At 36.2% G+C, this 144,179-nt stretch overlaps 4 protein-coding genes across 6 annotated transcripts; 2 read left to right on the top strand and 2 right to left on the bottom strand.

Annotated features, from left to right (window-relative positions):
* Positions 1-31,068: 31,068 nt before the first annotated feature.
* Positions 31,069-44,326, bottom strand: lyar (Ly1 antibody reactive homolog (mouse)). Of its 2 annotated transcripts, none has more exons than XM_006629665.3 (9): positions 44,234-44,326; positions 43,835-44,016; positions 42,759-42,873; positions 41,377-41,484; positions 36,290-36,373; positions 35,710-36,100; positions 33,321-33,389; positions 32,271-32,356; positions 31,069-31,516 (listed from the first exon to the last, which is right to left on the bottom strand). In XM_006629665.3, the coding sequence occupies exons 2-9, from the start codon at positions 43,954-43,956 to the stop codon at positions 31,379-31,381; spliced, it is 1,113 nt and encodes a 370-aa protein (XP_006629728.1). In that variant the 5' UTR covers positions 43,957-44,016; positions 44,234-44,326; the 3' UTR covers positions 31,069-31,378. The 2 variants fall into 2 exon arrangements, with proteins under 2 accessions (XP_006629728.1, XP_015200245.1); XM_015344759.2 differs by having other exon boundaries at positions 35,710-36,097.
* Positions 44,327-45,000: 674 nt separating this feature from the next.
* On the top strand, positions 45,001-56,747 carry zbtb49 (zinc finger and BTB domain containing 49). 2 transcript variants are annotated; one of them, XM_069190327.1, is made up of 8 exons: positions 45,001-45,107; positions 45,924-46,147; positions 46,357-47,492; positions 51,717-51,763; positions 52,252-52,325; positions 53,136-53,218; positions 55,457-55,618; positions 55,868-56,747. In XM_069190327.1, the coding sequence occupies exons 2-8, from the start codon at positions 45,996-45,998 to the stop codon at positions 56,521-56,523; spliced, it is 2,310 nt and encodes a 769-aa protein (XP_069046428.1). In that variant the 5' UTR covers positions 45,001-45,107; positions 45,924-45,995; the 3' UTR covers positions 56,524-56,747. The 2 variants fall into 2 exon arrangements, with proteins under 2 accessions (XP_069046428.1, XP_006629660.1); XM_006629597.3 differs by lacking the exon at positions 45,001-45,107 and adding an exon at positions 45,412-45,755.
* Positions 56,748-71,248: 14,501 nt separating this feature from the next.
* nsg1 (neuronal vesicle trafficking associated 1) lies at positions 71,249-88,113 on the top strand. Its single transcript, XM_006629598.2, has 5 exons — positions 71,249-71,431; positions 71,892-72,055; positions 73,568-73,684; positions 77,524-77,634; positions 86,030-88,113. Exons 2-5 carry the CDS (start codon positions 71,924-71,926, stop codon positions 86,228-86,230), a joined length of 561 nt encoding a protein of 186 aa, XP_006629661.1. The 5' UTR covers positions 71,249-71,431; positions 71,892-71,923; the 3' UTR covers positions 86,231-88,113.
* stx18 (syntaxin 18) lies at positions 88,105-135,665 on the bottom strand. Its single transcript, XM_006629600.3, has 11 exons — positions 135,421-135,665; positions 114,022-114,089; positions 106,596-106,711; positions 105,853-105,930; positions 105,435-105,501; positions 98,928-99,034; positions 94,621-94,712; positions 93,075-93,133; positions 90,315-90,384; positions 89,758-89,838; positions 88,105-88,689 (listed from the first exon to the last, which is right to left on the bottom strand). The coding sequence occupies exons 1-11, from the start codon at positions 135,571-135,573 to the stop codon at positions 88,594-88,596; spliced, it is 987 nt and encodes a 328-aa protein (XP_006629663.1). The 5' UTR covers positions 135,574-135,665; the 3' UTR covers positions 88,105-88,593.
* Positions 135,666-144,179: the final 8,514 nt, after the last annotated feature.

Below are 144,179 nucleotides of genomic sequence, written 5' to 3'. Positions count from 1 at the left end.
CCAACAATTTTGAAAAATTTGCCAGCATATTACACACTATTGTGATTGTGCCAAGGTAGAAGACATTTTAATTTGATACTTCAATTTTCCCAACACCCTCAGAAACATCAGCAGCAGAAACTGAAATGGTAAACATTCTTAATGTATTCAAAACTTTAACGGAGGTAAAAATAGATAGTCACTGCAATCAGTGGAAAATGGATGGTAACAGTTTAAACAGATTCTACTTGAAGCACAGAACCATTTTATCCCAAAAATGTGGAAACTCAAAAACACAACAAGTAGGATATCCCTAATGGTTCAACAAATTAATTAGCAAAAAGCTAAATGAACAGAGAGCACTTAAAAAACAACAAGATTCAGCTAAAGAAATAGGTTACAATGTACTACAAGTACAGGTAAAATGGGGATATGAAAGAAATGGAGGCTAAAATAACTAATAAGAAGTAATTTCAGTACTACAACAGCAACAAACCATGTGCTGGTTTGATGATCATGTAAAAATTGTCAACATGAAAACAGTACAAGTCAAAGGGAAATGGCTGATATACTAAGGGTACTTTACTCAGGTATTCAATAGGGAAGAAGTCAGCACCATGCTCCAGGTAGCTAAAGGACAAAATTCTGAATTGGACAGTATTACCATAGAAGAGAGTGAAGTTATTCAACTTATTCAGAAGCCATTGATGCAACTCATTTAACATTTCTTCAAAATAGGAGCTTTACCTAGGGGCTGCAGAAATGCTAATGTAGTATCCATCCAACAAAATGGTGAGAAAACTGAACCAAATAATTATAGACCAGTAGGTCTGACTTCTATTACATTTAAGATGATGGGAGCAATTAGCAGAACATAATTAGAGGATCCCCTATACGGAAACACATTCCTAGGAAATAGTCAGCATCGATTTAGAAAAGGTGGGTCCTGCCTAAACTTGAGTTCTTTGAACAAGTAACATTGATGGATACACGTATGACATGTGATATGGTGTATTAGGATTTTCAGAAATACATTGATGAAGTTTCACATAAAAGATTATGTCTCAAACTGAAAGCAGTAGGCATTCAGGAAAACATGAATGGTTGAATTGAGATATGATTATTAAATAGAAACCAGAGGGTAAAGATAAAGAGTGAATACTCAAAATGGGGGTGAAGTAAGTAATGGAGTACTGCTGAGATCTGCACTGGATACATTACTCTTCCTAATTTACAGCAGTGATATGGATTAAACAAAAGTTAGTAAACTAGTCAAACTTGCAGATGATTCCAAATGAGGAGAATTAGCAAACACTTCAGAAGCAGAAAACATTAAACTCAAAAAGATCAAAAAGATTTTTAACAATATTCATGACTTGGCAAACACCTATCAGATGACATTTAATTTAGGCAAATACAGGGTATTGCATGTACAGTATGTAGATAAAACATAAACTATTAATTCGAAATGGGAAATGCAGAGATGAGGCTAGTTATGAAAGAGATTTAGGGGCTTATGTTGACACATTTACTGTACATGTTCCAGGCAATGTGGGGAAGCAATTAAAAAGGCAAACATACATAGTTAAAACATTTTAATTCAAATCTTCCTAACAGATTCTTATTGGATCTTCCAATTATCATTTATGATTTATGTTTGGTAGTAATTTTGAATAAAATGCAGTCTCCATTTATATTGCAATTATTTACTTCCTGTTAACTTTAGTTATATGTAGGTATAAAATACCTGAAATAGGTTTCTAATAAAGATCTGTGATATAATACTTTAGAGAAGACATAGAAACCATGTAGTTTTGTATTAGCAGTAGTTGATTTGTACTGTATACTGTATGTCTTAATTCTTAGAACCTTCCTCACAAGAACTGTACTTTAGGCTATGTTTTCTAAAGGTACTAACCTAAAGGCTTCAGTTACTTACTTCTTTAATAGATACTGAGGTAAGAAAAGTGTCTAAATCACTGTATCTTCCTTTCAAACTTACAATGCAATGAGTTCAATGTTTCACTCACAGTTGTGCTAATTCACTGTGTGTCCATGACTGTTTACAAAACTAATTAGAGATGTAGTAGAAACATAAATTGTCATATACTAATTGTTTTTGCATTTTAGTTATGAAATTATGTGTATTTAGTTCTTGAACATCAAGGACTCTTTAGGTACTATCAATAAAGGTCTACAAACCATCAATGTGTACTTTTACATGTTTTTAAAGATGTAGAAAGTAAATTACAGTCACAAATTTCTCATAATTCCATCACATTTTTTTTGTTATGGTTTTAAATTACATCTACCCCATAGACTGAATACAAGAGAACTGATACAGCCACACCCCATGCAATTCAGTGTGCATACACTGTACATTTCTAAGTTGTTTTACGTAGAAACATCATTTAATATGGTTTAGTTACACAGCTTAGGGTCATCTGGTTTTTCCTGTTATTTAGGTTCTTGGATTTCAGTCCTCATTGTGTGAGTACCTGCTTCTCTTCCTTACATAGAAAATAATTTTAAAATCACAGGATGAATATAGGATAGTGTATATTTAAAATTATGATTTACCATGTTATTTTTATTTACTCAATTTCCTAACGTACCTTTCAAGTGTTTTTTTTTTGGTTTATAGAAAAAGTAACAGAAGAATACTGCAACATTTCGATTTAAGTTAATAAATTTAATTTAAGTGCAGGAAAATTTAAATGTTACATTTGTTAGATGTTTTTCAAGTCACAGAACCACACAAAAACCATCAATACCTGACATGTCTACCTTTAACTCATGAAATACCATGTCATAGAGTGTCAGACATGATATGTTTGGACCTTATACTGTACATGCACAGTAGGAATATAAGTATGGAAAGCACTTAAAAAAGCTTAGAAACTGCCCTTTTAGCTCTAACCTCAGGCTTTGAATTGATCCAGCAGTAAAGCTATTGTGAAATGTTTATTCTAATTTGACACTGAAATATTTATGTGATTCTAAGTCAGTCACGTGGAGACAAGAGTAAAGAGTTAGTCAGCATGAAATGCTGGTGCAATGTAACACTGTAGAGATTACCATCATCAAAAAATACTCTTACTGTTGGTATCAATGGTTTCCCACAAAAAAACAGTTTTGCTGGCAATATAATGTTGCTCTGCTAAACAGAATTTAAAAAGACATTAGGACTTTTCATAGTTTCTCCTGGAAACATATTCTGTTACTTTAGTATTCAGAAAGGAGTCTTCAGAAAATACCACCTTTCGCCACACTCGAGAGAAATGTCTTCTGCAGTACTTTATATTGATGCAATTGGCATTGAAATTACTATTTTAGGTAGACGTTTTATAAAAGAGGTGATGAAAATGTTACAATACACAATATCTACTGCCACAGTACAGGAATAGATCTGTGACAGCTTGGGTCTCACACATGGAATCCAAAGAAAAGTGTATCCCAGATACTCCTGCACCATTCAAAACGACCTGGAGAAAGCCTGAAGGATAGAGTTACTTAATAGTTTTCTTCATTCTAGCTTCTAGACACTCTAACAGCATAGTATTTTCAAATAGTTCAGGTGGGTAGCTGTGTGAGCATGCGTAGGCTCCAAAGGAACAAGTCATAGGTTTATTCCATGCTGAGCCTTCTTGCTCCACAGCCGAAATTCTGTGTTTTCTTTCTTCTCTTTTCAGCACGGAATAAACCCATTACTTGTTCCTGTGTAATTTCAAATGGACTACCGTTCTGTAATTAATAACAAGTACATATTCAACATGTACAGTACAACAGACATTGAAGAAAATATTGTGTAATGTGAATGCAGACCGAGTTCCTCCATTTAGGAGGCAAACTATAAATTGGGAACATGTACAGTAAATGTTGTCTCTGTTTTTCTCTGAGCACAGTTGCTTTTCCTGTCTAGTTATTGCAAAACTTAGTATGCATAGTGCCTATAGAAAGTCTACAACCCTCTCCAAAGTAACATTTTCTGGCCCAACAGTCTGAAATGAAGACACAATAAATCAGAATTTAATTTACATTTACCTGAACGGTGTAACACAACCTCCAAGTAATGCTCAGAAATTCTAAAGAGTAAACAGCAACCTTGTGTCTCTTTTCTTTTTTTTCAGCATACACATTTTCTACTGCCATAGTACAGGGAAGGATCTGTGACAGCTTGACCAATTACTAATGAAAACCTAGAAAATTGGGTTATAATGGGAAATATCGTTGGTTCCTCTTAATGTGAATTGCTGAATTGCTATATTTTAACTTGAACAAAACAATAGATCACAAAACACACATAAATTGTTTAGAACCTTTGATAGTGACATTGATTAAAAGTGGGTTAGTAGTCAAATTTATCTTCCATATTAGGGATGTTTTACAATTGGGGGGGCTTTTTTCTACACCTCACCTTTGTAAGTATTGAGGACATTTGTTTGAAGAAAGTCAAATACTTTTTAATATGGCATTTTACCGTTTCATAGTGTTTACTGAGAGAAATTATCAGACTAAAAAATTCTGTTGATAGTCAAGTTTGAGATACATTGAGAACTCTCCACATGATACCTTTAACACTTCAGAAATAATTTGGAAATGTTTTTCAGAAAGATTCCCTGATATCTGTGATTTCCCTGAGAAGCTGCTTGGCCACTATGACACACCCTGGACTTGGGGTTCTGTAAGAGGATCTTTAATATACTGTAGGTATACCCAGGAAAACACACACAAACACAGCCATATGGTCCAAAAATAGTGCTCCTTTATTTGCAGTATGGAAAATGCCTTCTCCCTCTGGTAACATCACTCACTCAGAGAATCTGCCCTTTGAGTTCAGATCTCAGCCCAACCACGGAAGCCTCTGTGTTCCAGTTTTTAAACTGTCACCTGACCAATAGTCTTCTAGAAGATGGTCAGGTAATGGTGGGTAGCAGCTTATTCCCCGCAAAGTCTGAATCACAAATAATGTGATTCAGACAAGGATCTCAGTCTTGTCTGAACTTTCTGCCCCTTTACATCATCTGCTGTATATCAATACCTATACTGACATACAGTATATCAATCATCAGAATACTTGTGATTTTTTCCTCTGTGTAAAATCACTTTTTGATTATTCCAAGTTACCTGTGCCCTGTAGAGGATTTAAAGACAACAGCCGAGTAAGTGGTGTGGGGGGAGGAGGCACACTTGGTCACCAAGCAGAGCTGGTTTCAGGAAAATAACACTGCTGGATTTATCCTTGGGTTTTGGTAACTGGGGTTCATGGGGTCCTTCTACTGTTCTGTCTATTAGTGCCTTATGTGGATGTATCGTGTTATGTATTCTGTGTATTGGGTAGGCAGTTATAGAAACTGCCACAGGATGTCACGGGTCTTGTGTAATGGGTAGGTTGCGGTACTGAAATAGAAGCTTAAATTATATGGTTTAATTGTCTGGTCTGTGGGTGAAGGGGTTGTTCTGGAAGATAAAAACAACCTGTTGAAACAGGGGGACGGTTCTCACACCTTTAAGCAACCTTAAAATTTCTAGGTGGCTTGCTGTAGCTGGCTACTAAGCAAACAAAGCTCCTGCATTTAGGGTCACCATCCATGACAAACACTCGGTCCTCTTACATATAGGCATTGTGACATTGACCTGTAGGAACAAAACACTGGATCTTGTTCCCACTGCATTTTCCAAAAGCCTGTGATAATGACTTACTGTAGGACTTATTGCAGTCCAGCAGCAGCAATTGGTCAAAAGACTGCATTAAATATGAACAGAAAGGATTCTTGATTAAATCTAGCCATCTGTTGTCTGTTTCAGGGTGCAGGTCTTTACCATTGTCACACAAGGAAGGGAGGGAGAGATCTGGTAAAAGATCTGGGAATTGTTTGCTTGGACTGTGATTTTTTTTTGTTTTGTTTTGTTTTGTTTTGCAAGCCAGTGAGCAGCTTAGTTGTCCAGAAGTGTTTAGTCTTTTCCAGGCAGGGATTGGAAGGAGTCCAGTTAGTTCTCTGAACAAAGGGCTCAGCTTTTGTTTCTGTTTTTGGTTGTTTTTTTTTTTTACTGCACTGTAAATAAAAGCACTGTTCAGCACCATTCTGTCACCTGTGACTGTCTGTTTCCTGAGACTCTGCCTGTTTTAAAGAGCCAAAAAACAACACCACATCATGCAGTGTCACAAGATACATTTATGCACATCCTTGCCAAAATGTCAGAGAATGGTACTTAGGAGTAAAACAACTGCAGTCCAGACCTTTTCTATTGTGGGTTGTTTTCAATGGAAAAGAGGCTGAAGAAGTGACCTCTCTTATGACTATGGGGTATCACTTAAGTCAATAACAGCCCCTTCTAATGTGTCATTTCAGACAGCCTAAATTTTTTAGGCCAATTCACACCGAAAGTGTTTCTGAAGCGATTTTTTATTCGTTCGTCTCATGTCCGACTCGTGGAACAGATACGCTTCCATTTTAACCAATGTTTCTATCCACACCGGCTCTACAAGATGTGCACCTCACATCCACCCCCTCCGTCCTCCAGCGTTTATTTACTCTACGAGTTTCTTTCTTTCCACTTGCACGCGTGAGTGAAGCATAAACCCCATAGGGACCCATTCAAATCACACAAAACGCATACTTTCTATTCACTTTGAACTATATAAGCACAATCTACAACAATATTATGATCATGCTGGCCCAGAGTGGTCCATTGATACAGTGCAACTTTTTTTGTCATGAGCACAATAACTACTAGCTGATGACACCGAAACGGGTAAAGTATAGTGGTTGTTTAGCCACAATAAACAGAAATCTGTTGTTTGTCCACCCGCTTGTGTCGGGTGTTAATCAACTACACTGATTAAGCGTTTTGAGAAACCACCTTTAAAGGCGCTATATAAAATAAAGTTTAGTATTATTACACTGTGTTGTAATTTCAGGTAGTCCAACTTCGGCTGTTTTTCTCTCTCAAGTCTTTGTTTGGGTTCAATGGCCTCTCTGTAGTTCATTGTTTGCCTTCTCAGTTCTGCACCTATTCTAGACAAAAGGTTGTCCATTTGCTCAGCGTTCATTCTGAAATACCAGTGGTGGCGTTCAAGGTCCAGCCTCAGCTCTGCAATGAGATTGCAGAAATCCCCTAGCATCCCTCTCCTCTGGTTGATAGGGTGAACCCACCACTGTCGGCGTTGCCTTCTCCTTCGGATCCTATGGAGCAGAAGCAGGAGAGCGACTGTCTTTCTCCAATTAATTACCACTGCTCAAACAAAACGCAATGTATTCAATGGTAATATCTTTGACTCCTTCCAATTGTTAATCTTCATTAACAGATTCATACTGTACGTGCTCAAGGCAATGTAATTATAAATGTTAACGCAAGATAAACGTGCTATGTGAAATATCCACAACAGCTGTAATTAGAAAGCTAATGAACCAATTCAACTTCTAAACAATCAATTTCTCAGACTCAAATCGAAAATAAAATTGTCAGTACGTTCACTTACCCATAACTGATAATCAGTTGTTGAGAAATTACCACAAAATATAGTTTTCCAGAAAACAAACGAGAGCTGCTGTTCCTCTATTCCCGGCTGTTGCTTTTGAATATGTAACACAACTGTCGGAGTTGGTGTCAATTGGACAGATAGTCACTTAAGCTATGCTTTCGCTGCGCTGATGTGTCGCTTCTGGTGTGAATTTGGGGTTTCTGGGATCCTGACCCTGCTGAGCGCATATGGGGTTTTCTGGAATGTTGCATCAGATCACTTTACTACTATCCCCAGCAAATGTAGATATGCATCAACTTAGCGAATGCATATTTCTGTAGACATAAGTTAATATCGATTGGAATTAATATGTTGCTGCTGTATGAGAACAAATAACCATTAGAGGTAACACAAACGTGTTTTAGTGTGGTATTATGTGAGGCTGGAATCCATTCTGTTGGTTACCTTAGACACCATGCACTGCATTTTGGCCCCATGACTACACATACAGGGCAACACGGTGGCACATTGGTAAGTATTACAGTCTTACGGCACTGGTGCCCTGGATTCAATTTTGGACCTGGGATGATATTTGCATGGAGTTAGTATGTTCTTCTTGTGCTTGTGTTTGTTTCCTGTGGGAAATTTGGTATGAGTGTGTAGGACAGTGTGTCTGTCTGTGGCATCCTGTTAAGGATGTATACCACCTTGGGCCAGTGTGCCTGATGGGATAGGCTCTAGCTCCCCCATGACTCTGTATTGGATAAAGCCATTAAAAATAGATGGAAGAAATTACACTAATAATTTCATTCTGTCATTAAATTACATTCTAGCAGATACTGTCAATGCGAACTGTCTTGACTCATTCCAAGTCACCTCATTGTGAGTTGCATTGCTCTACTTCTTCTTTTCTTGCATCTCCAATCTGCTGTCCATTCTGCAATGCATGCCTATGGTTTCCTTTGGGGGAAAGAGATTCTCCATACATCCATGTCATTATCGCATAGACATTAGTGGAAGAACAACAGAAAGACTTCCACTGTTAATGCTTGTTCTGATAGTGTTTCCATACCAACCCTGAACAAGCTGTTGCTGTTTGTAACATGTCAAAGGTGAATGTCAAATGTGAAAACATTTCTTTGGACAGCATGTTGAGCAATATACAGTAATTTAGACTTCCAAAAATCCTAACCATTGATTCACCTAGACTGTCTTCACAGAAGATATTTCTCTATTTGTAGTAGCTATGAAGTAGTTATGGAGCTGATCCATAGTCCTTGTGTGCGATTTGCTCAGGGCACATAATGTTTATACAGCTTTTGGGAATGTCCAGTTTGGAAATATGTTTCTCCTTCTTTGTTCTCTATTATAAACCACGATATTCTTAGCACACATGTTCACCCAGAGGACTTCTATTAAATGATAACTACAGTATAAGCCTATAGCAGCAGCAGAAACAGGTTTGGTTGGGTGGTCTCACTAAGCTAAACAAATGTTCACACTGTTTCGTGCACCCTCTGCATTCCCTCCCCTGGAATCCTGTTTTTATGTTATAATTTATATGTATCTACTGCTATGGTTTATGGTGCTGTGGGCGGAGAACAGAGGGTAATTAAAGGCTAGAAAAGATTACGGGAGACCTGATACAAGTATTCGAAATCCTCAAAGGCACTAACAGGCTTCTTTCAAGAAAGGTTTGAATATGGATTCTTTGATCTTTTAAATACTTAACTACTAAATGACCTAGATGGGCCAAATGGCCTCCTCTCATTTGTAGCCTTTCTTATGTTTTAATGCTTTATATAAACCCTTACTGCACAGTGCTCCTATCATAGCTGTCTAATTCCTGCATGGAGATCTTTTTGGCAGAAGGTGGAGGACCACCAAAGGGAATTCTGTTGTTATATTGTTCTGCATTTATTTCAGTTTTTTCCCCAAAAATTAAACAAATAAAACAGCTTTGCAAATTATAAAATTAATGAAAATGTAGCACATAGCAGCTCAAATTTCTGTCTTAATTTTTGGAGAGCAGCGTTTCCCAACCAGTTATTGTGTTTTTTGTGATTAGCAGAATTTTGAAAAGGCTGCTCAGTTTGTGATACTGAATTTGTGTTTGAACAGCTGAAAAATGTTTTCACATCAGATCTTCATTCCCCCACAGAGCTGTAGCCGAAGCCAAGTGTAACGAACAGTTCTTTCCGGGCCCTATGCGGACGACACGATCCAGAATAGTGAAGACACAAGGGGAAAAATAGTCATGCAGGAAAAGGGTCTGGAGACGGGGGGCGTGTCCATACAGTGCAGGTGTCCAGGGGAAGTGAGTCCAGGCGAACAATCCATGTAGGAAATCCAAAAGAGTAATCCGAGACAACGGGTAGAGTCCAAGGCCAGGGGATCCATCCAGGGAGTTAAACCACGAACCGCGTCGGAACCGGTGAGGGGAACCAGGAACTAGGAACTAGGAACAGAAAGTTAAAAGCATAACGGAGCCAGACGCAGCAAGACCCCGGGCTCTCATGATGTGGAAATCAATGAGGAACCAGGAGTGTGGTCCGCGTCTGGCTTTTAAGGGGGAACGGGAATAGGGATCAGGTGCAAACAATGGGAGGGAACAAGGAAGGGCTGGAGCTCACTTAAGAGGAGGGGTTAGCGATCGTGACACCAAGGCTTTCTCAATGGGTAGTGAAATAATATCTACATCTTTTGCTAGGTCTGAAGAAAAGGAAGATAATTACAAAAAAAAATTCACATTGCATGAGGAAGGCAAAACAAGCTAAACAGTTTCCTGCATAGGGCGGTGGAGGGTGGAACTGAGGCTCCTAGACAGGAGGAGTGGATGGATGCAGATATTTGGTGGAGTGTGAGGCAGAGACTGGAGGATCCAATCGAAGCGAGGAGAGGGTTTGCTGTATGGTTTTCAACATGACACACAGATTCCTAATAGCTACTCCCAGTTCAGCAGCATTAGCCTGCTAAGAACTCAGGGTTGACTGATGGCTGGCCACTGCCCTGTGGATCAACATCATCTCCTGTTGGATCCATTTTATGCTTTAGTCTTAACTGTAATGGACTGCTTGTCAAACTTGAAGGGTTGTAAGCGGTTTGGGGCAGGTAATGGATCCTAGGGCTGAAAGCTGTGCTTGAGAAAACAGTTCAGCAAGTAGAAGTGGTGTGTCCAGACAACCCACAGGAATGTAGGCTGGCAGCTAGGCATAAAGAGCAACCAGTCAGCCATGCTGAGAAAGCAGGCAGGTGGACAGCCGAGCAGTCATGTAGCAGTCACAGGCAGGCTGGCACACTGCTGTGGTAGAAGAGGCATAAGCACCAGGAGAAGATCTGAATGGGTAGTCAGGCAGAAGAGGGGTCATAGTGCTGAAGAGGTTTCAGACTATCCAGGTCATACACGGAAAGACACAAAAAAATAAGGAAGTTCCAAGGAGCGTGATTGTGGGAACAAGCAGTGAGTAAGCCAGGAAAAATTTAATACACATGACAATCGTCAAGTCTAAGTAGTAATCTCTAAGACTGAACACGGAATAAAGCTGAAGCAAGGAATAAATACCTTGCTGGAAACAAGGTAAGTCCTGTTCATTACAGGTGGTAATGACAACCTGCCTGATTGTGTGGTCATGGGACTTACAGCACTTACTTGGGTGCAAGCATTACAACTTGTTAACAGGGCACTTTTTATATTATAAAAATTAATAAGAAGTTTCTTATTCTTTTTAATAGCAAAGTTTATTTATTTAAAGGTATATCTTCAAGAAACTCCAAGAAAAATACTGTATGTCCCCGATTGAGTGTAGTCTGTGTGGCCCCAGTTCAGTTCTTGTAAATTATGTTGAACTCGATGTCTCCCAAAGGAAAATACTTTTGTTGGCCCCCAAAAACAAGCATACAGGCATAACTATCCAAGACACTTAAGCAAAGGTACATATAGATACTGTAGCGACACGTTTTTTTCAGGACCCTATGCAGACGACACAATCCAGGGATGAGTGAGGAAAACACGGGGGGGAAAGCATGCAGGAGTCGGGAATGTAAACAGGGGGTGTGTCCATAGTGCGCAGGTGTTCAGGGGGGTGAGTCCGGGGCAAACAATCCGAAACAAAGTCCAAAGGGAAACCCAAGAGGGAGGGAAAAGGTCCAAAGCCAGGCGGTCCATCCGAGATGAGGACAAACAGGATTAAAAACCAGAGCGGGATCCAGTGGAGGGTCGGGGGCAAAAACGGGGGAACGGGACCAGACGCACAGATCCTGGACTCCCTTGGTACGGGAACCAGTGCAGAGCCCGGAACAGAATGGGTATCTGGTTTTTAAGGTGGGCTGGAAGGAGGCTGGAACAAGGGGCAGGTGCACAAAATCAAGTCCGAAGTGAAAGAGCCGGAGCGCCCTTAAGGGGGAGGGACTACAATCGTGACAGATACAGTACTGTAAATCCTGGTTACCTTTCAAGCTCTGACTTCCTTAGTGAGTTTCGAATTGTCAGGATGTTTTTTTTCATATTCCACCCCACAGTGTAAAACACTTCAGTGTGCTATTTTTACTTTTTATTCACAATATAGGTCTTTCGTTCTCTGAAAGTGGATTACTAAATCCAACAAAGGAAATTAGAATCTATAACATTTCAATATTTCAACAAATATTAAACACTAAATACTGTTAAAATTATTATTTTTTTCAAACTTGAACATAAAAAGTATACAACTCCAAAAGTAAAAGGTAAAAGACTGATAAGCATTAAAGTAGTTTTTGTGATGTTTAACAACTACAGGTACCAAGAAATGTTAAATAAACCTAGTCAAGACATTGAAGCTATTTTGGACACAAAATGTAAAAAAAAAACTTTACTCAAAGATAATATTTCACTCTTTAGATTGCATGCCAATTCCAGGGGATATAGGACACAATAGGTAAAAAAAATACACTGGAGGGCAGCCTGCCAGGGGGTATCAGAAGTTGGTTCTAAAAGGATCATAGTTTCAGGTGCAAGAGCAACAGGACTTTTAAAAGAAAATGATCCGAACAAAAAACTAAAGTCAGGTATTAGAACAAAGAGTGACCAAATACTAAGAGGTCGAACCTCGCGTGGCAATATCTTTTAAAGTTATAAGGTATGCTAACAAAAGAATCCGATAGTCATTCCTTTGTCTTACCTTTCAGTGTTTTTTGCTAAAAAAGCTATTTATACTCGACAATGTTTGCTAAAAATTTAGAAGAATATTTCTGGAACAAAAACATACTGTTAACATATATTCACTTTCCATTTCTTAAGGACCTCCAGTATAGCCTTGTAGCTCTGGGCTTTGAAACCTGCTGAAAGGTAATTGTTTCTCCCAGTTTTAGGTTTAAAGCATGTACTGTATTCCTCTAAATTTGCCTGTACTTTGCTTCATCTATATCTTCCTTAGTTATGAGAAGCTTCCCAGGCCCTGCTGAAGAGTTGAAAATCAGAACTACAAAACAATGCAGTCACCAACACCCTTGACAGTAGGGATGGTGTTGGCTTAGTGACACACTGAGCTTGGTTTATGTAATTTAATTACATTTCTTGTACACATGATGGTTCAGTGGGCAGCAAGGTGGTGTGGTGGTTAGCATTGCTGCCTGACAGCAGTGCCTTACAGCAGTGGGGCCCTGGGTTCAATTCAGGATCTGGGCTGCTAACTGCACGGGATTTGTATGTTCTCTCCATGTTCATGTGGGTTTCCTCTGGGTGCTTCCGTTTCCTCCCATGGCCTAAAGACATACTGGTTGGTTAATTGGCTCCTGGGGAAAACTGACCCTGTTTTGAGTGTGTGTGTTTTTGTGTGCCCTGTGATAGACTGGCGCCTTGCTCCCATTGCTTGCTGGGATAGGCACTGACTCCCCTGTGACACTGTATTGGAGAACACAGAAAATGGATGGTTTGATGATTGTACTGTCCACCTAGTTACCATAGCCATTAAATGTATTCAATGCTGTTGTGTTCTGTGCTCCTTTAACAGAATCTCTGGAAGTTTGACAAGCTGAAATGTGGACAGAGAAATGCTTTAATTATCATTGTATTAATTAATTTAATAACAAAATTATCCCTTGTAAATATATGGGTGACTCATATTGATAAGCATAAGAATGGAATACTATGGTATAACATGAATGTAAATAACATTGAAAGAGCTCTTAAAGTGATGGCAATAGCCTCAATTGACTCATGATCTAATGGTGCTTTTAGATGCTCTTCTAACTTTACAGGAATCAAAGACAAATGTCCAATTCCTTTAAAAAGTGAACTTCTACTGATAGTGTGGGCTCATTATGGCCCAAATTGTAACTTTAATCATTTTTGGAAACTGTAAAGCTGAAAAATGAGCTTCAATGTTTGATTCATCTTAAAATAATTAAAAATCCATTAGAATCCTGGAGCTATAGGCCAATAACATTAAATTCCAACAAAAAGCTTTTTTTCGAAAGTCATTACAAAATGACCAGAAGCTTATATGTGCTATCTAATTGTATCTGAAAAACTGATTAATGCATTTGCTTCTTTGAAAGTTTGAATTAATAAATGAATTACAGTAATGCGTTTGCAGGATTGCAGGAATCCCAACATCTACACTTAAGTTATATTATGTTCAGAATTCAGCAGCTATAATCCTGATTAGCTCAAATGATCATTACTTCTACCCTGTAGTCTTTGCACTGACTTTCTGTGAGGTTTCAATTTAAAATCCTTCTCATCATGCTCAAGGCTCTACATGGAATAGTTCCTTAATTGCTATTTAATATGGTGGATTAATCTTTCATCACCTTCATGCATCCTTCACTCAGTTGATTCTTCTTTATAGTAGTAGTAGAGTAGTAGAGTAGTTTATTGCCATAAGTACACAAACATTGGAATTCTTAATCACTCTGATCTGTCGGGACATACACAGTACAACAGACAACACTACACAATGAAAACAACAGGAACAATAAATATATTGTGGAAAAATAAATATGTTGTACTGAGACTTAGAAAAAAAAGGGTAGTCTATGTAAAACATGCAGAGTACAGATGTGTATTGAGTATGAGGCCCTGCAGTTAGCTTTTGTTGAGGATGCACACTGCAGTGGGATAGAAGCTGTTCTTGAGTCTAGTGGTCTTTGCTTTAACAGTGCGGTATCGCTTGCTAGAGGGTAGGGGGGAGAACAGTTTGTGGCCGGAATGGTTGCGATCCTGAGTGATGGATTAGGCTTTATTACGACAAGCAGATGGTGTGGATCTCACTGATTGATGGTAAATTGCATCCTATGATCCTCTGTGCCGTTGCCACAACCCTTTGTAATGCATGGTAGTACTGCCGTACCACACACTGATTTGGTGTTTCCACTGATTGTTTGCACTCTATGGCTGACTTTTTTTGTCACCATGACCCAGAACATCATCCCAGAAAAAAACATTTTTTTTACTTATTATTTTTCAATGGATTAACATCACTTCCATTCATTTTGATTATTCCTAAGAGTTCAGTTGACAACCTTACTATACCCAAAGACTACAGTGGCTTGACTGTACTCAGTTTTAAATTGTTCTATAGCAGTTCTTTTTCAGTTATGGGTCTTTAGGTGTTGTTTCAATCCTGGTATATCAATCTGTTGGTAGCTAATTGAATTGGTGAGGAAGCGTTAAATAAAGAAATCAGGTTTCTTGATACTTCCTAATCTTATAAATTGTAGTCCTAAAGAGATTCTCTCTTTCAATGGATAACATATTTGAAAAAAGGAACTTTACTGGCATTACCCCAGGGTTTCACAGGATCTCACCAATATGGATTAATTTGTTCTAACTAACCCCTTTAATAGCAATGTCCTTCAAAATTTGTGGGAGAGCAAAGTCAAAACATAGCTCTGCTTTACCGTCAAGAAACTTTGTATATTTTCTTTCAGCTTCAAAATGCCTCCTTTTCTTTAAATAAAAGTTCTTTTGGTTCTCATTTTGACCAAACACTCAAACCAAGGTTGATAGAATGTTCACTGCACTTTTATGACAAACACTGGAGCTCCAGAGACACTTGCCAGCCAGCTCCTTCAGAATAAAAATTAACACTATATTTTTTATTGACAAAACAGTAAGTATTTTTTATCACCCTCATTTCCTTATCTTAACAATATGTGATGCTCCTCATTTATTAACCAACTTTTAAAATTATCTGACTAAAAAACTGCAAAACAGATTTTCTAAGTCAATACATTTGAAAATGTTTTGTCATATTATTATGCACAAACTTTAAGTGCAATTTAAAGATAGTTGTGCTTTTAATTTACATTCTTGGGCATTGATGTGTGTCAACTCTATATTTATTTTAAGTCAAAGTTATGTTCAACTTAGCAAGTTTATATCAACCCAGGATCACACAAAGAACCGATGTCACACAACTGACAAATAGACACACCATTGCCTTATTGTATAATTCAAAACACAACTCCCTTAAAATTAAAAAAGGAAGGTGATGGAAATAGAAAAATAATTGGAAATATTTGTTTAAGGCACAACCCTAGTGATAACCCATGCAACAATAAAAGGAAATGCCAGATGAATTACATTACATGTCTAGCAAATATCTAGGCTAGCAAATAATACATGTCTCATACTTTCAATTCATTCTTTATTTTTATTATGCAAAGAAATTCCTGTTAGTTGTTGCATGTTTATCTATTATCTCAAACTATAGGTCTGAAAAAGTTACAACAGATTAATTGAACAATATGACACTATAAACTGTGTGTTGTTTTGGTATTTCTCCACACCCAAGGCTCATTCAACAACCAGCAAAGGTGTGATACCTTACACTCACTGGCAGAATCTTGGCAACCTCTAGCTGTGCGTTTGGCATGAAGAGAGTAAAACAGACGTGCAGCTGCTTTCTTGATCAGACCAATCCCCCTAGATCAGCTCCATTAAAAACTGGTTGAACCAGTGGAATGTGCACAGTTACCCTCATCACAGCCCTCCTTCTATAGAAGAATGAAATAGGATTGGGTTACGTATATTTTAGAACTTTATATGTGGATGGAACTCCTTAGTCCTCCTAGTCAGGAATCTGGGAGTCACACTCTCGATCTTCTCCTGTTTGGTGAGCCCCATGTGAAAGCTTGAATAAAACATTTTTTTTTTTCATTTTAGAAATACTGCCCGCATTAGGCAATTTCTAAAGATGTCCAATATCAAGTGCCTGATTCATCCATTTATTACATGAAGGCTTGATTTCTACATTTTATGAGCTTCCTGATACTCTTCTTAGTAATTTGCAATATGTCCAAAATGCTACAACTGAACTATTAACTCAAACCAGAACCTGGCAGCATATCACTCCTACACTTAGGTTTTGGTTGCCTATAAAGTCACATATTCAATACAAGATCCCATATTCAATACAAGGGTTTAAGTAATCTGGCTACATCACATCTCTCCCAAAGTCTCAGTTCAGTTGTAGCTTGATTTCTACAGCTCTTTACGTTATGGGCTTCCTGATATTTTTCTTAGTGATTTGCAATATGTTCAAAATGTTACAACTGAACTATCACCTCAAACCAAAACATGGCAGCATATCACTCCTACACTTACTGCAAGTCCTTGGTTTCCAATCAAGTTATCTGGATACATCACATCTCTCTGAACTCCCCCATGTGTACACCCCCTCCCAAAGGCTCAGTTCAGTTGAGGCTGCTTCTTTGCTTGTACCCAAGGCTACACTAAATCTTTTGCTTCTAAATCTAAACTTAAAACTCTCCTTTTCACTAGGGCCAATGTCAAACTGACCTACATCCTATCCTGTTTTTGTTTTGTTTTTATCCTATGTGTCACGCCCTCTGCAGCCAGAGGGCACTCCTTCTCTGTCCTGTCCCTAGTTTCCGGTCTGCTGTCCTTCCTGTCCCTCTCTTCCTTGGGCTATATATTTCCGGGTCTTGCACTCTGTCCTGGCTCAGCATTGACGTTCGGATGTCCTCAGACCCGCCCAGCACCAGGGAGCCCCACGTCCGCTCCCTGAGGGCATAGGTTTCTATACAGCATTCCTGAACTCTTTGCACTAAGGAGCCCGGGCCTTTTTCCCGTCTCGCCGCTACGCATATGGGTCTTTTTCTGCTCTCCTGCTCCCCACGGTTAGTCCCTTTGGACGTCCGTGAGACTATGTTTTTGTTAAATTTTTATGGTCCTTTTATTTTGTCTTTTTCTTTATTACTATGTATAACATAATAATAATGATAATTTGCAAGCAATGAGGTGAATATACAAACTTAGATGAACATCTCACCATTAGATAGTCGGGCTATCATAAAGGTGTTTCTTATGCTCTGGAACTGAAGAAGTAGGGTGTTGTAAATGAGATTCATCTTCTTACAGGCCAAAGCTCCAGCAGTTTGGGCCTGCTTCTCACACTGAAGCCTACAAGCATTAGTGAGTACTGAAGAAAACAGTAGTAAATTTAAGGACAGGGGACTGTGGTGTTTCGTATTTGAAGGAATATTGACAGACCATTTGATCGAGTTAGTATCTTTTAATAACTAGCATCTGGCAAGCTGGTATCAGAACGTCTCCTCACTTTATTGCTACCTTATTTTTTTAGTTTGTTGCTGCATACAGTACCTGTTACTGTGCCGGACTAAGTAAATCCTGGAAGAGCAAAAATGTTGATGTTGACGGTGCAACAGCAAACTAACAGATGAAAATCATGTCATGGCCGCTTGCTGTGCTGCATGTCCTTCCATAAACCAGATAGACAATAGCTACAGTAGGTCCTGTAATCTAGTGTCCTTGCCATGAAATAACCTGGTAGCCTCTGACCAAAATTCTTAAATATGCTAAAAAACACATATAATACAGCTTAACTGCTTTCAACAGTTAGTATTATTGCACGTTTACCCATTCAAAAAATGTCACAGACAAAGGAAACTTGACTGTTTCAAAACTTATGGAAAGTAAAATATGGTTGGAGCCACAAGTAAAAATAAACACCTGCACATTACTATTGTACAAACTATTGTAACACACACATCTAGTGTTTTGAGACATTTTAACACAAAACACAAATCATCATTATCACATATGGATACTGCTGAACATATAAAGAGCTGAACATATAAAGAAATATGTAGAGTCATCTGTCAAACAAAAAGACAGCCTATTGAAGTTTACAGAAAGACATGAAAGTTCCAATAAGATGCATTACATTTTCCAAGCAAGAAAGGCCATTTACAGGCCTTTACAGACCTTTTTACAATGTGCTGAAGATCTGTTTGAGGGCTTTGTCAACAAAAGTGATATGTTGGCTAAAAGTAGAGAATTTCTTCTCACAGCTAAAAGTATTCAGCTGCGAATGTGACATTTTTGGTGACATAGCTAGGCAGTTAAAATATTCAATCTTCATCTCATTTATAAAGATCAGCCTACTCATCTGTCAAAATGATATGTAGTTATTAGTCATGAACTGAACATCTTGCCAGAATATACCTGGATCATTGTGATTATTTAGTGTCAAAGTCCTTAAGATGTAACAACACAAATATTAAAACTGTCAACAGCCTTATAAAAGGAGGATAAAAACTAGACAATGCTCTTTTCATTCAATGTATGTGGTTATTCTTTGAAACTACCTGCGTCACTACTTGAGAAAGAAATGATGTCATACACCTTCATACAATCTCTTACTGTAATTACTGATTCTAAAAATACATTATATTTTACTTCTTTTTACATTTATTCTGCATTGCTGAGTTAGGCATTGTTTTAGATAAACAAAGATTATATTTCCCAGTAATAACATTGGCTGGATTAGATGTCTACAACAGTGAAAATTATTACTATTTCAATTACATAATCTATTATTTAATATATTTATTTTCAAAACTACTACATACTAACTGTATTAAAATAATCACCAACCTAAGTGAGAATGTAACCTCCATTGTGTGAATAATTCAGCAAAAACTTTACTGATAGAGAAATATACACTGCACTGGGAAATACCAAGAGCATCTAAATAAAACTCACACTCAACCATCTGTCCTATCAATACTCAAATTATAATAGTAAAACAATTGTTCACAGTATTATTACCTTCAATATTTATATTTGTTATATTCAACTTTTATTTGCCTTTAAGTAGTGATTGATGTCAGTATATATTTTAAATAGATCTCACTTAAAGCTCCATCTACATCAGTCATAAATACGAACTTGGGTATTTGGCTTCTGTACTGATTATTCTTGTTCTGTTTGTTGATTCTTAAGTATTGTAATTTGTAAGGCCTAGACTTCTAGACTTAAAAAAACACCTAAATGTTATAGAGGTTATGTTACAGATGACCAAATTCAGATATTAAATATAGTTTAAGATTGTTTAATGAAATTAAGTGAAAAAGATGGGGAAAAACCTGGAAGCTCAGAAGTAGAAACCCAAATGGTTAATGACTGCTCTCCTACTAGTTTGTTGGAGCACTTACAAGTTTGACTGTGTTGATCTAGTCTTTTTAAAACAAAAAAGATACAGTAAGGAGAACAAGGGTGAGAAGACCATTAGGAAACTGTGATCATAATATGGTATACTCTACACATCTTAAGAAAAGTAGAATGGGACAGAGTGGATATAGAGTCATTGAATTATGGAAAGAGACAGTTCAAACGTATTCTCTTTGAAGCATAGAACATATTTATTTTAAGAGCAGGTAAAACCAAAGACTTGAAAACAGTTCTGCAGTAAAATCAATTAATTAGTGGTTTAATAAAATATATTACTAAACACACAAGAAAAAATAAACCAAATTAGAAAATGACCAAAAAAAAGGATAAAGGTAAGGAAATGGGATATAATGAATTGTAAACACTAGAAAAAGGTACATTAGAAAGGCCAGGAGAGAGATAACACAGAATACTGCAATGGAGACTAAAGTAAATAATTGAATGTTTATTTCAGTAAAGGGGGTGGGGCAAGGGGATAATTGCTAAAAAAAACAATATACTAACAGCAGTGCACGTCACACACTACACAGGGCGTAATGCACACAGAAATAGTTTTCCAAATTATCACTCCAAAATAAACAACAAAGGAGGAAGTAAAATATATCCGGGTTACAGTCTAGATGATGAAAGGGATTTGATTCATGATTAAATTAATATTCAATTAAAGGAGTTTATAAAGCAAAGTTTATCAAGGCAAAGGACAAAGTTCTGTTTATAGTTATAGTATAGAGCTGTCAGAGGTTCTACAGGTACTAGAAAAGCTTAAGATGAACACACCTCCAGGCTCTGATCATATTCTATCAATGACGGTATTCTACCAATTCTACTTAAGAACCAAGAGATGCTATTCATACGTCATGAACAAAACTCCTCCCAACAGCTGCTCAGAACAGGATAATAACCATTGACTGGGAAATTACTACAGTGCCCATCGATAAAAAACGGAACAAAACTTAACCAAGAAATAATTAGGATAATATATATAGCCTTGTAAAAGTATTTAGGTACTTGGGGTTTTTTACATTTTGTAGATTTAAAGCAAAAACTAAAATGAAGGAAGTAAGGATATATATATATAAGAGAAATGGAAATGTCATGCTTGCATAAATATTAAGACTCTTTGCTGTGGCAAAATCACTTTAGAAGCACAAAATTACCTTAACAAGCCACACATTTGTTTAGTTGTTTCTGTGCAATTACAATGGTTTCCATGATTTCAGAATAAATACACCTATCTTTGTAAAGTCCCTCAGTCAGCTAGTTAATTTCAAGAAAAACGTTAACCATGAAGAGTAGGAAGCTTGCAAAATATCTCAGGGATAAAGTTGTATAACAACACAGATGGAAATGGAAAAGTCATGCCTACATAAATATTAAATCTCTTTGCTGTGGCAAACATAGGAGCACAAACCTACCTTAACAAGCCACACATTAGTTTAGCTGTTTGTGTGCAACAATACAGGTTCTTTGTAAGGTCCCTCAGAGTCAGATAGTTAATTTCAAAGAAAACAACACAGATCAGTATAAAGGTATAAAAAATATTTCAAAGACCCTTAATATCTCTTTGAGTTATCTCAGCAGTCTGGGAAGGGGAAAACTGTTTAGGGATGCTACCAAGAGGCCAACAGTGACTTTGAAAGAGGAGTTCAGTGGCTGAGGAATGAGAAAATGTCCATGGCCCAACAATATACTGGACACTCCACCAAGGAGACTCATACAGAGCTGATACAAATCACCTCAAATCTCACAAGGCGTTTGTAACAAAGCACGTAAGTGATACAGTACTTCACACTATCACTTCTTGCAAACATGGTGCAGGTCACATTGCTATAGTTCTCCTTCTCATCTGCAGGGACTGGAGAAAAGTACTGGCAAATCACAGAGGGAAACCTGCTACAGACCAGAACAAGGGAAAAATATTAATCAGGAGATTGACCAAAAGCACAAGATCTATTTTTCTGTTGACAACATCTACTGTACATGTTCCTTAGCAGCTCATCATTTGGACCATATGATTCTAAATCAATACATTGTGTGTTATATTGTGTGTAAATTCATGGAAATTATAGTTGTAACTAAACTAGAGGATCTTCTGTATGAACCTAGTGAGTTGCCAGGAGAATTTTAGAAAAGATGTCTTGCTTAACTAATATGTTAGAGTTATCTAGCAACAACAGTAGTAGAAATATAGAGCAAATGTGTATGATTTGATCAATTATGATTTTTAAAGAGTCCTAACATTCTTAAATTGTTGGCTGTAGTCTCTTAAAATAATGTATGTGTTTGGATTGAGAACTGGTGAAGTATAGAAAACAGAGTTTACATAAGGGAAGACGTTCACATAAGAGTTCACAAAGTTCACACAGAGTTCACATACTGAAATTGACATTATACAATTAGCAATTGTGGTCAACGTGGAACAAAAAAACATGTTTTAGCCCTCAAACCAGTCCGGAGAAGAGCATCTAGTTTCATTCCTGGGCTTAAAGGAATTCCACATTTCAAACTTTTTTGGTTGAGCACCCTCTTTGAAACTATGACTTAATCTGCGATGGGTGGACCTGCATTTTGGAAGGTTAGCAAAGTCAGGTTTAATAAAAGACAGTTTCTCCCTTCAATTGCTGTCAGCATCCAGCATTTTGTGATGTTCTGTCTTAACTGCTGTGAATGCAAAGAAACCAGCTTCACTAAGGTATTTTGTGGTAACTGGCTTAAAGGGGAACTGCAATGCTTTTTATATTTTGGGGCTAGAAACAATTGGCATTGATGAGTGAATTTCAAACCACAAAGTAAAATGTACACAGTAACATGTAAAACCTCCAATGTACATCACAAAACATGCAAACCTTCCAGATATGCACAGTGCCATGTTCTGCGATTCAGAATGAGACACCCAAACTTCTGGTGAGGTGATGCAGGTTTATTACATTGTGAACAAGCAGGCTTGTGAATACAATACATCTCTTTTAATCCAAAAGATATATTGCTCTTGACTTTGAAATGATTTTGTAGACAAATACAAATTACTTGATAACTCTGTATGCAGATCATGTTGGGACATTTATGTGGTGAAATGTCTTCTGCACAACCTGTACTTATTTGCTCGTACATCACATTAGTCATTACAGTTCTAGTGAGCAGGAAGGGGTGCTTCATATCACAATTCTCTTGAACTCTTGCTCACACGTGACGAGACCAGGGATTTGAGACAACATGGCGCCTATACAGTTCTTTCACAAAGCTCACAATTTTGTGCTTATTTTGGAATTTGTAAAAATTTGCAATACATTCAATTAATTTATTTTGTTACCAATATTTGATAACAGGTCTGAGAAATTGGGACTGCAGCTCCTTTTTAATACCCGGACTTGCTTTGATAGGTCTGGGTATTATTCTTCCATCACTTCTGCCCAGAAGTCTATGACTTTTCGTTTTGAGCTGCGACTTCAGCTTTGGAACCAAGGGCATAACTTCAAATGGATTTTGTAAGAGACATGTCCTTAGCAGGAAAGTATTTTTGCATCTGCTGACTGATGGGATTGAAATGTTAATGTTTCATGTGCATATTTTGTTTGTTACAGGGAAGTCTCTGAGCGCTGGAAAGCGCTGAAGGAGATGTTGATGGACACAGCTAGCCCAAAACTATACTGTAGTTTTTTTTATCATTGCTTTGACTTTGTCTTGTGTGTTGAATACTGTGTCTTCTTCATGCAATCAAGATGACAAATCAAATGGGCTGTCCACAAAGAAATGCGGAACTTCACATCTCAGTTCAAAAACCCTTATCAAAACTTAGCCGTGTGACATCCAGGGCATTTTCCTATAAATTTAGGCAATCCATTCTTAAGCCAGAGAGCCATAGCCTCACCATTAAGATTTATAAACTTGTCCATATTGTTATATATTTATCCAACATATTTTGTGAGATTCCAAAAATTAGTCATTAAATTGAATTTTAATTATTTTTTTAATTAAATGGAAAACATGCTTTGGAAACACTGAGGAAGGTTTACTAGGTGTCCTAAAAACTGACTGAAACTGTGAAAAGAATATGTTAATCCCTCTGAAGTCCAATATCAATTTATAACATGACTTTAGACCTCAATTTGAACAAAATACATAGTTTTAGGACATGAAATTGTAACAGTCTTCTAATATCTGAGGCATGCGATATATAATTACAGACAAGCACTGCAATGAATGAGGATCTCTGTTTGACTCCGAGGATTAAGAGGACTTCATAAAGAAGGGGATATTTCCTTCAACATTCTGTGTGTGGGTTACAGGCTATTTATTCTCTCAAGGAATCAGACAGCATTAAAATTCAATCAGACTTTAACACCAGTGACTTGCTCTGAATGCACAAATGTACCTGTATAGAGCTTCTGTGTACCCAGCCAAGTGAACACTGTTCTGGGTCCCGTGGAATGTGCATTAGTCTGCTCAACGTAAGTGTCAAATTCTCCCTGGTTTATTTAGCCCTTAAACAATTAATCCGTAAAGATATGGTATCTTAAGTTTCTGAGCCTTATTAAAAATCTTAAGAAATTCAACAACTACAATATAATAGAAAAGCATCTTCCTCTTTGGTGTAGCAAAAAATGTCCTCTGTCCAGTTTTTTTCCCCCTTCTGTTTTCCTCCCTTTTCCAGTTTCGAATGCGCTTTTCAAAACTTGCAATTCACACATGAGCAAGCACTGAAGATCAATAAGTGTCTTCCAATCTTAATGACAAGCCAGATCTTCTTTGTTACTAAAGGAACCTGGTAAATCAATGCTGCCAAGCAACTTAACCCTGGAAAACAGAGCTCAGTTGTTCTGATCTTTATCAAACCTCAATGGGTGGCTGCTGTGTAGTTGGAAGATGGGAACAGGAAAAATCAACCCCTGTCCTTTTTTCCCATGAATTCTGGAAATCCCAAGGACAACATGAAATCCAGATCACAAAGCACTTTATGCGAGTGATAATACCTATGATAGACTCCCCCCCCCCTATTTTATTTTCATTGTAGCTCACATTTGTCATTTTGCACTTCAATGAATCCATGCCAAACAAATATTGAACACGTATTTCGACATATATGTTAAAAAAAAACAGATTTCAGTGTCAAAGCAGGAAACTATGCAAGAACAAAAGACGTATGCAAGAGAACAAAGACAAAATAAAAAAATAATGAATTGTGAGTTTTAAAGCTGAATCGTTTTCCATGGAAATAAAAATCTTTTGTCTTTACAACTGGATTTCTTTTTTAATTTTATGTGACAGTATAGAGGGTTTTAATCCTGTTAAATCTGTTTAATGTGTTTAGTTTAATTTAATGTGTTTAATTTAAAGCCTAATTAGAAAAGAGGCCTACAATGTAAGACAATGTGCTTCTAGGTAGGGTATACTTAATTATGGACATTTATAAAACGGCAGCTTCAGTGGATTTTCTAATTCTTTACCAGGACACCATTTTGAAAAATTTCTTAAAGCTTATTTAAGAATAAAGCACTATATTGGTCAAATTATTTCGTAGTAGCTCCAACATTCATTGTTCATGAATGTTCTGATTACGTAAAAGTTTGAAGGTAATTTAATGTCCAATAAAGGTAATGTAATATTCAAAGATCACGTATTGGGAATGAGCTACATAGATATTATTTTCTGTGCTTTTCACTGATATTCTTAAACTTCACACATTATGCATTTATCTATTCAAATATAATAGCCCACCTCTCAAAAAAGATTGAAGACATTTTGTAGTTAAAAGGTAAAGACATCCATTTTCTAGCCACTTCATTCAATATAGAGTCATGGGGAAACCAGAGCCTCCCAGCAAGCAACAGGCAAAAGGCAAGATACACCTTGGACTGGACACCAGTCAATGGCAGGGAATACACAAATACAAACACACACACCAAGGCCAATTTTCCCACAAGGAAATTAACCTACTCTGTCTTTGGACTGTGGGAGGACACCACCCCAGGAATCAATCTCAGGGCCCCAGCACTGCAAGGCAGCAATGCTAACCACTGTGACACCTTGCCACACCATGTCAATTCCAAAAAGTCTAATTATATATGTATCTACAGTATACTCTCTTCATAAACAATGATGTAGCACAAATTTCCTCATTGTCTCAGAAACAAAGTCTCTGTAAAGTCTTTGTCTGTACAGATCAACCATGAATAAAGTTAGAACAATTTTATTACAGCAAAGAAAAAGGTCAACATAATGTTCCTGTAGCATCACAAGAGTTCTGAACTGTAAGCCAAGTTAATCTCATTAGAGGTTGAAGCAAATGAACCAACACCATGGCCTTTTCACAGAATAACAGTTGTTTCATTTTCGTAATATGTATTTGGATTCCAGGCACATGAAAGAGACACACTCTCTCTGAGAATGAGATAAAATGATTGAGGAAACACGAATGGATTATGAAAGTTAAAAACGTAGTTTAGCACACATACATAAGTAGCCATGACCAATGTATAAGTAGCAATGCCTTTCTGAAAGCATCTCACATTGCACCTCCATTAGACCCTGGTTTAATAAAAGTCTTTCCCTATCACCAGTGCGTAGTGCTCATCCAATTCCCCAACCTAGCTGTTCGTTTAGTATCCAGATCTGACACTGGAACAGCCTACCCTTAAGAAGCAGCACTGATTTAATTCAAACAGAGTAGTGAAAAAGTTAAGAGTCAAATGTCATTTAAAAGTATTTTAATTTTAATACGTTGGATACGTACTGTAGGTAACCTGTATGGGCTTATATTCAGGACAGAACAAAGGACTGAATTTGAAGTTATTGTAGAATACTAAAAAGAAAAAATGTCTTCTGCTCTGTATGTAATGTAGTGTAGGTGTCTGTGCAGGTACATTGTCTGCAACATTTATTGAAATGGTGGCATTTGCAATCCATCCATACTGTTCATTTTCTAACTGCTTTATCCAATTCAGGGTCGCAGGGGAACAGAAGCCTATCCCAGTAAGCAACGGGAGCGAGGCAGGATACACCCTGGATGGGATGCCAGTCCATTGCAGGGCAGACATAGGGACACAAACACACAGACACACTTACACTAGGACCCAATTTTCCCCGAAGCCAATTAACCAAGCATGTCTATTGACTGTGGAAGGAAACCAGAGTGGAGAATATACAAGCTCTAAGCAGACAGTCTTTGCAATTCTTTATAGTCAAAGTGAAAGGTTTTTAAAACATGCCTATTTTTATAAAGTGCACGCTTGGCCTACTTAGAAATACCCCCGATTTTGTAACGAAAACAAACGACAAGAGATTAATATTTGCTTAAACAATAATCAGGGAAATACATAAAAGTGTCAGAGCTGGCAATAGCATTCCATGTAGCATAGTACTGTGCTATAAGACCACATTTGGTGACATGGTAACACTGGTAACATGCCTGACTTTTTTTGATCAAATCCTGGTAGATTTTGTAAACTTTGAGATACAAATGCCTTGTGTACTCTCTTCCATGATATGTCCTTGCAACTACTAGAAAATCTGTACTACACGCAATTCCGTGTTTTGTGGTAGAATCAATCTCTACCAGCTACGACTAACCGAAGCAGATGAGGACACACTGACCCAGCAGTACTGAATGAAAGCTGGGATCTTGGAAGTGAACAAACTGGTCCAGAGTTAAAACACATGACGAAAAAGAAAGAGAAAATGGTTCACGAATTAATATTTTTAGAACCCTGTTGCTTTTAATGTGATGGCAAACGCATGACAAAGAGAATAAAGGAGGAGAGATGTAGCGGTTGGGCTGCTGAAAAGAAACCCTTCATCAGTGCAGTCAACAAGAACCAAAGATTAGATTTTGCCAGGAAATTCCTCTGGAAGCCAAGAGCTTTTTGGAGTCATTTGGTCTTAAGAGTCCAAAAGTACAAGAATTTTTAGTTTGGCACAGAAGGGGAATGATTTTGTCAAAGAAAGCTACCAGAAGAATTTGAAAGGAAAATAATCTATACACCAGATAACATACAAGACACAATATTCAGGACCAGTGTGAATTAGTTTCCGTTTGGAGCACCTGTGCTATCTGAAGGTGATATAAATTATGCTGTATCAAAATAGTAGAGAATACCCCTAACAGCGGGGTAGGTCCATGTCCAGAAGCAAATACACCTGAGGAATATCACAGATGTCCATTGATATGTACATGTACAGTATACTATACATATATTAGTATTAGGAGCCACACCTGAAGAAGGCTCCATGGCCGAAACGTGTTCTCTTTCTTCTTTTTTTCAGCATGGAATAAACCTATTACTTGTTCTTATATATAATCCATATATCAGGGTGGCTAATACATTTATGTAAAGATATGAGATCTTGAAGTTTCACCTCCTTTATCATTTTACTTACTGAACTCTATAGTATTTAGAAGAACCCCCTTAAACTTAAAGCTTTAACTATTTCTGTATTACACGACTCGAACAGTTCATTCAGTCATTGTCTGCAGCCTATCCAGGCAATTAACGGGTGCAAGGCAGAATACACTCTGAACCCAGGGGCCCTGTACTGCAAAGCTGCAATGCTCAGCAGATGTTTGGTTGCCTCATTCTGAATCACAGAATATGGTACTGCGTGAACGTAAATCTAACAGGAGCTACAATATATATTTCAGAAAGGGGTAACTCAATAATTCAGGGAACCAGCTCTACAAAAACCACCAATATAACCAACAAAGCCCAGAATCTGCACTTAATATAAGTTCTGATACGACAGAAAATGATTTTAATTAGCTTAATTGCTAGGAAGCTGACACCAGCAAAAGTGGACTTTAATATTCATTGGCAGGACAGTGATGCAAATGAATGCTTTCTCTTAAACAAGCATCAGTATTAATTTAGCCTTAATTAATAGTAAGAAATGCTTTATTTTTTCTGTTAAGGAACGAGGGGTGGAGGAGCCATGCAATTATTTGACAATCATTTGTGAATACATTTTCAAATCACAACCCCAAATAATTTGAAAAGCTGCTGCCTACGGACAGTGGTACAGACCTGCTGAAAATTGCCAAGGGATTGGAAGTGGTCAATGCCTGCACAGAAAAGTATGGCTCTGATTCAAAAGTTTAATGACCACATACTGTAACTCAACACTAGGAAAAAAGACGTTCTTGTTCTATGTTCTCTCTCAGCATTGAAAGTGTTCTCTAATAAATGCATTTTAATTTCCTTTAAAATTCACGCTGTTTCCAAGTGTAATATAACAGATTGAGGACATGGAGCATATTTGGAATGTACAAAAAACACTTACCTATTTATTTAATCTTTTATTAATATCACATACTGTTGTTATGTTGTGATTTCATGCACTTCATGAGATTTTATGTGACTTATACATTTTTCCTGTGTTTTGTACTTTTATGAGAGAACTTAAAGACAAATTTCCACAGTAGTCAAAATAAAGTATCTATGTCTGCATAGGCTTTTATGAACATCAAATGACTTGATGTTCCAGGGATTCTGGAAATGGTTAGCTATTAACTAACAAACAGGCAAGATAGGCTGAATACCCTCCTCTCACTCGCAAATTTCGTAAATGCTTATAGTATGAGTTATGTGAATGTCATGATGTAATAACGCTTTGCAAAGATATAAGTTTGTGCTTCATGATGAAGTCTTCAATCAGTAGTTATATGATAAAGGTGACAATAATGTTAAAGACATATTTACATGTATTTCTATGACCATTTTTTACAACTGCTGATTGTTTTGCATTCCTTATTGTTAAACTGTCTCAGTTTTCCTCCCAAACTGGACATCCTTAGAAGGGTAAATATGAACACATAATAATGATTTATTTTCTTTCTTCAGACACTTGCAGAGCTAAGAGGCTATTCTTTTCAATTTAGAAATGTGCCTTTGTGTTTAAACAATGGTTCCATTGAGGAAAATAATGTGGCTAGCCAGATCTTTTGATTTGGTTTCAGGTCAGATTAAGCAAAGGTGTCATCATTTAAGCAATTAGTTGTTCAGGTGGGTAGCTGCGTCAGCATGCGTAGGCTGCAAAGGAACAAGTAATAGGTTTATTCCAAGCTGAAAAAAAGAAGAAAGAAAACACAATGTTTCGGCAGTGGAGCCTTCTTCAGGTGTGAGGGCAATTTAAGCGATTGTTTAGCTGAAAAGACACAGGTGTCAACAAATGGTCAAGGTGTAAAACCCCTTTCACTTAGAAAACTGGAACTAGTAAACTGACGGACATTATTCTGGAAGAACGAATCTCACTATGGAATGGCATCCGTGTATTAAAAGAGCACAAATTTGCTGGATAGAGCATAATGTCCTGAAGAGCATCTAGTCTTTTTTACTTCTTTTTTAATTCTGCATGTTGTTTTCAATTCAGCTACATCCCGGACCAAGTTTGGGGTTTCAAGTCACACCTAGCTCAGGTCTATATTGGATTATAGGAAATAGCTAACACTTTAATTTCTTATTGACAGCTTGCAAGTAAACAATGACAATACATGAAAGAAAATTGTCTTTCTGAGGAAATTATACACCTTGCATTATCTGTATGCAAGGATATGCAAAACAAAAAAACGGTGATTAAATAACCGTTCCAGAAAACCACTATGTATCTATCTTTCGATACTATCTGATAATCAAAAGAAACATCACCTACAACTGCTTTTATCGGTTTAGCAGGTAAGTGGCCTATGAAGCATATCTGCAGCAAAATCTTTTTGTAACAGGTAACTGACATGTTATCATTAAGAGCAGTCCCAGTGTTTGATCAATGTAGCAAGGAGCAGATCTAGATCAAACCTGAAACCTGGACCCTACAACCTTTGGCTCATTGTCTTCCAGATCATTGCTCATCATTAACAGACTGCATCTGGCTGTAACAACGTACCAAATAAGAAGCTGCCGTGAACACCCCAAATAGCAAGCAACAAGACACTGACGTAGGCCAGCCTCCAACATGTCCATGACACAAAAGCAGTTTTATTAATACTAAACTCTGAAATGACATAATTCAAGCATTAGTTAGCCAAAGATTGAGTGTGATGTCCTCAATTCCAGGTATCTTTGACTACACATTACAGCACAGAGTATATAAAGGGAAACATGTACGTCTTTCTCCCTGTATATATTGAATCTGTCTTCTTATGCAAAAGTAACACCAAGTGTTTAAAAAAACAAATATTTATTTCATTAACATCTGTATCGTCCACAAGACCGTAAGAACTGCAGAGGGGGTGAACAACCTTTAGTTAACTGTTGAATAAGATGCTGTAAGAGAGTTAAGACATAAAAGATATCACAAAAAATACAAAAGCTTCAGTCCTAAATTCAAAACTGCTTTCAATAAAATGTATTTATAATCCAAGAGTACATATGGAACGTATTTTACAGCTGATGTAAAGCAGAGATTTAAAGTAGATGACTAGTTAAGATTTTACATTAAGTATAATTTTGCAACACTAAAAAATAAACTAATTATTTTACAAGTGTTACTTTATCTTTCAAAACTCTAAACTTAGGGTTGTTGGCGATTTTCTTCTTGAACAGGGAAAGCAGCTCTTCTTCAGATTTGTGATTTCCTTCCCCACTGAAAGCATAGTATGCTGCTAAAACCTATAAAAAAAGTATTGTGAAAATGTATTAACTGAACAAGAGGTTAGGTTCCAATAGTTGTATTGATCCTTACGCCACAAAAGCCACTGCTAATGCAGCCGCACATAGTTTATAAAGTTTATAGCACATTGCTAAAAATAGTGTACAATGGTGTTGTGGTTGAAAAGATATAAATAGATGATGAACATATGAATGAAATAAGAAATGTGCCATCATCAATTTATAAACACGCTGACAGCATTTTCTATCATAATGTACAAATTTAGCAAATGTGTTAAGAAATACATTATGAATTCCGGACACTTTGAGTTTTGTGAGTAGATGGACTTGTATTACACTTCAAGAATTCTTTGCCACAGCTATGCAATACTGTGCAAGACCAATGTCATGTGTATTTTATTCCCTAAGAGTGATTTCATTTTCATTCACAAATGGAATGTCTTTTTTAAATGTCTTACAATTTCAAAAGATAGTCGAATTCTGTGGTTTTCTACTCCACAGCTGATTTTCACATCTCGATTTAATAATCACTTAACTGTGTGTAGCAGTGACCTGTGTTGAAATATAATTTAACACATTTAAAACTTTGCCTTAAGAATTGCATTAAAAAGCAACATAAGTCAAAATGCTATATTTAAAAAGATTAGAACTGGAGACCTTTACTCATAATAAACTGCAGGAGACAATCACAGAAGGAACTGCAGGAGACAAATCACAGAAGGAAAAAAAGCATAAGAAATTATTATAAACTTGCCTTCTTTCTCAATTTTTTAACTGAAATGCCATCTTCAGGGTTCTGTTTTAAGATGCTTTTTATTGTTCCTTTCCAATTAAACTTGCCTAAAAGGAATAAGGAAACAAAGTTGCATGTATACAAAGGGAGTTTGTATGATTTCCTTGATTACAAAAATACAATTTTACCAATACAATTATACAATTATTGCAGTAGATTTACTCAATATCTATTCTATCATGTACCTAAAGATTTTGAGAAATATTTAAATTAAAAATGTTAGTCTTCTAACTTAACCACCAATAAAAATATATTTACATATACAATTGAAGTGAGCTACTTTTATATTTAATTTAACAAAATCTATAGTAAACTTTGAAGCACATAGAAAATCTCAACGATGATCTGTACCACAAAATGATTTTTAAAATGCATCTGACTTAAAAAAAAAATGTCTTGCACTTGCACCGAACCAGATGAATTATTTTATAGATGATAGCCTTTCAACTTAAATGTTTAAAATTGTTCATTTTGTGTTAAACTGATCATTTTTTGTAATTATTAACAGTCATCTTAATATTTGCCGACTCCTGCATTTGAAATATTAATCAAAAATTGTAAAAGAAGCTCAAAACATTCAGTTGCATAAGACAAAACATAAAAAGTCCTCCTTAGCAAGAGTTTTACCAAATGGCAGAAATAATAAAACCTAGCCACACTACTGTCATAGTTTATCTGTAATCATTCGGAATAAATAAAAATAGGTCTCTGTGACCAAGCACTTGGTAATCAGAAAAAGGAAAAGGTTTGCTATAAAATGTACTTACACTGCCATCTAGTGCCAAAATTTTATCAAATTCTTAGTTGCTTCAGTATAGCTTGAATTATTTTTTCCCCTACATAATGTATTTCAGCAATTCAGCTTTACAAAACTAACTAAAGCAGCCACTAGAGTCTAAACTGTAAAACACTGTAATGAAAGCTAAATAAAATAAAAAATAATGTTTATTTTACACTTAAAAAAACTGTACATTCTTCAATGTTAGATCATTTTAAGTCTCCTGTTCATACCTTTACTTTCATTCTCACACTCTGCATTGTCTTCAGTTTCCATCTTCATCTGCTTGGATGTTTGATTATCTATGAGGAAAAAAATAATTGTGTTATGACTGGGGAAATAATTATCCAAAAAGGGTGTGCTTAGGTGACATTAAATTACAGTTCTGGAAGTTATCCAGGACTAAATCATGGCCATATTCTTCTGAAGCATCACTTCAGCTAACACTCAAACCAAGACTATACTTAGCATAATTTACAGTATTACAATATCTGAGCTTATCATTTTCATAAAAGTTTAAAGTCTATAAATTATGGCAAGTTGAACAGTCAATTTACAATGCTTGAAAGCAGAAATTCCTACAGAGAGATTGCATACACAGTGAAAAGCATACGTATTGGGACAGTAAAGTGAAATTATATTTCTGCCATGAACTAATGAAATTATATTAAAAGATTAACATGAGGCAAAAGTACAGAATTTCAGCTTTTGTTTCAGGGTTATTATGATTGAGAACAATCTCCTTTGTTGTGTTCAATCTTCCCATTTCATGTGAGCATATGTACTGAAACATATTGCTGACAGGTGTTTCTAATTGCTCAGGTGTTCTATCCCTCCATTTTCTACCAGCTTTATCCAATTCAGGGTCACAGGGAGTCAGAGCCTATCCTGGTAAGCAACAGATGCAAGGCAGGGTTCACCCTTGACAATGACATCAGTCTGTCTCAGGGCACACACACTTAAACCAGAGCTAATTTTCCCAGAAGTCAATAAACATACCAGTATGTCTTTGGACTATGGGAAAGAACTGGAGCACCCAGAGGTAATCTTTGTGAACCTGGGGAGAACTTACAAATTCCATGCAGATACTGTAGCACCCCAACTCCAGAATTGAACCCAGGGACCCAGCACTGCGAGGCAGCAATGCTAACCATGGCACCACTGTACCACCCAGTCAGGTCCATGTTACATTCATTGTAAAAACAGAAAAAAGGATATCTTTAATTCCAGACTTTGAAGCCTATTTTTTGGGGTTGCATAAACCAAGATGGAGACTAAAGAAATGTGTGTGATGAAAAAGAAGGCAATTGTGAAGATGAGAGCAAAGAAAAATGCAGATAGAACCACTGCAGAGAGACTGGGCATCGCAAAAGCAACGACATGGAATATATTGAAACAGAAAGAAAATACTGGTGGAGTAAGCAAACGGCATAAACCACATTATCCAAGGAAGACAGAAAAATTAATAGGAGTTAAGACCAGAAAACATAAAATAACCAAAGAGATTGCAGACAGTGTCCAGAGTGCAGGGGTGAAATTACTGTATCTCAATTAACTGTGCACAAAATACTTTGATAGGAGAACGGCTACACTGTAACCTGCAAACCTAGAACTTGCAAATAAGTACAAACAATAGTCCCGTGACAACATTTTATGGACAGATAAGACAAAGAGAAACCTTTTTCAAAGTGACAAAAGCAAAAGAGTGGAGAAAGAGGACATGCAAATCACATCTGTGAAGGATAGCAAAAATTAATATTATGGCTTGGACATGCATGGTTTCCTCTGGAACTACCTCATTGGTCTTTTTTCTAAGTGATATAACCGATAGCAGCAGCAGCAGCAGAAAGAAGTCTGAAGTGTACAGACACATTGCCTGCCCAGATCCAAAAACATGTCTCCAGACTCACTGGGCTGCATTTCACTCTGTGGCAAGGGAAAGACCCAAAACGTACTACACACACATTACCAAGGAGTTCATCAGGAAGAAGACATGGAAACTTCCAAATTGGCCAAGTTTCCTGATTTTACTTTTTGAAGAATAAAGAGTTAAGGCTTGGCAAAGCATTTCAAAGGAGCATATTAAGAGTCTGGTGATGTCAATGGGTTGCAGACTTGAAGCAGTCACTGCATGTAAAAGATATGTAACCAAATACTTCACAAAAGTTCAGTTTACTTATGCTGACTTTAAAAGGGAGGGGAATAAACTTTTTTTGTGCTAACATTGCTTTACGTGCATGCACAACAATGTCTAGAAATAAAAGCGGGCATTTTTTCCTTAATATTCACCTTTTGATGTGAAATACAAATTTAAATACTACAAAAAAATTAGTTCACTGTCCCAATATGTGTGCGTTTCATTGTATAAACGACGACTTAAGTTGTTTCATCCATATCAGAGCTTATCAGCATGACGTACCTCACTGACCAACGAAACAAATATATAACTTTATCTTACAAGGTGCGCCTTTCAGAGTTATGGCGCTTTTTAAGAATGAACAAGCTGTTATCAATTATGGAATATGAACATTAGTTTTGACTTGCTCTTAAAATGCCTTAACCTTCAGAGCTGTCCCATGCAAGATAAAGGAAAAGTGTAAAATTTTTCGCCCCATTATCTACCTTCCAAGTTGTCATGTTTGCGTTTCTTGCACTTTTTGCTGGTAACCCCAGCTTTGATATGTTCTGTTCCATTAACCTCTACAGGTGTAGCAAGCTTGTTCTTTCCTTTCTTCTTCTCCCTCTGGTTTTCCGTAGGTCTGCCCTCCAGCTCCTCTTCTGAGTCTTCATCTCTAGGCTCAAGCCTAAAAGCTTGGTCATTTTCCTCCTCCTCTTGCTTTTCCATTCTCAAAACTTTCTTTTCTTTTTTGCTCTTTTTCTGTCTTTCCTCCTTCCGCTCTCGTTTATTCTTCTTTTTGTCGCTTGAACTGGTGCTGTCCTTTGTCACAGAGACCTGTACTTTATCCTCACACTCATCAGGCTGGCTGCTTATACCCTCTTGAGACTGGCTCTGCTGTTCAACAACAGATGCATAAAAAAATGAAAATGAAATTCCGTGCATACAAAACACAGTGGAGAATAATAAAATGCTATCATTATTTGCACTTATTCCAACACAAAAATAATCATCACATATGAAATGTCAAATAAAAATAATAAAGTACAAAACGTTAACAGCACTACCATTGCCTTTTAGACTTACATTGCTTGTTGCTGCAGAAAAGATTTCCCACACTTGGTCATACAATGTTGTGTTAGAGATCCTTAAACTGTTCTTCATCCAGTTCTTCAAAAAAGTCCAAAAAGAAAAAAAAAGTATAAAGGCCATAAAACACACATTTTAAATTAAACAAATCTTAGTAATTTTCCTGTCAGGTCAAACAACAAAAGCCCTACTATACTTGGTTGCAAACATTTGCTAACATTTAATTATCTTAATTCTTACTATTTCAAGTTTTTAACTGTTATACTTAAAAAAAGAGAAGGTTTGCACAATTAAGGACAGACAGTTTACACTACCACTGCCAACACTGCGTTGAAGCTTCATGCTGTATATTTTGAGGAACACAGATTACATCAGTTTAATCCAACAAAATAAACTTGTCCCCGAGAAATATTTTAAAAAGACTCCACAGGTATGCAAAACATGTCAAATTACAAAGTGCTGACTACTTAAAGCTCGGTTTCCTGCAATTTCATTATTACTTGAAAAACAGCCAACCAGATTCTAATCAACACACAAGAAGTGAAGACTTCTTGGCATTAAGCCAGCAACAAGGGTGGTCGTTGTCACTGAGTCTAAGAAAGTTAAAGGCCCTTATTGTAATATTTTAATGGCTGGGTGACAATGTACTGTAGAGAGAGAGGCAAAAGGAAAGCTGCCACATATATCTCCATTACTGTTGTGCTCAACTGTTGAATGAATCACGTCAGATGCTCAACTTAACTCTCAATTTAAAACAAGCTTGGAGTGAAATTTACACATGGGAACACAATTCACAACATAAACTGACTCTGTTAGGCCTGTTAAGCCTAAATTTTAATGCAAAGCAAAACAAAAAACATTGACCACTGTAAATTTCTGAAAAATCTGTATCTGAGTAGCTTATATAAATCTAAAGATTTACCTGCTTATATAAATCTAAAGAGTCATCTTTTGATTCATAAAAAGGTATGAATGATCAAGGTAGAATTGCATCAATTTTGCAAAGTCAATAGAAAGCTTACTCTTAATAAAACACAAACATTGTAACAAAGTAAGTTAAAATGTATCTTATGTTTCCTATGTACTATTTCCCCTCAAAACATTCTATTTAGCAGCATATTACTGAAAACAAGTGACACTGTGGGAATAATTCTGTTGCTCAATCAATTATTTAATTGTAAAGAATCCCGTCTTGTCCAGTATGTAACAGGTATAATCAATAAAAGAAATTTTACAAAAGAGAGGATGCTAATCTGTTAATCTACCTTATAAGGTTACTTCTCCATTCAAGACTAAAAAGATTCAGTTATTTAAGACTGCCTTCACAGGACATTGTTTTAAACCCTGGAATGTTGCCTGTGGCTCCTCTCGGGACTGATTACAGAACAACAATATCTTTTTGTGTAATATGGCGATTGAAATTGTACAAAGATGTTATTCTGTTCTTTTGGAATAAGCGTAGTCAGTTCAGTCCCAACTCTAAAATAAGAGCAATAAGAGAATAAGAATAAAAGTATGTATACAGCATGACAAAATGAAGTGAGGATATTTTGCCACGGGCACCATTTTGTAAACATCCTTAAAATTAAGAAATGAAGAGAAAGGATACATCTGTTCAAACCTAGAAGTGACCTAGAAGACAAAAGTGCTGCAGATACAGAGCTGAATCCCATGTCCACATTTCTTGCAATTTTGTATTTACTGAGATTATCCAATCATCTCAGTACAAATAGCTTAGAAAGAGCTGAATTAGAGGAACTCTCATGAGGTATAGTGAGGTATACCTATAGTATTACTGCACATACACATAATGACTCACCTACTGAAGACCGAGTGTTATTAATACTGCTCCTCTGCCCACTTTGGCCTAATTATCTTCAATTATCACAAGCTATTGTTACAGGGAAAGCGCTTTAAAAAAAAAAAGTGAAAAATAACACAAACATGAACTACTCCTTTAAAATGTAACTTCTATAAAATGCAAAAATCAACAGACACTATTCCACTGCTTCATTCCTAAAATGAAAATAAAGTAAAAGCCTATGAATAAAAAAGAAACACATTTACAATAGTAAGATGCATATCAAAAGATGCCAACACTACACTTTTAATTCAAAGGTCAAGTACTGAGATTACATTACTTCATAATTTTACATCTGATGTCCTGTTTTCGTTAGACCACTTTGAGGGGCATGTCAACTCAACAATCTGAGTTGAGGGCATTTCCAGTGATGCTGGGGTACATCTGAACCTCATCAGGTTGGCAACAGTACAGTTTAATGTATCAAACGCGAAAATGAGTTCCAGCTGAACCAGAGAGAAGTATCCTTACACAGGGTGTAGATGCAAGGTCTTGAATTGCAGATGGCAATTGCAACAGTATGACGCCAAAGGAAATAAATAAGACATTTGTTTAAGGATAATAAGAAATTTCAAACACTCCTTAAATGTATAGACAAAACCATCATTAAAGAGATTTTAGTGAGCACTGTTTAAAATCTGAAAGCGATTAAAAAGCTTTGAAAATCATGCACAAAGACTACAAAAAATGTAAAATAAATTAATGTTCATCACAAGCCATGTTTAGCTAGAGCAGCAAAATTATCTTTCACCATTCTCACGAATACAAGCATTATGATTATGGTTTATCTCATGGTTACTGATAATTTCTATTATTTCTATTAAGTTACAAAACTTTTTTTAAACCCAGTTTAAAGTAAAAGCATTCTTTTTACCCTTAAAAAGCTTTGCCTATCCAGTAATTTCTAAGTTTCCAAATAATGCTGGGAGAGGTTTCCTTGTTTTCATCATTCACTTATAAGGAACTGTCCCAACTGCCTCGGTGATATTGATGGAGTCTGCTAGGAGAATCTGTATGTTACCCTGTACCAATATAGTGGTAGGAGCTGTGAACTCCTGCTGAATTCACATGCTAAACTCTAACCTTCATGCTTGCTTGAGCACAGATGCTTCTCCCCCTCTGTACTAAACCCCCATCCTCTGTAAAAAACTCCTTAATAAGGAAGGAATATTTTAATTGCTCTCCCAGACCTTGAGTTCCTTGAGAAAGTACCTCAAAGAAAGGAATAGGTGGGTATATATAAGCTGTGGAGAGCCATATCCCCTTTGAACAACAACAATAATCCTCATTGTTGTTCCTTGTATGCATACAATAAAGCTTGGAGAACGGACACCTCAGGCTCAAATCTCTTGGTTTCTACAATATTAATCATGTGACACAAACACAGCAGCCCTGAGTAGGAGGTGACTAAAAAGACATCACTCACCAGCAGCAATGGGTACTGCATAATTCCAGGTACCCATTTACCAAAACTGAGATCTAGAAAACCCTGGACAACTAATCCCATTTTACAATTGGCAGTGCTCAGTTGATTGCACACTGCTGCATGGGAGATCCAGATAAAATCAGTTAATGACATATTTCAGGTTCAAACTTGTGTTCGTGGAGCTCAACATGGACTTAAAGACACCATCAGAGCTCACGTCTTTAAAAGAGATTTTGAGTTACAACCAAACCACATGTTAAGGAGCTTTCAGCAATTAAAAATTTCTTCTTAGGCTAATTCTTTCTGTTCCTAAACCCGAAACATCATATGAATTTAGAATTCAACTGTCCCATGACAAGTAAGCACCTCTATTAAAAACAAAAACCTGGTGACAATAGCTATGCATAACAGCGAAGGCTTTTAGAAACCCACTTGACTTTAAAGGCAGTGCATCAACTGTAGCTGAGCAAATGCAGTGGAGATGCAGGCAGCCATCTTTAGCTACATTTCTGCCCAAAATTCCAGCTCCGATGCATACCAGATATCAAAATAAACTTGCAAGTCATAAGTACAACAAATTCATAAAGTTATTAGGACAATTACAAAATGATTTATAGCAACTGCACCAAACTGTTTCCCCCTGGATAAAGGGGGAAAGTATCCTTTCTTTCTCTCTTAATCATGGACTGCCAGCTGCTGCTACTCTCTCTCTTGCTCTCTACCCCCTCCATGATCAGCACGCACACACCTGTTAACCATTACAGGACAATAAACCCTGGTGAGTTTGCAGCTCTGCTCTCCTGTACCTCCTTCCTCACTTGCCAACACAGCTAGGGAAAATAAGGAAGGATCGCTGGTAATTCTTTATTGTTCACCCAATTGCCAGGAAAGTGTTGCTTCCGACTTATGCAAGACTCGGGCTACATAAAGATTTGAGGAACCAAACCCGTAGGTAACCCAGGTAGTGGGTGAATAGGCATTTTATCTGTGATATATGCCTCCCCCCCCTCCTGGTTGCAGGTGCAGTCCTTTAGGATTCTCATTAAGTCCTTCCGTAAAGCATGGGAAACTTGGGCCTGTTTACTGGTCTCCAAGATCTAGATGTCATACGTCAATCCAGCTCATCCAACGCTCATTTTGGCTAAGGCCTGGCAAGTAGTACGTCTATGGCATAACTGTTAAGATTCTCACCGCACAGCAAAGCTGTTGCTTTTTGTGCAGCCTGAGGGCATGCGGTATAACACAAAAAAACACACTGGGATGAGCCAAGAAAAAGGCCAGCAAGAGAAATCCCAGTACATAATAAACACAGCACTATACAATGAGGCTGTCATCAATCAGTACAATTGGAGCTCTGTGGTGACTATACACTCCTACCCAGACTCCATCATACTTGAAACCCTCCACTGACTGGTCTCAAATTCACAACAATTAGCACGTTAACATCGTTCCACTTGCCGTCTAACTTAAAACAACTCAATGGAATAATAAGAATCACTTTCTTATTAAGTGACATTTTGCTGTTTCTTCTTCTTTTGTAGGATGTAGTGTTCATGCAATAGTCAAAATTCATTTACATGCATCACAGTCAATCTAAATGATGCCAAAACATTATCAATATCCAAAATGCATATATCTATACTTTACTTCTCATAATAAAGACACAGAATCTTACCTTTGAGTGTTTTACTTTGTAAAGTGCTAGTGGAAACTAATGCCTGTTAAAGAACAGCATAATATCACATAATATCATTATATCACATTTGGAATAACAGACAAGCAAACCAGTTCACTTACCTGAAACTTTCCTTTTTTTCTTGGAACATTGTCGTAGGAGCTCACTTGGGACAGCACCTCACGTAATTTTGGACTGATTCCTGGTTTATTCACTGCTTCATGGATTTTCTACAACAGATTATTCTCATAAATATTACAGGCAGTTATTTCTCGTGAGAATATTTACGATAACCGTGTAAGAATTGTGAACAACAAAACATTCAGGAGCCTGAACGATATGAAAAGTAAATCATGAGAAACATTACTAACATTACAAAAGAGGCTTTGAACACTTACCCTTGAGTTCCAAAAGCACTTTCCATTTTCCCTAAATTCACATGCTGAAATTATCTGAAATCATTTTTTCCAAGTTTAGCAAATAATTGCTCAAAGACAGTTGGGAAATGTGCTGAATGGGCCCCTTGAGTGGCTCAACAAGGTAATAGTGCTCATTCCAACCACAGGCTGTGCTTGAGCCAATTGCTTAATGCTGACCAGGATTGACCACATGGTGGCAATAGAGGGTTTAGACTGCTCAGCCAGAACTCTCTTAGCTCCCAGTAAAAAAGCAACCACAGTGATTTCCTGGATGCTGGCAGGTCTGGGGTGATGGCAGAGATGTGTATATATTACTGTCAATCAGTACTCAATGTCGTTGTAATGTGTCAAAAGTTGAATAGCAAGACAGGGGGCCTATTTTTTGTCCATGTGGATACAGGGGTCAGTGCAATTCAACTTGTTTTTTTATTAATAAAAATAATTGCCCACTCAACCTTAAAAAAATAAAACAAAAGTGCAGGACAGTTGCATCCCAACACATAAATATTTTACATGATTAAACTTTCAGGGAAAACAATATCCAGTTAAAAATGTCAAAATGCTAAAACTTTTTAATTTCACATAACCTGAATGATAATGACATTTGTTTACAACTATTCAGATTCAGTCCAAACCCAAGGATGCTGTACATAATGATAAAAATACAAACAAGAACACACAAAACAATTCATAATACACTCAGACATAGACGACAGTAAGAAGACGGGTTTTAGGTTTACAATTAAAAACAGAATACTAAATTACAGAGCACATAGATTTTATACTGCTCTGTTTTCTAAAACAAAACACTTAGTTTAGTGTTTTATTCTATAATAAAAGACATCAATGATTCTTTTTCTCACCCGCCTAGTGACAAAAAATACTTAATTTGAAATATAAAAACAGACGTGATTTACAGTTTTATAAAACATTTATCTATGATAGTACAAAATTTTCAAGCTGCATTTTCAATATACATCAGATCTATCATGATGATAAAATTAGGTTGCAGCAGACTTTCATGCCCTATGAACAAATATCGAGAAGTCTGATGTAGTCCTGAAGAAGTGACAACACTGATCTACCTGAATCCACTGCTGCTGTTTCACATCTCCCTTGTTACTCTTGGCTTCATAGCTTTTGCCTCCGTATTTCTGATCTTCACTGATGCATTTAAGGTGCGTTTTATAGTCTTCTCCCCTGTAGCAAAAAAACAACAACAAATGCATTATAATCCATTAAATGTGTTGAAGATTATCATTTCCTACAAGGATACTGTTAATATTTCAAATATTTTTAAGGTAGAAATATTAATACAGACTTAAACGGGATAGAGTCTTGTATGACTTTTGTGTATACAAGACTCATCAAACCAAAGTAGGGAAACAGTAAAAAAACAAACAATGCTAGGTTACATAACTAAAATCATCTTATTAAAATTAAATGAATTCAAGGGGTTTTATATTAAAATTGTACAATGCACTAGTAAGACATTCAGCATATCACATACAATTTTGTTTACCAGAATAGAAAAATTAATATTACTGCTCATTTCAAAGAGGAGTCTGATTCTTTTAAGTGAATGAATGTACTGCCAAAAGAACAGCTGTTTCTTTTTAGTCTTGGATAAAATATAGAAAAAGGGAAACTTGGTTCTGATATTGGAAATTCTCTAAGGCGTTAACAAAGTAATTTGAAAACATTTAACCATAAACCAAAGGTAACAAGTGAAAAGTATGCAGAAGTTCATTTAAAACTGAGAACAGGAGTCACTTCTTTCAACAACGAGTAGGAACAAACCTGGATTTTTTCAAGAAACATGTGGATGAGATCCCTAGATCACTTAACCGTTAGGAACCAAACGGCTTCCTCTTGATAGTAAGCGGTATTATTTTTTTTCGTTCTCAATTAACTAGGATGAAATACAATAATAGTAAACCTATTTTATGCGGATTATAAAATAAAAATTAACTTCGATTTGTTATTTAGTGGCTTTCAATGAGTGATCCTTAACGAAGGCAACGTTCCGCACGCACACACTGCAAACTACATTAATTCCACCCTTCCAGCAGAAAAAGAAAAAAACGAATCTGGGAAGTAACATATTTTGGACCTTAAAAGACCTTAAAGTAACATATTTTGGACCTTAAAAGATACTCACCAGAAATCCTTACCACAGTCAATACACGACAAACACTGACAGTGCCGACAAATATTCAGGTGTTTATCTACTTGTGCCCTCTTTAATGATTCTCCACATGCATTGCAGGTGAAGAAAACCATCCTGAAATACTTCGAATTTGGAACACAAAAATAATATTCCCCAATCAGATCTTTGCGACCCTGGAACCATAAAAAAAAACACGTGACAGCGACTAGGGTAAATGAAAAATCTTAAAATTTTAAATTCTCTGTATTAAAGATTTCCTAGTGAAAACACAGTACTGCAATGTTGATATTTTTACTTTAATTAAACCGTTCGTGTACATGTATACGAAATTAAAACTACATAATCATTTACTGTTTTAAACGTCCGAATTTACAGATCACTTGAACATACCTAGAGCAACTTCACGTGTTCCGGATAAGCAGTGTTACACTATTTACATTCCGTGGGAACACCGCACCCAAATTGATGTTCCCAAAAGTGCTCTGGATTAGTTTTGAATATAATCTTGTTGATATCGGTCGAAGAATAAATCGAAATTTTTACTTAGTCTTATAGTATTGACACAATATTAGTGTAATACGTTCAAGTGGCAATAAGAATGTACAAAATAAACTTTCAACAAAGTTAAAAAAAGACTAAAAACGATAATGGGTTATTGTCATATTGTATATACTGAATAATTATCGCGGGCAAAACCTAAATCCCTTTGATAATATACGTTTTCCGGAAATATATTAAACAGAAAGTTGCTCAGTGGCAAAACACTTTTGTTCCTAAATGAGATTTCCAGGAAGAGGATTCCAGACTTGCCATTCAGGATTCGTGTAGAGTGGAACTGGAAAAATTGTGTCCTCCTGAGTTCACATGACCCGCAAAACTGTGTTAATTGCTTATATTCATTATACTAGAAAATGAGGGCTTGGTGTTATTAACAGTTTAAACTTAAAAAAATCAGAAGGGAACCGTAACAACAGACTTAGCTCGGGCACAGAACAGTGAAAAATCCGTATTCGTGATAGGTTTTAAAGCCACTAAAGGGAGTGCCTTTACTATTTTGAAAGTGCATAATTTACTTTGGACCACTCCCTTAAATCAATAGTATCTAACCAAAATAAAAAACAAAAATCAACACACCTTTTTATCCCCACATCATTATTTTATCTCTAACCGCTAGGTGGCGATTTCGATCACAGTTTGTTGCGGAAGTGAGGTAAAGGTTCAAGAGGACGTGGTGACTGATCATCCAAACAAAACGGGAAAGAAGGTATTTTTTTAAAACATATCACTGAATTAAACTGTGCTTTGTTTAATATGTAACCTGTTCTGAGGTTCTGTAAGTGTGCTACAGAACCTGATATATACGTGTTTTATTGTCTGTTTTATATATTTGAGCACTAATTTATTTGCCTGTTGTTCTATGCTGGGCCTATTTTTGTCTTGGCAGGTCTCTTCAGTTTTTATATCTGGGGATACTGAAATGAGATAAAGGCGCCGTAGCTTGCGTGGTTTTTCTGCAGGCAGAAAGAAAGCAGCCACTTGGGTCAAGTGTGGCTGTGTGTTGTGTTGTTTAGTGGCCGAACACGTGCGGTGAAATTAACCAAAACTGCTGTGACACTTTCAGATGAAGAGTCACAGACGCAAAACCATTTCGCTGCAGCTGAAATCTTGAAGCTGTACTTGATTTCTGATATTTCACATTTTGTGCTCTCCATTAAGATGAAACGGTGCCTTTTCTTTCAATGTCCCTCACATTGCACCCTGGTGCATACTACACAGTCGTTCGATTCATATCGTACTTGGCCACTGTAGCTCGGGCTACACGCTCCCTCTAACTCATTCAGAAGCTTCTGTGTTAAAAGAATTGCTTTTTTTATAGTTTCCTTAAGATTTAAATGGCGGTCTCGTCACCCAGGTGAGGTGAATGAAGTAGTTCCCCTTTTGTATGTTAAGTGTTTTAGTTTCGTATGGGATGAAAATCTGTATATAAATGAGAGGAACTGTTATTCCTTCTACTACAGTTGTCCTTATAATTGTAACTTGCAGGGTATGTGCACTCATACTTTGTTTTTTTGCTCAACAGCCTAGTCATGTATGTGAAACCTGATGAGAATGGTCCTGGTTCTACGGGTGAGCTATGGAATGAAGGTTGAGCATGGAGTCTCTGTCCAGTCACAGCTCTTACCTACTTCAGCAGCTCCAAGAGCAGCGTATCCAGGGCTTTCTGTGTGACTGCATGCTGGTTGTCAAGGGAGTCTGTTTTAAGGCCCACAAAAATGTCTTGGCTGCCTTCAGTTCATATTTTAGGTAAGTTTACTAGCGCTAAAACATTCAGTAATGCTGAATATATATGGCTGAGCACTTTGTATTATGCATATGTTGGTAATTTCATTGTTAAATTGGAATGAAATGTTTAAAAAACTCTAAATCCTGGGTTTTAAAAAAAGCTACAGTAAGTAATATTCCAACTTTATGAATACATTTTTTGTTGTTGTTGTTGTTGTTTTTTTCTCCAGGTCCTTATTTCAAAACTCACCCGGTCAGAAAACTGATGTTTTTCATCTTGACATTAAAGATGTAGGAGGAATTGGGCAAATTCTGGATTTCATGTATACGTCCCATCTTGATCTGAACCAGGACAATGTTCAGGGAATGTTAGAAATGGCTCAGTGTCTCCAAATACCAAATGTGCTCAATATGTGCAATAATTTCCTGAAACCATACACTCCAGCCATAGAAGCATCGGGAAGCCTCCCTGGTAGTTCCTCATTCTCATTACCAGGTGTTTTGGCAACAGATACTGAATGCATACTTGGGGCCAGTTTGTCTCCTGAGATGGAGTTGCACGGCTCCTCTGAGGCTCAGAAACCTGCGTGTGCCACTACAGACATTGATCTTTCCAGAAGACCACAGACACATTTGCAAACCCCGGCCTTTGAACCACTGAGTGGTGCTTCAGTGATCCCAGATAAGCAGTTGAGTCATGGTTATAAGCTGCGAAACTTTTACAGCAAACAGTATTTTAAACAAAATGCAGCTCTGAATGGGGCTGTAAATCCACCTCATAGTACTGTGGTAGGGGAGCACTTTTCTTCCAGTGTTACAGACACAAACCCTCCAGTGGATATGCCTGTGTCAGCTGTCAACACGGCACATTGTGTGTCTGAGTCAGCAGGATCCTTGGGGTCTAGTTTTGTCATGTCTCCAGCAGTGGAGCACAATGCAAGTCAGAGCTCTGCAGGTGAGGGCTCTCCAATTAATAGGCAGGTTCGACCAAAAAAGGCAGTGTACCTTAAGAAATACGACTACCTGAGATCCCAGAAGGCTTTGGAGGAGTCTGTTTTACAGGCGGACGGGATAGCTGACAGCGCCCCGAAAGAGACAAATCAGTCTGAGCCCAGGGGCAAGGGGGCTAACGACCATTCCGCTGACAGCCACAGTGCAGAAAAGGAAAGTAAAGCTGCCCCCGCGCCGTGTTTGCAGCTTCCAAGCGCCTCGCTCGCACAGCTGGACGAGCCTGAGCACAACCCGGCAGCTGGCACGGCAGATGCTGCCCACCTCCAAAACTACCAGAAGCAATATTGTTGTGAGATGTGCGGAAAGACATTCAAACATCCCAGCAATCTGGAGCTCCATAAGAGGTCACACACAGGTAATTGGGCGTCAAATGGTGCTCTGTTGTTGTTGTTTTTTACAGAAACTTTATGAACTGCACATGCCGACAGGCAAGGTGCTTTTAAAGTTGGCCTTTTCTGACAACTGTGTCATGAGAACAGTGCTCCATGCAGAAGTGAACTGTTGTTATACAAATACAAATAGGACAATGGGGAACACTTTGCACTTGGAGTATAATTCCACTGGGTGCTCGCAGGGGAGGTGCGCTGGCTGTTTTACATCCCAGGAACACACTGTATTCCCTCTTGTTGATGTTGATGATATCTTTTCCGCCTGATTTGTTCAGATATTGCCAGGGTGAAGTGATCCTATGATCTTATTTATCCATCCATCCATTTTCTACTCACTTTATCCAATACAGGGTTGCAGGGAAGCCGGAGGCTGTCCCAGCAAGCAAGAAGTGAAAGGCAGAATTGATTTTATTTAGAAGTTTACCAAATTTTCATTTCTTTACAGTGTACTTTTTAAACAAGACAGTTGTTTGAATGGGTCAGCCAACTTGATAGCCCCTGAGTTTCATTGTGATTTCTGTTTGTGAACTGCACAGAAAAGCTCAATTATAAGGGACAAGAAGGAAGTGAATTTCCATTGAGATTCCATTGAGACTGGAAACAGCAGGACTTTATCGGGCACAAATCTGGTTATCCATCTATCCATTTTCTAATTGCTTTATCCAGTACAGGGCTGGGTGGCAGTCAGAGCCTTTCCTGGCAAGCAAGAGGCACAAGGCAGGATAGATCCCGGACAGGTCGCCAGTCCAAAGCAATGCACACACAATCACAAACATGCACACACTCACACCAGCTCAGGGCCAATTTTCCCAGAAGCCAGTTAACCAACCAGTATGTCTTTGGACTGTGGGAGGAACCCCATACAAATGTAATGCGCACAACTATCTCCACCTAGACAGCACCTCAGGAATTGAACCCAGGGCTCCAGTGCTGCAAGGCAGCAATGCTAACCACTGCCCCACCATACCACCCCAAATCTGGTTATGTCCTCTTTAAATGCAAGGTGCTAGTGTCATTGTAATGTGTTAGGATTTGGACTGGGTGAGACCTGAGGAAAATGTCATCTGGTACATTCAAAGTAGAAGAGTAAATGAAAAGGGACCCTTTATCTTGTCAGGAATAGAAAGGTGTGCTGTGTATTTTGTGTGATTGCAGAAAGGCTGCAGTGCGAAGGGTAGAGGTTGGTGTTTGGTCTTTGTGTTTATTTCTTCAGTGATGTGTGCTTTTCAGAAGATGAAAAGATTTCTGGAATGTCAGCAGGGAAACTCTAGCATGCCAGGCTTCTGGGGGGGGATGAGAAATGACTCATCTTGATGAACTTGCATTAGTGTTTTTATTTTTCCATTACTGGGAAAAAAAGTACCACAAAACATTTAATACAGACTTATTTAAAACATAAAATATTCAAAAGACATGATCTGTGATTCAAAGGAACATATATATTATGTGCATTTTTTACATAATTTCTATAAAATATAAAGAAGTTTGAACTATGTTGACCTGTTCAATGGTCAAAAATTAGACTACTAAAAGTCCAAGCAAATCACATCTTGATTTTTATAATAAGATAAGATTTTATTGTCCAGTGAGGGAATTTTTTTTATGGACACCCAGCACTACTGTACATTTAAATAGAATGCAAAAAAAGAGAAGAAAAACATTACACATTATACTATTACAAAAAAATAACAAAGAAAAACATTGCACATCATTCTATTGCACATGTACAGTATAACACATAACAACATGTAACATTTATAACACATCACAAAACATATTGCACTCTTGACATTTGTATTGACAGCTTTAATGGATAGTGGAGCAAAGGAATGTTTGTATTTGCTTGACTTACATTTGGGAACCCTAAAACATTTGCTAGAAGGAATAAGTGGATCTTCAGAGTTGAGGATGTGGGAAGGATCTGATAGAATTTTTTCCTGCCTGCTTGATTATGGATTTTTCTGCTGATTGTCTGCTGGGAATGGTGCTGTTTCACTCCCATGACCTTCAAAGCTGTCTGGATGAGGCGGGTAATTTGCGATTTAAAATGAACTGATAGATGACCAAACCACACTGAAATACCACACATGATAATGCTCTTGATTACAGCATGGTAGAAGAGTAGCATTACTTCCTGTCAAACCCCAAACACTCTTAGTCTTCGCAGGAAATATAAGCGCTGCTGAACTTTGGAGCAAACACTCTCAACATGAGTAGTCCAGCACAGGCTACAGTCTATGTGTACACCTAGGTACTTATATGAATAAACCTAAGTGATAAGTTCGTTGTGGATTACCACCTGTGAGTGATCACCAACTGTTCTGGGATTGAAAAGTATTTCTTTTTGTTTTTTTGCATTCAAATCAAGGCTATTGGTGTCACACCATTGCACAAATCTTTGGATTTCCGACATGTATACAGATGAGCTGCTACCTCTATGCATTAAGCCAAGAACAGCTGTATCATCTGAGAATTTGAAAATGAAGTTGCTTTGACTACTGCTTGTACAATCGTTTGTATAAAGTGTGAACAGAACTGGAGAGCTCACACAGCCCTGAGGGGCACCTGTGCTAATAGATCGTGACTCGGAAAGAGTTTTGTTAACCCTGACATACTGTGTGCGATTTGTTAAAAATGAATGGTACCATCTTATAATGTTATCTTATAATGTTATGATTATAATAGTTAGTAGTAGCTGTACATGTACAGGTACATGTATATTTAATGATAATGACTACATTTGTTTTGTGTAAAAGTGCTTTTCAATACACTGTAAATCAAGAGTTTGTGCGCTTTCATGTTGATTGTTATCATATGAACTTCATAAGCTGCAGAAGCTCTTGTCCCTGCTATTGATACATTCAAGTTATTCTGAAGCTTATTTATCTACAGAAAATATTTTGTTCCTGCTTGACAGTTAACTTAGAGATAAAAATATTTATGGTAGCTGCTAGAACAGTTTTTTTGTTTGGTTGTTTATTTTAGTTCATATGAAAGCTAAGCATAATTTGATATTCTTTTACCTCATGTCACAAAGTTATAGAATGCTACATTTTCACAAAAAAATTAGGTATTTTCTGTTTAAATGAATCATGCTCTTTGAAGTTTATATATATCATAATCTCATAGACTTATGGAAAAATAAATGCATGCTTTTTGTATTGGACTCAAGGATTTTCAAAGCACCCATCCATGCATGACATTTATGAAGAAAATATTATGTTACACTCACTAGTGTATCATAGTAAAATGTCTACTGTTTCAAAAGCTCAGTATAAGCATTTTGAGTGAGGGGAGGGAGTTTTCATTTGACTCTAAAATCAAAACATTTTCTTGCCCAAGGCTTTGTCAAAGTCTGTATTGTGGAATATTGTCAGCCTTTTAATCTTGCTTTATTTGAATGTAAGGAATTAAACATGATGCTTCAGGGTGTTTTATGTGGGGTTTTGTAAAGCTTTGAAGACTACGATGGGATCAGTTTTTTATCTTTAATGTAGACTTAAACCTACTTCATAACACTGAACTTCTTTAAGCAATCCTTTAAACTACCGTATAGTGTAGTTGGCATGGCACACAAATCAAAAGGCCTAGTTTCAGATGATTTTATGTGTGACTCCACACTGACATTACAAGATTAAGATTAATTCTTAATTAATTAAGGTTTCTGGTATAGGCTTCCGATTACTGTAACCATCACCAGGAAACTCTGTTTGCTAATTAATGGATGGATTAACCAGTCCTTAAACTACAGCTTGCACTGGAATATTTTGTTACTGTGGAAGTCTTAAACTTCAGTGTAGCCAAATTAGTGAGAGATGTCTGTGATAACCTGATGTTTTTAATCATTGAATTCTCTTGTCTAAACTACAAGGTTAAAGCTGGGTTGTGGGGTTAAAAAAACACTTGTGTTCTATGAGTGATAAATTGCATAATTTTTATGAAGTTTGTCTGCAACCAACCATGCATGTTTCGAATAGTAAGGCAAGAATGTGTGCTTATGAGTAGAGCCATTCCCAGTAAGATATCCCATCAGGCTTGCCAGTGCACCAAACTCCCTGTGTGCTTCACATTGTGCAGCGTTTCAGAACTTTCCACCACAGCAGTGTTTAATATTGTGATCAATTAAACTGTGCTGTAAGAGTTCATGGGTGAAATGTTAAAATTAGGTGATGTATTGTTTCTATTAACAGGTGAGAAACCTTTTCAGTGCAACATCTGTGGGAAAAACTTTTCACAGGTAAGCTACTTTCAGTGTGATACGCCCTTGATTGTAGAGCACTATATAGTCAATATTTCCTTGGAAGGGCCATATTTATTTCTCAGTTGCCCAGTGTCTAATATGGGCAACTGAGAAGAAGAAGGCTCCACGGCCGAAACGTTGTGTTCTCTTTCTTCTTTTTTTCAGCATGGAATAAACCTATTACTTGTTCCTTTGCAGCCTACGCATGCTGACGCAGCTACCCACCTGAACTACAGTGTTTAATATGTTCTCTTACAAAAATAGTGAACAGTAGATGGAGAAAGGGGATAGCAATTGAAGAAAAAGCTGACCAAAATTGCAAAAAGGAGGGAACATAAATATTCCTTTTGCTTTCTGATTAGCTACTGTCTTTTTAAACCATCTGGAAAATGTGTGGGGTGAAATTTCTTAGAATTTTTAAATAAAGTAAATCTGAATGAAGTTCAGTTTGATCACTGTTCCACTTTTGTATCTGAATGAACCAGGCAGGTAATCTACAGACTCACTTACGGCGACACTCAGGTGAAAAGCCCTATATCTGTGAAATCTGTGGAAAAAGGTAAAATCTGTTGTTTCTTTCATTATACAATACTGAAAGTAGCTTATTCATGGGAAGATGTTGATGCTTGATACTGACCATTGCACATAAGGCATAGTAAGCATCATAAGCATTTGATGAAGTACTATCTTTAATACAAAATCATTTTTCTTTAAAAGTGCCTTTTTTTAGTGAAGCCAATTGATTACATTTAATTATAAAGATGGTATTTAATTATAAATTAATTATAAATCTACTGTATTAAGTCTATTCCACATACACTTTTGATACACTTAGCAATTGTAAAACAGCACTTTATTGGGGGGGAAGAATTGGGAGAATTATTTAAATATTTTCTTTAGGAAGGGCATTATTTAAATGAAGAGGAACAGAAAAATGTTCCATTCAAAACTTAAAAGAACTTCAGTTCTATATACTTGGAAGTGTAGGACAGTCCTCTGAGTCCTGGAATGTTCTTCAATCTTTTTCTTTGAATTGATTTAATAGCAGGTTTGTCTTTTGTCAGAATTGTGCACAGTACTCTAAATGAGGATTTAGTTGTGCAATATGCATAAAATGTATTTATTGTTATGTTTGTATCATTTAATGGATAATGCCTTGAATATTGTTTAAAAACACTTAAGGACCTTTAAGTTGCATATTCTGAAATGTATAGGTTTTGTGTACTATAACATGTATTACTTGCCTTTAGTTATGAATTAGTGTTAGTTTTTTTGGTTCTCTGTTCAGGATTGGGCATGAAAAAAGTAACTTTCCCTCGATTTACAGTTTAACTATCATGGATGAGATTGTTTCTATTTTTCTTTACAGTTTTGCTGCCTCCGGTGATGTTCAGCGGCACATTGTGATTCATACAGGAGAAAAACCGCATCTTTGTGATATGTGTGGTCGAGGTAAGTTAATTTTTTCTGTATCGTCTCAGTATTTCGCAAGAAAAGATAGAGCAACTGCATTTGCAGTTTCTTCTCTCACTGCTGAAAGACAAATCAAATAATCTTTATTTTGTATAGTACCTTTCACGATACATCTCAAAGAGCTTTTAAATAAAATACACACTAAATGTAAATGTTTAATTCTAAAATAAATTAATCATGAATATAGAAGTGTGTTTTAAGACAGGATTTGAAAATGTTTGCCAAGATATGAAATAGGTAGGGAGATTATTCTAGAGTTTTGAGGCAACAGCACAGAAACCCAGTCTCCCAGTATTTGCAGCTTTGTTTTGTGAACTGAAAGGAGATCAGAGTAAGTGAACAATATGTAGCTATATAGAGAGTTAACAATTTACTGAAGTACTGAAGCCAAACCGTTCCATCTCTTAAAAGGTGAGCAGCATTCATTTAAATTTTACTCTAAAACCTATATGGAGGCAGGGCAAGGGATCTAAAATAGTTGAGATGTGCTAATGCATTTCAGTTGTACTGTAGTTATATTTAGGCAGGCCTCCAGGGTGGTTCAGCCAGTAAAGGCCCCTATAATTCAGGAATCGCAGGATTGAGGCAGGGTCATGTCGCTAGCAGAATGAAACTGAGTTCCCCCAAGCACTGGTGCACAAGTGGCTGAGAGTCGCCAAGGTTAGGGTGAAATTTGCAGACCAGGGCTTTGGAACGTGGACTGATTCCAGCACCATCATTAGTCATCTAAGGAAAACAAATTTGCAGAGTTTTGCTTTAATTTCATAATAATAAGAGTGTGACAGTGTGCAGAGTGTGCAGACAGTGCTTGATTAATGTCAGGATTCATGCAAACATCTACAGTATTTGGGCATCATCAGCACAAACACAAAATCTAATTCCTGTGCAGATTGTGAACTAATGGCATCATAGATGTTAAAAATAACTGGACCAAGAACAGAGCCTTGTGACTACTTTGTAGAGTAAGAACTATGACCAATTTGAACAGACTCTTTTCTGTCAGTTCAATATTTAAACATCATCAAAGCAGTTCACAGTAATATCTTTATGCATCTCTGATCTAATCTGTATGATCAGCAATGCCAAAGGCAGCACTACAGTTTAGTACAAGAATGGATACAATCACAGTCATAGTATCCCTGTCAAAAACTGTTTCTGTAATTTGGCATTGATCTGGACTGAAAAAACCCATGTGTGAGCTTGTACTATTTCCCCTTTTGTGTAGGCTCAAAAGAATCCGGTATATATGGAAATCTATATTTTTAGAAAGTAGTAAATCAGATGCAATGCAAGCAAACCAATAAATTGTGCAGTTCTACAAAAATATCAGATGAAGGAATTACAGTGTCTTTCCTAATGTAATTTCTTGGAAATCTCTTGACATTTATTACTACAGACAATACCAGGAACATAATTATACATAATGGCATTTTAGTTAGATAAGTGCAAATTATGGATAGATAAGTAACGCTGTGTCTTCTGGTTTTAGCTCCAGCCAAGGTCTTAATCATCAGCTAATTAATTTCAGTTTACCTTTGAGGACATATTTGTAAATTTAATTTCATCTCTTAAATGGCCAAATAGAATCTGTAATTGGTATCAACCCTGTACAAACGTCAGTTTCAAAACTGCCATCCTTTATGTGGTTTGCCTCACATGTAGGAGTTTGATAGTGTCATTCTCACCAAATCATCAAATGATCTACTGAGAGCCGTTCAGTCAACATCTTTCTATATTCAGAAGTTGTATGAAACAGTACCCTTAAATTAGGATTTTTATGCTACAAAGAGACCACTCCTGAGTATCGGTCCTCTATCATCGTAGAGAAATCGTGTTCATCCAAGACCAGGGTTGGGAAACACTAAAGTAGAAGCAAGGTTTGCATTAATTTGAGACAAATATTCTACTTGCAGTACTTATTGTATTAATGGAGCTAAGCCATGAATAAAGACGTTGTCTGCTTCTGATAAGTGCAGAATGAATTTCTATGCTATGTGTATCACTCTGATACATAATTTCATCTTTAGTACAACATACTTGTTTGAATGAATTAACAAAGCCATTGCATTTCTGTTTGCCATGTTAGTGGGTGTGTTCTCCATCACTTATTCAATACATAAGCACAAAGCAAAGAGAATTAAAGTGATACCAAGTAATTGCTGAATAGCACTTGTGTCGGGTTTAAAGAAATGCTTTCTGCTTGCTGTCTATACACAGGATTTAGTAATTTCAGTAACCTGAAGGAACACAAGAAGACGCATACCACGGACAAGGTTTTCACCTGTGACCAGTGTGGGAAGTCATTTAACATGCATAGGAAGCTTCTGAAACACAGAATTAGGCACACTGGAGAAAGACCCTACACCTGCCAAACATGTGGTAGGTTGAGTGTTGCACTGATTTCATTTAGTGGATTAAAATTCACAAGTTACAAGGTGTTTGCAGTTACAAGGTGTTTCATTCTATTGTTTAGTCTTGAAAAAAGTTTTTTGTGTAATTTACTTAGGCTTCTCCTTTTCACCTGCAGAAATTGCCCGTCACTGGTATTTCTCTTCCCCCATTTTTGTAGAACTACACTAAATGTACAATACAGTATACAAATTACAGTGTGCAGATCTGGTTTTTCAGGGAAGAGTTTTGCGGGCTCCGGAGACTTACGGAGACATGTCAGAACGCACACAGGTGAGAGGCCCTACACCTGCGACACCTGCGGCAAGTGCTTCACTCGCTCGGCTGTGCTGAGGAGACACAGGACCATGCACTACAAGACCGGCCAAGACAGCCAGGTGGCCGAGGAGATATCTGGGTCAATGGAAAGCCAATTCCTTGACCCCGTGTACCAGAAATCACAGGATTCGGATTCATTTTCTACCCTAATGCCCGCTCAAGACAAGCTCCCACCTTCCCCAAGTGATCCGCCCTCTAATGTTGAATTTACTCCCAGCTCCTCAGCTTCTTTCTCAGAGCTCCGCTCCATGGTGCCTCACCACCTACTTGCTCAGCAAGAGAAATTGTGTCCAGACTCCATTAAACTGCCAAAGCCTCCGGTACCACATGATTCATTTACTTACACTGAGGAAAACAGTTCGAATAGTGAGGAGACACCCAGTGCATCCATGATCCGTCCATCCCTAACGAATCTTGAAAATCACTGTAGTCTTCCTTTAGGGAATCGTACAAATTCCACTTCATACAGAAATAATGAAGGACCTTTTTTCTCTAGTGTTACTCTCTGGGGATTAGCTATGAAAACTCTGCAGAACGATAATGAACTGGAGCAATGAAATATCTTAATGTTTCTTAAAAGTCTTCATTGTACATCTAAATATACACTCATGTTATTATAAACTATACAACTTATTTTCTTCTACCATTTTTGGAAAATAAAAATGCTTAACTATGCCTGTCTTTCTTGAGAATTCATCATAGTCAAAATGTTAAGATGAATTGAAAGTATTTTCTTGATGAAAATATTAAAAGTAATTCAATAAAGTGTCTTTATTTGTGAGTTTTCTTTACATTTATTTCTCACATTTGTACAATACTATATATTGTGGATATTTATATTATGCCAATGTCTTTTTTTAAGCTGATCCATGCACTTACCTTTTTGTTAAATTTTTTTGCTTGTTAAATGTTAAAAATGTTAAACGGCATATTCATTTTGTTAGAAAACCTTTGTCTCCTAATGTGTGAAACTGTAACATCTTGATGGTAAAATACTTTATTAGACTGCATCTTAATATAAATGTCTAATGAAAAAGATCCAGTTACTGTATTGGTCTTTGAGGTTGTTATAATAATTGCTTACACTTATATAACACTTTTCTGGACACTCCACTCAAAGCACTTTACAGGTAAGGGGGACTCCCCTCCACCACCACCACCAAGGTGCAGCATCCATATATATATATGATATAGGGCTATTTGTTATAGCGGTAACAAATGTTGTCAGCATGATCAGGTAATCAATAGTTCGATAGTTTTCATGTGCATTCACTTAAAATGGATTACACATGTGTAACAAAGAAACAAGAAATAGGGTAGTGTGAGATTTAAAGCTTGAAGCCTTAAAGCTTTACATATAGAATAGGAAATGTGAACAGTTAGTGAAATGTTAAATTGCCTGAAACGCATTCAGAGTAGAAACTACAATATGGCAAGTATTGCTAAATCCAAATTAAGGAAAGACTAACCCTTGGATTGTTTCAATCCAGCTACTCTTATAAGTGACCTGTTTAGAATTAAGTGTGTATTCTGTCCAGCTAAGTAAGTTTTGTCCCTTAAGAGTACAGTGCATACACATTTGTCCCAAATTTCTAAATTAATAAACCACCTATTTAATTGATAACAATGGAATTGTTTCATATCAGTGATGTAATGGTGACCTATGAAACCTGCTGTATTAGGTCTTTACAAGATCAAAGCTGGAAATGCCTGATCTAAATAATATTAACAAAACTCTGAAAGTAAAATGATTTTGTTACTCTCTAGATTTATACTGATGGGAAAAAAAAACGCAACATTTTCTGGAATAGTAATACTATAGTTATAGCTTATGTACTTTCACAAAAAGTTGTCAGTTTGTTTTAAGCACTCTGACCAGCTATACAGCCTGTGCAGTGAGCCATTGCAACTTGCCAATCACACAGAAACTTGTTAGGTGAACTTTTACCCAACGAGGTCCAGGTGGAACAATGCCTGATCAGGTCACCTTTAAAAAGGCCTTAATTCAAAGCTTAGGTCACTGCAAGACAAAGGGCACACTTAGATTTCTGTGCATTCCATAATGCCTCGAATGTCACCAGAAGCAAGGGAGAGGGCCATTGGCATCCTGCAGGCAGGCATGTAATGTGCCAGCATTGCCAGACACTATGGAGTAAGCCTCTCCACTGTGTCCCGACTGCAGAGAAGGTTTCAGCAGACCGGCAGGACAGATGACTGTCCAAGATTTGGTCGCCCTCGCCGACACATCAGACTGGTCCATCTAACAGATCTTTTCAGATCTGCCACCTGTGCTGCTGCTGAAACTGCCGACAGACACAATGTCTGCATCAGTGACAGGACAGTGAGGCTCCATGCTGTTGGCCTCAAAGCAAGGGCGACCTGTCAGAGACCCTCTGCTCACACCTCCCAACTGGTCCCGACTGGACTCATCAGCAGTGGCATCAAGTCCTCTTCACGGATGAGTCACTCTTCAGCTTGTTCCATGCAAACTGAACCAGAGTGCAGGCCAGAGTATGGAGGAGGAGCTGTTGTATTTCTTTTTACCATCAGTATATGAAATGTGTGCAAAGTATTTGTATATTTGGGATTAACATTTTAATGTGAGAGATTTTAAGTCACCTTAAAATGACAATTAGGAGTGAAAGTTAAAATAAATATTTAAAGGGTCTTAATGTGATGGTACTAAAATTTCAAAAACAGATACATAAAATGTTGTTACAGCACCTTTTCTGTGAGATTCTGAATTAGAAGCATTGTCACAAACCATAGATGGTAGCTACAGTATAAGGCAAAAAAACATGCCACATACAGGCATTAGAAAAAATGAAAACACCCAAGTAAATCAGGCTTTCACATAGATGTGGAATCATGCTTTAGTAAGATGACATCCAAGAATGTTAAGGATCATTATAAAAATGTTGGCCAGACCTGTTTGCTTAAAATAATACACTATCGTGGCACAAATGCACTATGCAAGACACTATTTTGGTGACTTTGAAAGAAGGGTGATTGTTGGGGTTTAGCAGGAGCTTTAGTGAACAAGACAATTCAGCTTCCTGATGTTTCGACAAAAATTCCAAGAGAATGACATCTGCAAAGTGGAACAGAGGGTGGAAGAGCATACTTTAGGTTCATGATATCTGAGTATTTAAAGGATGAGGCAAAACAAGTGAGCAACTGCAGATCAATTGACTACAAATTTCAGATTGTGGGTGTTAATGCCACCAGCCACAGAGCATTTAGGGTCACCCAGTAACCACTGGATTTGATGATCATGAGACTGCTGTTATCCATATTCCATGGCCTTCTCAGTCACCAGATTTGAACATGATCATGTATTTATCGGATATTCTGAAACAGTGTCTGAGACAGCAATTTCCAGTTCCATCAGCCAGGTAATAGTTGATCATTTTTATCATTGAAGAAGTTTGCCATAACACCCTTCCTGTAGAGTTCTAGCCAATGGTAGACTCCATGCCACTGCGCATACAAGCTGTACCGGCCACATACACTGAGCATACAAAACATTAGGGATGCCTACTTTTTCCTTGAAATAGACCGACCAGCTATGATTCCTAATTGATTTCACCTATCAAATCCACTTCAATCAGTGTAGATGAAGGGAATGAGACAGGTAAAAGTATTTTTAAGGCTTGCGCCATTGAGACATAGATTGTGTATGTGAGAGAGTGGGCCATAAAAAAGATGTAGGTGCCTTTTAATGGTATATGATAGGAAGTGCCAGATGCACTTGTTTAAGTGTGTCAAGAACTGCTGGGTTTTTCAAGCTTAACAGTGTCCTGTGTAGATCTAGATTGGTGCACCACCCAAAACACATCCAGCCAATGGCAGGCCAGCAGTCAAAAATGGCTCATTAATGAAAGTGGTGAAAGGAAGCTGACTCAAATTGTGCAGATCAACAGACAGTCCACAGTTAGTCAACTGACAGTCCAGTACAATATTGGTGCCAAAAGAACCATAAAAGATTGCACAACTTGACACACCTTGACACGAATGGGGTAGTACAGCCAACAACCTTACAGAGTTCCACTTCTTTCATCAAAAAACAGAAAACTGGTTGCAGTGGGCTAAGGAACGTAAACATTGGACACTGGAGGATTGGAAAATCATTTCCTGGTCTGATGAATCCCGGTTCCTGCTCTTTCATGCAGATGGGAGGACTAGGGATTGAAGAAAACAAAATGTATCCATCATGCCGTGTGTCAACATTGCAGGCTGGTGGTGGTGTGATGGTGTGGGGTGTGATTTCGTTACACATACTGGGCCCCTTGATTAAAGTGGAGCAAAGTTTAAATGCCACAGGTTATCTGAACATCGTTGCCAATCAGGTGCATTGCTCATGGCAGCAGTGTATCCATTAGCAAATTGATTTTTTCAGCAGGATATTGCCCTGAGCCACAAGGCAAAGATTGTCCAGGAATGGTTTCACAAACATGACAATTAATTCAGCTTTTAATCTGGTGGCTTCCCCTGGCCCGAGATCTCAATCCAATAGAACATCTGTGGGATGAGATGGAACAAGCTTTTCGGAAAAGAGATCCACTACCAGCCACCTCATGACAACTGTGGAAAGCACTGGAGTCAGCATGGGCTCCTGTGGAATGCTTCCGACACCTTATTGAGTCCATGCCCTGATGAATTGAGGCTGTTCTGAGGTGATGCAACTCAATATTAGGAGGGCATCCCTAATGTTTTTTCCATTCAGCGTATGTTGGCCCAATGTCCCATGGAGTGACTTTACTGACACTTGAATCACAGAATGTGGCTCAAAGTCAGCACATCACCTTAAAATGTGAGCATTCCAGTGACCTGTCATTGAATCTTGTAGATGAAACACCTCTGGGCTCCAAGATGTTCAGGTGGTCCCTGTCACGAATCTCCCTCACGCAGGCAAGCACTCCAGCATTCCCACAAGCACTCCCCGTACCAAACGTGCAAGTGTCAATCAGTCCTCTACTTAAACCCTCACCTGTCCCCTGGTCATTGCTCACGATTGAGATTCTCTCCTGGAGCTACCCTACGAACTACGCCTTTGCCTTACGACGCCTTTTCTCCTGGACTTCGACCCTCTTTTCCGACTACTGCTTTCGTCGCTCGATTTAGTACCTATGCCTGTTTTACGGTCTCTCGGATCCTGACCCCAGCCAGTCTCTTCGTTTATGCCTCTGCCTGCCGATTCCACACAGACGCCTCTTCTACGCCTTACCGGACCCCGACCCCAGCCTGTTTCCTCGACTAAGCCTTTGCCTGCCGATTCAGTGCCTATGCCTCTACAACGCCTTCCCGGACTCGGACCCCAGCCTGTTTACTCCGACTACGCCTACGCCTAGCGCCAACCCTACCAAGGGCACCGCATTGGATCTCCATCCTCCGCAGTCAGTCCCTGCGTGACAGTCCCCTTTCAGAGGAGCCTGCGCAGTCCGCTTTTCAGATAATTTTCTCATCAATTTTTCACAGCAATGTCCTCTTACATCATCAGTCAATCTTAGACCTGAAATGGGAGAATTTCTCTCAACTATGCCATGTCTACAATAATCACTGGATTGTCCCTTTTAAGCAGAGACATTCTTGGGCACTTAACTCTACTTAACCTTTTACACCCAGTTTTCTCAGCTTCCCTTTAATCAGTACTAATAACCTCTCATAATGAGACACTGGAGCTTTACAAACTAAATGCTAAAATATTATACCTCACTGACTGATCTGAAAATCTGTATCTTTCCTTCACAAACACTGCATTCTCACACCTATCAAACCGTCTCTACCACAGAGACCACAATCCTGTCTGCTGGTGAGCCCAAAGGACTTCCCCTGTGTTATCTATGCTCTCTAAATGCACTCTGAGCACTCATTCTCTTCTTTTCTTACAGGTGCCCTTTACTAGCTTCAATAAGCACCAGAACACTAATCCAACAGACTGACCAATAAAATACACAGCCTATCCTACTTGTACTTTTCCTCCTGTGGAATCTCACTCCCACTGGATGGTAATTATTTATTTAAACCAAGTGTGCCTCATTTACACTCTGATACTGTAGGTGGTTTTCAAACAAGATTCCCTCTTTCATCCTTACACATTGGTGATTTCATTTTTTTCTACACTACCGGTACACCCAATATAAAGCATGAACATTCTGTTCCTCTCATGCTGAGCAAGATTACTACTGCAACATCCGTAGGGTAAAACTAGTCTGTCTCACGATGGTCTAAACCCAGCTCATTGGGTGAAAAATGCAATGCTTTATTTAAAATGACATTATGTAGACTTCAGCAAATGCAAAATACTTCATTCTGTGTTTAGATTATCATTTAAATACTCTGCCAAAAATCCCTTTCTACATATCTTAAAAAATGAAAAATGTGTGCCTGTGTCAATAATTAACGTGGATTTAAATGCATCCCCCTTTGAGCCTTTCTTTCATTGTATCGATTCTGTGTATGCAAGGTCTTACTGCTCTGAACTTTAATGATCAGCACTTTCATATTTTTGTACAGGGTTTCAAAAGGTTACCGCTCTCTTCTAGGAAAACAGAAACTGTGAGTCTGAATGACTCATTTCTCAGTAGTGCTGCAGCACACACACATTTTTAAAACCTTTTTTCACACTAAAACCTACTGTCATATTTTACACCATGTTTGTGGTTCATAATCTAAATCATAAATAATTTCAAAATGTTTTTGGTTATCAAATGAAATACAACCCAGGAATAGTCTTAATTGGTATTTGACAGAAAGATGTTATTCTGGTTTCTTTTTGCTAGTTTCATTTACATCTATTGAATTGTGTGATTTTCAGGTTAGTCAAGGTTTAATGCTGATTTCTGTTTAGTCATTGCACTCAAAATGGCCACTGTTATTCCCTGTGGAGGTGATTAATATCAAACTAATGTAGTGCTCATTTAAACTGTCTGCAATGACCTTCCCCAAGTCGACGGAGAACTCTTTAATCATTTCAGGCTTGTTTTTTTCTGAGGTTGTAGTGGCCTTTCGTCTTCACTGTGGTATACAAATGGAAAGTAAAACCATGGAGTCTTGTCTCGCATACAGTATAATGGGATATTCTATTTAATTTTATGACTCAATTTCTTTCCCTTTTCTTGTGGTTTCAATTTTGGACTCCAATGTGCATGATGAACTAATTACCAATACAAAGGTAACAAATATTAAAGACATGGAATATTTTTATGAAAGACATGATATTTAAAATAATTATCAAGAATACTGTACAGTAAAAAGCAATCTAAAAGTGGTAAGTTTAGGATTTATGAGCTTTTCCATGTTAATTAATAGCTGCATAAAGCTAAGTCACCAGTAAGTAGTAGATTAGAAACAAAAATGTGAAGAATAATTATCCATCACATGCATCTGTCTAAGACCAAAAAGTCTAAGCATTGTGGGACAATGTACTGACATGGATTAGCCTTAAGAATCTCTGTAAGTACAGAGATTCTTTCTTGTACTGTGGCCACAGAAGTACTGTATAAAGGTGTTCCTAACTCTGCTTCATATCAACAAAATTAAAAAAATATATATAAAAATGAAAGAATACATATATTGTATGTGGGGATAGCATAATTATTTGTAATTACTGTAGCTGTAATATGCATATTCTTTCTAGAAGAGTGATATGAAATGTATAACTTCTGAGCTTCCCGTTGCTGATGGGAAGCAGAGTGGTCTTTGTCAAAAGTCGCTGATGTGCTTCTAATGTGGATTCACTTCAGCTTCAGGAGAACACTAAATTAAGTCGACTGGAAAAATAAACTGCTTGGTACAGTGCCGTGCAAAAGTATTCAAACCCTTGCTCAGTTATCACATTTTAATTGCTGAAAAACTTGCAGTCCTGATTCATTGAAGCAGCAATTAATATATTCTATACACAACCTACTCCACACAGCCAAAGCAAAACATAAAAGTAAATAATATGGAAAGTCATGATTTTATACTGTAGGTATTCAAACCCTTTTCTGTGGCAAATCTTACTTAATGTTGGTCAACAAAATTATGTTAACAACCCACACAAATAGTTGAGTAGCCTCTATCCTTGTGCATTAATAGCGGTTTCAGAATACACCTGTCTCTGCTAGATTCTGAACTCAGATAATGAATTTAAAGGAAAACTCAAGCATAAAGATTGAGGAGCTGTCAAAGCAAGTCAGGGATACAGTCATTGAAAAGCACAGATCAGGAGAAGGGTACATAAATAACCCTGTGACACAGTCTAATCTATCGTCAGGAAATGGAATGCGCATCACACCACCCAGGCACTGCTTAGGTCATGGCGCTGCTCCAGACTGAACTGTCGGGCAAGGAGAAAACTGGCGAGGCTTGCCATCGTAAGACTAAAACTGTCTTTCATTGAGATCCAGAGCTCAGTGGCTGAGATGGGAGAAAATGTCCAGAAGTGGACAATATCCCAGTCCCAGTCACAAAGCCTGACCTACGTGGCAGAGTGGTACATCATCTGAAATCCCACAAGCAATCTTCCACAAAGCATTTATGTGATCCTGAAAATATGTGGCAAAAGAGTTTGTGGTCAGATGAGACAAAACTGGAACATTTGGGTGTGATTACAAAGCATTACATCTAGTATTAAAAACAATGCAGTGTATCACCCTTTCAAAGCCATTCTTACAGTCCAGCATGAGGATGGCAGTGTAGTGCTATGTGGATGCTTCTCCTCCTGCAGGGACTGGAAAACTTGTTTTGGACAGCTAAAATTCACCTTTCAGGACAATGAACCAAATCACAAGGCCAAAACTGCACTGGAGAGACCCAGTCAAAATTATTTTCATCTTGAGAACTTGTGGAAAGGCTTCTAAACTGCTAACCATAAGCAACATTTTGTGAGATTGAGCAAGTCTCCCAAGAAGAATGGGCAAACATTGTCCTCCAAGTCTTCAGTTTGATCTTTGAGACTTAGAATAAAATATTACGTTTAAAAAACGTGTATGTATGATTATGTAATTTCATAAAATGGAAGGGTAATAATACATTTACAAGGCATTGAACCTGCGCTACTGTACGAACAGTGTGTCTTCTTAGAATAATGCAGAAAATTTACTATCTGAGTAAAAGAAGCTGAAGATGTCTCTCCTTTTACTGCATGCTGCCTAATAAACGTTATCTAGCGTCAGGTCTGAAAGATGAAGTGAAATAAAAAAAAGAAAATGTTATTTGAAAGAAAAATGTGATTGACAAAATCTCACACAGTAAATGTTTCTCCTTAAAAGCCTGTAACTGAATAGCCTAATAACATGTTAGATAATTCCAATTCTTTCTCCACACAATTACCTTGGACAATTTACTCCTGAAAATTGTTACTTGCACAATAATTATGTCTTTATCAAGAAGTTAGAGGATAAATCTGGAGCACAGTTGCATTGAAATAAGCTTATTTTATTGATATTACATAAACATTATAAAATGATATTTGATTTGCAATGGAAATTTCTTTTCTGTGATATTTTTCATGTTTATTGAAAAGTATTATCAATGTGGAATAGTTTTGCTACACATGTTCAGAAAATTGTGTTATGTGGAGATTAGATATTAAGCTTAGATGGAATTTAAAAAGACATCATGACCCTAAATCTGGGAACACAGTCACAAAATGTACATTAATAAAGAGGTGGAAATATTGCACAATAGAACCATATCTTAAATACTTGACCAGGTCATGAGCAACCAAGGTTCATTTGTTCCTTTTTTCTGGAAACCCACAACATCTCTTAGCTTGTATTCATAAGTTAGATTTAAAAGTGCTGCAAACAATTATTCATAATTGATTTCCATTGCACATATTAAAAAAAAAATAATTAAGTATTATACTTCTTGCCCCTCTTCAGGGACTGTGTCCCCCAACTCTCAAGAATTTTAAACCTAGAACAGGAAACAGTTCTTTATGCAGAGGATTGTGGGTGTGTGGAACAAGCTCTCATCCAAGTTGATGAAGTCAATACCCAGACACAATGTGTCTGTGTCTCCCTGGAGAAAAGCTGGGGTATGCGAAAAGACGCATTCCTAATGCAAGAAATTGTATAGGGCTAATAAAGAAACATTATTATTATTATTATTATTATTATTATTATTATTATTATTATTATTACCCTGGCTTACTTTAAAGAAAAACAGGATGAGATCCTTAAAGAAATTATCTACTTTCAAATAGGCTACAATGGCCTTCTGTCTTATTTCTTTCCTTTCTTATTTTTTGAAGACATGAAAGATGTGAAATGTCAGCCCATGTCTACAACAAAACACTTGCCAGCTGCCTAAGAAAATTGATAATATAAGGTTGCAAATGACAGAATTAGTATGAAGATGTCATCAAGTCACTTCTTGAAGGAATCGTGACACGAAATTTGGTTTAATCAACCACAGTTTACTGTAGAGATTAATTTGATCTTAATTTGCACTCAAAAATGTTATGGATATTTGAATATTACTCACATAACATTCTTTATGAACATGTCATCTACTTTATTATTTGAAGGTAAAAAGGAAATAAACGTGAGAGGTGATCAATTCAAGCCTTGCTGTATGCTTCAACACTATGGTGCATATCTCAAGGCTTACATAAAATGAGCAGCAGCATACAGTAGCAGCATGTTATTGGCACTGCAAATTGGCTTTAAAAAAACAGCTGTGGGAAAATCCAAGTCATACTGTCAGTCATTCATCAGCAAACAGAAGCCCTGCTTAAAGAAACAGCAGCTCTGCTAATGTATGTTCAAGCTGACATACATATAGAATACTTAAAAATAGGCATTTTATTCTGCTTTCTGTAAAATCTAAACAGTAAATTATTATGTTCTAGATTTTATATAGAGATATAAAGATTATGTAAGTCATTTGGTGTGTAATCAGTGGTATGTACATGAATGATTACATTATTGTATTTTCTTTAGGAGCCCACTGACTGAAGTTCTAAAATCCTTTAATACCTCTAAGACTGAATAAAGAGCAAATAAAAAAAAATACGTCTGTCTGCTACAGATATTGAACACAAAAAACACCAATATGAACTCACTTAATAGTTTGTTAGACCATGCAGTACAGCCTATATAAGGTATGGCTACCAGCATCTGGAACTCTGTGGGAGGGAGGAGGGATTAGGCACCATTCATGCCAATGTCAATTAAGTCATACCTAACTGATGAAGGTGAAATCTGTCTTAAGTATCTTCCCAGAATACCCCATAAATGTTTGTTTGGATTCAGATCTGATGACTGAGTAGACAATGATGTGTAAAATGTCAGTATCATTCTTATCAAGCCATTGAGTGACCACACATGCTCTGTGTATGTGGACCTAGTCCTGGAAGGTGCCCCTCTGGCAGAAAAGAAACGCTGTATTACAGGGTGGAAATAATCACTCAGTACCATTAGAATAGAAGCATCCAAACCATGCCAGGATAATGAGCCCAATAACATTACAGAACCATCAGACGCCTTCACTGCTGGAACCAAGCACTAGAGCTCTTAAGGCTACACCTGCACTCATCTGTTAGTGAGAACATGGTGAAGGATAATCCATCTGACCAGATCACGTTTGTCTACTGCTCGGTAGTCCATTCGCTTCTGCGCCTATTTGCACCTCTGGACTCACAACTTGTATTGCCAGGTGTGATGAACGCGTTGAGGTTAGTGCCGATGATGGTGTCCTACTCTATAGAATTCCAGGAGGACTATTTTTTTATGAAACTGGCTGCTAGTAGCCCAAGCTAGAATTTGTAGTCAATTGCTTTGCAGCTGCTCACTTAGTTTCCCTTGCATTTCAAATTAACATCATGATCTGGAAGATTGCTTTCACCTAGTGTTGCACTTTGCTGGTAGTGATATAGCTTTAGAGACATCACCTTAGACACCATTGCTTTCCCACTGAAGGTCTTGTCAAAAGAAACCTCTACAATAACCCCTCTTTCAAAAGGTAAAAAGGTATTGTTACACATCCAGTAATTATGATCTGTTACAGTGCTGCTAGTTCCCTTTCTTGTTTCCTATTTACTTTTCAACCATTCTCAAATTACAGAAGGAAATGTTCTTATAGAACAGCCTGAGGTCTTTAATTCATGGTGCTTCATCAGCTATCACAGAAAATAAACTCAAGCTTTGAATCCAACACATACAAATATTAAATGATGCACTAAGACACTGCTTGTATCTGCAGAGAACATTCATAATATGAATTCAATACACAAAGAAACATCTTCTGATGAATGGCAAGAAAGTTTACAAACGCAGTCACTCTAGTCTTTTGTTATATTTTCTATTCATTCTGCTTCCCCCTGCTCTTGTGGATGAGAAAATCAGTGGCCACTGTCTCCTACCAAGGATTTGTCAATGGTGAGGTAGACTAAGCATCCGTAGATGGCTTTAAATAGCAGAGGTACCACAAAAACCAAGACCAGGCCCACATTTCACTCCTGCACGAATTGCAAAAAATCAAAACTCATTGAATGAGGGTTTCCCAGCTGTATTATAATTATGGATACCACACATTCTATGCATTTATGAACCATAATACTGTATTTTGGAGTAAATAACCAAGTATTATTAAAAACATTATTTGAAATATTACATGAATTTCTGAGAAGCATAGTGCAGCATTAAAGGTTCTGACCTTTTCTGCTATCATTAACACATTGACCTGTTATGAGCCTGGCTCTAGGGGACTCATTTGGACTCCTGTGTACTTATGTTTGCAGCCCTGCTCATTAAGCCTATCAATTAAAAGCATGTTGGAAAGGTCTGTATGGAGAAAGGCACAAATAACTTGTTATAACAGTACCAGTGCTAGTTTTCTTGGGTGTGAATGTGAATGCAAAAATGTAGAATCTGCTTTTTGATGGTTTTATGTACAAATTCAGAAATGTTTAATAGCAACCTGAAGAACACAAAAATCATAATACTTTTACACTATATTGAAACTATAATTCTAATGTAATTCTTTGAAACATTTTATGAGAATACTGTAGACATTCAACATTCATTTGTATAGATATGTTCTTGAAGTAAGATTGTTTTTAAATTGTGTGTACCCTACGATGTACTGGCATAGAGACCAGTGTTTATTCTACCTTGTGCCTGTTGCTTGCCAGGATAGGCTCCAGTTCCCCCACAGCACTGTATTGAATAAAGCAGTCAGAAAATGGATAGTTAGATAATCTGAAGTGATAGTGAGGTACTTGGTACACAATAACATAGAATTTTATTTTAAATGAATCTACACCAGATAATAGGTTTTATTAAGCTTAACCAGCTGTGATATCCTAAGCATATTTAGTTTTAATACACTCATAAATTAAAGAGCATACACAGTAAGAACTCCTCCCTACCATTCTAGTTCAAACTAGAGATTCACAAAGAGAGATCTTACACTAGCAAACCATTAAATGCTAAATAGCGAAAACAAATACAGAAAGGACTATAAAATGCTCAAGGAGTTTAAACCATAAATGAGGACCAAGGGTAAATCAACAAATGAAGTGCATTTTACTGGCAATAATAGCATTAGTGTGTAATACAATTGTTTTATGTGTGATATTGACTGGCAAGTGTGGTTAATTTTATTGACTACTCCATACCTTCTTACTGCTAGTGTATGAGCTATAAAGATGGCTGCTCAGGATGGCTCAGGCACAAACCAAACACCATCTTACAACGAATGCATCCATGACCCTGTTTAGTGGTGGCAGATGTGTGTGGGAGTGCAAATGAAAACTGAAGGTCTTACCCACTTGTGAAGCAGAATTACTGGATAATTCACAAATCTACTTCATTTATAGTATTATACATTCCAAGCATTTACCCAAGGATTGTAAAATTCTCAAAACATGTGTCACACTAATCCCACACTAAGGTTACAAATACAAAATGACAGAGGAGGGTTTCCAAAGAAATCAACATTGACCAAAAAGAGTTACTAAGATAAGAAAAGGTATCACCAACTTCAATTGCACAGAGATTACACATTTAATGTATTTTTTGTAAATAATGTAACATCATCACATTACTGATTTAAACTAACCAAATTAATTCAACATTATTAAGTACTAGGAGATTAATTAAAATGAGAGGGGACTATTCAATACTTATTTATCCAAGCATCAAGCATAACTAATTACACTGAAATAAAATTATCCCCAAATTGCTTGGTAATAACACAGTATGTGGTTTTATGGACACAAATATTGTATGAAGAGCTGGAAATTCAGCTTTGACTGTTGAATTTGAATGGATATATAGTATATGCGCTATGTAGGCAAAACAAGTTTTGTAACATACTAATGTACTGTATTCATTAAGTCTCCTCATCCATAGCATAAGATCTTCCAAATATTTAATTAACAAAAAAGTATTATTCAAAGAAATGGTTTTGTTTCAATATTTATAATGCAAAACCAGATTTCTCTAGAGTTGAAGAGAAAAATAACTCAACACATTTAAATTGTTAAATAAAACCCTAAATGTTTTCATTAAACTGCATTTTGTATGAAGGCATTTTGGATTTCTCCTGATAAGCAAAATTAAGAACAGGCCCATCAGGCTCTGTATAAGGTTTAGGACTGTATTTGAATCATTTGAAGACATCATGTTTTGGGTAATACTGTAGCTGTAAAACAATTATAAACTTAGATATTAAAAATAAAGCATAAATGTGAGCTCTCTAGTTTATCAAAATTATGTTTGCATAACTTAAAACCAAGCTGTGGTATTCAAGAAACTGTATATTTATTTTATTTATAGTCTGACTCAAAAAAGCATGATTGCACTTTACTACCTCAATGTGTAATGGGATTAAAATAAAGAGAAACTGAATTAAAATAAAGCAGGGGATTGGATAATTGTTTTTATAAAATACTGTTTGTGTTTTCATCCAGTTTTTTACAGATTTGAACAAATATCTGTTTAGCATTTTCTAATTTCTTGTCAATGTAATTTTTAACCAACCCTTCAAGATATGTTAAAAACGACGTATTTTATATGGCACTCAGACAATAGATGGTACTTTATGCAAAGCTGTGACTTCTATAGGCGTTTGTCCCTTCTATGTTAAAAGAGTAAGTAACAGTAGTTATGCTTGGGTTTTGATGATATTTAAATTTTGTTTTTTTCCTGCACCGCATATTTAAAAATTCTAGATTCAGACAAAGCAAAAGCGGTTGTAAATTATGAAAACTAGGAGAGTTTTTTTTTTGTAGTCTTCCAAACTGACATGCTGCTATTACATCACTGGCTAGCAGTGCTTTGATACCTCGGAGGGGCTCTTTTGTGCAGCTGCACTACCAAAGGCAGCATATCTACCGAGCAAATCGTCTGCGTCACACCTGCACCGGTGGCACAAAATTATATCCCTCACAAATCCGTTTAATTACTGAAACATCTTGAGCTACATTGGGAGTGTCACACCGTTATTTCTTAAGGTTGCATATATCGAAAGGTAAGATTTGTTAAAAGTAAAAAAATATATATATTCAATGAATATACTGCATGTCATATGCTGTAGTGTAGATCACAACAGGGATGCTTCGGCGGCGCGTGCTTTGGTTATGCTTCTGAGTTGCTCCTATGCATTAAAATGTTTCGGTTGTATACAGTAACACAGAAGAAAATATTTATCGATCCCTTATCGGCTTTTCACTGCATTCTATTTCAGTGGCATTAAATGTTAATTAATTTCGTATACGGCATATATAATCGATAGCTGTTCTAGGCGTAGCTGTTCATTCCTCTTAGATTACACAATGTTTAAATCCTTAAAGTTAATCTGGGACGAATAAAATATTTAAATAGTAACGGCATGACCAGTAATATGGATGTTGTGATAAATATTTACTGTATTTTGTTCATATTTCGTACATTTTGAAATATTTTCTTAGCTAACGTTTTCTTTCTAAAAGATTCATACAATCTTCAAGATTTACCTTGGAAAATGGTGAAATTAGGAAACAATTTTTGCGAAAAGAATAACACAAAGCAGCCCGTCTCAGAAGATGGATTTGACACCATTCCCCTTATCACACCACTAGATGTCAATCAGCTACAGTTCCCTCCTCCTGATAAGGTAAGGTTCATTTACGTAATTTTACTTTGTGAATTATTCTCCTTTTATATCCGCAAGTTATTTTTTAAGAATATGGCACATCATACTTTTGACGTTTTTTAGACATATTAAAAAATATTAATGTGAATTACCTGTCCTGCACTTGGAAGACCTAAGGATGCAGTGCAGTAGGACATTTGTAGAATTTCACTACTCATTAGTTTTTAAACAAAAAGGCCATATGTCTTTATTATTATCCATTGTTTTAGCTTTTTTGTTTCTAAACAGACATACACAAAAATATAATTTAAAATATGATTTACTATTAGCTGTGGACTTTTGATTACTTTGAATGTCAAAAAATAAATCACTAATAATGATCATCATTTTACATGATTGAAAATGAATCTTTTTTCATTTTAATATGTGGAAAAGGAAACTGATATGAAATTGAAGGAAGAAAACATGAAAACAGTGAAAAACATGCTTCATATACGTCATTGCAGTGCTTAAAGGGATTTTAGACAAATGCACAGATTTTATACCACCACTACTCAATATAAGCCAATTAATATTCACTTATTTTCTTCTAGTTATGAAATAATTAGTGACAGCACTGTTCAGTGTATGTGTACCTTAAGACCTTAAAGAAGATAAATCTTAAAATGTATAATTTACAAAAATTAAAGTCATTTGTGAAAATTCAATTTGTTTTGATTATTTCCATGGTACAATTTCAGTATTTACAGTGTATTTGGACACTGATATTACATTGCCCCTGTTTTGCATTTAGCACTTAGCTGTCAGAATAAAACGTTTGTAAAAACTAAATCCTGATGATATTGGTACGGTATTTTTAGATGACCGGACCTGTTACCATTACCATTCCCATCTTGAGATTTATGAGTCAGACAGATCTGCACCAAGAAATAAAAGTGCGATTGATGTCCTTCAAGACAGGAGTCATACATCTAGTATTTATTAGTGACATCTGGCAGGAAACAAAAGGTTGTTAAATCCTGTATGAATGCTGCTTGCATTTAAATAAATGAATAAACCAACAGGTGTGACTTTCACCGTCAGTGAATTCATACTGGTGTCATTTTAAAGATGCATAGTTTTTTATTGTATATGATTCAGAATTTCATTATGCCCAAAGTGCTTATACTGGTCGATTAATAATTTGTGCCAAATCTCTGCATTTCCGTGCAGAGGAGGGGTATTTCACTGATAATAAGGATTGTTTGTGTTTGAAGGGATATGACATGAGATTTAGTAACATCTTGTCTGTTGTACAAAAAGCAATATGCAGATGTTATGTCTGACTGGAAATGTTCTATTATGACGTGTTTTGATTACAGTCTTCTTAAAACCCTTGTCAACTAATATTTAGACACAAAAAACCAAAGTAGTTCTTTACAGAACATGATCCAAGTCGTGAAGGCCAGTGAAATGGAAAGTTTGGTCAGGGCATCACTTGGGCCTTTTTGTGTTTTGCTTTTAGGACTGAGGTCTGTCTGTATTTCTTTTCAGGTGGTTGTGAAAACAAAAACAGAATATGAAGGTGACCACAAGAAGGGCAGATTCCGTTCACCTAAAATAGCCGAATTTACAATAAGCATCATAGAGGGTGTCTCTGAACGACTCAAAGTAAGTCCAATTATGTCAAATCGAGACAAATTTATTGACTCATTTAACTGATTTCTTTTTTGTCGAGTGATGTTTTGGTAATATTCACGACATGAACATTAAGCACTTATTAAGCACTTTAATAATCAAATGTTATAATCATTATTCGAACACAACATTTACAACATTTGTGCTAATATGTCACTGTAGAATTTACAGTGTTATGATATCAGGTGTTTTAATTTTTTATACTACAAATCAGCTGAAAAACTCTCTATGTGTATAGGGGAATTGCCAAATGAAAGCGAGCAGATTTAGTCAAAAAAAAATATTGATTGATTTTACACAGCTGAGCATTTGAACCCATGCTGTTAGGTTGCTATGCTGTGTTGCTAGGTAACAAAATTAGACAAAGCTTGCTGTGAGAAACCACATCCCTAGGGATGCTGAGGTTAACATAAATACAAGGTGCCTTTATGGTATTGGTGCTGCATTATATAAGTGTTCCAGGAACTTGCGCTTAATGTACTGAGTTCACAATCAGAGACTCAGCTTATCATCACGCTCTTGAGTCTTTGGTAAGAAATGTGGTAATTTGTGTGATAAAATGAAAATTGTATCTTGAAATTTCAAAAAATATAAATTTCTGCGACAGCTGTTTCTATTCTGTAATGTCTGCCATGTCCTGAGGATTAATGGTGAATGGTAATGAAATGTATTCAAGCTATTCTAATCTTCAGCATCTGCTGTTTATGATAAAACCCTTTTGTTTGAACATCATGTATTTTATTATGCTGCAGTAAGCTTAGAACGTTGCTTAAGAAAACCAAAAATAATAAACAAGACAAATAAGTCATGAAGCTGTTTATACAAATGTGGTTTGATATTTACTGTTCCAAATATACATCTGACCTGTTGTAAAAAATGAAGTGGTTTATTTTTCACTGTTGCTAGTAAATGTCTAATATGCTCAAGGTACTCTACAACAAAACTGTTAAACATCCTTATTCTAAGCATTTTACTGTCAATTGAATTAGACACACCTACAGTCAGTACGATTTGCTTGACAGCTAGAAAATAAAGGTAACAGTGTGTACTTAAAGAACACATTGAAGCCCAGTTATAATAATATATATGAATTACCTAAATTAAGACTTCATAATTTAAGCACAGCAATCTGACTTGAATAATATATTTTAAAAGTTTGCAATGGCTAAATATATAAGGCCCCTTTTTAAGTCTTAAAAGCCTTTATATATAAAAAGTAATATTTTTATTGAAAAGGTTACTTGAAGGTGCAATAGAACTTACAGTATTTATTCACATTGCAGAACCTGTTTTTAACCTTGTGAACCCTCTAACCAAAGTATTTCGAAATGATAAGCACAATAGTGATCCTGTCTTGACTAAAAAAGTACAAAGATTTTTAAAATAATATTCACCATATAACTGTAGCTAATTTTATTAAATTAAAAATCCCTTTTTCATGCTGTACATAATGCCAATAGTACAGTTCAAAATACCCAGACTGCAATCTCTAGAAATATTCTAGGAAATGTTGATCAAATGAATATCATCTGTAGAGACAATTTAGAGACTATTGCAACCTTTCCTTGTTAATACAGTGAGTTTTGGCGAAATGCAATAAAAAGCTGTGTCCATCCATACGTGCTGTACTTATATTTTCCTATTTGATTCGCTTATTGGCTGTGTTTCTTGTGCAGATTAAATGTTAAAAACATATTTTATTTAATCAAGATGGTCTGCCAATAGGAATTTTCTAATAATAGCTTTAGGTTGGTAAAGATTTGATTTTGCATTGAGTCATGTAATACAGGCACTCTCCAAGTGAACTGTAATTCAGAGACTGATGATGTTGACTCATTTGTCATTGGTGACTTCAGGATGTAGCAAGAAGTAGTAGATACATATTAAATTAAATGGTTTATTGAGATGAAAGACATTACTGAAAGAGTTAACCAAGCTTCTGGTTGGTGATTCTTTATTGGCTATGTCAGTCGTTCTCAGAGATATTATTTGTCCTTGTGATTAATGTTCTTTTTGCCTGCAGTTAAACACAATTAAGAGTATGTGGTATGGCTGAGATTGTTACGGTTCTATCATCAAAAGGAACACTTTAGTCTTTCATAGCAGAATAAAACAGTAGAACAGATTTTATCTTTCACTGGCTCTTTGATACATTACCTTGTCCACAACCTCCTGCAACCAGAGGTGTTTTTCTGTGGGGAATTCTAAAATTGCTGTGAAGTTCTCTTTCATACATAGTAAAATATGAAAGAAAATATTTTTGGGAGGTAGGCATTAAGAGGATTTGGAAAATCATGCAAAGATTGAACTGGTAAAGAAATATTACAGCACATTTGTATTCCTGTCAAACAGAATGGGGGTGGGTGTATAGCTGAGGATTGTGCCAGCTACATTTTCTTAAGGGCATTAAATATTTTGAAGATAATTGTAGATTAAAATATTTGGTAAATACAACACCACTAAAGATTTGAGAAATCGAATCCAATTTCTGCAGTTTCTCAGTTTCGAGACAGAAACCAAATAAAAATCCTCATGTTAAAGAACTATGCTTATATTCCATTTTGGATTCTTGTAAGAAGATCAGAGTGGAACATCAGAAAGCCGATAGCTGAGTTAAGGCCTTTATAAGTCAATAACCAGTAACTGTGTACAACGGGAACAACCATCCACCACAAGTATGAAATTCAATAAAAAAACCATCCTGCCATAAAGGAACAATTTAGAATTTCCAATCAAGCCTTGACCAGTCCTGACGTACAGTAAGCGCATGTGTTTGAGAGGCAAGAAGAAAGTGGAGAGTCTAGTTAAAACTCACAAGATCACAAGAGAACCATGTAAATCCCACACAGGCAAGAACACCACACTACACCTGAGCACAGGACACTGAAGTTGTGAGAAGAGAGATCAAACCACTACACCACTGTGTCACTGACTTGAGTTCAGCACAAAGTTTACATTTCACCTCGCTAATTTAGGGATGACCTACAAAGAGAAGATGACATTGTTTTTCCTACATAATACTTTTTATTATTTTGAAATGCTTTAGGGTTCATGATTTAGTATTTCTGTTCCTTCAAAGGCTTTGAGAAAGATGTTCTTGTAGTTGAATTGCTTCAGCAGCTAATTGCTGTTTACTCTAACATCTCACTTATTGCTTATGCTGCTGCACTTGTCCTTTTAAAATCTCCTTCAGTGTTGCTGCAAGAAAATTTATTTCCCATTTAAACAATCTTAACCAGCCAACATAACCCTTTGAAGGGTTGAATGAGTGCAAATGTGATAAAAGCCACAAACAGTTTTAACAAAATACTGTACACATGAACTGTCTTTACATGACCAGTCACAGCTGATGTTTACATTTCTAATAGTGCAGCTAATAAACATTTTCTATCCCTCTACCATTTTTACTGCAGAATTCGGCCCAAACCTCATTTTGCTGACGACTCCTCCTCATCAGCAGTGGACAACAACCCGGTCACTGATGCCATTAACAATATCAATCCAAAACAGAGTTCTTGGACTCCCCCTTCCGGCCATTTTCCACCAGTTGATTACTTTATTTACCAGTGCTACATTCAAGTTCCCAAGTTTCTTTCTATACCAAGGAAACACAGATCTAAAAAGAAAACTCTCACACCTGAAGAAGGCTCCATGGCCGAAACGTTGTGTTTCCTTTCTTTTCTTTTCAGCATGGAATAAAATTGTTACCTGTTCCTTTGCAGCTTATGCATGCTGACGCAGCTACCTACTTGAACTATTTTCTATTTCTTATGCTTTATTTTACTAGTGTTAAAGTAGGACTGTCTTTACAGGTGACCCTTCTAGTCCTTTGTGCGCTGGCGTTTCTGGTCTGCGTTGTGTTCCTGGTGGTTTACAAAGTCTATCAGTATGACCAAACCTGCCCAGAGGGATTTTTCTTTCAGGTAAGGTCTCAAAAAGATTTGATCATTAATTTTAAGAAGAGTAGGGAGGCTGTGTTTGAAAATCTGGCTGTAAGTTGTAGGTGAAGATACTGTATAGCTCCCTTTTATAAGGTAAGGAGTACTTTTTATTCAAAAACTTAGAGAATAATTAATTAATTCTGTTTAGCAAATAAAAATACATTTAGTTTTTAATTATTTTATTGTGACTTTTCCAGTAAACCTCTTGGTTTGTTAAGGTAAGCAAACTGAAAATGTTCAGGTCACACATATTGAAGTCTTTTGAATTTTCTATGTACTTTAAAACACTTAAAGAACAGATGTTTTATTTGTGGTGGTCTAAACCTAGAGGTTGAGATTTTATTATCACATTTGTGGTACTAATGGCCATACTTTTTTGAAAATTAAATATGTATTGATGTATAGCAATGTATAGTAACCAAAAGTTGAGTTCCATCTCTCCAAGATGAGAGTTTATATTAAAATTACAATCTGAGATTAAGTTTTCAATTTGAGGTTTTATATCTTAAACTATGAGAGTGTAACACTCAGCACTCGTAGTCAGAAACAGGGCTTGGAATGTCTGTGACAGTAGAGTGCCATCACTGATCTGCTTGTGAGCTAACAGAGGAGGCATGCAGAGGTAGGACCGATGGACTCTTCCATGGAAATTCTTTTAGTTCATTTATTATTACAGAAAAATTAAGTTAGGGAATTATTGATTTTCATTAAAACTTGATAAGCATGTTTTATAGGTAGATAAATCCTTAGGCCTTGGTCCTGGTTTGAGTCTATAAACTGCAGACCTTTCTGTCTGACTTTGTGTAGCATGTTATCCCTGCTACCTTTGTACTCTATAGTTGTGGGATATTCTCCAGGTTGTTGCAACTCTTACCAAGAATAAGCAGCTTTCTAATGTAGGTATGGATATAAAAAATATTCAAGAGAAAGAAGTTTTAAAATTTCCATCGGAGGCAAGGAATATAGCTGAGAGACAAATGCAGCAATGAGTGACCTTTTGCAATGTGAAGAGATCTACACGTGTCCTCCCAAATTGAGTCCAAATAAGGACCAGCACCAGAAAGGGAAGATGTTACGCTGAGGGTAGTGGACCTCCTCTTTTGACTGGTTGAACGGGTGTAAGGCAGGTTTGCGGCTAAAGAACAATCTGCACCTTCACCCAAGTCTGGACCTAAGGCTTCATGCAAACTTGGTGTAGGAGATCGCAGACATGCTGTCTGTCCATATACATAGCAAGTCGGTTCTGGAGCAACAGAAGGAATTTCTGAAAGGCTGCTGAATGATTGCTTTGATCTACAGAGCATTGATATAGACTGCCAACAGCCTTTGCAAAGGGTGTGCATACATCTCCATTTCCAAACTCGGTGCCAGTCTATGTTGGAGGCATAAGTGTTTATAACTTATGGAAAATACTCTGGGAGTCAAATACCTAGGTAAAAACTGAGGGAATGATTGGTAGGATTCTTTTACCATTGGATACCTTATGAAAAACAGCATGACATCACCAGCCAGCAGTGCCTGTCACATACTGGGCCAAACACAAGGGTGCTGAAACATGACTGCAGTGTCCAAAGGTGAAGTGTGCCTAATGTAAGATAAGATCACTTTATTGGCCATATATCATTTCTTGTATTAGGAATTTGTCTTTTTGCATACCGCAACTTTCTCTCCATGAGACACACAGACAGGAAGAGAAGCTTGGGGTCAAAACGCAGGGTCAGCCATTTAAACGGCGCCCCTGGAGCATTAGGGGTTAAGGGCCTTGCTCAGAGGCCCAACGGAGTAGGATTCCTCTGCTGGCCGCAGGATACAAACCGGCAACTTTCCAGCCACAATCTTTGACACTTTCTGACAGTCAGTTCTAGTCAAATTGAAGTGGGAGAGGCATGTGACAGGGAGAAATTGTTGAGAGACAATAAGGCCCTCACTGTGAATGCTGTCCTGGTTGCCTGTGTGATTGAGTCAATAAGGGTTATCTGTGAAAAGACCAGTGTTGATAGTACCGGCTCTCTGGATGGTGCTTAAATAAGACAGTCTTTTGGATAATTCAGAAACGTTATGTCCTCTGCTTTCATTTCACTTGAAAAACATACTTGTAATAGTATAAGACAGACCAAAGGGTCTGAGAATTCATACGAAGAATTTGAAGCCTTTGCCTTGAAAGTCAAATGTGTTCCTGTGACATGCTCTGATGGGAATGTGATAATAAGCATCCTATAAGTTGGCTGTTTTGAATTAGTTAAAACAAATCAGAGAATTTGCTTTCCATGAACATTTTAAATACAATACTCTGAGGAACTAATTGAGGTAGCTAAGGTCAAGGATATAGTGTGTTCTATGTCCTTTTTGGACACCAGGTGGTGTTTTGAATAGAATACTGTACAAGCAGTCCTTTTGAAATTCGAATAGAAGTATGGGCTGAAAGTCTATAAATAGTGTGCTTGGTAAAAAGTGCCTCTTTCACAAACAGGGTGAGAACAGACACCTCCTATAAAAGGAGATGTTTTCAGATAATATTGCAAGATGTAACAGAGCTCAGCACACAAAAGTGTTACAGAATTGATGTCACCAACCTCTCAAATCCTGACAGTGTAGAGCTCAGTGGCAGAGCACCAGATCTTGTGGTAAAAACATAATTCTCTGGTACCTATAAAGTGATGCTGTGTGGCTCTGGGCCCACTGGTGACTGTAATCGAATCCTTGTAGGGGCAGAGTAGAGCTACAATAGTCACTGGAGTTGTGCAGAATTTTCCCATGAGAAGGATACAGTGGAGCAGTTTTCCACTGTCTAGGGAGTGGACCTGGCAACATGCTCATGACAACATGAGTCACCAGGATCAATTCCCTGCAGGGGGAGCTGAACTCATCATAAATGCATAAAAAACCAGCAGCCATATCACCCTGCAACTCACAACTGGCAACCCACTGAAGCTAAGCAGGTGTGAGCCTGGTCGGTACCTGGATGAGAGACCTCCTGGGAAAAACTAAGGTTGCTGCTGGAAGAGGTGTTAGTGGGGCCAGCAGGGGGCGCTCACCCTGCGACTCATGTGGGTCCTAATGCCCCAGTGTAGTGACTGGGGAGTCCCCATTACCTGTAAAGCGCTTTGAGTGGAGTGTCCAGAAAAAGTGCTATATAAGTATAAGCAATTATTATTATTATAAGACTCGGGTGCATGAAGTGCACATTTGGCAGAGGGCAATATGACAAGGCAGGTAGGATTTCTGCATCAGAAGGCTGTGAAAGAATTCCTGGAACATGATCTTCAAAAAGGTCTGTTGAGGAAAACATCTTCTGTTTTGAACTGCAGCCCCTCTTCATCAAACCCTGGCAGGAACAATAGCTTTGAAATATGGAGCAATGCTTTCAGTGATTTCTGTGTTGTTTGACTCTTAAGGGGCCTAACAGATGGAGCACCTTCCTCAGACATTTCGAACCAGCAAATAATCCCATCCATTGCTGGGTCATTGGCTCAACCTGGAGTAATAGAGGCATCTTAAAAAGGTCACTGTCTTACTATCGAGGATTCGGCCTGCATCATCTAAACCTTGTGACATCCACCTGTAATGGGTAAAAGGCAGCTGTAACGGAAGTAAGGCCTTTGTACATTTGAGAAAGGTGTCTGCCGAGAGCCATAGGTTGGTATGGTCGGGATACGAAGGAATAAGTGGAAGCTACCGAAGAAGTGTGATTTGGTACACTTGGAAGAGGCTTGTAGCATTCAGGTCTCAATGTACCTGAGTCCCAGGAACAACAGATTTCTCCCAACCTTTAATGGCACTGGTTGTTGAAAGAAGCAAGGTTTTTAGACAACCCTGTGAGAAAAGGGGATGGCACCCAGGTTTTATTTAAGTCTAGCTTTCCTTATGCAATAGTTTCATCGGAAGAGGGAATGCCACATCCGTGGTGGAGAGCAGAGGTGACATTTGAGGGAAGGCCTAATCTCTTATCGTCAGCCCACCTCAGGAAACAAATCCATCATCAGAAGACTCTAAGGAGAGCACATCTGGGTAATCAGCATCTGGTTCTGGAGGAACAACAGGGAACACATGTACCTGTCATAGTCTGCTGCTGTAGCAGAGCAGCAGAGACATCCATTAACCTTCAAGCAGATAGGCAAACTTCCTTTAGCGAAGAGCCTGGTGCCTTCTTCCAATGATGTCCTGTTTTGTTGAATTAACACAATCGAAGGTGTAACCAGTAAGATCTTGAGCACTTTTTTTTCCTGAGAGGGATGTTGCAAGTAATACAAAGTAATTTGGATTACACAGGGGATAACACCCTTCCTTTTCCCCTTTTTGTTTCGTAGGACACCGAATACCTAATCTGGTGCACAACAACATTTTTGGTTCTTTTTTAAGAAGACAATGAAATCTTAAAGTATGGTAGTATCCAGAGGGCTGTTGATAAGGAGAATGGAGATAGAAGATACGATATATATGGAGTTGCACAGGGGCACCAAGGTGTACAGAGAGCACTGAGGTCAATGGTATAACCACAGTGGGGGTACATGTATGATGGCGAAGGGGAGAGATGGTGTCAAAACAATCAGACCCATAAATTAAGCAAAGGAAGATGACAAAGACCAGGGAAGAAATGGGATGTGCTAAGCTGCTTACCAAAGTTACAGAAAAAAATGGAAATGGATCAAAAAAACGGAAAGGGCCGTTACAACCCTTGTAGGAGTAACAAAAATATGGTGGGGGGTAGTAGAAAACGAACTGTTATAAAAATACTTGAGCAAAATAAAAAAGAAATAGAAATGGAGTGTGAACTACATCTGAAAATGAGTAGCTCTTAAAAAGAATTCTGTAGTTATTCGTTTTGCTTTTGCTTCAGGGGCGCCAAGTCTGGTTCAGTCCAGAGAAGGTTGGAGAGCATACGCACTCAGCAATAGATGAGATGAGAGATCAAATAAGCTCAGTCATTAACCCACTGTGAGAAAACAGAGGAAAAACAGACCAGTTGACATGCCAGCAGCATATCCTACTGTATAGTAGTAGAAGTGGGCAGAAACAGGGCTTTGCACTCTCCACTTGCCTTGCTTTTAACTGCACACATTTAGAATGAAAATAAGCACAGAGAATCTGTGAGGTTTATGAAAGGTAAAAAGACTTTTAGTCCTCACCATTAGTTCATCTGAAATACAAATATTGTACAAATACAAATAATATTACAAATTAGATTTCTTCTCTGGGTTTACCTTTGATCATGTGACACCCCTTAAAACTGATTTGGGCTGACTTGCCATGCTATTAAGATTGTGTCTTGATTAAATTACTGATTATTTTTTGCAGTTTGATCACAGATAGGTCACAGCTGACAGGAACTAATTAGTCACCCCTTAACGTGTTTAACATGCATTTTATTCCTCTAATAACCTGGAATGTATTTGTTTGGGTTGTATTTGCTCTTTATTAGTGACACATTTTACCCACAAGAAATTGGCTGACAAGCCCAATTTAATAATAAACGTGTTCTTTATGAAAATCCAAAATCCTACTTAATATGTTAAAGGTTTATACAAACTATCCCAAACCCATGTGACATTGGATGTTTTTCATCGGATGATGGTGACATTTGATTTTCTTTTCATTTAGTATGCAAAGATTAAAAGGATTCAATTATTAATTTTATTTTAACAGTAAATACAAGTCATAATTAAATTATGTTAAAGGTTAGTATAAAATACCTAATAAATCACTTATTCAAATATATCACACACACTTAATAATCTCAACACCATGCTGATAGCAGCATTGGAGCTGTATAGACAGTGTAATAACTTGATGTGTAGAGCCACATTAGTGAATTTAAACCAAAGATCAATGTAATATTAAACACTTTTTCACAAATTATTTGTTAAAACCATATCATATAATCTTTATGTAAATGTTAGTCATTTCATAATAGAACATTCTAGAATTCCCTTTGTTTGAGGTATTCTGAATAATGAAGATTATGCATGGAGCTGTTATGTAACCTCCTTTATGTGCTATAAAGATGTGATAATATAAGGGACCTAACAGGAGCATATAATTGAATTCGTGGAAATTTCCTAGCAGGTACTACTAGGTTATAGTCTGTGATGAGCCTGCAAGTGTTCAGTTGTTATTCATCCAATTGTAAGATAATGTACTTGGTTTTGCACATCATTATTGGGATAGGCTGTCTATAGAATGGACCAATTTAAATAGTTGATACTAGGAAAGAGTTCAATACCTAAAGTAAGTGCAGTGACAGTCTGAAGTAAAGAGCAGAAGAAAGATAGGAAAGCTAGATTGAAGCAATGCCCCGGTGATGAAGAGAGCAGCACTCTTCTCTAAGCTGTGTATTGCATTTGTTTCTTGCAGTTCTAGAACCTTTAATAGGACTTTTTAATTATACTTCATGTCTCACTAGCAGAAACCCCCTCTAGTACATGTGAACCTTTAAATGTCAATGTAATAGTCTAAGTAAATATAGGAGTACCTGTAGCTACAGAATAGACATTTTCTTTTATTAAAGTTACCTTAATATGATCTGGATAAAATGTTAAAGGAACAAGCAAGGAAGAAACATACTAAATGCTACTGTACGTTTCAGGTAGCCAATGAAATATAAAGTTTAATAACTATGGTAATTTATGGATGTGCACCCCTTATTCTTCACGAACCCCAATAATTACAAGCATTTCTACACTGTTTAATATGAATTAAGTTTTATAACTTGTAACCCTTGTATAAAAGCATAGGCCCTGTATACAACAAACAGCTGTAAAGCACATTGAGATGGGGAAATTCCTAGCCAGGTTTTAATAAACTTCTTTGTATACAACACCTTTGAGTATATTGCCAGTCTCCCACAAAACGTGTACAACATACATTAACTACTTAAAAAAGTGTAAAACAGTGCACAGTAAAATATTAAAAATACCTCACTGCTTTTATAGCCTCCTTCCAAATTGTTAGTAATTTGATAAATGTTTTGTCATTTTCTCTATATGGATCATCACATTTCCTCCATCTGCTCTCTACAGGGCATATTCATTTGGAAAAGTCATGTGGAGATGCCTGAATTACTGAGCATCAATCAAAAAACTAAACATGCAAACACAGCTGCCAAAACACATTCTATAGCTGTTCATCACTAGAGGGAGAATGGCTGATAAGATCATAGTAATCAAAGTGAATAATCTGTGGCTCTTCTACTGATCTGCTTTGAAAGGCAATGCTAAAATATGATCAGCTATTGATGTGCACATTGCTGGCATAGAACCAGAACATTAATCCATGGTTGTGTGTGATATTTAGTTTACGCTGCAGAGGTTTTAGCCCGAACTTTTTTCATCCACATGCGATTCGAACCCTATTCATTGAAGACAGAAGACAAACAGTTGGAGATCAACTCAGTGGTGTAAAGTTCCACTACAAAATCAATATTTCCACTTTAATTTGGTACTTCAGACTAATGTAACATTATTTGCCCAGCAGTGTGAACAGCGGCTATGGAGAAATTTATCGTGGTAGAAGTGGACTGAACAGAACTTCAAATTGTGATTATTGTTTTTGTCATAGCCAGACCTGATCTAGGCAGGTGTTCATTTCCATCATGGGTCGTGCTTAATATCTTGTCAACTTTACTAAAAGTTATTCTCTTCATCACAGTTTTTTTTTGTTGCATATTGAGTCTGCTATGAAACACAATGTGTTGTCACCTTACCAAAAACATTTAGAAAACTTGAAATAGAAACATTTGAATCCTTTTAGGTGTATTTTTACATTAAATAGGGTGGGGTAGCATTGTAGGTAAGTGTCTAGACTCATAACTGCTGGATTGTTGGTTCAAGTCTTTGTTGCAGGCACTGTAGATTCAGTAAGGTACCATACCCCACTGTTCAAAGTCCACCCAGCTGTATAAATGGGGCTAATCTTTGCAATCCTATCTGGGGGAGGGGATTTTGGTGCTCTCTTGTACTTGCACAGAACGTAGGAGCTGATGGCTCTTGGATATTGAAATTACATATATTTCTAGCTGTCCATTTTATGATTTGAATTAAATCAATGGTTTTACATAACAGTTTCCAGTTTTATTCTAATGTATACATGTATAAACTAATTTTCTACTTGGAGCAGTCATATTGTGCAGAATGTAAATGGAATAGTATAATGTAATTGTTGAAAGGAATCTTTACCTTACACATTTAAAACTTTAAAATAGATTGGATTAGGTTAATGAGAGGGGAAAAAAGCAGCTTTACAGCTTCTAACCTGATGACAGTCTTTTCAAATTAATGATAGACTGCAATGTGTTAACATTTTACATTTTAAAAATAGTACTCTGAGAACAAAAAGCTATCAATTTTATGTTGTCGATATACATTTGATTTATTTTCCTTAGCACAATCGCTGCGTCCCGGCTGGAATGGACAGTTATTACTCTGAACAAGGCCCCAGCGCCCGAGGAAAATTCTACACTGTTATTAACCACTACAACCTGGCCAAACAGACCATCACTCGCTCAGTATCACCCTGGATGACAGTGATGTCAGAAGAAAAGGTATCTGCACAGGAGACAGAGACAGCAGAGAAAGTGGCTTAAATAAAGTGAAAACTACTTAAATAAAGTCTCAAGATACTGAAGTTAACAGACACATTGTACAAAAAGGGAGCTCTACACCTTAAATATAACCATGGGTTACAAAGAGTTGTAAAGATTTTTGAAGTATGTATATCACTGTAAAACTGCATGCAGATTCATCATTATCTAGAGTCTCCTTTGCATACAGAACAAGGAATCTAAAAACTAAGTCCTTTTGTGAAGATGTAGTATGTTTTAACTCTAAAATGTCTTCAAATTCATTACGTCGTCCATGATCTCCAAAGTTAATAACAAAGTTCAACTTCATTTGTAAGGATGATTCTTTCCATGGTTGTAATTAATGTTGGGTTCCAGGTCACATAGCTGTACTGTATATAGAAGTATCTTAACACTATTGGAATGCTCCATGTGGGCAAGTATACTCTTTTCACATATTTTATGTTTTGCTCCTTCTCTTGTCTCACGATCCACTACTGCTGTTGATTTGTAAATGATAATGGGGTTCTGGGCCACAGGGCACTTTTTTAAAAATAAATTCTGCAAGACAGTTATATTGCTTCTCCACTGTGGCTTGTCACATCTTTGTTAGGATGTGCACTGGAATACTGATGGGTGTACAGTTAAGTCCTTTAAAAAACACAGCTAGACATTATTTGACAAGTTTCATTTCACAACAGTTTTGAAAGACAAAATAATGATTTCCCAGGTTTAATAAATCCAGCATCCTTGCTCAGTCACTGATTGAGTAAATGTCCTGTTTGTGAATATGCAGGCTGTGTATTACGCCATATTAAAATGAAATCACACATCAGCTTCTTAATGATTCCACATTTAAAATAAATATTTTATTACACACTGATGGACAGTTTACTGTATATGATATATAATGTCCTGATTAAAAGAAATTGCTTATTTTCTATCAATAAGAGAAGAACAGATATATACTGTAGGTTTTTGAGACCACATTTATAATTACATGTGGGGACTGAAATCTGATTTTAAATGTGACTTTTATAATATTTACAACAGTTTAGTAATTTTATCAATCAGGCATGTAAAATAGTAACAATTATATTGGAAACCTAAAATGATTAAGTCCATCTAAAATATTCATACCTAACTTTCATATGTACACTTGTACACAGTGTCTGACACAACACAATAAATAACTGAAAGAGGAATATTTAAGCTAAGGTGAGGTCAGAGATATAGTACAGTATGTAACATTCATTTATAGCATTAGCAATCAAAAGCAAAGTTTGTTTTTATTTTATTTAATTCCAGTGTAATAAGTGGCTGCTGTTTGGAACTAGTGAAATACTGTAGGTTTAACAAAGAAGCTATTTTGAACTAATGCAGTTTTCCGTGAATTTCTTTCTCCATTCTATGTAAAACTTGTAGTGGAAATGTCAAAAGTAACATGAGTTAAACAGTTATTGGAAGATAAAACATTCCATGAAATATAGTTCAATTAAGTCATTTGTTGCTGGCTTTCGTGTATTTAGTGATAAACATGTATAAAAGTGTTTTGTTGAATTTATTGCTGCAAGAATTGTATATTTCTTAACTAACAATCATCAAGTTATTATTGGTATATGTTTTTTTTAACATATCTTGATATTTTTCAGCGAATGTTAGAGGAGCGGCTTAGATATATAATGTTGTAAAGTGTCACAGTGCATGAAATGCAATAAAAACAGTGCCAAATGTTTTCCTTGCCTAATGTATAAGTAATATTTAGGCCTCCATATATGCACATGTTCTGTAGATAAAATCATTTTAAAGATAATTTAAATGAATGTAGAGGGGCATATCAAGTTGGTTGTAACTCTTGACATTTTCACTTTGTAAAGAGAAATAAATCAAAAACAATATAATAATAATTTTGTTGTTTTACTTTTTCTTGTTCAATTTAAGTGTGACCATAGATGAACATGGAGCAAATTTATAGAGAATCAAAACATAAATAACTCTTACATGGAAAAGGATTTGTAAAATATCCACTGAGAAAGCCTATAATGAGATGCTAGGGCCAGGCTAAACAAACTTTTGCAGCAATGATTATTTGATTTTAACATAAACCTTAAAAAAAGTTCTTTTTTGCAGAACAGAAAAATTTGCTGCCCATTTTCAGAAAATAAACGTAAAGTGTAGAAGTGAGGTCCTAGAGAAACTGAACATAAAGCAAACAAATTATTATTTTGCTTATTACAAAAAAGATGGAGATTCTTTGGGATAAGAAAAAATGGAACAAATTTTGCTCTGAAGCATAACATTGACCGTTAATCCCATCCAGTGGTGCTGTTCTCCATTTGGCTTTTCCTAGTCTACAGCTGAATGATGATTTTCAGAAAGTTGTTTCATTAGCTGTCATACCAGTCCAGGAAAAGCAAAGAAAATGAACACATTACAAGGAAGAAGAGGATCCAGACACGAAATCCAGCATTGTTTTTAATGGCCTGAAAAATCAAAACACAAAAACAGCTCTTAGTTTTCAGTTCAGCAATGTCACTTTTTCAGTAATGGCGTTTTATGCTCTGCAGACTAAATCCTCACTTTATATAAAAACATATACAGTAAACCCATTGAAAAAAGCTATGCAGTATTTATATCCGTAAATATGCTACAAATGTTATACAATTTTAATACATTGTGCCTTAATTTATTAGAGCTGTGGGCACAATGTTTAGTCTTTAATAAGCCGAATTGGATCTAATTAACATTATCTCATGCATTTCAGTGCTGAACAAATTGTAAATAGATATAGCTCACTTCTCAAGTCTTCAGAAATACTTTAGATTTAGCTAACACAATCTAATCCTGCTCTTAATTCACAGATGTGATGAACAGTAACACAGCATCGAATTGCCTCTTAAAGCTCTTATAATCACTCTGGACACTCATCTTTCAGTTTCTTTTAGGGTTTTAATATCCCTTTATTTTGGGGGCATTTCTCAAATGCAAATTTGTTTAGGAAACAAGTAGAGAGGTCTCTGCAATTATGTTAATACGTTGCCTCAAAGCTATGAGCCTTGTGACTACTCACAAGGAGGAATGAGTCTGGTTCACTAGAGGACTGATGGGAGAAATTCTAAAGGGATCCCACGTCCGGAAAAGTAGAAACTCTGTAGCAGGGTGTGCCGTTTGTCATTTAAGAGTAGAGTGAAAGTGATTCCTGAATTCCTTGGTATATGACTAAGCACCTATTGAGAAACGGTCAAAATTTGCCTCCAAAAGATTAAATTAAATAACATGGGATATAATAACGAGAAGGAAAATACGTTTTTGGGAGATTAAATTAAGACTCACGTATAGTGTTGTAAATACTAAAGATTGCTGTTAATCTTTTCAATTCTCATAAAGGGGATTTAATCTTAAATACAACGTGTATTATACAGTAGAGACACTATTAAAACAATCTGAATTGGAAAGCTGCCTTTAAACCTTGAACTTAATCTTTTATTTTAATTAAATGTCTTGAACAGTAATTGTTAAAGCACAGAAAGGAGACAACTGACAAGCCTTACCTCTCTAATGTCTTCATTCCCCTCCTTGACATTTTCTGTTGTGCCTACCACAAGCTGATGAATATTATCTATCTCCGTTTCCTGTTGGGCAACAATTAAAAACCTATCAGAAAAAAACACTGAACAGTCACAATTTACAGGGAGGCATGATCAGATTTCTAGAAAAGAGACAATGCCTCAGTGTGCTGTCACTCCTAAAGGCATTCTACATTTTAATAAATCAACAGGGGAAGATGATGCAAAATTGTATTTTTAATGCAAAAACGAAAACAAATATTCAATGAGAGAGATTATATCTTCTCACGCATTAGACACAGGGTTTAGGCCACTGGCCTTTAATTGAAAGCTGAATCATTCTCATTCCTACATACTTCCTCCTTTTCTAAAAATAGAGGGTGTTCAATTAATACATTTTTCAATATAACTTAAAGTTCTCTTTTTTTTAAAAGAAAGAAAATGACCAGGTTATACACACAGGCAGTAGGAACTGTCACTGCAATCTTTGCAGTGTACTGAACTTTAATTCATGTCAGATGCAACAAAAAAAAGTGCACTACCTGATGTAAAACTTTCTCTGCAAATATCTCCTGCAGTCTAGAAATTTCCACAACTTTGCCTTCAATTTGTCTACAAAAAAGGAAAAAAAAAGATGAGAAATTTGTACACTTAACAGGCAAAGTATTGAGGTCATGTAATGAATATTAGCTTGATTTATTGTACTGGAGATTTGAACTGACATAAATATAGCAGTATAAAAGAAGCATAGAGACAAAAAATCCATTACTAAAGAATGGGCACTGAATAACAGTTTTAGTGATCATGTCTACCACATATATATTCTCCTTTATCTCTTCAATAATTCTGATATAAAACAAGTTTAAAATCTTTTAAGAAAAGCTATAGAATTAAAACATTCCACTTGTCACCTAATGAAACAAATACATTTTATGTATCTTCACAAAACCTTTGTAAAGGTTCAGGATGTCAAACATTCTGACAATATTCAGTTCATGTGAGAGTACAAATGAGTTAATGGCAATGATTAATTCAAGAAGCCTTTTCCTTTCATTAATTAACTTGTGAACAAGTAGCCTAGCAACGGACAGCTATAAATAATATCCACAAGTGAATACACTAACTCTGGTGCCCTGCCGTTCTTGTTATTTGAAGGTATTACTTGAGGCTCATGGGTACATTGTGGTTGTAAGATGGATATTTAGCTACATCCTGATGTTCTTTAAACTGGACATAAACATAAAGTAAATATACAGTACTTGTATGTACTTCCATGTTCCTCTAATAACATTCCTGCTCATTTAGCTAGGAAATATTCAGCATTAGAAAAGAATGACAAGTGACCATATGTGTTTTGGATCTTTCAACATATTAAGTTTAAATTACACCTCATATAACATGATCCTGTTTGAAGAAAAATAATTACAAGTTTTTTATACTATGGTTTGTGACATTTGCTTTTGTGACTTCAAGTGTAAATAAACATTTTACTAAGTGTGACCATAAATAAACATGGAGCAAATTTATAGAGAATCAAAACATAACTCTTACATGGAAAAGGATTTGTGAAATATCCATTGAGAAAGCCTGTAATGAGATGCTAGGGCCAGGCTAAACAAACTTTTGCAGCAATGATTACATGATTTTAACATAAACCTTATCAAAGTTTTTTTGCAGAACAGAAAAATTTGCTGCCCATTTTCAGAAAACAAACTTAAAGCGTAGAAGTGAGGTCCTAGAGAAACTGAACATAAAGCAAACAAATTATTTTGCTAATTACAAAAAAGATGGAGATTCTTCGGGATAAGAAAAAATGGAACAAACTTTGCTCTGAAGCATAACATGAACGTTAATCCCATCCAGTGGTGCTGTTCTCCATTTGGCTTTTCCTAGTCTACAGCTGAATGATGATTTTCAGAAAGTCATTTCATTAGTTTTCATACCAGTCCAGGAAAAGCAAAGAAAATGAACACATTACAAGGAAGAAGAGGATCCAGACATGAAATCCAGCATTGTTTTTAATGGTCAGTGTATTCACTTGTGGATATTATTTATAGCTGCCGGTTGCTAGGCTTTTTTACTCAGTCAATTGGAACAGATAAAATAGGAATCTTGATAACTTAAAAGTAATAATATACTGTAAAATGTGATTGCCCTCTTGTTTATACAGATACAAAATACAGGATTTCCAACCAGAGTCATTACAAGAAAATGTTTTTAAAAAGCTGATGCATATTTACAATATACAATAGAAACACAGGACTACACTTTTCTGTTGTCCCTCTACAGTAATATACTGTAAGTGAAGTGCTTACTTTCTTTTTTGAGTATCTGCTTGGCTAAATACATTGCAAACCAAGAAATGTCTGATTTTGACACAAGAGTAACCCTTTCCTGTAACAAATCTGTCAGCCTTAACAACATCCATTATGGGTTTGTCTGCACACTCAGTTTCTTAACTATACCCACACACCTAATTTACTTTGTAGAATTTGTGTATACTTTTAAAGCTCTAAGGTGATAAAAGATGATTGTTTCTGGTTTTCATTGCTAAGAATACTCATGTTTCAATTTTTTATTTACAAACAATAATTTTGATAAGTGTTTGACGTATATGTCAATAGACTGCTCCTGTGTGCTGTGAAGAAAAGTAGATTATGCAATATTATCCTCCAAAACATAAGAAAGATATTTTTGCTCACACATATTTTTACAAAAGAGCAACTGCATAAATTTCTGGGCTCAAACAAATGTGCTACAATGGCGGGTTAAAGAAATGAATATTTTGAGTCCTGACAGACCCTGAGTGGACTTGATTCAAGTATTTAAAATCCTCAAAAGCCCTGACAAAGTTAATGCTACAGATAAAATCAACAGTGAACCCCAAACCTGAGAAGACAAGGGAAACCGATTTAAAAGGGGATTTAGAACCGAAAATGGGGACCATGCCTTTACGTAAAGAACTGTGGGAGTATGGAACAAGATGTGTATCAGTGTTGTTTAAGCTCCCTTCAAGAAACAGGTGGGTGAGACCAATGGATAAATTAGCTACTGAAAAAAAAACAAGCTAAATGGGATCAATGGCCTACACTATGTTCTCCTTTCCGATCCCTTTGAACATCTCTCATCATATCAAAAAACACCAGACCAGACATTCTAAGGTGTGCTCTTGCAGTAATATTGCATGCGTTTTAGTTTTTTTGGTTTTTCATTATTGGAATTACTAACATTACTAACAGTACTAACATTGTGTGAAAGTTATACTGTGAATACTATAATAATAATCTAACAAAAAGACATACCTGACTTCATCCACAAGACTGTTCATTTCACTCACAAGCCTTTGGTTCTCTTGCTCAAACTATCAATGCAGACATTAAAACAAACCATGTTAATTCTGGAGATGGAAGTGGTTAACTTCTTATTTAACTTCTTTGTAAATGATCCTTTCATTCTTAATGTCACTGTGCTGAATACATTACACTAAACTTTACATAACCCTTCATCTCTGAACATATCACATGGCTTTGAAAAGAAATCAAAATGAGAAAACTTTGATTGTGGTCTGAATCCCATGGACACACCTGAACAGTTTTTAATCTGCATTTTGGCCATCAAATCATTATTATTTCTGTAGCTAACCCAAAGTGATAGAAATCATAAAAGTCTTTTCATATTCTATAAAGACCAAAGGTATCATAGGCTGTTAAATTAAGCTGCTTGTATGTCCAGGCTGGTGAGCTGGACTTCTGATTGCTCATTCAGTACTGTGGCTACTGAAGCTCCAACATGACTGCATTTAACACCAGGGAACAAAGTCAAGAATGACTGTCTAAAGACCACAAGGTTACATTAAATGTTTTCACAAATATCCCCAGGCAATTTCACCAAAATTTGGTAGAAGGGTCCATTGGGAGTACTTTACAGGAAATAATATAAAACTGATCAAGTGTCATCTGCAAACTTATATATAAATTAGAGATTTAAAAGACGGTATAGTTGTTAATTAGATGCACATTTTTTCTTTAATGCGTTAGGGGTTAAATAGGCAAAGGAACAGGTAATTGATTCTTACAGTGTCTAAGAAATCAAGAACAGACAGCTTTGCACATTACACTTTAAACTGGTATACTAAGAAAAAAAATCTTTGGGGCTTTCTATTGAAGTAATGTAAAAAATGCAGTCAATGCAGTCTTATTTGAAGTGACAAGTTATTGCATTGTACTAATCTTCTGAATAAAAAAAAATCAGAATATAAATGAAATTTTCTACCTTTTCATTAGAATTACTTTTTCATTCATTCTTTTATCTTGAGCTTCAGGAGAACTGAAGCCAGTTTATTACATACTGCAGTGTCATAATTAATTTTGTTGTTCTTTCTTCTGACAAGCACACTTCGCACTGCTTATCAGCCTACGAATAATAAAGTTTAAACTAATATTCCACATCTGTAAATATATTTATTTAGAAAACATTTTAAACTGGGGGTTTAAAAGAGTGGATCTCCAGTCCAGGAAAGTCATGATCTTGCTTTCCATCTTAACTATTCACATTTGAATTTAACTACTTATTGGCTTAATTTGAACAGTTTTAGCAGATTTTTTCAGATTAATCTGATTTATAGACCTACTAAACCTGTAGGAATGTGACCCTCCAGCACTAGGACCCCTCTTCTTGGCTTTAAATAAATATATGGAATGAGACAATGATTATTCGAATACCATTTGCGATGTTTAAAAACTAAACGCTTTCAATCAGAAAAGGTATTTAAGTACTTATATCACTGAAGAAAAATGTTATTGAAAGAAAATATGTTGCCCTAGTACAAGAAACAAGCAAACAGCATACCATTTGAATTTCTTCAGGTGAAAGCTCATCTTCAACTTTGCCATCTTCCCAAAGGCCAACGCCACTCTCTTGAGCTTCTGCTACATTTGTATCTAATAAAACATAAGCAATTCCAGGCATTATTACACAATGGAACATATGCATGGAAGCAGCATTCCCTTGTCAAAGGTATACACAAGAATTGACAGGCAGCAGTAAACTTAAGAAAATGTACAATAGGTTACCAAAACTGAAAGCCACGAGGCGTACAGCCTTGCTGCTGACCTGGCGCTTCACTCATCTCTTTTATGAGCTTGTACGTTATAAGTTTTTTTTTTGCTGCGTTTTAAATTGTTTTATTCAAGTGGTAACACAATCGCAGGAAGATTTATTGCTTTGATTTGCCTCTTTTTAATACTGTGCCAGCTTGTCTTGGGCTTTATTTACTAACAACATATACAATGAAACTCTCACCTGCACTTTTGAGGACCTACAGTACTTTAATTTTGCTCTGAACCTTGCAAGAAGAGCGTTATAAGTGGAGAGGGTACCACAAAAGCAAACTTAAGAAAAGAGGGTAAAGAGGCAGAATTTAACAGTTCAGAATACAAATGTTGGGCTGCAGACATCCAGTGTTGACTTCCAGTGTTGACTCTAGTGAATGTGTGCTCTTTAAACAACAAGGTAGATGAGCTCTCTGCTGGGCTTGAGTTTGATGGTGCTTAAACCTGAATCTGAACTATGGAAATCTCTTACCCAATGTATGAGTCCACTTGGGGGTGAATGGTGGACGCATACATTGGGTGAGAGATTTCCTTAGTAACTGACCATAAAGAATCCCTATGAACGGATGGTATACTCTCTGAGGATATGGTTTTGGTGAATGACACTCCCCAGGGGTGTGCTTTATCACCAGTTTTTGTTCCACATCTACTCATCTACATGAAATGCAGATCAATGATGGTGTTTTCACCTTGCTTAAATACACTGACAACGTGGCCTTGGTTGGTGTTCTGCAGGGAAGTGAAAGTCGAGAACAAACACTTTACTTTGACAAAGTATTAAATCTTTTTAATTGCTGCCATTCAAGCAATGTGGAAACAAACATTAAGAAAACAAAAGAATTAGTGCTACACTCAGGCTAATTTGAGCCAGCAACATCCCAGCCTATAAATATAAACAGTCAGGTTATTGAGATTGTTCCTTGTTATAAATATCTGGGTACATACAGTACATTGATAACAAGCTCAATTTCTCAGACAACACAGAGTGTGGTTTAAAAAAAAGCATGCTGAGGTTATTTCTCCTGAGAAGGCTGAAGGTTTTTGATGTAAGCAAACACATTCTAGAGTTGGGCTATACAACTCCTTTTTAACATCTCCACTTGTTATGGGAATCTTGATGTCAGGGGCAGAGCCAAGCTCTCAAGGATTATAAACAAGGGCAAATTATTGATCAGTAACAGAACTAGCTGAATTGCATGTATAAGAAGAATTCGTACAAGAAAACAATGTTAGAAGTAAATGATGCCTCATATACACTACACTCCCAATTTGAAAAACTACCATCTGGCCGATATTTCAGAGAACGAAAGGTTACAAAAACATTGTTAAGAAGTCATTCACCAAGTGTCATTACACTTGAATCTTATATTTTTTGTACTGTAGTGTACAACTGACAACTGTTATTTATATTGTATTAATCACACACATCTTACAAAATCCACTGGATGTTTAACGTACTCTGTATTACACTGTTGATTATTGTTGTCTCAGTGAGGCCAAAGAAGAATTTCCGCTATAGAGCATGTGGGCAGTAAAGTATATAAAAGAAAAACGTTAGCTTGTTCATCATTCACTTTTTGCTTATGAAATAGTCACACAAAACACAGTGTCTTCAATTCTAATTTTAATTAATACTTATTAACATATGATGAAGAGATAAATGATAAAGAGATTAGAGGGGAGCATGACAAAGTAACACGGAGAGGTTAATTTCCTGTTTAAAAGAAAAAAGAAGAAAAAACTTTGCGAGAGCTCACTTCAACTGTTTTCCCCTCCATTATCTCCCATGAATATTATCATTAAAATAAAAAAGCAAACATACAGCAAAAATGTGTGTTTGTCAGTTTGCATGCAGAATGGTGGTGTGTACAGATGTCACAGCAAGGATGCTATGAATTTGTGCTTGTGAAAGAGAAAGAAGGAACCAGTGAGACATTTAACTTGAGAAGTGTCTAGTGCAGGGTCCATCAATTCACAATCTGCCAATAATGCTGCAAATGTAAGAGATGCTCTACAGAACAAATGAAGGAACATCTATGTGGTCTGTGTACAACATGTCTGGCTGCCTATCCCATACTGTTTACATTGTCGGATACTAATCATTTACATATGGGTACCTGACCTGAATAATCACAAATGAGTTTCAGCTTACAAAACACATTTTCAATGTTGAATCGGGGATTGCTTTCCAACATGTTTCAGTAAATAGGAAAATATACTGTACCGTGTTTCAGAGAGGTTAGCAATCTTTTGACTTCTCAGATTGGTTACCTTAGAAGGGTTTGAAAAATGGATATTGTTTGGCTGTATTTACATAGCTGTCTTTGTCCTTGGGCCAGGAAGAAAGTAAACATGGGGAATGGACACTGATGATCACAGAGTATTCCCAATGATTTACACACATTAATAAACATCACTGTAAATCAAGAAAACCACCATATTAAAGAAAAACATTCAATAGTGATGGGCCATTATTCAAACCTCAATAAAAATGGAAAATGGCAGAAAAACAGGAAATTCTTATCTTCTTTGTTGGGGAATCCTGAGGCTAAATGTGTTCCTTTTATTTTAGTGATGCATTGGTATGATATAGAAATTGGTTCCTATTTACTTGTGGACATTTGTGTTTCGGAGACGGAGATGTAGTCCTTGATAGGATCCATTTATATTAGGACGCAGGTTTTCTTTTGATGGCCTTTAAAGGTGTTTGGTGGTGTATTTAGATTACAGAGGCAGAACTGTAGAATTTTCTGGGTTTAAAGTGTATGCAGTACATTCTGCATAGCTGTGCAAAAAAAGTTTGAGTCGAATTTGTTGAGTTTGAGCTTGTAACTCTATCAGAGCTGTGCCGCAGAATTAAAGAACATGCTCTATTTTATAACAGTACTGTATATAAATGTAATGGACAAAAATGTGAAACCAATGTAAAGTTACTTAATAGAGCATTGGGCCACCACAAGCGGCCAGTACAACCTGTAAGCGTTTAGAGTCTGCAAGCATCTGGAATTCTGCTGGAGGGATGTTGTGCCATTATTCCAAGAGAAAGTCAATCAGCTCACATCTGGTTGATGGAAGTGGAAATGCTATCTCAAGTATCGTGCCACAACATCGTATAAATGCTTCATTGGGTTTAGAGCCATTGACGGATAACATCACTGTCATGCTTATCAAACTACTGGGCAGGCTGCACATGCTCTGTACACGGGGGCATTGCCATTCTGGAAGACACCTCTGGAAAGAAATAGTGGAACATGGGGTGAAGATGATCACTCATAATTAATAAGCATACTACTTATTATTAAGTAGATTAGCACTGATCTTGCCCTCATCCATTTTTTAAGTATACGGTGAAGGATATTTCTGACCATATCACAACCCAGCTAAAACACCAAGCTTTGTGGAGTTCTCTGCAGACCATTCTTGATTAAACTGTCTGCTTGTGCCCCAGGTTGATATATGCAATGAACTGATATGCACTTGCTCACCCGTTTTGGTTGGATTTTGAATTAATGTATGGATATCACAATACCTGTACTTGAATGTATTTCTGGTCACTTTTGCCCTTTTTGGATCCCTTTGAGTTCCATGCTAACATCACCTTTGACACTGCAGCTTGTGAAACATCAGCAGGTTGAGCTGTCTTGGTCAAAACTCCAAACTCAGCCAGCCACCTTTCTTTAAAGCCACTGTAGTCATAAGCATAAGGAATCTTTCCAGCATTTTTATAAAGCACCATAAGCATGCTGGGATGTTATGTGCTTAATTAACATATGAGCCACATCTCTGGTCTTGCTTTCAATAAAATTAGTGTTCCTCCTTTCCTCACCAAGGTCCAGTACTGGCATATAAACTTATATGTTGGTGTGCTTTCAGATATATAAACATATGTACTACAATCAGTATTGCAAATAGCTGTGACGATAATGCTTTATAGCAATTTCTAATAACAATGCATAATTAACGTGTAAATGCACAAATATTTAAATTATTTCTTCCTAAATTAAGGGGATAAAGAAACACAAACTATTACAAGAAATAGCTTACCTGTGGTGTTATCTTTTAAAGTCTTCTCATCTGAGGGATCTGGTTGGGCACTTTTCTCAGTGGCAGAAGAGAGAAGCTTGCTGTGTCGCTCAGGCTCGAGTCTCAAACTGCAAAAAAAATCTGCAGTTGAATATTGAATATTCCCCAAAGCACAGTCAAGTCCCTTATAAGGATATGGAGGAAATATGGCATCTGTGAATCTGTGTAGAACAGGGTATCCTCAAAACTGAGGACCTGGGCAAGAAGAGCACAAAGTAGGGAGGCCACCAAGAGGCTTTTGACGCATCTAAAGCAATTACAGTCTTCCACTGCTGAGATCGGAGAAACTGCATATGCCAGACTGATTCTCAAATCTGGGTGTCACAGGAGAGTGGCAAAACGAAAACCATTACTGAAAAAAATACACATCAAATCTTGACTGCTGTTTGTCAGAAGGCATGTACGAGACTATGGTCTGATGAGACATCAATTGACCTTTTTGGCCTCAATAGTCAGCTCTAAGTTTGTGGTATGCCTGAAAACTCCACTCCTGGGACTCTCTATACAGTGATTCTCTCTACAGGAAATCAGTTTCCTAAAAACAATGGCAAATCTGCCTTTACAGAGGACCTGGATAAGGAGCTCTCGCCTGGCTCGTGCTTTATTTTCTGTGTCCTCCTTTTCCATCTCTGTCTTTCTGTCTCTTCCCTTGTCCTCTTTCTTTTTTTCTGCTCTCCCTGTACCTGTCTGTTTCATTCTGTGTTCCTGGAGTGTTGATTGATAATCATATATCCAGAACTCAGCCAAGGTAAACCAGATGATTTCTTTGATCAATTCATCTCACACCCAGCACAACCAAGTAAACACTATAGTTCTTTTCTCGCTTTGAAGTTTAAAAAACTATTATCTATTCATCCCTAGCCAGGTGCTTAACATTATATCTTGATTCTTAAAGACATTTCAATAGTCACTTACAGTAGCCTTAAAATTATATACAATTTAGATTTTCTTCTCAAATCATAAATTATGCCTGGAGGTACGCAAACATACTTCAAAACTCTGGTACATGAAAGGATGGTACAGTGGGGGCATAGAAAGTCACCACCCCCTTTCAAAATGTGTACCTTTTTTTGCATGACCCTCTGAATAAAAAAACAAATTAAATTAGGCTTGTTCCATTTTTATTTACACACAGTAACCCACATTAGCCAAGTCAAAATAAAATTCAAAAACATTCTGAAAATTAATATTACAACAGTAAAATACTTATTTGGATAAGTGAACACCCCCCTTACAACTGCATTTGCAAACTTGCTCAGGTATAACCAATCACCTTAGCGATCATACAACAAACTAATTGGCTCCCACCTCTGATCAACTGTGGTGATTTTGATTAGTTCAAAATAAAAGCAGCTGTTTCTAAGGATTGCACTGCTTGGACGTACATTTCAAAGCAAAGAATCAACTATGGGCGGAAAGGTGCTTTCAAAAGAACTTCGAGACAATGTTGTGGAAAGGCATAAGACAGGAGATGGGTATAAAAAGATTTCAAAGGCTTTATATATCTCGCGGAGCACATTCAAGACCATCATTAAGAAGTGGAAGGGGTATGGTACCACCCAGACTTCGCCTAGATCAGGCCGCCCCTCCAAACTGGATGACTGAGCAAGAAAGAGACTGATCAGAGGGCTATCAAGAGGCTGATGGCAACTTTGAACGAGCTACAGGCCTTTATGGCAAAGACTGGTCATTGTGTGAATGTGACAACAATATCACAAGAGCTCCACAAATCTGGCCTGTATGGGAGGGCGGCAAGAAAAAAGACACTTCTTAAAAAAAGCCACAAGTCTCGTTTATGTTTTGCTGAAAATCATCTTAAATTATTCTGTGGCCAAGTGGCAAAAGGTGCTGTGGTCAGATGAGACCAAAATCAAACATTTTGGCTGGAGTGCAAAACGGTATGTCTGGTGAAAACCCAATACATCTTACCATCCAAAGAACATCATTCCTACAGTAAAGAATGGTAGTGGCAGCATCCTGTTGTGGGGGTGTTTCTCTTCAGATGGGACTGGGGCACTTGTCAGAATAGAAGGGAAGCTGGATGGTGCAATATACAGGCTAATTGAAGAAAACCTGCAGTCGTCAGCCGGGAAGTTGAAAATGGGAAGACAGTTCACCTTTCAACATGACAATGTCCCAAAGCACACCACCAAAACAACCTTGCAGTGGCTGAAGGACAGGAAGGTGAATGGCCTAGTCAGAGCCCCGACCTATAATCCCATCGAAAATCTTTGGAATAACTTGAAGAGGGCAGTCTATCAACGGTCACCTCGCAGTCTGACTGAGCTTGAATAATTCTGTAAGGAGGAATGGGCACCCCCTAGGTGCACAGACTCAAGCAAAAGGTGCTTCCACCAAATATTAACCCGGGGGTGCTCTCTTATCTAACACAGTTATTCTACTTTTCTTCAGAAATTTAGCTTTATCTTTCTTCACTTGTATGTTGCAAGGTACAATTTATAAATACATTCGTAAATAAAACTTCAAAATTCTGATTTTACTTGTCTTCTTTTTGGGCTTTAGGGCAACAGAAGGTGAACATTTTGAAAGGGGGTAGTGACTTTCTGTATCCACTGTACATAGTCAGCATCAGGAAGGTAGATATACTCCATGGAAAGTATGTTTTGAAGGTAACCAAAAAAATATACAAACTCTTCAAACTTCAAACAAATCAAGACCGTAAGTTAGAAAGTCCTTTAGACATTTTCAGAAACTTCAAAGCTACATCAGACAGATGATGAAAGCTCAAAGTAGGTATTCAGATTATTGCTATTGTCCCAAAACTCTAAAGTTATCAGTATACAAGAGTCTTTCATTAAATGCCACTGGGTAGAAATAAGTGTTGAACACGTTTTTTCTTTAAAACTTAAGAAAGTTTAAGTTTAAGAAAGTTCCACGAAAGTCAGAGATTTTAATGATTTGGACTAAGATGCAATAACTAAAATCAAATCAAAGTGTAACATACTGTAATCTCATTGCTCTGAAAAAAAGTACAACAAATATTTAATCAAGAGGAAAATCAGCATCTACACCAAAGATATATGAAAAGAAAAAATAACAAATAGAATCTTATGTGAAGTTATAGATTTTGTCAGAAACACCACTATTTTATGTTTTGCCTTTGATAGCAAGTTTGATGAAATAATGTATTGTAAGCACAGTAACAATCTGTGTTTCAAACAACAACTGGGTGTTTGAACTGAACAAGACAAAAGTAGAAATAAAGAGTTGGAACTCTGACACAAATCCACACTATGAAGTAAAAATTCAAATGAGTTTGTCAGTCTTTAAATTAAAGCTGCTTTGAGGTATAAACTGAAGCAAAATGATACTAGCTTAGAATCCCCATTATACAGAAGAGCCTCTTGGTGTATAATGCTCAAACTGCATAATGTGCACTTACTTCATTAAACAACAAAGGCTCAGAACAGAGCTGAGAACGTTTATGAAACCAACTTAATAATAAAGGGTACTCTGCTCCGTGGCATTAAAACAAGACAATATATTAGGGATTAAGCTGTGTTACTGCCAGTGGATAAGGTCAGCACACAATTTTTCTGAAACACAGTTGTTTTGAAATAAGGCCTACAGTTTACATGCCTTCTTTATAAAACACTACTTAATGTGAATGTTTGCATATGCAGGTTGCCATGAGATAGATATAACCCACTTAGATATTTTTCTAGTTAAATATGGGATACGTCATATACAGATGCAGCCATTCAAAGTGCGCGGTACAGACACATACCGCAGGTAATTGGCTGCGGTATCACGTATCATGACGCAAGATGACGCGGTACGCGATTGGTTGACCGACAGGGGCACTCGTGGTCCGTTGGTCTGTCGTAGAAAGACTTACTGTAAACGTCTTTACTGTGCCCGTTGTAGATATTGAATTTTACCACTGAAGGGAAATCTTAGTAGCTGTGCATAAAAAGAATAGGAGCATACTGTAACGCGTGTGAAGGCCATAAACGATATTAATTTTGGAACATAAACATACAGTATATAGCTGGTCTTGGTACTTTAAAGAAAAAAATACACACCAGTATTCCATTTCTCCCTAAACATTGTAATCTTCGAAGTCTTTAACTAACGTGATACCGGAGTCAACAAGTATACTTTTAGAATTTGATTAATAGGGAATATAATATGGAATCGCGTATCTAAAGAATTTAATAACGGTATGATTATATTCGTGTACTGCGACAGGGCTGTGTAGGGCTGTTTCGCCTCCCTGTTCATGCGAGTTGTCTTGTAGCCTACTGGTCTAGGTGCGTGACTAACAACGCACAGGTTGTGTGTTCGAATCCAGCTGGTGCTGGACTTTTCTTTTAACAAACATTTCTTCGAAAAAATAGAATAGCGATATTATGGACAATCAATTGACTTTTATATTTCAAAATATCGCAACATGATCGATTCTAAGTCATTTTTGATAACAATGAATAGTCACCTTCTTCCCTTCTGACAGCGGTTCCTGCTTCTATTGTGTGTAAATGGTATCAAAAGCAATCTTAAGTGGTGAGAAAGCTGTGCTCAATTTATTTAAGGGACTTAAAAGTAAAAGGAGATGCTTCATATTGCTTGACTAATTTTAAAAACTAAGTTATAAATGCAGACGCTCCCTCGGTGTGCTGCTCTGGTACGCCGGCTCTTACACAGTGCCTGTCTGCCGTAAGCGTTACAATATACATACCCAACACTGCTTGTACCCATCCGTCATGCAAATAAAACACCTTGAATTGAATTGAATTGAGGGGAGAGGGGGGGAATACTAAAGCCAATACTGGCTCAATTCATAGCAAACATGGTTTACATAAAATACATTTTTCCAAGAAAGTTTATAATAATACGATCTATAGTTGAAATCTGAGCCTACTGTAAATATAAAGGAAAAGCATTTTCAGAGAGCAATCACGCTGTGTTTATGTAGAAAAAGCGATTAGGTTTATGAGGTTTGCATCCGGTAATATGTTTATGTTCCTAAATCAATCTCTTTTATGAGCATGTGAAAGGCATGGTGAATCACTGTACTTTGCATGATTGGAAACAAATGCATGATTGCGAAATGCTGTGGTGTTACTTTTACAAAGACGGTCAATGAAAAAAAGAATGTTGACCAGGGCAATACTTTGAGATTACACTTACAGCTTGTCCAAGGTCATTCATTATTAATACTATTAGTAATATCTTCATTAAAGACTGATGGCCACAGCTCAAACATGAGAGGCTGAGCTTTATTAACTCCACCTTGCGGAAATTCCGGATACTATTATTTTGCTTGTCGTATTATAGGAGAATTTACGGTAACTAGCGGTATTTACCGGTAACTCGCGGTAGACTGCGTACAGCGTACCGGAAAATAATGCGGTATCGCCCACGCATTTTGAATGGCTGCATCTGTAAACAGTACCATTCATTAAATTGTGTGTAATTTTATAACCCTCTTGCTCAGGATCATTATTAATGTTGTAAATCATGTTTACAAGATTATTCTAAATACATTTAGAAAACGGGAGACAGTGGGAGTAATTTTAATTTATAATTTAGCAACAGAAATACTTCTGTGTGGTACAGTAGGTTTCCTTTTTTAATTTTTTTTCTCTCTTTGAGGTCACATCCACTGCTAAAGCAACAACAATAAAAATGCCTTTAACCAAACTTACAGTGTGAGTCAACACTCACTCCCACTTTCAACCACTATTAACTTGGCAGAACCTGGTATATAACCCCAGAAATTTAAGTGCACATTCTCGCCACAACACACAGAAAAATCAGGCATTGGGACACTCATGTTTCTGCACTCCGCTTCTTTGTAAGGGTTTTCTTACAAAATCAATCTGTACCAATCAATTTGTTCCAAAGTAGCCAGTTATATAAATGTCTAGACTACTTTCACCCGCACACATTGGATATTATGATGTTACTTTTATCTGTGGGTAATCAGTGATTTTTAAATGGTTACATTCCAACTCTTATTGTTTAATATGGATGAGGTTTCTTTCAAAACACCAGCAAACGTCAAAGTGGATGGGGAAAGTAAATAAACAGATTTAACTCTGTTGTAAAAAACTTAAGGTATTATACAATAATGAAGCAAAGGTTAGATATGTCATAAGATGGTCTTATACGAGAAATAAAACAAATCTATTTTTGGCGAGATCAAGCCATTTATAAGAGCACATCTTTTCATAATTTCCTTCCAAGATGTCACGATAAATTGTGTTTCAATGATACGTGGAGTATTTCGTTGAGATTAAAACGCTTTTTAAAAAGGTTTTTAAAAAACAGCCGACAGATTTTTCTAAATAAGAACTATTCATTAAAGTATTCAGCACATAGCTCTTTTTGTAGCATGCTGTATCATATGACATTTGAATTCCAATTGTACAGTCAGACTTTGTAAAACACAACAGATTACAAGTGTTAGGTGGATAGGTTTATAATGAAAATGGAGCTACTCACAGTCTTTTTTTATCCACTGCCCGCTTAACCCTGATGGCCCGTTGCTCCGAGTACAGCTTGCACACACCTGGAAAGAAGTTAGTTCAAGTAAACTGTAAATCCGCACCTGTAAGTCTATTCAAATGCAGATGCTTATCTCCTGCTTTTAGACAAAAATGTAATCTTAGGTCTTGAGAATGCACATAAAAAGACAATTTTGTCAATAATAACATATCAGATGTGACCTAAACAATCACACTCTTTATTACTGCGATAAGAAATTTAAGTGTCATAAACAGGTCAAAACTGAAACAAAGCAATCAGTTATGAAATCATGTTATGTCAGCTGCTGAATAATCTGTTTACAGTTTATCAAGACATACTTCTTGTGACATATAAGAGACAATGTTCATGAAAATAAGCTATAAACGATATTTACCTTTCAGATAATCTTCGATCAGGTCCAGAACTGCTCCTCTGTGTTCTTTTACTTGAGCAGACATAACTTTTTTATCAGCTGAATCAAAAGCATACATAAAATAAAACACAAACATTAAAATGACATTTATACAAAATGTGGTTTGCAATTTTGATTGTAACTTCACAGCATGTAGTGGAAAATAAAAATAAGTGACAATAGCCAATATCCATAGAATTGTTTAATAACAAATATCCCACAGGCTACCAGCCGGGTTTACTAGTGAAGACAGACTTGCAGTACTGGCTGAGCCCTGTAGTCATGAAAACACTGGTTCAGAGGTGGACTATGCATACAGCTGATTGTGAAGTGGAGGCAGAGCACTGCAGCAGTTTTATGCCATATCCTTGGGTACCTGTGATTAGATCAGGGCTTTCATGGCAATATACTGAATGTGACCAGGAATGTAAATTAAGGAATTTACAGTTTATTCAATTTAAAAAGAATTCAGCTGATTCATAGATCATGGATCAATTGTAAAAAAGGAAGAGTATAACCTATGCAATGGTTTATTACAAATTTGCCCAATCTGCGTAGGACAAGCAAGACATTAAATGGATATCTATTAAGGCAGGTTGCTAAACCTTCAATCAATAGCAAACTTGTTACTGTTAAAAGCAATGACACCCAAATATTTATGTAAACAACGTTGGAACTCACGTTCTTCAAATTGCTTTGCATAAAAGAGAGACTTGCAAGAATACCTTCTGTTCTCAGCTGGTTAATGGCGTCTGAGCACGTTCTCATGAATATTTGAGCGTCCTGGTCAATCTGATCCCGCTCATTATCTGTCATTCGAGTATAATCAGAAGAGATCAGGCTGAAATAGACAAAAGGAAAATCACAAGGCTTCATTTTAAGCAAAATTAGATATGACTGAGTTCAACATCATAAAAACGCCATCTTCTGTAAAGAAGTGGTGTGGATTGTTGGAATTGAAGGACTCGTATTACTTTTTGTTTGCAATTTCTCTTTTCCGTCCTGAGGGCACAGAAGTGTTGTCAGCAACACAAATGCTTATTTCAAATTTCCTCACTGAAATATAATTCACAACCTCCTAGGAAGATCAAGGTATTTGGTGGAGTACTATTGGTTCATTGGGTTCAGTCTGGGCAATGTTGCAACACAAATTTGACCAGGATTAACCGAAATGGACATAACCCACTTTATTGACTGCAGTGAGGTTAGGGCAGTTGGCTAGGCTCTCAGCAATACAGAGATCCTTGTGCCCTCATGGATGCTTGCAGGCTTGCAGAGTTGCCAGTAATGAACACCCCTCTCCCCCAATCAGTGCTCTATTTTCAGTACAGTGCTGTGCCTCAAATGGGGGCAGGGTGGGGGAGTCCGTCTACACTTCCTCATTTTCCTCTGCGAGAGGTGCCGGGTTCATAGCTGTTTGCCCAGACATGAAAAATGCATGATTTGGCTGTTCCAAATGTGGTGGGAAGAACTAAAATAATTGCCTAATATAGAGTAGAAGCTCCTGCTGCAGAACAGCTGAGAAAGGTAAAGCTTTCAGAAACCTTGACAGACAATATTTACAATTATTGGAGAAACAGGAAGGAGACTTGGAGGCCGCTTCAAAGAACAGGTCAGGGCTGTGAAGATTAAAGATCTCTCCAAGCCCATTGTTTCTCATTTCACCTCTGACGGCCACGACCACTCTAATCTCTCTGTCTGTGTTCTCAAAGACGGTTTTCCGAACTCATACATCAGAAAGACCACCGAAACTAAAATTATTCTGCAGCTAGGATCACACATTCTCCCTTCCCTTAACGACAAACTACTGTTCTTTTAAATTTTCTCCAATCATTGGAAGTTTCATTTCACACCTCTCTGCACCCATTCTGACTTCACACCTCTTGATTGGCCTCTCTTTCTGTCCCCTGCTCCCGCCTCTCACTCCTCCTCCCTCCCAACCTTTGTTCTCCCGCTACTTTACCTTTGCCTACTGCCCTGTCTCTCTCACACCTGAAGAAGGCTCCACGGCCGAAACATTGTGTTCTCTTTCTTCTTTTTGTCAGCATGGAATAAACCTATTACTTGTTCCTTTGCAGCCTACGCATGCTGACGCAGCTACCCACCTGAACTACTAAAGACAATATTTACACTTTCTAATATCAAACATAACACTGCCTGAATTTTTTTGGGTGTGAATTCAGTACTTTTTATGACGCATACTACAGGTCATACAACAGGATTTACTATTCAACAACAGCAGTTTCAACAAGGGATCATACAGCAATCATGCGGCCATGGACAAATAGAAGAAATCACTTTACAACAACACTCAATGTATTTAAAATGTACAAGTACTGTATTTTCTCTGTAACAGAACCAGGTTTAATAGCAAATCCAAACCCACATTTTTCACTGTATAAAAGATACTTTAAAATGAAATCTAAGGTCATTGCACCCCTTTAGCAGATCACTCTGCTGTTAGCAAATTTATTTTTGAGTTAATAAGCAGAAGGTAAATCAGAATAATGCATACATATATGTTTAAGGTCATGGAACTTTAAGATCAAATGCTAAAATATGTTTCTGTTGTAAAAATGACATGGCTAAGATATAATACATGGATGGAACCTTTTAAAAATGTGAGTTTAAGATATTAGAAATCAAAATACATTCTAAACCTAAATACATCTACTGTATACGTGGGATGTGCACACACCAAGTGGGCAGTTTATCGGGTACATCTACCTAATAGAGAGTCGGTCTGCCCTTTCCCTCAGAAAGACCTAAATTCGTTAGGACTCAACAAGGTGTTGAAAGTGTGTAACAGGGATGCTGGCCCTTGTCGACTCCAATGTGTCCCATAATTGTTGCAAATTTGCTGATGGTTATTTTTCTACTCTGAATAGCTTGTTCCATCTCATTCCACAGATGCGCAAATGGATTGAGATCTGGTGATTGGGAGATCTGGTGATTAAGCTGAATTCCCTGTCATATTCCTGGAACAATTCCAGGATTCTCCTGGCCTTGTGGCATGGAGCATCATCCTGCTAAAAAATGCCCATTCGCAGATGAATACTGCTGCCATGGGGCGATGCACCTGATTGGCAATGATGTTCAGATATCTTGTGGCATTGAAACACTACTCTACTCGTACCCGGCAGGATGGATTCATGTGTTTTTCGCTATATCCCGGTCCTCCCATTAGCGAGAAAAAGCAGGAACTGGGATTTATTTGACGAGGCAATGTTTTTCCACTCCACCTGTGTCCAGTGTGTGTGTTCCTTAGCCCACTGCACCAACACCATTTTGTTTATTCTCCGACAGGAGTGGAACTCGGTTGAGCTGTAGGCTGCCATATCCTATTCGTGACTAGGTACAATGAGTTGTGTTCTGTGTGTACACCACTGTTGAACTCAGCTGTAGTAGAATGACTGTAGCCCGTCTATTATACAGCACAAGTTGTATCGGCCCCCATCGGCCGCTTTCATTACCAGTCTGTTTCCGACCACAGAACCAACATTGGCTGGATGTTATTTGGGTGGTGGCCTATTCTCAATACATCTGTGACACTGTCGTACATAATAACCCTAACAAGGTTGCAGGTCCTGATATATACTCTTGCCAGCACATCTGGCGCCCATACTACACTGCGTTCAATTTTACTCAAATGTTTTGTCTTTTCCGTTCTCTCTCTGAACTACACACACGATTCACAGGTACCTGCCTACCTACTTTAAATAGCATTGGCAGCCCATAACGTATGATGGTGTAACTCACTGGGCAGTCAATTACTTAGGAAAGGCAGATGAACCCAATAAACTGGCCACCCACTGTATCTGCCAACATCCTGAAGAGAGGTGTTTAACATCTTCAAACAGCAAAATAACCATGAGGAAATAAACATTTTAAACTCATTATTCACACAGTAATACAACAAGGAAAAAAATATTCTTATTTCAACTACAGGGAAAGCATAAGCATCAAAAGAAGAAATCTTTTGAGAAGAGACTGTCCATGAAGATGCTTTCAGATAATCAGACACTGAAACTGCAAAACATCATATTGATGATACACATGTAACTGCTATGCACATCTATAAATATAATTCAAAATATTTTGCCACGGAGCACTGAGATGTATTCTTAAGCCCAAATAAGGAAGATTAATTTATTTAGCCTAATTATTAATCATTGACTTTTAGATTAAAATGTCAAAATGGATGCGGCTAAATTCCTCTCAGATTAAAAACATATTTTCATAGATGTTTCATTTCTTATCATGACAGTCAAGCAAGAAGACCTTTTGAATTCAATTGTTCGAGACAGACACAATGAGCCAAGCCAGAAGAAGAGGATGATTCAGTCATGTCGGAATGCGGACATCATCATTGGGTTACAGGAACTTTTTAAAGAATTTCTCACACCAAGCTGACGTTTTACTTCTGATATGGAGCCATTTTTTACTGTGATTAAAAGTAAAAAGATGAAAATGTTTAACAAGCATCTGCTATCCCTCTAAGTTTTTTTTAATAGGGCAAGAAAACTCAAATGATTATATCCAAAATTTAAAAATAATTCAGACTTCAAATTTTAAAATAATAAAAAACTGTGGCAAGTGATTCTTATATTGGTACCCTGAAAGACCTACTATACATGCCGCTAAAGATAAAGGGGGAAACCTGGTATACACTTCCCTTGCTGGTAAACTTTTAATTATATAATATTAAACGACAAGTTGACCGATTTAAATCTTTTTTAACTTTTTACCTTTAACTTTTTGGACTTTCATCTGTATGTACTCCATACATGTCCCCCCTGCAAGGTCGTTGAAAATAACAAAAGGAAAATAAAAGAAAACTATGATGCCCAAGGAGCAACAGTTTTACATTAATGAAAGGTAGGCTTTCAAGAGCTGGTAAAAAAAAACAATGCAATGTCTATGGTGCCTGTATTTGATGATGCTCTTTCTTAAACAGAGTATAAACACACTACTGAGATTAACAGTACATTTATATGAAACTCCTTATCAGGTAATTGTTTTGGAAACTAAGAACAAATCAATACAAGCACATACATCACAATAACAAACTGTGCTTCCCTGCCTGATGATATTTTAAACATCTTTATTTGATACAGAGAAAGGAGGGCGTGAATTTGGCACTTCCCTTTATCTTAGCAGAGCGTGCAGCAAAGTCCTATTTCAGTTGTGTTAAAAAAATCCAAACCTGAGAAATGATCCACATGGAAATAAGCAAAGAAAGAAAAGAAGATTAATACTCAGAACTTCAAGTGGATAACTGATCTTTTCTTTGTTAATAACAGTAGAATAAACCTTGCCTTAATACAGCTTAAATCAAGTCAGAACTCCACAGCTGGAACTCAGATGAGAGACAAAATCACTAATGGTTAGGACTATCTGGCAGCTCTGGTTGAGATATCCACTAAGTTATACATATTATTTTCTTAACGTGTACTATTCTCCCAAGGCAAGCTGACAGTGTATCAAAAACTCATTTTTAGTGTTCACTGGCAGATGAGGCCATTGCAAAAAATATTTTCTGAGGCTACATTTCAATACAACAATGAATTAGAGCAACAAAGAATCAGGCAGACACTTTCAATTTAATGATTACTGTATTTTATTAGGGCAGCACAATGTTTAGCAAAGCTGCCTTGCTGTGCTAGGCCCAAAGGTTTAATTCTTTGGTTGCTATCTGTGCTGCGTTTGAATGGTCTGCCTGTGTTCACATGGGCTTCCTCCAGGTGCTCTGGTTTCCTCCCACAGTCCATACTGGTAGGTTAACTGGCTTCTGAGATAACTGGCCCTGGTTTAAGTATATAAGTTTTGGCTGTTTCTACCCTGCAATGGACCAGCATCCCATCCAAGGTTAATTTAATGTTAAGTTATGGTGCAAATGTTTGCAGTACAACAAAACTGGATTGTAAATTATATTGTAGAAAAGCTTCCATTCACCAATAAAAGGTACCTTCTTCAATTCATTTTCTAAACAGTATGGATCATTGTACAAATTGGGCATGTCGCAGCAGATCAAGTTAGGAAAATGTCCTGACAAACACTTACTCTAAAGTCTGAAAAATGAAGTGGAATGCGATACACATTGCTTGAAGAATCACGCAGAAAAGTATCATTATGAATGAATAGAACTGACTATTCATTAAAAGGTCATGCAATCAGCATGAGCCCAGGTTATTGTCATTTGATTTTCTCCGTGTGGATAGAAGTGCCATCCCCAAGCTGTAAACTTTATTTTATATATTCAGAAAAAATATTAGCATATCATTAAATTCAATGATTATAAATCTTAAAGTAAAAACTCACTCTGAAAACCCATAAGAGCATTTATGCAGATTTTAGATATTTTAAGGTACTGCAGTGGTGCTTCACCATCTATTCACAGTATAAGTGCATACCACCCTCTTGTGGAACTGTTAAGAATTGTGGTTCATCTAGCTCATTTGGTTGCTATTAAACGATAAGTGTATTTCATTCAGCCAATATATATATATATTGTTATATATATAGCATTCTAGCTGTGTATAGCAAAGATTGGTGTAGTCCTTTAGTGCAGATTTGTTATTGGGAAAGAAGTGTTTTTCCCAACATCAGTAAGCAAAGAACAATACAAATTCAGAAGACCATAACAGTCTTCCAAGGACGGCTAGGAAATAAAAATAGGAAAATTTACTGTTCTTGAAAGAACAAAATTCAGCTAACTTGGTTGAGTTAAATAGCATATTGAATGACCAAACAGCTAGGGTCTCTGTTTGATACATCATCTAAAGGATGACACCCCTGCTGGATTTTGACCAAACAGAAACTTCTGCCAAAGCTGCAGTGATAAATGCCACACATTTATCATTGCTGACAGTTTAAACGGACATTTCTTAAAAATAGTCTTCGGCTTTTAAAAGATGAATGTGCACAATTAAAACAAAGTACTGCAAAGTGAATAGAAATTTGCTATTTCGGTAGAATATATTGTTATCATCTTTATACAAAAAAATGCTTAAATTAATGATGTGGATAAGAAAAAAATCTATTGTTTACTGGGAGAATCCCAGCCTCAAGATCCTCCAAGTGTCACTGACACCATGTATTAGAATTTTGCGTCACTTAGCTGTCTTACATTGGACAAATTCTCTAAATTGACAGACATGACCGAAACTATAAGTGCAAGTAAGTCAACTGGTAAGTGGAGGAAAAAAGCAAAAGATATTAAAAGCTAACACGTAACAAAAAAAGCAGTTATTGCTGTATTAGTTCTAATAAAGAGGATGAAAAAAGCCATCTACATCCCAGACATAAATGTAAGCCTTTTTAAATAAATGTAAATCCTTTAATAGGTTTAATCCACAGCAAAGCAGATGTGCTGAGCAAAGAAGCACATTCTTACCTGTCACAACCAAACCGTATATAGATTTACGGAGTAATTATATTGGAAAATAATTTTGGAAGCCAAAAACCCCTTTTTCCAGACTGCTCACAGATTTATTCCTTACTTTTCTCTTACCTGCCTTTCAGCATTTGGATTAGAGAGAAAATTTGATTAGACCTAAGGGGTTACTTCTTTTGCGGTTTTCTAGTCAATTACTGCAAACAATCAGACAAAGCTCTTTAAGGTATCCTAAATCTTTGTGGCTTAACTGCACTTTTCCACCAAAGTAAACTTGGCTGCTTTATCCAGTTCTCTTTTCAAATGCACCTGTAATTTTCCTGTAATCTCAAATCTGTCAGAATTGGTTCCCATTTGAGGCGTAGATGTTATTACAACTAAGTAAAAGAACTAAGATAACCTGCATTCTACATCAGTTCTGTCCAATTTGCCCCTGTAAAAAAAAGACACAAGCCAAAATACACATCTAAGTATCCACTAAAAGTGTCACTACTAAAAAACGTAGCTGTTTTTGACAAAATAGCCTTGGCAACTGGGTAGCAGAAAGCTTGCACATTGATTTCCACTGTACCTAAATTTTCAGGCAGCTTTCCCTTAATTATTTGGTATCTTGTCCTTTAAAAAAGCAAATTTAAAAATTACCAACTTATCAGAAACAATACCTAAAGCAAGATTTTCCTCAGTTTTCCATTTAAATGTGCAGAGTACAAATACACTTTCACTACATAATCACCATAAGTGGGAAAATATATTACCTGCCAGCATTAACATAATCTTTTCTGTGCTGCAAGAGGAAATCTTTCAGCTTGGTGATGTTGGAAATCTGAAAAAGAGACAAAAAAAAAGACCAACATTAACCAACATTCAAATATTTTTTTCTCATGACTGAGAAGACACTAATGGAATGATTTTTAAAAAGAGGAAGGTAGGAACAAAACTTGCTAGTTAAAACAGCTCTGTTCTTAAAACCTTTTCCAAAGCTCTGAATCCTCAGCTTTGCCATTTTATAAAAAAAATAAAGTAGGATTCTCTCAATTAGATAAATCACAGATGACAATAAATTACTTTATGTACTGAATATGAACATTAAACTCATTAAAACATTCACATGCTACAAAGTAATTCCAAAGATTTTAACGAGCAGGAAGAAACCTTGTACTGTTAAACAAACTCACATTGAATTAATTATGTATACCTGTAACACCTGGATATTATATCTTGCAGGTTTTTAATACTCTATAATAATTACAGATGTACAGGAATAACTTCTTCTAGATATGCAGATAAAGTAACGCTTTGCCTTCAATGCAGCTGATTAATCAGCCATACAGAAGACAAAGACAAAATACACTCCTCTAAAAATTAAAAACATTTTAAATTGAAGTACAAATTAGAAACATTTTAAATCGAAGCACCATTCTAAAGTGGTGCATGTTTCCTATTAAAACAAAAAAATAACAATGCTGCATTATTGGAAATAAAATGTGACAATGAATATGAAAAAAGATCTGAAATAAATAATAAAAAGATTAAACATGAAACTCTCTGATCAATGTAATTATAACATTGCTGCCACTATACAATAACCCTCTCTCTTATCCCTCACAAATAAAACCAGCAGTACTTCTAAATCATGTTTCTGGAACTGATATTGGAAGACTTAAAAACAGCTCGTATGCAGACTCACAATCCTGAAACAATCTCTAGATTAAAGAATGCTTCCCTATAACAATGCATTCTATATATGGACTGCAAAAAAGACGGAGAATTCTTAACGGTTACGGTGCTATTTTAAGAAATTAAATATGAACTTTTTAAAATCCATTTTTTTTAAATACTGAAACTAAGTTTATGTTGAGGAATTAAGGAAAATCTGATCCTCAAAATGCTTAAGAAAAAAAACTACAGAATTCAAGGAGAGATTATATCGTGTTTAACCTTTCAGGCAGTGTGTACTGAAAATTGGAAACTGGAACCTCTAAAGAATAAAAGCAGTTGCATCTGGATAAAAGTTAATTGTGCTTGAGCTACTTTCACAACAAATGCAGCCCCCTCTATGGTGGGTTTTCCTTGTCTTTACAAACCTTGTACAGTAGTAATTAAAATATATCTTACTTTGAGATCGCAGAGCTGTGGGTTTGACAGCAAAACACCATAAACAAAACTGATAAATGATTCAGCTTTCTTTGGACTTCCTACAAGGTCATTGATATATACTCTGTTATGTTCAGCTATAGGTATGTTTCTTCTTTTTTTTCTTATGTATTGCAATTCAGTGCAGGTAAGATGCCTGTTTTCTTTTCGGATGACTATGAAAAAATTAAAGTCATCTATCACCCTTATTGCATCAAACTTCTATATAATCAACATAGAACAGCAGTAAAAAGCTGATGATTCTTGTGATCTAACCCTATACTACAGTACCACATAAGGGAGGATCACTGATCACCGTAAAAGGGATCCTTTGTACCTACACATAATACAAAGGTATATACATAAATATGGAATAATAATATATCACATTATGTATAATAACAATAAATACAAGTGGTGGTGACATTTGCAATCTCACCACTCTTGTCTTAAGCTAATAAACATATGCACTACTAAATCCATCAATGTATGAAAGTCAAAGTAAATGTACTCCAAGTTATGATTCACAATACAGCAGTACAAACACAGCATAACCTCCTGTGCACAACCTCAAAAGCACTGTAACACTCTGAAGTATCAAATAAAGACACAAGGGCCTACAGTTTGAGGAATCAAAGCCTTTAGAATACTTGCTCAAAGAAGCTTCTGCCAGCTGCTTGACTGTTGTAAGGTGAGAGTTAGCATGTAGTAAAAATGTTGGGTCAACTCCTGTGGGAGCTCACCTTCCTGTGTTGGCAGAGGGAATATAAGAGGTGCCCATGTGAATTCTCTAAAACAAGCACCCCACAAGATAAAGCCTAGCTTATCTACAGTTGAGCAGCTCAGCAACATATGCTGACTGCAGTGATTGAAGTGAATCTGTCTGGTCTGCGAGACTGAGGAATACTCATTTCACTCCATCGATTCTTGAACGAGCACAGAAAACATTCACAGCAGATTTCAACAGAAAAGAGAAATTATGATTTATGTCCCTTTTTGGCATTTTCTACTTCTGTTCCTCATTTCACAAGGACACGTCGTTGCCAAACATAATTATGTAGTTAAATTTTATTTCCTTTATGCAGAAGGATTCATAATGTAGTGTGACTGCTGACGCATAAGTGCTGCCACATATCGCCCATGTGACTGCGGCTATGGGGTTTTCTCCTATATATAAAGCACCTTAGGATTAAAAAAGGTCTAAACAATCACAAAGAGTAATTTTTATCAAGCTTGCCTTGTTTATAAAGACATAAATCTCCCTGCATGCAAAGCTCCTTGACAGCAGCAGATGGCGCTATGTGTTCAAATGCAGACTTTCCAAAATGTCAAGTGCCTGGTGCTCTGTTGATTTGTCTCTCATGTGTATACGTTTCGGCTTAGATTCCCATTGCAGCTATGAAGGCTTTACAAAAGGTCACAGGGATCAATTGCTCTTGTAATTTAAGACCCTAAAGAGCAAGTAATACTTAAACAATGAGGTAGGGGTGGCCTTGTACTTAAAGGGTAGCTGAGACCAAGGAGACAGTCAGCCTGGCTACATCTAATCTCATCATCAGAACTCTTACCTTTTCACTTTCTGTTTTACATCAGCAAATACTACAAAAACAAAAGAAAAAAAACATGTTAACTTATTATGAAAATTAAAAGTTGGGTTTAGCTGCAGGCTTGAACAGTAGGTGGCTGCACTTTGGCATTTTAAAAGCTAGTTTAAACACCCTGATTAAGATCACTGTAACTGTTAGTAATTAGGTTACTCAGTGACTATCACTTACTGAGCCATCTTAGCTGTTTCAAAGTGTTCCTTGTGAACATAACAAAGAGACTGTGTTAGTTTACTTCTCAGCAAAAACAGTCAAAACATAGGGGGGTTCTATTCTTAAATGTTAAATTGTACTGTACAACTGATTGTTTTAAGGCTTCATCAGTTCTCTTGATGGCATGTTTTGTCTATTTTATCTATGTAGATGCATTCACATATTCCTGGAAAATATTTTTTCTGAACATACTTCTGAAAAAAGTGATACTAATTTAATTTAAAAATAGCACATTGGAAGCAGAGCCATAAAGTACTATATTCCAATGCTGAATTATAAAGTGAATTTTAATTATTTTTAATGAATTTTAAATTGAAAGTCATTGAATGTCATTTGTGTTTTTTGTTACACTTAAATTACTTTTCAAGAAGCACGAATAGGCTTTAATGACTCTTAAAATCCACAGGTGTTCCCCCTCATTTCTGGCTGGGTAGCCCACTTTGCAGGAAACCTCCAAATAGGTATATCCCTGTAACACATAAATTCTCCCTGAAACAGAATAATTATATTCAACAATACAACACAGCATATAGCATTAAAAACATAACTGGTCAACAGATTCTCTCTGTAATGTCAGAGGAGAATATGTGTGAGTGTTGATTGTACATATTGTTCGTACGGGGGGGGCAAAACATTTCCCTTTGTCTCTGGGGACACCAAGACAGTGTCTTAGGGGTCCCTGAATCCAAGACTGAGAACAACCGTTCTAAAAAATAATGAAATCAGAAGTATTTGAAACTTTGTCATTAACACATTACTGAGTAATGCAGTTGTCACTTCTATTTATTAATAATGAATGTGCTTTGGTTGTTACTGATTTCAATAAATTAGTTATATTTTTGTCTGCACATTGTTCCAGTAATATCTGCCACACTTTTTAACTGATGTAATTAATCAAAAAATGTCAGTTAGTGCACTCTCTTTGCTTCTATAATGCAAATGTATACATATGTGATACGATCTTATTCATAATAAGAGACTGCTATAAATTCATAATGCAAAAAAGAAAATATATTAAACCAGGACTTATACTGCAGCTAACATATTATAGTTGCCAACTAAATGGTTTTGGTCTTCTATCGTTTACAAAGAGTAAGTTCCTAGTAACTTAGACTTTTAGAAGTTAAAATTAAAACCAAACCATTAAAATGCTGCAGGTGATATCAGGCATATCAGTGTATGCAAGTTGAAACAGGTTCCAATTCTTTTGTTTTCAAAACAATTTAATATTTTGCCTGCTGTGCTTTATGTTCTGAATAATACATTTCAAATTCATACAATTCATCAAACTGAGCTCTAATGCAAAGACAAAAACACTTCAGGCCCTTTAAACAATCAGTAATTAAGAGCAGAAAGATTATGCACATGCCATATTTTAAAGACATGTAGGAAACAGATGTCTAAAATTCTTCTTATATATATACTGTACCTAAAGCAACTGTAAGAACTGAAATTATAAAGGTCTGTCAGTTATTACAGTGGATAAGCTTTTATCAACAGTAAATAGTCTATAAAGGCTTTTCTTTTTCCAAGTAAAAAACAAGCATGCTGTGTCTCTGGAATCTTACAGAGTGGAAGAAAACATATTGAAATAGTATACTCAATTAAAAAAAGAAAAAAATGAAGCTACCAGAATCCTGCAACTAGAGATCATGTGTAAATAAAATGACCCTACAAATGGTTTCCAAAATAAGACTATTGTTTTTCTCATTGTACATGGATTTATCCAAGCATGTGGCTCAAAATATTAAAAGAAATTAGTGCTTGGTTCTTGGATTAACTAAAAGTCAAGGAAAATGTACATGGCTGCTATCGTACTAAGGTAAAGCATATGGAGATGATCATAACACAGTAGTCTGATACAGTCATTACCACATGACCTGTAACTTGTTGACCTCCACATTGAATCTTGCTGAAGGCAAAATTCTGCTTAAAGTTGAGTACATTACAAACACAATATTTAACTCCCAACTATACTATAAACATCAGGTTGTGATTTTACAGGATTTAACTTTTTTGAATTTACTGCTAAACGGTCTCTTTACAATACTGCCTAATCTTTTCTGTGTTTGTTTGTGTAGGCCATGGCAAATTACATTTATAGACATTGTACCATGAGAGTCAAATCAATTATTATTTTTCTAACCCTGAACCTATTTAAGAAAAGGCCACAGAAAATGTTTCTCTCTTTTTGTTTCCCAAAAAGATGAAAAGTCAAAGAAAGAAATGTTCTATTTAATAAAAAAAGCACATATAGAGACTGCCAGTCAGAATTATGGTACTCTGACAAAAACCAGATTCACTGCAGACATAAACACTTTAATTACAATAATAATACAGAGTTGTGTTGAAAATGTATAAGCATAAAATGAAAATCAACAAAAAGAATCTCTACATTAAATTAAAGATTTGAGCCTTGCTAACTACATTGGACATTCAAATTTAAGGTTTCAATAAGACATTTAAGGTGTCACAAAATATTTTCTGTGGCACAGGCCTCAACATTTTAAGGCCATAACTCATTTACTGATTTACTGTAATAAGTTTTGAAAGCTCATATTTCAATTATGAAAGCACTGGGCTTTGAAAGTTTGTTTCAGTTCTTAATCACTGAACTGGAAACTAATATTATATAATATTTAATAGTAAATAAAAGAGGAATAAAACAACCTGAATGCGTGAACTATTTGTTATATATAAAGTACATTTTAGGACACTTTAAAAAATAGTGTAGATCTTTGACTGTTTTGACAGACAGCTGTAGATACAGTCCAGATACAATTACTGCAATTATACCAAATAGTAGGTGCAGAACAGTATGCATTCAAAACCAACATTTTATTAGTAAGTTTACATATCACATCAACGATATTTCATCCATTGCTCAGTCTCCAGTAGGCATTCTTTGCTGTTTAACTTGATTGTTTTATATGAAACACTCACGATACCTTAATTCCAAGTCTGAGAAGTCATGAAAGTCCTTCTTAAACCAGCAGGAAATCCACTGATTAAAGTATACTCAGATGTGAAATGACTTCATCACTTTTTAAAAGGGTGCATGTTTTCCGTAAACAGAAGGTGAATTTAGTAGTTATGAAAAACATACTTCTTATGATAAAAGATACTGACAAGCAGCCAATGAAAGGTTAAGTTATCATTATCCACTGAGATTTCAATAAAATTCAAACTAAAAACTCCAATATATGTCAGGCAGTGTGTTGCCGTGAAGAACATAGGGCAGACAGTAATACTATAACCATCTTAAAAGTTGTAGGCGGGGGGTGAAAAATGCAAGTTCCTTGTGAGGAACTCCATATACATATTAAATTTATTTTGTAACACAAAGTAGTAGAAGGGCATACTATAGATCCTGCATTCTGCAAAACTACTAAAAATCTTTATCACCTTTTGTAATTTGACAGATATAGGTTATTAAAGAAAATCATATATACTGATAATCGCCTTAAAATAGAAATAATTGCACTGTGAGTGACAGTCACTTGATGTAATATGTATTAGGAATACTATCCACATGTCAACTGGATTCATCACGTCTTGTCATAATTATGGCTCCGCAGCTATGGGTACCCACAACCGCCTAAAGCAAGTTATTTCTGGAGCCATCCTAAGGAGGATTTAATTAAACAAACAAGGTTCATTTCAGGTTGGTTCTTGAATGAGAAATGCGTCACGGTATGATTACTGGTTGACATTTTAAGATCCATATATCAACCAATTTGAAACCTATACGTCACCATGTTTTAGAATGCTGGGGGAAAAAAAAGAATGTCCCAACATTGCCAAATGCAATTAATCAAACAATTAAAGCAAAAAAAAGTCTGAAACCTAAACCAGTTTTAGACTGGCACAAAGAGGTACGCAATCACAGAGTAGTAGATGAAATAAACTAAGATGTGGCAAAACACGATGAAGTGAAATAGATCAGAAACTACTCAACTAAAAATAAACTTTACCAACTTGTGCAGTACAGCCATTCCACAATATATGCAGAAGGGCCTGCCTTACGGAGAAGAATATTTACAAGGGATTTTGCACCATTGCCAGTCTTGTTCTGTCGCTCTAGAGTGGCTTAGCTGGTAAGGAACTCCATCTCTTAGAGCCCCCAGATCAGTATTCAATTTTAGGCTTTGCTATTAGGCAGGGATTCTCTGTGTTTCCCACTGTGGGGTGCAGTTTGAAACAGCAGCAAAAGACGACAGTGCTCTGAGTGAAGTGAGAGTGCTCTTCCTTGTCCCAAGTAAAAAAGGACTTCAAACTAACTGGAATTCCCAAGTTTGGAAAACATAATAAAGAATAACATGACAATTACAAAATAAAACAATTTGTACTTTATTTTTACCTTTATCGCAAACATGAACATAGAAAGTCTTATTTTCTTCTTATACTAAAAACATACCGTATACCTTACTGCACTGTAAATTATGGAAAACAATGCCACATACAAAAAATGTATTTTGCATTGTGCTGTATTTCAATAAACAATAAAACAGAAACATTTTTGATTCAAGCAGTATATTCACATATAAAGATCTTCATTACAGATAAACTTTTATTTTGGGTCACACCAGAAGTAGAAAAGGGAGGTATACACCATTTACTAGCATTAACGTTGAGAAATTTTGCATGTGGCTTTCAGCACATTTGATTCATGTAAGCATGTGTGTATGATTTTAGAAAAACCTCAGTCGTACACACTTAAAAGTATCTCTAAATTGAAAAGCACCTATTATTCCTCTAACGTGATTCCATTAAAATAATTTAATAAATGTACAGTGAATGTTATTTCTCTTTTTTTCTGTCCAATCATTTGAGAGGAACTGTTTAGGTAAATTATTTAGCTTTTTACAACAGTAGAAATCATGGAAACAGAAATTAGATAACTGTGAAATAATCTAAAATCAGTAAGACTTCCAGGATGAGTAGAACTAACATCTTGGTGCACAGAGAGTACAATAAAAGCTTCACTTAATCAACAGTTTATGCTGTTTTATAGAAAGTAAAAATCTCTCAAAACGTATAGTATACAGTATGCTGTACACATTAGTTCACATATGGGCTTTGTAAGGACACATAAGTGTAAAAGATGTGCATAAAACACTACAAATTTGTTTTAAAACACTTATAATACAAAGCACCTTTACCAAAGTTAGAGAAGAAAAAAGCTTTGCAAAACTTTAAATAAAGAAAAGATAATTCAACACGAGCTATAATCACATGCTTACCTTAGACTTCAAAAGTTCTCATGTCTTGCGTGTCTAATTTTTCTCACTACAAAACTCAAGACACTCATTTGCAATAGATCTCTTCCTTTACTTATAACCCTAAATACAGATATACTGCACACACTGAAAAATTGATTCTCTAGTTATTACCACATTAGATGTTTTCAAATTACATTTAATTGTTGATATTGTTTATTGCATTAAAAACTCGTTAAACACCTTGATTACATTGTAGCAACTGGATAACAACTTGGTAAACAAAGGAATAATGGGATCACTGAAAATATATGTTGTATACAGTAGGTCTTCTTAAGAGACTTATGAAGTCTGTATACAGTACAACACAAAATTGAAAATATCATTTCATACTATGTTGTACACTGTGTTAAATGAAACACTATTAAACTTGTTGTATAATTGTATTTTCTGTATAAAACACACATAAACATGTTCTAGTTTTAAAAAAAAGAAATGACTTTCACTTATCTATAACAGACAATACTGCTCCTTACTACAGAGTCCAGTAAACTAAAACTATGGATTTTACCATCTAAATATATGCACCTACCCGCACATTTTTAGTCTTATATCCAAAAATAACTGCTAAATGTTGAAAAGCACTATAAACATTTATAGGCATTTTTACTACTTTAAAAAATCAAAGTAAGCAACTTTAACATATTACTAAAATATTTAGTAAACACAGATTAGAGGGCATTGTTGGCCTACTGGGATTTATAGCAGTCAATAGTTTTTTAAAGGACAGCTTTAAAGTGACAATGTATTATATTTACCAAACTTTCAAACTATACACAAGCTGTATCCTCCGACTAACCACACATTATTATTATTAGCTACACCCGAACCTTAAAAACGAGGGCTCGCCATATCATCACTGATCACTCTTATCACATACTTTGATTTCTGCTTAAATTAAAAATTTAAGAGCAAAGTTCAAAAACAGGCCTCTTTGCCAGAACAGAAGAACAGAAGAAATGGGTTTGTGGTTATCATTCAGATGAATCCTTAACATTTCTGAATGAAAACCTTTACAAAAAATCTTGAAAACAAAATTGTCACATGAGCAAAATGTATTTTAAATGTAATACAATACCAATTTCATGATTGACTGAAATTCCCATCTCTAATATTATTCTAAGAGAATATTTTAATGTAATATAGAATGAACTTTATATTTATAGTAATGTGGCATACATAGTAATGTAGGACTAATGCAATATCATCTCAGGATAGTTTGCATTTAAAATCACCATCCAATTTCAGTACAAATACTGTATATCAGAAAAACACTCAGAAAACATTATGGAACTGGCACATATAAAAGTAACTTTGAAACCCAAACTGTTCTTACTGAATTCATGATTGATGCTATGTGTGGTTATGACTATGAAAGACTTCAGTTCTACATATATTTAGCTGGTATAGTTCAGTGTAGAAGTTGCGAGTTTTCTGAAAGTTCATTCATTTTAAACATTGACATATGAGAACAGGACCCATATACTAAACTTTTAAGTATGCATTCCACTTTTGATTTTTAAATGATTCTTGTTTTGTTTGGGGTTTTTTTGGAATGAGAGAAAAAGATCATTTGTGCTCTGTTCTCTGTGTATACTCAGTACTGTATATCAGGTGGGTAGCTGCGTCAGCATGTGTAGGCTGCAAAGGAACAATAATAGGTTTATTCCATGCTGAAAAGAGAAGAAAGAAAACACAACATTTCAGCCGTGGAGCCTTCACGGGCGAAACATTGCATTTTCTTTCTTCTCTTTTCAGCACGGAATAAACCTATTACTTATTTTGTACACCGATGGCTGTTTTAAGCAATGTGTGCTGCTGGAGGTTCAGCACCCAGAAAAACAAAAATAATCCCTTTTAGGTTTTTTAGCTGTAAGCTCCACACACATTCTCAAACAACAAAATTAAAAAAAATCTACGTACTGGCTCTTTTGCTAGTGGATAATTTTCAGATTTAGCAGACATAGCAATTTAATTTGTATTAAAAAAACCTCCCCTTCCTGCTTGAATACATTATAAAGAGTGAATTCACATTTTGATCAAAACCACATAACTGCAACCCAAAATTAAATCACATCAGCCAGAGGTAACAACACTCAATAATGGCTTACCTAAAAGCCTGTACCAAATATACAAATTAATCTTTAATCTTTATTTGAACTTACTTGCCTAAAAGAATAGTGCAATATATAACAAATTAGGGACTCAGGCACAGTAGCAGGTCTGGTCTCCTCAGAGAGAACACTCCTATCTATCTCCATAAACCTTTCACAACATAGCGGCCATTATAAAACTCTGTTTAAACAAGACTTTGGAAAAATTAAACACTGAGGTATCAAATTGGAGACTACACATCAAAAGGAGATTGAAGGTTGCCAATTTATTAATGTCTATAGAGCATGAAGAAAAACACTCCAATTACATTTCCCAGGATGATTTTACACGAGTAGTTGAAATCTGATGGCGTCTGACCGATATGTTTAAGTTTCTGGGCATGGTGTTCCATGGATATCAGGTTCACAACTTAACATTTAATGTTAAGGTGGTTTTAAGGCAGCCATAATAAAAAAATTATAAGCGGTTATACTCTCAGAAGCAAATTTACATACATAAAATTGTGGGTGAAAACCGAAACCGTGATGATAAAGCTGGTTGCGACACCACAACTTGTCAAACACAGCACAAAATGCATGCTTTTAAAACGATCAAACCTATCAGACAGAGGAGAAAAAATAACAAAATTAGAAATAAATTTTAGCTTTAGACTGTGGTCAATTTGCGGTCTAGACAAAAACCCTAAATTTGTGCACTGCCCAGTCTCCAGTCTGCTCCAAGTTTGAAAAGGTAATTGAACTCTGTCTATAATTACTGGATTAGACACAGATGGACTATGTGCACTTCAGGGGGAAAAAGGGCTGTTTTGATTCATTTTTATGATTGCCTGTAAGGTCAGACTTTTCCAAATGTTCTTTCATCTGTTTAATGGTTTCTTGATTCCCAAGGGAATGTCTTCAGTAATTGTGATGTTTTAAGCAATTTGGAACAATTGTGCTTTACCTTTAAGTATAAAAATGGTTGAAAGTGTAAGACAAAAATAAAGTACCATCTATTTAAAACTAAGCATATTCAGAAACTTTACTAACATTACTTCAGTGACGTATGAAGTTTCAAGTCACTGAGATTCAAAAGCTGGGAGGAAACTGTGACAACGGCAATGCTGTGGGAATTAATACATTTGAATTATTTAAGTATGAACTTTTATAGAACTCAAAAAACATAGACCTCAATCAAGACTGAGAGTTTAAGTATGAAGTGCTTTGGACTGAATTCTACCCTTAGCTCCAAATGGTTTTAAATTGTGATGTCAAATCCTTCAGCGTGGACAGGGAGTCCTCCTCGGGGAAGCATGACTTGCCCTGCAAAACATTTTTCTCTCTTTATGTTTAATTTTAACTTGTAAAAGTAAAGTATGCACGGCTATATTCTACCAACCTTTACCTTCAGCATTCAACTGGCAGAACCATTAAAGCATTTTCTTATGATGCTGGAAGTCTAGATTGGTAGCTATATATATATATTATATTTTAAATGCCAGAACCCCAACTTTTCTTATATATGGACCACATAAAATACCTAATTTTAGATTTAGAAGGATTTCTAAATAATTAACAGTAACTGATCAAAAACTTTCCATATACATGATTATGACAGATTCTATTACTAAGATGTTTTAATTACAGCAGCTACCCTACATAACAGTATTTCTATATTTATATTTTGAAGATGGTTGTTGAATGCAGGTGTCATGTAACAAGATTTTAGTTTCGGTGGTTTGCTGCATCAGCATGCGTAAGCTGCAAAGGAACAAGTAATAGGTTTATTTCATGCTGAAAAGAGAAGAAAGGAAACACAAAGTTTCTAAGAAGTGATGCTAGATATAGCTATATCAATCTCTTTCAAAAACATCTATACAAAGACTTTAGAAAAACTGTTTGAAGCATATACAGTATACCCTTAAAGTATTACAATAAAGTATTTGAAATTTGGAGTTATGCAAATAATTATCTTTTCCACTGGAAAAATGTGGAATACAACATCAATGTTCTTTAACCAATTTGGGCACTTCTGTTTGGGTTCTACCACAGATGTTAAGCAAATTCAAAATACATACAATTATCAGTGGTTACCATAACTTACTGTAAATCAAGTCTCTATCTCTTCCACCAGAGGTAAATTAAATAATATGCCATTAAATTACGGGTTGTTTTTAATCAGAAGCCTCTGTTAAAACAACTTCTAATGGATAAATGAATGAATCGCTAAATAGTTTTTGTTTTGTTCATATTAATCACATTTTAATTATTTTGCACTTGGAGGGTCAAAGTTTTTATTTAACCCCAAAGATTTTTTTAGTAACTGTTTTCTTTGATGGGTTTTCTAAAATGATCTTTTAAGATGGCAGAGTTTTTCTCTCTCTCAGAATTAATTATTCATCTCGTCACTCAACTGTAAAGAAAATCCCCAAATTCTAGGGATTTAAATCACAATGTTTTCTGACTAGTTTCAGTCATTTTTGTAAAGAAACTATGACTAAGGAGATCCTTATGTACTTAACTAACCGTCAATCTGTGTGGTCAAACCTTGATATGGACCATGTGTACTCTGTGGATGTTATTAGGGCTAGTAATTCACTTAACCCTAGCTACTAGTCCTATAGAGTAATAATGCACTTGTTGAACACTATAAAGAAAGAGGTCTATTAGTATCTCTCTTGCTGGGAAACGTTTTGTTTTGGCTACAAAGTCTGGTCAGTAATATATTTACCCCTTTACCAGGTAACCAGATGATTATGGCCAGCAGCCATATCACCCTGCAACTCACAACTGGCAACCCACTGAAGCTAAGCAGGTATGAGCCTGGTCAGTACCTGGATGGGAGACCTCCTGGGAAAAACTAAGGTTGCTGCTGGAAGAGGTGTTAGTGGGGCCCGCAGGGGGCGCTTACCCTGCGGTCCATGTGGGTCCTAATGCCCCAGTATAGTGATGGGGACACTATACTGTAAACAGGCGCCGTCCTTCGGATGAGACGTAAAACCGAGGTTCTGACTCTCTGTGGTCATTAAAAATCCCAGGGCGTTTCTCGAAAAGAGTAGGGGTGTAACCCCGGAGTCCTGGCCAAATTTCCCATTGGTCCTTACCAATCATGGCCTCCTAATAATCCTCCTCATTGAATTGGCTACATTACTCTGCTCTCCTCCCCACTGATAGCTGATGTGTGGTGAGCGTTCTGGCACACTATGGCTGCCGTCACATCATCCAGGTGGGGCTGCACATTGGTGGTGGTGGAAGGGAGTCCCCATTACCTGTAAAGTGCTTTGAGTGGAGTGTCCAGAAAAGCGCTATATAAGTGTAAGCAATTATTATTATTATTATTATTATTATTAATTTGTCCACAAGAAAACATACAATATTTTAATTTCTGATTTTTGTTTTGCATTGCAGAGTCAGTGAACTACACCTACCTCTATAATCTTACACAGGACGTACACAGGCTTCAAAAACCTGCTATTGATGTTCATGCATTGCTTAATCTACTAAAAACTATACCAGTATTTTGTTCTTTTTATTGGTAACATTCTGAGTGGGTCAAAAAGGGGTTTTCAAGACAGGATAGTGTTTTTCCATCAGCTTCAAGTGACTTTTGTAAATCAACAGCCACAAAGACACACCACTACATTAGGAAAACTAGGATTTCCGTTGAGACTGTTGAGACCAAAGATCTTAAAATCAACATGCATTTATCATCTGTGAATTGTTATTTCTACCCCCTTCAAAACACTGCATCGCAGCCCAGTGTTCACTGGAAGACATCTCTTTTTGCTTGGAATGATTCAGCCAACTGCATTGCAAGTTCCCGTCTTATTCCACTAGGAAACATCAAGTTCCATAAAATAAAGCAGCCGGAACTATAATTCATATGAAAACAGGATGTCACATCTACTGTAACACATCTACATTGGTTATCCTATGAGTTTCAACTCCACTTCTAGATCAGTCTCCTCACAATACTGCTCCCACTGATGTCCCAATTCTGTTTCTCTCATCTTGATCCTCTGGTTCTTGGCTGTTCATATTTCCCCATTATCAAGAGCTACTTGGGAGCCATGTTTCTTCACTGTACTGTCTGCTTGTCTGAACATAAACAGAAACCTAATCAAAGGTTTTCATGCTGAAATATATTTCCTGTTTTACAAGTTCAGATTTGTTATGATGGTACAGTAACTGAAAAGCACTGACCTTTCATTCTACCAACATGCATAATATTTTAATAACAGTGAACCTAAGATTATTTTCATTTTATGAGTTTGTTTTGTTATCTTGGTAAATTAAATTATTTTCATGGAGCGAAATCCTTCTTAAGTCATTGGTCTAAGCATGTAATTCTGGTTTATATTAACCTGACATCCTTCATATTTTGCACTGAACACTTTAGCAAATGCAAGTTAGCTTCATGGATTTCTTCTATTTCTGTAATTCTAAATTGTATACAGATTGTACTCATTTTGCTGTACTTCTGCAGAGTGCTTTGAAACAAAGGATAGGATATATTAAAAAAACAACAGACTGTTAATGCATATGCAAAATGTATCTTTACAAGACATTCCTGACATGATTATGCAAAGAACTACGTTAACAGATGTTTGATACTGTTTCAGTGGTTGTTCAAAATGGAGAAAGATGTAGGCACACTAGTTGAAAATCAGTTAAATGCATGGGCATTCCCTAATAAGAATATAAGAACAATAAAGTTTTTTAGTAAATTAGAGTTTTTTGTGTGAGATAAGAGACTGCATCACTATACCTTCTACACTGTTAAATGGAATAATCTAATTGCACTATCATTAATGTGATTTTTGAACTCTGTAAAAATGCTGAATAGACAATTTTATTAAAATCCAAAAGTGTGCTTCTTTTATTAACTCATACAGTATATGCCTAATACAATACAAGAGATCAACGGTGTTTTAGAACTGCAGTCATAGCTGATTGAGTTAAATCTCAACATGCAGTACATTCCAAACCCTACCACTCTGCGTATCGATGTTATCAGTAAATCAAAACGTTCAGGTCAGCACCTTAAAATTTATTTTCCCGTTCTTTTTGGAAGAGTCAACTTATTATGAAGATCTTTTTCGTTTAATCCAGATATTTGACTGTCACTGGGAATGAAGAAAGAAATACAAGTCTTTAAAAGAGCACATCTGTTCAGCATTACAAGCAAACCGTCAACATTGTTACTGAAGGCTTAATTTAATATTTTCTCTTTTTTGATGTTTCACCTTTAATCACTGCCTCACGAGAATATCAACTTTCTTAAAGAAACTGTTAAGTAGAAAGAAAATGTTATTGCAGTATGTTTAGAAAATCATGCTTCCAGAGTTTTTTTTCAATTTAATTTTATTTTTCCAAAACCTTACCGCAATATAATTGTGTACGGGACATTCCAAACTCGCAATTTCAGTTTCCAGTTCTCAGGCAATTTCAGACAGTATCTACTGTATAGGACACTGGGAACAAGGGATACCATAAGCTGGTTATATTTCCAGTCGTCAGCATCAAGGTAGTTAGGCATGGTTTTTATTTTCATCGAACAATATTTGTTTCCCCACTAATGGTTAAAAGGATTTCATCTCTATTTTCCTGTAACACAAAATTTACAATTTTAGAGTTTTATTATTTAGAGTTTGATGAGAACAGTGTGAATCGAATACATTGAAAAACCACAGGCAATTTTGAGTGGCATGAGTTCTCGGATCTGAGCCAGTTCAATTTCGATTTACCTAAAATAATCACAGTGTAGAGGAACAGGCCCTGTGGTCACTTTTATGAAATTCATACCTACTGTTGCAGTGTGATTATTTTCTTAACTCCTCATCCCAAGAGCTGAGCTTCACTGATCCATATGCAACTACAAACTTGTACTCTTTTTAAAATCTATTTAAAAAAAGCAATGCCTTTACAGTAATATTACAAATGTGTAACAACAAATAGCTAACTATTTTCTCCAGTACTATGAAAATCTGATTTAAAATGGAAAAAAAAGTGTAATTCTAAAACAGATCTGAAAGACCTCTGACAATTTTCATCACAACACAACACAATTGTATAGCCAATTTGGTGGAATGCAGAAAGAAGAAAAAGGGTTTAGGCTAATCACTGAATTTTGTTTTATCTTTGAAAGATGCCTCAAAGAATTAGAAACTGTCTTCAAACAATTCAACAGGTAAATACTGCTTTTAGATATTATACAAGAAGTATCATTTAACAATTACATTGTGAATTGTGAGAATACTTTCTTGTGATAAGAACAGAGAGTGTAAAATAGTTAATGCTATGTACTTTTATGTATGAAAAATGTTTATTGTTGTTTGAACTAAATAACAAAATGTTATAGAACTTAATGTTTATGGAAACACTAAATCACATATTGATTTCCAAATTTAATATGTTGTGGAAAGGATAAAATGCTTGATAATTTGGCATGAATGAAACATGTCTTAAGAGAAATAAACAAGTTGATATTTCCATGCGTGAAATAATTTAGTTGGTGATTCTGACTTCAGTGATTCAAAACCTCCAGATTAAAAAAAAGGAACATGTTTCCTTCTCAGTATTGTACAGATTTATGTAGATTGATGCATTCTTTAATAAAAAAGCAGCATATTAGCCAAATGATCTAGAAACTTTAAAGAGCTTTGAAATACTCCTCTTTTGAGATAACAGTATACTTATATGGATTTTAAAGAAGAATAAACAAGCCTTAATTATGAAATTAAATACAGTGTTTTACCAAAATGGCAGGAAAACGGTACATTTTAAGAGCAAATGTGGTTTGATAGTTCTTTGTCTTTGCTACTTCCCCGGGATAATATTATCTCTTATGAAATAGTCATCATCTTACAGTCACACAGAATTACTCAAGCTCTTCACATTTCCTAATTTAAAACAATATTTCAACTTCAATTGAGAGCATCCTGACATAATAATTACTACAGTATTATTTTAGAAGACCCTGAAAACTGTAAAGACCTTAAACCTTTAGTTTATAATCAATGAAATTAGCAATTAAGACTGTGAAAATGCATTAACCAACACTAGATGAATGAACAATTCTATAATTACTTAAACTCTTTAGAAACATAATTGCCAAGAGTTGTTATATTAAATTTGCAGATTGAAATAAAGAAGTTAAAAACCACTATGCTCTAAGGGCTTTAACTCACAAGCGTCTCTTCAGAATGGCCAGGGTCTCCCGGGCAGAGAGCCACTCATCAGACTAATCAGGTGCAGAAAACTACTTGATAATAACCAAAGAAAGCAGCATTACTGTTCACAACCATGACTGTATTTTCTTCTACAATTTGACAACTATAATGAGAGCATCCTATAGGACAGAAACAATAAGAGGTCAGAACGTTTGACCTGCAATTTAATATACTACGTGGCTACAATTGTCAATGCAAAACTAGTACTGTTTCTTGCTCCCTGTCCAACAGTAATGCATGAAGGGGAAAATGTATTAAAGTTTTGGACCAGAAAACCCAAGTCAAAAAAAGGGAATTCTGTGAATGACACAGTCGGCCAATATAGTGTTTCAGAACCTTTTTTTTAAACATTTCTCTAAGTATCCATTTTCAGTTAATAAATTAAAAACTCACTACCTCCAAAATTTCTGCATACTTTAGCTGCTCTTTTTTTATTCACTTCTAAAAGCAAACGGTTTGTTTTAAGTGCATCTTCCCTTTGAGAATTATAATTTGAGAATAACACACAGACAATAGTCAAGTAAACCTTTGAGCATGTAACAAAATATGACTTAAGCTACAAAATCCACTCTTTGTATTACTTTTCACCACATCACTGTGAGTTTATAGCCCTTAATAGTATACCCCCCATGGCTTCCTGTAATTTTGCTGGAAATGGCATCCCTCAAACTTGTTCCATCAAAACATTTAGGAAAAACCACAGTTCATAACAAAATTCCCTCCAGCTGCACACATGCTGGAAAAAAGAGAAATGCATTTTTCTTTTATATGCTGTAATAGGTATAATGTAATACAAACAGCCCCTCACCAATCTGCTGAAATGGTATTTCATAAAATATGATTTTTTAATACTATATTGAAACCACTATATATAGTATTTTACAGCCGATTTCAAACAGTCTGCATTCTTTAAGAAACAGGTATGAAAATATTTATTCAGTACCTCATGTTTTGTATTATTCAAGATGAAGATAAAAACACATTAATGTCCTTTGTTTTCATAACTATACATTTTGAAATATTTAGAGAGGCAAAATAAAAAAATCTAAGAACTTTTTAACTGTTAAAGAGAAGGGAGAAATTGTGATTCACGGCAATAAAATCTTTGGTTTACATTACAATTATTTTCTTAAATATTTATTTTTAAACTTTGCCTATAACCTAATGTTCATACTGAAATGCATACAAGGTTTCATAAACTTTATGTAGATTTCCACTATTCTAAAAACATTGGTGCCACCGGTTCAGCTGTTTTGAAGACTGAAATGCTTCAACAGAACACAGATGGAAGAAAGAAGCACTTAATGAATAAGGCCAAATTTACCGTACAGAATGTCAGCTGACGTCTAGAAATTGCTAGAATAAACATTGATTGATATGCTACATGGGCAAAACACTAAGAACTGACGATTAAACAATTTCAATTTTACAAGGGAGACAGATACCAGCAGCTGAATCAACCTCCTTGCATAGGATTTCTAGGCATTTCACATTCAGAATGCAACACGGCAATGCCCTGCTCTTGATGGCATTTAATTAATGTGTTTTCATCTCTTTTATTCATTGATTGAATGTTAAATCATGAATTCTATGTTACCAGTGGCTTTCTATTGTGTAGTTTATTGATGTTGGATCTTCCTGCAATTTTCCATTTCTCTTCCGTTAAAGATCTCTTTAGATTTTGGCTCTTCACAATTCCAATGTCTTAGGCATTCTCTAACTGGTCGTATCTGCTAAAGCTGATGTTTTAACAGTGCAACTATACAACAATTGAATACTCCTTGTACAATTGTCCCATTGAACAGTTAGAGAGCTCAAGAGGCTCTTTCTGTCAAAGGTTTTAGGCACAGAAAATACGGTTCCAATAAAAAAATAAATTACACTCAGATGTTGCATCAAGGTGAAGTCACTATAACTTGACAGTGCAGGAATATGGCACTAAAAGGAAAAGAAAAAGGTTTTTTTTTTCTCTTGGGGAAATACGACTTCACACAACAAAAGAACCCCACTTGTCTTTAACTTTACTCTAAATGAAATTTCACTTGGGTGGTATGCAATGGTGAAGAACAGAAGAATTTACAATTTCCTCTTTTTGACAAACAAGGACTGAACGAATAAAGCTTTGATAAGGATATTTGGTTATTTCATAGTTCAAATAGTATCTTTTAAAATTAACAAGGACTACATCCAGAATTGTAAAAAAAAAAAAGTAAAAGCATTTACTTAACTTTTAAACGAACCAAATAGGATAAAATAAACATGTTAAATGCCCTTCAGTAAATGTCTATGGGGAAAAGAGTAACGCAGAATAAGTGAATGGTAAATTCTCAAATGAGAGAAAAAAAATAACCTAATCCTATTAAACATGATTCTGGAATAAAAGGACAGATTCTTAACATGATTCGACTCATATTATGCCTCATGCATCATGACAGAAACTACCTGGGCCTCTGATCAGTAACACTGCTCATTTATAATTTACCACCACTTTAAGGTTTACGTCATATTTGTATTATTAAAAAAAAACAATCAAATTAAGTTGTTGGCTAAATCTTCATAATGCTAAATAAGAGTCTGCACAGTCAAATTATTTCTTTTCTGCTTTTGTGACATTAGATGTTCAGATACATTTCGGGTAAATGTAGTGTGGTGAGAAGGTCTTTATGAACCAGGAATCTTTTGTAACAGAAAAAGGTCATATTCCAGCAAAGGATGCAGTAGAATGCTATCAGCAAGTCAAATATGAAAATTCAATTTTTATAGAATAAAATACTGAAGGTAATTATTAAGGTTTAATAACACCTGAGCCTCTGAGAAATGACTGGTATTTGACCATAGGTATCTGCATGCCAGGCTCCATTTTAAAGTGTACCTTAGTTCAAGTGTACCCTCACACTACACATCCTCTGTCACCACACTAAGACTGCACTGTATTTTTCTGTTCCAGAGCAAAGAATGCCATCTACCGGGTCCGTCACTACTTGCAGTCCTCCACTGTTTACAATGTGTAAGTACTGCTGCAGTACCACAGAGTAAAGTACCAGCAACTTCAGTTACGATTGATGATACATCAGACGGTTTCACATTAGGTAAAGAAACAGTTTCAGAAAGACTATATATTCATAGTTACATTTTCCTTGATGTGTATCTTAACCTCGACATGTGCATCTAGTATAAAAATCCCACGCTTTCTTTCATTAAAAAAAAACATCCTGAGCATATCGCTATTGAAACTGACGCCATGTCGGCTCAATATGATGACAACATGACAAACAGACTTTGCATTTATACATTTCTGAAGTTAAGGCGAGTAGAAATTCTGGACACCAAAATTAATGGAAAATGGAGATAATTTATTTATGTAACTTCTTATTGCATTATGATATAGCACTTTTAGAATGTATTTATTTGAGATTTATTAAGAAAGTCGACAGTTTTGTGAAGAAAATGTGTAGGTGCTACATTCCGATTTAAAACACCTTACATATTCGGTCAATGAAAAAATAACTGTAATCTGCATAACTAAACTCTCTGTAAAACAGACGGTTTATAAATGTTTGTATTCCCAGAATCTTATTTCTGGACTGTAATTACACTCACCACTTCCTTAGCTTTTGTGGAGAAGTCACTCTTAAGTCTGGTTTTCTTCAGGATGTCATCTTTTGTACTGTCGAATCCAACCCCAATGGCTTTATTTCGGGTTTTCACAGTCTTTACGCTCGCTTTGAACAATAACGTTATATCAACAGCCATTTCTAAACCATGCCTTTCTCACAAACGTTGAAAATTAAAGCAAACCCCCTGTATCTGCTGTCAACAAAGACACGTCACCGTCTTTAACGTCATATTTCTGCGACAGACCAATACACGTGGTCTTTCTCCCTTCCACATAACGTTTGGCGATTGCAGGATTGGTCCATATTATTCTTTTTTTTTTGTTCTTGATATTATAGAGTCTGAAAGCATTAAGCATATTTTAGACTAACTTAAAATTATTTATTAAAACACACTTGAGGAGGTTTAAGAGTGTGTAATGCAGTCCGTAGTGTTCATATTCAAAATAAATGTTTAACAGTTTACTCTTTAAATCAATTATGTAGTGTGAAGTCTCATAAAATTATGAGAAGATTGTAATATATACGTTTACTCTGAAATGAAAATATTTGAAGACATTTTTATACATATGCAGAATGTATTGTGTATTGGATGAACTTAATTTAATCACAACATGTTTTACATACATCATATAATAAGAGCAGTGCTCATACAAGAAAAAAACATTTTTGGATTTTGATGTATGTATAGAAATGTAGCTTCCTTATAAGAACGACTGACTGCAGTCACAAGAGTGTCACAACTTCAATCGGTAAGCAAAGCAGAGAATGTTGAAGCTGTCAGCATCTGCTATTGACACACCACAGGGAAGGCCAAGAATATCAGCATTAGTCAGACTTCTAGATTTTATGAGAGGGATTCATTGTCCAGTTTGCTTTGAAATGCTTGCCCTCCTTAATTTACAATGTGAAGTGGTTATGTGTCATAAATAACTTTGGAAAATAGGTAGTCTGCCTATTCTAATACTAGGTTTTACATGGGAAAACATAGTCGTAAGGTTTGCTTGCACATAGTTATGCACTACAATAAAATGTTACTTGACAAAGGAAATGCCCATAGCATGATTCACAAAGGCTTGTGAAGCAGAACTCAAATATTTGCTAGCTTGGATCACAAAGGTAATGGTAAACTGCGTGAACCACACACAAAAATGACACCTTTTTGCATAAAAAGACCATTGACATCCTGAAATGAATATGTAGATAGTAAGAGAAATGTAATAGTTCATTGCTTTTGTATAAAAACAAGCTTTACAAATCACCAACATTCTAATTTATTTGTATTAAACTGTATAGTAAACTAATATATTTGTTATGGTACTGAAGCTAACTAATAATATAGTCAGTTCAGAAAATATATTTGACAACTAACCAGTTAACATGGAGAAATCATTTAAACTAAGAGTTCTGTCAGCAAGGAGTGATTGTTGCTACTTACCTTAAACTTATTGATTTTACATTTTATTTGGTGTATGGCTTTTGCATTTAATAACATTTTTTGGTCAAAGCCAAGAATAGTTGCAAGCCTTCAGGGCATGGCAAAATACCATGTACAAACAAGTTCTTAATCTTAAGTGTTTTATGAATTGCAGTGGTGTAATGAGAGGTGGACAGGTAAAGAGAATATATAAAACTCCATGAACTTGTATTAGGGACATTCTCCCCCTTCATTCTTCATGAATACAACATAATCACCTCTGGAGTCTGTGTATCATTCTGTTATGATGCTATGACCTCTATGCAGCTCTGTAGACAGTGTAGTTAAACAATACTGCTTTAATATATTTAGGAACAAGTAATAGGTTTATTCCATGCTGAAAAAAAGAAGAAAGAGAACACAACGTTTCGGCCATGGAGCCTTCTTCACACCTGAAGAAGGCTCCACGGCCGAAACGTTGTGTTCTCTTTCTTCTTTTTTTCAGCATGGAATAAACCTATTACTTGTTCCTTTGCAGCCTACGCATGCTGACGCAGCTACCCACCTTTAATATATTTATATTTATATTATATTTAATATAAATATATACACTATAATCTGATTTAAACATGCATATTCAAATGGTATGTTAGAAACTATTAATGATGTTTTTCATTTTTACTGAAGGAATACATTAATCTGCCATTAATAAATTCCACACACACACAAAGTTATCTTTAGTTGTTCACTTACTTTCATTACCCTATTGTCCTATTAATATTTTCCTTAATTTATCGTTTGCAAAGCTATACAATACATGGTTAGACAAAATGTAGTCAAACGTGACACAAAATTTTGTAAGAACAAAACAAAGGCTACAGACAAGACAAGGCCGTTCTGCTCATCTGTGTTATTTAGATGATAGATAATTAATTGATCAATTGTGGATCCATCTGTTTCTAGAACCCAGGGTATCTGCTTTTACAACATGACTGGATAATATGTACCAAATTCCCACAAATCTTTGTGTGAAAAGTACGTCCTGTTTTCACTTTTAAATGCACTCTGCTCCCCCACAGAAAGTGCATTAGGATGAGAAGTGGTCATAATAAAGGCCCTTGTGATACTGCAGTAATTTTCTTAATCCAAAAACATTGCATAAACCATGTCATTTTCTCTGTATATATTACTGTTGTTATAGCAAAATCGTTTAGCAAGACATACCTTTTCTATATCATTGTTTGCTATATTATAAAACCCTACTGTTCTACAGATATGATCTGCCAGGTAAGTTCTAATATCATTTCCATAAGATCACCTGTAATAAGACCTATTGGATTATAAATAGTAGGTTCTGATAATCACTATTTTTATGGATGTGTGCAACATTATCCATTTTCCGGTCAGTGGGTATTAATCCTCTCCTAAATGACTGTGGGAAAAGTTTTGCCAACAGTCGAGGAATAACATCTATTATTTTCTTGAGAGCAATTGGTAGAAAATAATCATGCCTTGAAATTGACTTAATCTTAAGTGTTTCTAATATCTGCTCCAGTCACACCCAATACCTGACGGCAACACGAACAACAAAAGAGTGACAAGTCAGTTATTTTAATTTAACTGTGTGTTGATAAACAGTTCATTACATTCAGTTTATCATTCAAAGCTTCTGAATCTAAAGGCTGTTCAACTAAACTTTATTTTTCATACTGAATATGGAATTCACAACTACAGGTTTAATAGCTGAGTGAAGAGACACACCAAGAATGAAGGAAAAAATAAATTGCCCGACTGTTAATCCTGCTGGTCTGCTTTCACTTGAAAGTGTCTCTTTTTCAACATTATTTTCTGTTATTGAGAAATAACAAATGGTATTGTTGAAAAACTAAATAAAAGATTACTGTTTAACCACAAGACAAATTATTTTACAAGCTCATAGCAAAGGTTTACTTTGGAATAATCTGGCTGTTTTCATTCAAGTAATTCATAATGTGTGACTTTCTTCATTGTCATTTTTATTATAGTCTTTACAGATGTTTTCTAATGATCATTTACTTTTAGATAGTTAACTAAGTCAATTATTACTAAAAATGTTGTGCTCCATTTCAGACCAAATCCGGTTTGGTGCTTCAGGAGCAGTTAAACATCTGTCTACCTTTCTAGTAGCAATAGAAAGGAAATCACATATATCCTTTTACAATATATAGCCTCTGTTTTAATTACTCTTTCTGTTTATTGCAGGAAGTGGATAACAGGTTACTAATCTACATAAATATTTACGTGTTCACACGTTTACTTATTTTTACATATGTCCAAACATACATATTTAAAATTACTATTTGACTAAAACCAAATTCTGCATTTGCCAACGTAAATAAAGAAATAATGTCCTGTCTAGACTTATGTAGTAATTTGTACGTAATATTTCTTACAAAACCATTTATTTGAAGTCCCTTGGAACTGTACCTAAACTTAAAAAGTGGCATTAATGTTTAGCATAAAAAGCCTGTTATTTGCTGTGTGGTTTTCTCATTTCCTTTGTTAATGCTGCATTATAAACCCTGCTCTGTATTGCATAACTCTGTGATTCCATCTCCACTTTCGCAGCTTCAGCACCTAAGCCTTACAATTTCTGTGTTTTCTCCTGTGTTGAATATAAAAGTAGCTTTCATTAACTGACAAGTTACAGTGCCCAAGTACCAGACAGAAATTTCTGATGACGATGGCATTTGACAGCCATTGACCTCAAGCAAACCCCCCCAATTACATCTTCAGACAGCTCATGCCGCCAGCTTGTAAAAAAAAGAGTCCAGTGAAACTTTCTGAGGCCAATCAGGTGTGCACTGTGGAATTATCCTTTTTTCTTACACCAGTTCCAACAAAAGCATTGCTTTACTTTGATTTTAGTAGAAGCCGTCACTAAAACCAATTTCTGTGTTATTAATAAACATTTTTAGCATAGAAATGAATCTGAACACAAGCACAGTCTAGAGTATTAAAATTAAAATGCTTAAAATGCCTTTGTAAATGGAAAACAACATAATTCTTCCTTTTCATTTTTAAGGTTTGGAACAGTATTTTATTTATTTTTGTAATTCATTTATAATATAATATAATACATAGCAAATATAAGGGTTATTGCCAAAAATTGCTTGATAAAAGCTTTCAGGTGAACCAGTATTTTCTGGGCCTGGCAAACAAATCCAGTTCACTTTCAGTGCCAAGACAACACATGTTTTTGTTCATTTATCACTTATTCTTCAAATTGTGTACTAGTGGACATTTTTACACTGCAGGCTTCAGTTAACAAAATTTGCCTCAAATGATCGACTGATGGACTGATTGCAGTTATGTTGCTGAAAGTGAATAGTACCCTGGCCCCATCTGAAACCCATGATGGCATGTGGCTAATTGTATGCCACCATTCAGGTAATCTCTGTCACAATGGGCCAATGAACTGGCCCAAACTCCAGCTGCAGTGTCTGGACTATAATAATAATAATAATAATAATAATAATAATAATAATAATAATAATAATAATAATAATAATAATAATTATTATTATTGTTATTATTATTATTACTATTATTATTATTATTATCATTATCATTATTACTGCTTACACTTTCAAACTAGTTATGTGCATGAAACCCACCACATCTATTTTAGATCCCATTCCCACCACTTTATTCCAGTCCTGTTTCTCTTCTCTCTGTCCCATTGTCCTCAATATTATACATGAATCCATGAGCACTGGCATTGTACCAACGGTCCTCAAAACTGCTGCCATTACCCCCGTGCCAAAATAGCCTGACATGGCTCTCGACAATCTTAACAACTTTCGCCCCATCTCCAACTTACCCTTTCTCTCTAAAATTCTAGAACGTGCTGTCACACTTCAGTTACATAACAACCTCATGACAAACAACCTTTTCGAACCCCTCGAATCTGGCTTCCGTCAACTTCACAACACAGAAACTGCCCTGGTCAAAGTCACCAACAATCTCCTAATAGCTTCTGATTCTGGTTCTCTTTCCATACTCATCCTTCTTGATCTCAGTGCTGCCTTTGACGCTGTTGACCATAACATCTTACTTCTTGTCTCGAGACTGTGTTTGGAGTTTCTGACACTGCCCTCAAATGGTTGAAATCTTACCTCATTGATCACTGTCACTTTGTCTCTCTCAGTGGGTACAGGTCTGAAATTGGTCTTGTCAAGTCTGGTGTCCCCCAGGGCTCAATACTGGGCCCCTTGCTCTTCAGCATTTATGTTCCCACTTGGTCAGCTTTTAAGATCACATGGCTTCAGCTTTCATTTTTACGCTGACGATACTCAAATATACATCCATACCAAACCTGACACTGATGTGGCTGTCTCTATTCTATCTAATTGTATCTCTGACATAAAAATTTGGATGACTCAAAACTTCCTTCATCTTAACTGCGACAAGATTGAAGTCATGCTTATTGGTACCCCCCATCAACTTCATAAAGCCAGTCCTGTAACCCTATCTGTAGATGGCTCTTTACTTGAGCTTTAATCAAAATTGAAAAACCTTGGGGTTATATTTGATTCTGGCTTAACATTCGACCCACATGTGCAGCATACTGTCAAAACATCTTTTTTTCACCTTAGAAATATCGCAAGACTACGCCCTATGCTATCATTAACTGTGGCTGAAAAGCTGATCAACATAATTGTATTCTCTCGAATTGACTACTACAATGCTCTACTCGCTGGGGTATCTAAATCTACTCTGAACAAACTGCAGTACGTCAAAAATTTAGCAGCCAGAATTCTGACCAGGTCTAGTTCAAGTGTTCACATTACTCCTATCCTGGAGTCCTTGGATTGGCTTCCGGTCAAATTCCGCGTAGACTTTAAAATCCTCATGCTCGCCTATAAGGCTCTACATGGCTTGGCACCTCAATACCTGTCTGAACTATTATCGCCCTACTCCCCACCTCGCAACCTCCGCTCTTCAAATTCTGCCCTCCTTACTGTCCCCCAAGCCCGTCTACATTGTATGTGTGACAGGGCCTTCTCCTGTCATGCCCCCAAGCTCTGGAACTCTTTGCCCAAGGATATCAGAGAGTCACCTTCTCTAAACTCCTTCAAATCCAGACTCAAAACCTTCTTCTTCAGAAAAGCCTTTACTTAACTGGTTCCATTCTTCACCCCTCTGCTCTTCTTAGTACCACCTTCCACGGTCTCCTCTATTGTTATTGTTGTATTGTTGTAATTGTAATTGTGTCTTAAATTGTGTATTCTTCGTATTTATTGTTGTATTCTTCTTATTTATTGTTATTGTCATCCTGTCCCATCTATCGAACGTGAGAGTTTGTTGTTAATTGATCTAAGGATCTCAAGCTGTTGTTATTGTAGATTGCATGCAGGGATATGAGGTACAGTACATGTGAATTGTGAGTGTTTGCCTGGTCAGTACTTAGATGGAAGACCTCCAAGAATACCCAGGTTGCTGTTGTTGCAAGTAGTGTTGGTAGACTACTAGTAGATGACACTATTCCAAACCAGAATTTCTAAAATCATGGTGACCATGGACACTGCTATAGGAAGTGCCATAATTCCAGATAAGATCTTAAACCGAGGTCATTAAAGATCCTATGGCACCATTCACCCTGGTTTCCTGGTGAAATTCCATTCTAGTTTGAACAAGTCCTAAAGTGCTCCATTTGCTTAAGTTTTTGAATTATGCATTTGCTGGTGCATAATGGTGGCTGTGCTTCATCAAGTTGGGTTCTGAACTTCAGCAGTGGAAAAACTGGGTCTCCTTCATATGTATAAAACACTGTGGAGTAAAAAAGGCTATTAAAATGTAAGTAATTAATATTTATTATTAAAAACATATTTTCTTTTCCATTTCCTAGCTTCATTTTTCTGTGGTTTCCAGTTTCTTTTTTGTACTGTTTTTAAGACCATTATGAATATTTTTTGCATAGATACATTATCAGTGTGGCCTTCTGGTTTAATTTATTATGCATTAAAATGTAAAAGCCACATAAACCAAACTGTGATCAGCAGTAATTGTAGACATCACTTGGAATCTCATAGCACCATACATATTGGTTCTTAATTGCCAGGCTAAAAATAACAGTGTTACAGTAAGTGAAGGTGATTGGCATATGGTAAGCAAATTCAAAGCAGACGTTGTAGTGTAAGAAAAGGCTAAATAACGATAATCATATTTTCACTTAGAACTGCAGAATATGGACTAAATAGAATCTCCATCCTTTTTATGTTGAGTTGTAGTAAATCACAATGGAATATACAGTAGAAAGAGAAGCATAGAAAATGGTTCAGAAAAAGCTTTCCATAGGTCAGTCTCCTGAAGTATCAGGTGACTTGGGTGAAACTGTTTTGTTGACAAAAATGTGACACCAGGTTTCCTTGAAAGGCTCAAGGTCTTCTATTTTGTCACAAGAAGTGCTTAATCTCTACTTTCTCTGTGTCTTGTTCTTATTTGCATAACGAGTGCTGTCTAGACAACTATATCTGATCACTTTTCTTATCTTTTGGTGGTTGTGAGGGATTCCTCAGGTGTTATCTATGGATTAAATCTTTGCTCCTTCTGGCTGTTTCCTTTGCTTTCCCAAATCACCTTCTACACAAATACCATGAATACCATTTAAATGTAATGCTTTGTGTCATCCCTTACAGATATGCCTATTTATTGTACTAAAAACCAGAAAAAACCTATTCATAAAACTTAGTAAAATTTGATTGACATCGTTGTAAATATAGCACTGTATTAAGTAAAATCTATCAAATTTGCTTATTTTGCTTAATTTTAGAACTTTGTAAATTAAGCCATGTACTACGAATGTATCCATATATTGCTACTTGTTACTAATATATCAATATTAGTACTATTTGTGAGTAACAAATACATGCTTTATTATTGCAGCATCTAAAGTATGTAGTGGGTTGTTTGTCATTTTTTGTTTTATTATTGTATGTTACTCAGAAATGACTACCTTAAAGTTTACAGTGAAGGGTACTCTTGTTTCTAACATACAGGTTAGAAACATACAGAGCAAAGATTAAGAGATACGAGAAACAAATAGGTGGGTGGTGTTCCTTTGGGTCAAACTTTGCAAAGGGACATCTGTTCAGGTATAGTACCAAAGACAGCAACAAAAGGCATTGGTTCAATACAGTGAGGATGGAGTTCCATGAATCCTGTATAGAATTCCAAGATTTTAATGCCAGAATGCCCTTATTATAGTGCTGTGCTTCCCTTCACTCCCTTAATGAATAAAATGAGTTTATATAAGTTACTAGATCACTCTCACTTTGCTTTTTGGA

Source organism: Lepisosteus oculatus, chromosome 1, assembly GCF_040954835.1.
Source record: "Lepisosteus oculatus isolate fLepOcu1 chromosome 1, fLepOcu1.hap2, whole genome shotgun sequence".
Classification (NCBI taxonomy): Eukaryota; Metazoa; Chordata; class Actinopteri; order Semionotiformes; family Lepisosteidae; genus Lepisosteus; species Lepisosteus oculatus.
The sequence above is the reverse complement of the archived record's forward strand: the minus strand, read 5'-3'. Positions and strand labels throughout refer to the sequence as shown.

Excerpts from the sequence above, each read along its gene's own strand:
- nsg1 (XM_006629598.2), top strand. The coding sequence starts at position 71,924 with ATGGTGAAATTAGGAAACAATTTTTGCGAAAAGAATAACACAAAGCAG. Across the intron at positions 72,056-73,567 it reads AGTTCCCTCCTCCTGATAAG|GTGGTTGTGAAAACAAAAAC; the intron begins GTAAGGTTCATT and ends ATTTCTTTTCAG. Across the intron at positions 77,635-86,029 it reads CAGAGGGATTTTTCTTTCAG|CACAATCGCTGCGTCCCGGC; the intron begins GTAAGGTCTCAA and ends TATTTTCCTTAG.
- stx18 (XM_006629600.3), bottom strand. The coding sequence starts at position 135,573 with ATGGCTGTTGATATAACGTTATTGTTCAAAGCGAGCGTAAAGACTGTG. Across the intron at positions 105,931-106,595 it reads TAACCAGCTGAGAACAGAAG|CTGATAAAAAAGTTATGTCT; the intron begins GTATTCTTGCAA and ends CTTTTGATTCAG. Across the intron at positions 89,839-90,314 it reads CAGAGAAAGTTTTACATCAG|GAAACGGAGATAGATAATAT; the intron begins GTAGTGCACTTT and ends GTTGCCCAACAG.
- lyar (XM_006629665.3), bottom strand. The coding sequence starts at position 43,956 with ATGGTTTTCTTCACCTGCAATGCATGTGGAGAATCATTAAAGAGGGCA. Across the intron at positions 42,874-43,834 it reads GACTGTGGTAAGGATTTCTG|GGGAGAAGACTATAAAACGC; the intron begins GTGAGTATCTTT and ends TTTTTGCTACAG. Across the intron at positions 32,357-33,320 it reads GTGTGAGAATGAAAGTAAAG|GCAAGTTTAATTGGAAAGGA; the intron begins GTATGAACAGGA and ends TATTCCTTTTAG.
- zbtb49 (XM_069190327.1), top strand. The coding sequence starts at position 45,996 with ATGGAGTCTCTGTCCAGTCACAGCTCTTACCTACTTCAGCAGCTCCAA. Across the intron at positions 52,326-53,135 it reads TGTGAAATCTGTGGAAAAAG|TTTTGCTGCCTCCGGTGATG; the intron begins GTAAAATCTGTT and ends TTTTCTTTACAG. Across the intron at positions 53,219-55,456 it reads TTGTGATATGTGTGGTCGAG|GATTTAGTAATTTCAGTAAC; the intron begins GTAAGTTAATTT and ends GTCTATACACAG.